This window comes from Natrix helvetica (assembly GCF_964273705.1).
Source record: "Natrix helvetica genome assembly, chromosome: Z".
Lineage (NCBI taxonomy): Eukaryota > Metazoa > Chordata > Lepidosauria > Squamata > Natricidae > Natrix > Natrix helvetica.
This window is the reverse complement of record NC_138554.1, coordinates 103992831-104137009: the sequence shown is the minus strand read 5'-3', so window position 1 is coordinate 104137009 and position 144179 is coordinate 103992831. Positions and strand designations below refer to the sequence as shown.

The 144179-nt window shown below is 37.7% G+C and overlaps 2 protein-coding genes across 3 annotated transcripts; both read right to left on the bottom strand.

The window, feature by feature from the left end:
* Positions 1-68348: 68348 nt before the first annotated feature.
* Positions 68349-122516, bottom strand: CRPPA (CDP-L-ribitol pyrophosphorylase A). 2 transcript variants are annotated; one of them, XM_081932282.1, is made up of 10 exons: positions 122108-122516; positions 107062-107341; positions 85453-85602; positions 82335-82439; positions 80379-80424; positions 76968-77065; positions 76464-76553; positions 75391-75483; positions 74776-74898; positions 68349-68897 (listed from the first exon to the last, which is right to left on the bottom strand). In XM_081932282.1, exons 1-10 carry the CDS (start codon positions 122314-122316, stop codon positions 68793-68795), a joined length of 1299 nt encoding a protein of 432 aa, XP_081788408.1. In that variant the 5' UTR covers positions 122317-122516; the 3' UTR covers positions 68349-68792. The 2 variants fall into 2 exon arrangements, with proteins under 2 accessions (XP_081788408.1, XP_081788409.1); XM_081932283.1 differs by lacking the exon at positions 122108-122516 and adding an exon at positions 121844-121956.
* Positions 122517-132617: 10101 nt separating this feature from the next.
* On the bottom strand, positions 132618-137399 carry SOSTDC1 (sclerostin domain containing 1). Its single transcript, XM_081933840.1, has 2 exons — positions 137155-137399; positions 132618-133797 (listed from the first exon to the last, which is right to left on the bottom strand). The coding sequence occupies exons 1-2, from the start codon at positions 137339-137341 to the stop codon at positions 133382-133384; spliced, it is 603 nt and encodes a 200-aa protein (XP_081789966.1). The 5' UTR covers positions 137342-137399; the 3' UTR covers positions 132618-133381.
* Positions 137400-144179: the final 6780 nt, after the last annotated feature.

Sequence of the window (144179 nt, the reverse complement as noted above, 5' to 3'; positions counted from 1 at the left end):
TTCAGTCAATATTTGTAGTTTTCACCAAAAAAAACCTGCTTTGGAAATAAAAAACAGCTACCTTACCGGATGAATGTATGAGTCATCTTTCTTGCAAAGTTTTATTTTAAAGACCAGCAAAATCTTCAAAGAGCATGACATCTTTTTAGAATTAGATGCCAAAAACTCTGTAGTAGCTCTTTTGTTTTTAAAGGAAGGAAAATCTATTATGTTTTGATGATGTATTCATAAAAAATAGTTAGGTGGGGGAGAGCCAGAGGTGGTGGGAGGGTGGGTATATGTGCAAATGATCTTGAATATCAGTCTGTGGTTCTGACTTACTGGTTGTTGTATTTTTCCAGGTTTTGTATTTTTTTTAGCTTCAGACAACTGCCTGCACAACTCCCTGTAGTTTTCTTGGCAAAATTTCAGAAGTGGTTTGCTGCCTGCTTCCTATAGCTGAGAAACAGTAATTGACTTGAGGTCACCCAGTGGATTCGTATCCATAATATGACTAAAACTCTCTCGGTATATAGCCTAACGCCCTAACCACTGCATCAGACTACCTTTGCAATGTTATGTCTTAACACTTCCTAAACTGTATGGAATTAAAACAAGACGGGAAATAAAATAAAAAGGCCACTATTAAAACAGAAAGAGAAAATAGCAGTAAAAGCAAAGAGGCATTTATATTGAATCATGGTTAGATTAACACCATAGAAAGATTTAATTGCCAGCATATATTTGCAAGGTTTCAGGATATATGGCCAGATCATTCTAGTAAGATCTGTGAAACAGATTATTTGCTGACCTTTTTATTTCTATGTCGCTGAATTACACCGGGCAACAGAATGCACGGTTGTCTTAATTAATAGAAAACAGAGTAATAACCCTAAAACATCTTCCCTTCCTTTCCAAAGTTTATGTATTACAAAAATCCCATCTCCCCCACTTTTAACTATTCTGAACAATGAAGAGAAAATGCATGGGAAGAAAAATAAAGTAAAAAATAAATAAAAGTTATATAGAAAAGACAGATTCACATTCTAAGCTGTCTATCAATGAGTGACACAGCAATAGAAAATGTACCTAATGTTAACATGTTAATGATTAGATTAATATAATACTCTAGGCCAATAATCACTGCCTTCAGAGAAAATACATTAATATGGATAAAGCATTTTTGTTTTAAAAGAATTTTATTGGTTTTTAAAATTTATGGGAAAAGGGTAGGTGGATATACAAAAAATGTTTTTGGCAGCTCCATCGTGCTAGAGGTAGGAATCCCTCCAATTCTCACAACTTTTACAGATAAAAAAACAAAAAATAAAAGATAAGCAGAAACAGCATCTTATTATACATTGTACCAACCATGTGTTCAATCATCTCTTTTGCCACTTTCTAATATATCAACAATTAGAATGATATTCCAGATATATTTATTTTTGTGACCTGAGTCTTTCCATTATTGTTCCCTCCCCCCTGTCCCCAGGTGGAGCCGCAGCTCCTCCCTCCTTCATGTCTTGTGTATTGTCGCCTTTTTCACTACTTCTTATATTTCTGTCCTCTAGGAGGGCACTATGTTTTTTAATGAAGGCCTCTGCCTCCACAACTGTGTTAATTCTAATTCTGTTTCTGTCCCAGAAGATCAGCATTCCTTCTGGCAATAACCATCTAAACCAAATTCCCTTATTATATAATTTCTTTGATAAGGAGGAATACTTCCTCCTCTTATCTCTTATTTTTTTCAGAATTTGCTTAAGAATGGCAATTTTTTTATCTTTATATTTTAGTGGTTCCTCCCCCCCCCACTCCGAGCCCCTAGAATCTCATCCCTCGTGGTCTTCCTAAGAAATTTAACATGTACTTCCCTTGGAACATTATGTGTTCTGGCATTTGCTGAATTAATCCTATAAACCAGACCCATATCCCACCACAACTGTTCTTTATCTTTTTAAATATATTCTGCTAAAATTGTTTTCATAATATCCTTAAGATGGTCATCTTCTGTCTCCGGTAGGTTCTGGAATCTGAAAGGAAGGACATTTTTTCAAGTTCTACCTTTGCCATAAAATTTTCCAATTCTATATTCCCCCTCTGGACTGCCTTAACCTCCTCCCCCAGCCCAACCGCGCCCTCCCCCAGCACACCAATTCTCTGTTTATTTTCTGTTATTTCTTGCTGCACACTTTTAAGCTCTTCTCTAAAATCTGCTACCTCCCTTTTCATTTTGTCCCTGCATAAGAGCCTGAAACATTTGAGTAACAGATAAATCTTTTGAACTCTCTCCAGTCCTTTCTTGTGAAAATGATGAAATTTTTGTCCATTGAATCATTGGACTGGATGTAGAAGAAGTTGGTGCCGAGGCTGCTTTGCCTGTAGGTGGTTTTCAGGGCCCCATTGTCTAAGTTCAGAAAGAGTAAAGATCTTTTGCAAAAGAAATGGCGCCTGTGAAGCGCGCAGCCGAGCGAGTCCGAGAAGACAGGCAAATCCAAAAGTGAAAATTAACCCTCTGTCACAGTTCCAAGCCAAGAAGTCACTCAAAAAAAATAAGAAATCAAATAATCCAAATCCAGAAAGACCACGTAACAGGAGATGCTCCAAGAGTCCTTCAGGGGGGTAATATAAAGCCAGACTTTCTTCAAAGGTAGTTTCAAAAGGCAGACTCCATTTATAAGTGCGAAGAAGAAGACGGAAGCAGGCCATCTTGGCTCCCCCTTGGAATCAGGAGCAGAACATTAAAAACTTCCATAAAGCTTTCAAAACAACTCAGCAATCATATCTTGCAGTTATGATATAAGTCTTTTCACATAGTTAGTTCAAGTGGCTAATTCAACTTTTTGCTCTCTCTCTCCATTCTGAGATTGAGAGACAGTCCAAATGCCGCTTTGCCTGAGAGGAGTAGAAGAAAAAAAGCAACCCCCTCCAATCTTCCTACTTCAAACAGATTGAATCCACAACTTACAAAAAAGCCGCTGCTCATCAGTTAAAAGCAGTTAAGGAGATTGGAGTGAACTTCTCACCTCCAGCACTTCAGCCGCTGCATGTAGTTAACTCTTTCCTTCCGGAATCCATTCAGCGAAGGTGCTGCTATGCACCCTCTACGCTCCCCGGCTCCTGAGGCGAAACTGGAGACCCCCACATGGCTGCCGCCTATCCGGGGGGTTCCAGCAAGAGGCCCTAGGGCAGGTGGTCCCTCCAAGACCACCTGTGCTCCTAAAAGGAGCCCACCGGAGAAGCGAATAGTGGACCAACATCCGTCGCCTTCGGAAACCAGAAGTGATCTTCAATATGGATAAAGCATTTTTATAGCTTTCTCAGTTCCAGTAACTATCCATGAAAATAAAAACTCATTTGAATAAGGAAGTTCATTTTACAAGACTTTTGGATCTTTTATTGAAGTGTTACCTGGAATTTAAATAATGGTAATTGAATTAAAATGTTTTTTTTACTGCTATTGTATGCTGCATTTTAAGTCTTAAATAGCTTTGCAACATGAATGCTACAAAACAGACTTAAAAATTAAAATACAGAATTCCCTACCCAAATGCTTGCTGCTAATGAGAAATTTTATCTAGTGGTTAGGGCATCAGGCTAGAAACAGAAAGACCGTCAGTTCTAGTTCCATCTTAGGCACAAAGTAAGCTGATCTGGCCAGTCACTCTTTTTCAGCCCTAGGAAGCAGGCAGTGGCAAACTACTTCTGAAAAATCTTGCAAAGAAAATCACAGGAATTCTCAAAACAATTTCCATATATAAGACACATCCACAGTAGAAGAAAAAATACCTGAGAATAAGGGCATTCAAAACAGAATAGTTAAACACTATACAATATCAGGAAAGTCCTTGAGGCAGATTTGGAAATGGACCAAGATGGATGCACTTTTTGTAGTTCCAGTCCACAAATTGAGCCCTGTTTTTAAATATTTTTCGACTGGGAAATAACAACTTGAAAACAATCCCAGATGTATTTGTTCATAGACCATTGTGCTATTTGTAATACCTAAGGTGTGGAAATATTGTTGAAAGTTCCAATTCTGATCTTGTACTATTCTTTTTTCCTAAAATGTCCAAGTTTTGAAAAAGAGCATCATTTTCCTTGAAGGCTATTCATTTATCTGGAATGTTGGCATTCAGATTTGGGTTTTCTTGAGACTGAAATATTGCCAAATGTGATTTGTGAAGGGAACAGGAAGCAGACAATTGTTATGCTTAGGCAGTGTTTCCCAACCTTAGCGATTTTAAGATATGTGAATTTCAACTCTCAGGATTCTGGGAGTTGTAGCCAAATCTTAACATTCCCAAGTTGAGAAATATTAGCTTAGGCTTATAGTCAGTAAGACAAGAATCTGCACAAACCTGAGATCATACGTCATTGATGTAGAAATCAGTCAGCCACTACTTCTCAAGAGTTTAATACAAAAAATACTTAAGATATCTAGCAGATTTATTAAAGGAGAAAAATATTAGAAGATACAGACCTGAAGAACTGGTTTTGTTGGTTGGTTTGGGGACCTACTAAGGGAAGTACATCATTAGGGGCTGCTATTGGACTAATTAGTTGACCCCCCCTCCCCACTCACTGCTCCCCTTGCCCATCTTCTTTAATTTCATATTATTGTACTTCATGGGTGGGTTCTGGACGCACTACTGCCAGTTCACTCATGTGCTTGCTGTGTGTGCATGCGCAGTACAATTAAAATTGTTCTGTACATGCACAGAACTGAAAAACAAGATGGCGGTGCTTACAGCGCTGCCCGGAGAACCAGTTCACTGGTGTGGCAGGCCTAAGTCGCTGCCAGTTCCAGCAACCCAGGCCGCCAAATCACTACTGGTTCGGTCAAAACTGTCCAAACCAGTAGGAACCCACCACTGTTTGTACTTTATTTATTTATTTTTGTATTCCTTTACTATTATTATGTTTACATTTATTAAATCTTTTTTTATTTTATGCTGTAAACCAGCCATAGTAGCCCCACAATGAGACAAGCAGCAAATAAATGTAACAAATATATTAATAAATAAATTTGTAATAAACTTCCCACGAGAATTTAGAAGAAACTAAAAACAAAGGGCACGGTTAGTTGGAAATGATAACCCCCATTAAGAAAGCAGCTATCCACTTTCCTTGAAGGCTGCCTAAATTGCAGGTCCTGTTATCCCTGTTAGGACAAAATATTCCTGAACCTGTCAAGGCAAGTGGTTTCTACTGAGCAACACAACAAGACCTCTTCTGTTTCATTCAAATTTTCTGTATCAAAAAATTTGCCACTTTTGGAAAGGTTTTGAGGAATATTAATTCAAACTCTGGGACTGCTCATATGATTGGCTCATCTTATTTGGAAATAGTGTAATCTGGTATATATGCATAAGTACACACTCCCAGGAAAGATTTGGAAATAAAAGGATATAAAGTAAAATGCTCTGAGAGAGTTCATTGTCTATTTGGCCTCCAAGCACCTCAAAGTCCCTTGTTAATATATGCTTATAATATTTTATTTCTTCTTATTTCTTTAGCATGCAGTATCTAATTCAAAATGGGCATCTTTCCTTTTTGGTTTAATATATTGTTTATGGCCAGAAATAGTCTTTTGAGAGTGTCATATTTTCTGTGGTGTTCCTGGAGAATATTTCTTCCACATTTTCCCCGTTTTAATTCTACAGTTTGATGGTAAAAAGGTTTTCCGTGGATGTTTTTTACCACATGCTGTTGGAAGAGGCAGCTGTAGAAGGTAGCATAGGTATGAAGTGACAAAGCACTGTGTGGAAGCATTTATAGTTCCCTTAAAGGTTTGAAGTTGTTAACTTTTTTCTGGCTGTCCATATTAAAATCCAAAGGAAAACATGAGAAGAGAGTTCCTCTCATGAGCCATTTTTCAGATTCAAAAATAATAGGCAGTTATGTATACAGAGTTAGCAAGGCCCTCAGGAACACAAGATGAGGGGCAGAGTGATGCAAATAGCATCTGACTAATGCCTTGCAAGCCCCGCCTTTTTTCTACGTCTAGTGCAATGTCACACAGTCCTTCATGGAGTGGAGCTTGCATCATTATTCAAAATGATGAAAGCAGAAACAGACTCAAAGTGCACCAGACACAGGGATGCTCCCAGAAGAATGCATAGAAAATCATATGGTAACAATGGAGGCTTTGAAATGATAAGCTCCCCTATAGCTCTTTTATTAGTACTAGTACTAATACCAACCATCGTTTCTTTTTTGTTAAAAAAATTTCTAGTTAAGAGATAACTCCTCTTCCCTTAAAAGCATTGTGTATATCAGGGGTGTCCAAACATGGCAACTTTAACTTCTGCTGGCTGGGGAATTCTGGGAATTGAAGTCCACAAGTCTTAAAGTTGCCAAGTTTGGACACCCCTGGTGTATATGGTTGCAGCTTAACAGCCATGAGGTGGATAGAATTAGGGTTTCAACAAATGGAGATGGCCTGTCCACAAGCTCCATTGATTCACAATATGTCAGGAAATGAAGTAGTCCCTTAAGAGCTTCAAGTACACTGCAGCTGAGCCAGAAGGAAATAGGTTGAGTTGCTGAATGAGAGCAACAGGAGACCAGAGCAAAGAATGAAGTAGAAAAACAGGAGCTAATTTTTTAAAACATAGGAAGACTAAGAGTTCAGCACAGTATTAATTGAAAATATCTTCTGCAGGACATACAATATTTACAATAGTATTTTTTTTTGTCGTACATATATGAAGGGCTCTTTATCACAAGACGGAAAGAAAATGATCCTGGCTCAACAGTAGTAACTGGGAGAAGGAACTTGGAGTTCTAGTGGATAATTACTTCAATCCTATTCCTATACTCACAACCCTATAAATAGAGCAATGAAAGTAGTTCATTGAAAGTAGGAAAATAAATGTTATCTCTTGACCTAGTACAATAAGTGTTCATCTTAGTTGAGGAAAACCATATTTTGTAATTAAAATAAAAGCCATGTCTGCCCAGTTTCTTTTCTTTATATTATCTTAGAGAGAGGATAGTGAAGGGTTAGTTATATGATACTCCGATTTCATTCAAGAATTAAAAAGTTGTATTTGAGAGTAATTCTCCTTAAAGGTATAGTCCTGTTCCAACTATTAAGCTTGTAAATTATCTTTTATGGGATAGGAATGGATATGTTAAATTTTGGGCTCTTATCTACTTCTGCAGTCAAGCATAATGCATAAAAAGAGCATAAGACATACATGTTAATAAAATTAACACTATGCTTACATGGGAAAGCTAAATAAATAACTACTGTACATAATTAAATATATTGATTCACTCAATATACATTTGGTACTTCTTGAAATTAACAGCTGTAAAATAAATATAATAATAAGTTAGGAAGCTGAGTATTTTTTTTAAAAAAATTCTTTTTTCTACAAACATGTAAGTATGAGACATAAATGTCTGATTTTATGAACCTGCCTTTACATTATCCATCTGATCATTCTCTCACACTTATATTTACACAGTTACACAAACCTTCTTCCCATGCTCAAGGAAACCAACAACTGGCAGATGACCTGAATGTGTTTTACTGTGGGTTTGAGAGAAAACTACTGCCACCCATTTCCACAACCCCAATCTCTGACACACCCAAAATAGCTAAGCCTCCTACAACCTATCCCATCCCATTGGGCCCACCACCCCTAGTGATTACAGAGTGTTACATACTGACAGACAGTACAGTAGTTTTCACCAAGGTCCTCTGATCCGGCGGGAAAATACTCAAAGGTGATTGGTTAAGACATCTGACAGCTCCCTATAAAAGGGCTGCTGCCATACAGAGGCTTTGCTGTATTGTACATAGTTTATACTAATAAAGAGCTGTTGTTACTGTTAGCCTGAGTCTGCCTCTTCCGTTCATCCAATCTAGCACTGGTGACAAAGGTGGGATTGGAAGGCAACTAGGCACAAAAAGAGCTGACTGGCAATCCAGCAAACAATCCAGCCCCAAGCTAAGCACGGCATCGAGCGACCATCTTTAAGTGGCAAATTTGAATTTGCATTGGCTGAGTGGAGATGACAATGCATATCCCACCTGCTCCGTACGACCCAGCTACCGAGCATTGGGACTCATATATGATGATGTTCAAATGCTGTCTGGAAGCCAATGACCTCTTGGGCCTGTCCGAAGGCAGGAAAAAAGCCATGTTCCTGACCTACTGTGGGCCAGAATTATTTGATACCGCCAAGGACCTATCCAAGCCAATGCCGGTACAGTCAGTCACTTGGTCAGTGCTTCAGCACTGACACACTACACTCCCAAACCATCTAAATATGTGCAGAGGTACGAATTCAACCTCCGTAACCAAAAGGAAGGTGAAACAATCAACCAATATGTTGCTGCTCTTCGTAAAGCCACAGCATATTGCAGATGAGCAACAGATGAACTGTTGCTGGACAGAATTATCTGTGGCGTTCGAGACAGCAAAAGTTGCTGGCAAAGATCAACCTTTTTAAATACACTCAAAACCATAGAAATGGTAGTAGATTTTAGGAGAAACCCTCCTATACTACCACCTCTTACTGGACAACACAGTATCAGTAGAGACCTTCAAGTTTCTACATTCTATCATATTTCAAGTCTTAAAATGGACACCTAACATCAAAAATGTCATCAAAAAAGCACAAAAAGAATGGGTTTTTTTGCGCCAACTCAGAAAGCTCAAACTGCCCAAAGAGCTGCTGATTCAGTTCTACAGAAGAATTATTGGCTCTGCAACCAAACAAGACAGACATAGACTTCAACGGATAATTAGAACTGCAGAAAAAACAATTGCTACCAACCTGCCTTCTATTGGGGATCTATATACTGCACGAGTCAAAAAGAGAACTGAGAAAATATCTACAGACCCCTCACATCCTGGACATAAATTGTTTCAACTTCTACCCTCAAAATGATGCTATAGGGCACTGCACACCAGAACAACTAGACACAAGGACAGTTTTTTCCTAAATGCCATCACTCTGCTAAACAACTAATTCCTACAACACTGTCAAATTATTTACTAAGACTGTGTTACTATTATTCTTCTCATCCTTTCCAATTCCTACCACACTGTCAAATTGTTTACTAAGACTGTATTACTATTATTATTCTCATCCTTCCTAGTACCTATCTCTTTACATTTATGACTATAACCATGTTGCTTGTATCTTTACATTTTATATTGTTTTATTTGTTTCCTAGTATGATTTGATTGTTTATTAGTAACCTATGACTATCACTAAGTATTGTATTTTATGATTCTTGAGGAATATGTTTTATTTTTCTTTATGTACACTGAGAGCATATTCACTAAAGACCTTGTGTGCCCAATCACACTTGGCCAATAAATAATTCTGTTCTGTTCAATTTTCTTAAAATTTTAAAAGAAAAAAAGAAACAAAAGTCTTTTAAACAAATGCATTTAATACATTCAATTGGTCCTTAAGCCTACAAAGAACCCTATGGAGTTTTAATTATTATCAAATCACTGGTAATAATTTGTTATCTTCTTCAACACTAGAACAGATCCATTCTTGCTGCTAGGCACAAATACATGTTTCTAAACAGCAATGCCCAGTTGCCTAATTGTTAATTGCCTGAAGGGAAGTTGTCGTGTGTGATACCTTGCTGTTTTATTCATATAACTCTGTTTTAAAACACCTCACAACTAGAATTGGTGGTTGTCTCATCCACAAAATGTGGGAAGGATTAATGTGGCATATAAAGCAAATTAGTCTTGAGCTCAGCTGAGAAAGTGGGTATTAAAAGCACTCCAGTCGAAGTTGTAGTGATATACAGGCAGCATATGTTGGGCTAGGAAAGCTATAGGGTGTTTGAAAAGGGTAATGGTCCATGGATGTGAATTCTTTCAAGACCTCTTAAAGGCACCTGTGTTTTTTGACCTGAACAAGACCTGTTATAGGTTACATTCTGTGACACTTTTATACTTTATCATTTGGTTGGTGATATTTCAAGGCTACTTGTTTCCAATGCTGATGCTAACTCCAAGGACAATAAGCTTCTAGAAGCTGAATTCTCAGGTAGTTGCCATTTCTATTACTTTATAAGGTGTTCCTCAAGTTAAGATCACAACTGAGCCAAAAAAAGTTCCATTGCTAAGCAAGTCAAGTTTGGTAAGTGAGTTGCAGCCCATTTTATGAGCCTTTCGCCACAGTTGCTAAACAATTTGTGCTGTTGTTAAGTGAATCATACGGTTGACTTTGTTTGTCCAAAGCTGGCTGGGAAGGCTCTGTGTGACGATCACATGATCCCAGTACACTGTAAGTCTCATAAATACATACCAATTGCCAATTTTGATAATCTGTCATGGGGATGGTTGTAAGTGTAATGGTTGTAAGTGTAAAAACAGTCATAAGACACTTTTTTCAATGCAACTTTGAATGTTCACCAAATGAATAGTTGTAAGTCAAGGGCTGCATTCATAATGTACTAAAGTACCATATTTTTCAGAGTGCAAGACGCACCTCAGTTTAAGACGTACCAAGGTTTTGAAGAGGCAAATTTAAAAAAAAGGTTTTACACTCTGCAAACCTCCCCAAAACAGCCCGTTTTTCTCAAAAACAAGCCCATTTTTTTTTCAAAAAAAGGGCATGAATAGCCTTTAGAAGACTTGTAGAGTGCTACTGGAAGGTGCCCCCCCCCCAAAAAAATGAGCAAAAAACGAGCCTGTTTTTTGTCAAGAAAAAGGGGGCATGGCTGGCCTTTAGGAAGCTTATAGAGTGCTCCTGGGGGCTGGGGGACAAAATTGAGCAAAAAACACCCTGTTTTTTGCTCATTTCTGCCCTTCTCAGCCCCCAGGAGCACTCTGAAAGCTTCCTAAAAGCCATGCACGGCCATTTTGGTGAAGTTTCAGGAGGCAAAAAATGCTGTATTCAGTGTATAAGACGCATCCAGGTTTTCAGCCTCTTTTTTGAGGGAAAAGGGTGTGTCTTATACTCGAAAAATACAGTAATGTCCTGAAAAGGATAGGTGTTGGTATCTTTAGAAAAGAGCATTGAATTTTCAGTTTTTTCTACATATTTTTTAAAATTTGCTTGTCAATAAATAGATTTTTCATATTTATGTCATGACACCAGATGCCATGGAATTTGCTTTGTAATGTCACAATTCAGATTTATCATGTTGACACTTCTTGTTCCCCAATGTGGACATATTCAAGACAATGACAAATTGGTCTCATTCGAGACAATGAATCTGTTCGTTCAAGAACTAGCAGTGGTGCAACCAGAATAATCTTGAACTAAACACACTCAAAACCATAAAAATGGTGGTAGATTTTAGGAGAAACCCTCCTATACTACTACCTCTTACAATACTAGACAAAACAGTATCAACAGTAGAGAACTTCAAGTTTCTAGGTTCTATCATATTTCAAGACTTAAAATGGACACTAATATCAAAAATGTCATCAAAAAAGCATAACAAAGAATGTTCTTTCTGCGCCAACTCAGAAAGCTCAAACTCCCCAAAGAGCTTCTAATTCAGTTCTACAGATGAATTATTGAGTCTGTCATCTGCACCCCTATAACTGTCTGGGTTGGTTCTGCAACCAAAAAGACAGATACAGACTTCAACAGATAATTAGAACTGCAGAAAAACAATTGCTACCAATCTGCCTTTCATTGAGGACCTGTATAGTGCACAAGTCAAAAAGCGGGCTGTGAAAATATCTACAGACCCCTCACATCCTGGACATAAATTGTTTCAACTTCTACCCTCAAAACGACACTGTAGGGCACTGCACACCAGAACAACTAGACATAAGGACAGTTTTTCCCTGAATGCAATCACACTCAACAACTAAAAACTAAATAGCTAATTCCCACAACACTGTCAAAGTATTTACTAAGACTGTGTTACTATTCTTCTTATCATCCTTCCTATTACTTTTCTACTTCTATAATCATGTTGCTTATATTTTTATGATTTATATTGTTCTGTTTGTTTTTCTAGTAGGATTTAATTGCTTATTAGTAACCTATGACTATCACTAAGTGTTGTATCTTATGTTTACCTACCTCCTCCCACTCATGACTATAACCATGTTGCTTGTATTTTTACAATTTATATTGTTTTGTTTGTTTCCTAGTATGATTTGATTGTTTATTAGTAATCTATGACTATCACTAAGTGTTATATCTTATTATTCTTGATAAATTTGTTTTTTTCCCTTTTATTTACACTGAGAGCATATGCACCAAAGACAAATTCCTTGTGTGACCAATCACACTTGGCCAATAAAGAATTCTATTCTATGCTATTCAATACTATGCCATTCAATGATATTCTATTCTATTCTATCTATCCAATCTCTACTTGAAAAGAAACCTAGCCAAATAATTCTTTAGATACTGTAATTGGTTTCACTGTCAATCTTATAGTAGGAAATAAAAGTGGTTGTCATTGCGGTGTATCTAATCACAAAATATCCATATTTCAAAACCACAAAACACTGGACTATAATTATCCCTTTTTAAAAAAAAATTAAAAATGCCTATGTGGGAATAATATAAAATGAATAATATATTTCACAGAAGTTTTATTTTATCTTATGTTACTGTGTTTTTTAAAATAAAATAAAACCGTTTTTTAAAAAAAATAAATTAAATAGTTTTGAAAAACACTAAATAGAACATAATGAAATTATGGATATAAAGAGATCTTTTGCTGGGCTGCTTTTGGTGCCATATTGGTGGAGTTTGAACTCAGATGTTATGTTGTTTATGTGCTATGCAGTTGACTGATTATTGGTATCAGGTGAGGTGCTTCATTGTTCTTTCAACATATATGCGTAGGAGTACAGCAACTTGGAAAATAAAATCCTGAATGAAGTATTAGATCTTCCCACTCTGTCTTAATACTAAGAATATTACTGGTTTGTTTGGAAATTTCATGAATGAAATAAGAATATTTGACTAATATGAAAAGCTTGTGTTTTGCTTGTCTATGTGTTTTATCTTATGATTCTTGAATGAATGTATTTTTTCACTTTTTTCTTTTTATGTACACAGGGAGCATATACACCAAAGACAAATTCCTTGTGTGTCCAATCACAATTGGCCAATAAAAATTCTGTTCTATTCATTCTATTCTATTTTATTGTAAAAGACCAATTTAGAGAAAAAGCTGTAAACATAGTAAACCTTGCTGTATATCAAAGTGAGAAATGGATGTAATAAAAAGAACAATACTGGAAATAGTTGTTAGAGTTTATTATTATCAATTTACTTACCCAGCTTACTTGCCAATAAATCTGTTTTATTTTCAAGACATCATCACTCTACCTAATTTTGTTTCAGAATTAGGATATCTATTAAACTTTGATGATGTTCAGGAAAGAAATGTTTGTACTAATATGTGATTTTCAGCTGTTTTAATTTCAATAGAATAATACAACATGTGTTTGTATAAAATATAAATCTACTGAACATTTATTATGGAGGCAAATTAAGGATTTTTTTTACCAGAATGTAACTGCATTTTTAAAGTTTTAATAAATAATATATTGTGGATAACAAGTTAAAACCCTGCTAAACAAATACATTTGAATAACTGATTTGACTTTTTCATGGATTGTTCTTGTTTTTGTTACCACCATAAATCACCAGAACCATTAAGCAGAGAAGTCATGGTTTTGTGATCAAAAATGTACTTAGCTAAGTTAAAACAATCATTCAAAATCCTGGGTGAATGTTGAATATTTTGGTTTCCTTTTTAGTTTCTGGTTCAATGCTACATACACTGCCTCTAACTGTAACCATGACTAAAAATATTATTTCACTTGTTTTAGCAATGACACAATTTGTTACTTTTGCTTTGCCAAAGGACTGGTAAGAGTTAAAATTAATCTACCCTTTTGACACTTCCACCAGAGAAAGACATTGTAGCCAACCCAACATGCAAAGCGACAAACAGTAAAATGAGATCATTTCATGATCTGGCAAGCAAAAATGTCAGAATGAAGCCTTTTAAGTTTTTCCATCCTTCCAAGATTTTGGAATTACAAATCCTAAAATTGCTAAATAAAACAATAAATTGTTAAATAAAAATTCTAAAATTGATAAATAATTCAAAAACATGTTTGTTAGTTTTATATTTAACAAATAATATGAAACAACGTAGAAGGAAATTCATGTATTTCCTTTATCTGAAATTGAATCAGGATCAGGAAAAAATGTGTGAGTCTTTCCCAACTTTCCACCTTCCACATGATTAGGACAATTATATTTCGCCCTTTCTCAACCCAACACCTGACCAATTCTGGAAGTTGGAATCCCAGCAATGATGAGGGTTTCTTGAACTTTGGAAAGACATAATTTGTCACTTTGATTAGTGATCTCACTACATGCCAGGAAAAACATGAAGTTGCTACGTCAACACTCTATAGAGTTGCCAACAATGGCTAGATGAGCTACTGGTCTCAAATCTGTTTCTAGTCAATTGCATACTGCTTGTGTAACTTGATATTGCTGAGCTACTCAGTTGCTCATCCTAATGTTATTGACCACTCAGTAGGTGCTGCTTGTACAATATTAATGTAGCATGAATTATGTTCCATAAATGGAAGATGAAGCAAGCAGGGCAAGGAAACAAATAGGTTTTATTTGTGGGAATTGCTTTTATAATTGGCTTTTATTTTTATAGCTTTTGTTTCAACATAATCTTCCTTTTGCTTTTCTTCTATTTTTACAGGTGCTGTCTAGGAACAGGAGAAAATCTAAATATGTGGTCACTAGGACTTGAAAACAACTTGGTGGCATGTAATCAATCTCCAGGAGCAAGTTAAAAAAATATTTGAAGTGAACAAAATAAGTCAAGAAAGGTCGTTAAAGAGCCTACTCGATATCTTTAGGATACCACTCTCAGAATACTACATTTTTATACTGGAACACTTAATGCAGCAATGTTCAAATTAAGTGGATCCAGAAACAGAGCTAATGGAATTGAAATAACTTAAGTAATCTAAACTAAAGTAATCCAAAGTAGCCTAAACTAAATCCTAATAAAACCATCAAAAGTAATAGAAAGTTAGAGACAACATTTCAAGGAACTTCTCAATCTCTTAGGAAAGTAGCACAAAAAAGTCATGTAAGGCATGTAAACAATAGCACTAGAACCAGAAATATTGATTGAAGAAGTAGCAAGAATTGTTAAAACGCAGGGACTAGATGGTCTACCAGTAGGAACAATCCAAGTAGCTAAGTACATAGAATCTTTAAAGCAGAATGGACACAACTAACTGCATCTATTGACAATAACAACAAAGTACTATTATTATTATTATTATTATTATTATTATTATTATTATTATTATTATTATTATTATTATTATTATTATTACTATTCAATTGTATCACAGCGGCCAGTTGTTTCGCCGGATTTGGCATTGATTACTAGTTGGGCCCCACCCAGGGGCCTAGGACGTAACATATTTTCATAATATACGTGCGGATCCAAGCAATGCAGCTTTTTGCATTTGACTGATGGTGATTTTGTCAAGTTTTAACTGTTTTAAATGTAATTCCAGTGCTTTTGGAATAGCACCCAATGTGCCGATTACCACTGGAATTACCACTGCTGGTTTGTGCCATAATTGTTGAATTTCAATTTTTAGGTCCTGGTATTTCGTGATTTTTTCATGCTCCTTCTCATCGACCCTGCTATCACCTGGTATTGCGATGTCTATGATTATAACCTTCTTTTTCTCAACCAGTGTGATGTCTGGCGCGTTATGCGCCAGTATTTTGTCCGTTTGTATACGAAAATCCCATAGGATCTTGACCATCTGATTTTCGGTGACTTTTTCAGGCCTATGTTCCCACCAGTTTGTTGTTGTTTTAATATTATAATTTTTGCACAAATTCCAGTGGATCCTTTGTGCTACTGAATTGTGCCGCAATTTATAATCAGTCTGCAGGATTTTTTTACAGCAGCTGAGTATGTGGTCAACAGTTTCATCAACTTCTTTGCAGAGTCTGCATTTGGCATCATCAGAGGATTTTTCGATTTTGGCCTTAATGGCATTTGTTCGGATAGCTTGCTCTTGCGCAGCCAGGATTAGTGACTCTGTTTCTTTGTTTAATGTACCTGTTGTTAACCATAACCAAGTTTTTTCACTGTCCACTTTATCTTTTATTTTTTCTAGAAATTGACCATGCAATGTTTTGTTCTGCCAATTCTCCATTCTTGATTTTATCACATCTTTTCTGTATTCTTGTTTCGTCTGTTGGGCCTTCGGTAGATTTTTGTTCTTTACTTCGATTAATAGATGTTCTTGATCTTCTTTTAGATAATCAGCCAGTGCATGGTTTCTTCTTCAACTATTTGCTAACTGCTAACTAACACAACTAACTGCACCTATTGACAACAAATTATTATTATTATTATTATTATTATTATTATTATTATTATTATTATTATTATTATTATTATTATTAAATCTTTGGTGAGATTCACAGCCTTTGGGGCTGGTTGGTAGCTCAACAATTCAAGTCCTAGCCAAGGATCTAGGAACTGTTAACATCAGAGGATATAAGCTGTTCCAAGTAGGGTGGTTTTTTGTAGAATCAGAATATTCAACTCAGTAAATTTAGAATTTCCAAATAGCGACGTAGCCCTTTAGATATTGCTCCAAGGGCTTCAGTTACAATTGGGACAACACACGATTTCTTTTTCCACAGTCGCTCAACTTCAATTTGCAAGTCTTGATACTTTGTAAAAAATTTTATTATTATTATTACAACAAGCAAATAATGGTTAACAGATGGTTAAACATACTTGATAATGAATGATCCAGAAAAGGGCACAGAACCAAGCAACTATCTCCCAATTACTTGTCTGCTAATAACGTTCAATATTTTTACAAGAATACAGGCAAATTTAGTATTCAGTCATCTCAGGGAAAACAGTTTATATCCAGTACAACAAAAATTATAAAAAAATCAAGAGGAACAAAATATCAGCTGCTCATTGACAAAATAATACTAAAAAATGCAAAACGAAGAAAATCGAATACAAGTATGGTGTGGATTGATTACAAGAAGGCATTTGACTTATTAACCCATAGCTGGAGTAATACTTGTCTGGAAAACTTTGAAATCAGCAAAAATATTTATACATTTTTGAAAGCAAATATGCAAAAATGGAAAACATTTCTCACAGTAAGTGGGTTTTCCTCACTTGTGAAGTCAAAATCAGATGAGAAATCCTCCAGGTGACTCACTTTCACCACTACTGTCCAACATCGCATTAATTCCACTGACAATATTCTTGTGAAACATAAAACTGGGATACCAAATCCCAAGCCAACATGGCAAGATAAACATCTGCTATACATGGATAACTTAAAATGTATGCAAAAAGCCCCACTGAACTTAAATCAGTACTCAGCACAGTTCAACTGTTCAGCAGTGACATCAAAATGAACTTTGGACTTGAAAAATGTGCTATATTAGCCATGCAGGAAGGAAAAATGGAAAAAATAGAAAGAATAGAACTGGAAAATGGAAGCATAGTGAAAGCATTAGCAAAGGATAGTTGGTAACAAAGGATTACAAATACCTAGACATACTGGAAGCAGATAACATCTTGAATGGAAAAGTCAAAGAGACAACGCAAAAGGGAGGTTCGCAAAATATTAAAATCAAAGCTAAATGCTGGAAACATAATGAAAGTCATTAATAAGTGGGCAGTTCCAGTGATAAACTACTCAGCTAGAACTATCAACTGGACTTTGGCTGAACAGGAAAACTTGGACCGGAAAACACACAGACTTTTGAATATGTACCACGCTTTACATCCATGAAGTGACATTGACAGGTTGTACCTGCCAAGAAAAATAGAAGGCAGAGGGCTACTGCAAATCTATCAAACTGTAGAAGAAGAAAAACAAAGTTTGAATGATTATGTGAACCAAAGTACAGAAAAATTGCTGCAGGGTGTGAAAATGGAGAGCATTATAAAAACAACATAAACAAAGGCAGAATATAAGAAAAAACAGTTGGATGACATTAAATAGATGGAAAACTAAAGCTTTGCATGGAGAGCACTTGAAAAACATTGAAGGAAAATGTAATAACAACTTGACATCAGCATGGCTTAAGAGACGAACTATCAAGAAAGAAATGGAAGGTTTGATACTTGCTGCTCAAGAACAAGCACTGCAAACTAATGCCATGAAAGTGAAGATACAAAAACCAATGACAATCTAAACATCTGACTTTGCAACAACAAAATTGAAACTGTTTCATGCTTAATATGTGATTGCAGCAAAATCCCACAAATTGATTACAAAGCTAGACATAATCGAATTGCTAAATTAGTCCACTGGTCATTATATAAAAAATACACCCTACCTGTATCCGAAAAGTCATGGTAACATACAGTGGAAATGGTTACTGAAAATGAGACAGTGAAGATCTTATGGGACTTTCAAATACAGACAGAACGTCATTTGGAACACAACACTCCAGATATCACCGTTGTCAAGGGCCAAAGAGTACAGTTTATTGATATCACTGTACCAGGAGACACCAGAGTTGAAGCAAAAGAACTGGAAAAAATCATGAAATATAACTACACGGTTATGGGTGAAACATGTAACAGTGATACCCATTGTCATCGGAGCACTTGGTACCATGTCCAAGAATCGAGAAATTGCAAGTTCCTACAATAACACCAGCGGAACTGCAAAATACTGTGCTGCTCGGAACATCATGCTGGCAGCAACCTGTATCAACCATTAGACCAATCAATGGTATTTAATGATTACTAGTCGGGCCCCACCCAGGGGCATTATTATTATTATTATTATTATTACTATTATTACTATTATTATTATTATTATTATTATTATTATTATTATTATTATTATTTTGGCAGCTCAAGAACAAGCTTAGCCACAAATTGCACGAAGGCAAAAATTCAGTGTGTTACCATCAACATCAAATGTCGCCTCTGTAATGAAAAAGATGAGACAGTCAACCATTTGATCAGTGGATGCAGCAAGATTTCACAAATTGACTACCAATAATGCAATGACTGAGTTGCTAAAATCATTCACTGGAAATTGTGCCAAAAGTTTGGATTTGGGTACAGCAAAAACCACTGGGAACATCAGGTTGAGAAGATTTTAGAGAATGAGAAAGGCAAGATCTTGTGGGATTTCAGAATTCAGACTGACAGGCATTTGGCCCACAACACACCTGATATAACAATAGTTGAAAAGAAAACAGTTTGGTTCATTGACATTGCAATATATGGTGATGCGCGAATTGAAGATAAGCAGCAAGAAAAAAATCACAAAGTATTTTGCGGAAAAAGAAATCGTGTCTTGTCCCAATTGTAATTGGACCCCTTGGAGCAATACCTAAAGGGCTACCTTGTTATTTGGAAATTCTAAATTGATCAGACTTGAACATTCTGATTCTACAAAAAACCACCCTACTTGGAAAAGCTTATATCCCTGACATTACCGTAACAGTTCCTAGGCCCTTGGTTAGAACTCGAGCTGTTGAGCTACCAATCAGCTACAAGGCTGTGAATCTCACCAAAATTAACCTCATCATCATCGTCATCATCATAGGAAGGAGGAGGAGGAGGAGGAAGAGGAGGAGAAGGAGGAGGAGGAGGAGGAGGAGGAGGAGGAGGAGGAGGAGAAGAAGAAGAAGAAGAAGAAGAAGAAGAAGAAGAAGAAGAAGAAGAAGAAGAAGAAGAAGAAGAAGAAGAAGAAGAAGAAGAAGAAGAGCAGCAGCAGCAGCAGTAAAAAAAAAAAAGAATGCATTCAATACCAAGACATTTCACTCTTAGCCACTCAGGGAAAATGTATGCTAAGATAACAGATTTACAGAATGACAATTAACAGAACAATACATGAACTTAGAAGAAACATGTGATACAGATGCAATATTTATGCTTAAACAATTAATAGAAAAGACTGTTGAATTCAATAAGAATCTCTTGGTTGCATTTGTATACCAAGATAAAGCATTTCATAGAGCTGAAAATTATGGCAAACAATGACCTAATATGGAGTAAGTGATCATCTTGTTAGATTATGCAAAAGTTCATATAGAAATTGCAGAAGTCAGAACAAACCAATATACATCAGAACTCTTTGTAAAACTTCTGGAGTAAAGCAGTATTATGTCTTATCATCACTATTATTTATCGCCTTTATTGACAGAATGCAAAAAAGCTATGCCCATTAACAAACTACTCTTTGTAGATGATCAGGCATTGATAGTAAGTACAACTAAAGAACTGCAACATCTTGTGTCCATGAATCAAGACTGTAAGACAAATAATATGAGAATTAGCAAAGAAAAACAGAAGCAATGGTGATTGGAAGAAAAAATAACACTTTAAACATTTAGAGATAACAAGTGTCAGAGTTCAAATATTTAGGAACCACGTTTACTGAACATGGAAAAATCGATGAAGAGATTAATATATAATGCAGTAAGACAAACCAAGAATTGGGACAACTAACATATTACTACAGCATAAGGGAGTACTGATTAGTACAGCAAAACATTTCATACAAAGCATATTCATCCCCATCTTATGTTACCAGTGCCAAACATGAACACTTACAATAAAGTATACATTAAAATTAGTTATTACTGAAATGAGTTGTTTTAAGGAAGTTGCTGGAGTGACTAGAAGGAATAAAAACAGGAGTGGTATAATCAAAGAAATAATTGAAATAGAACCAATATTAAACTACATACAAAGACAGCAAATAAAGTGGTTTGCCCATCTGGAGAGAATGTCTGGGGATTTCATACCATATAAGGCATACATAAAAAGAGTGGAAGGTCAAAGAGCATGAGGCAGGCCCAGAAGAAGATGGAAAGACAACATCAAAGACATGCTACAGCAGCATCAAATAACAATGGTTGAGGCTGCAAGAAGTGCAAGAACCAAAATTTTGTATCTCCCTTGACACCCAAAATGATAAAAGAGGAAGTAAAGAAGAAGAAACAAAGCTTTTTGTAACAGCTTTAACCTGTTTCATTTGACACTATACAAAACAGAGAAGTGTTGATGACAGAAAGTAGAATATGAATGGTATACACATATTGAAAATTTAATTTTAATTTAGTTTAGTTTAGTTTAGTTTATTGTTCTTGCACCTTGTACAACGAAATTAAATTCCACCTTCAGTGTACATTATACATATAAAAACACACATCCTTCACATTCAATACAATTGAATTGAAAACCCCTGATATTGCATTAATATTGTACTATATAGTAGAATTCAATATAGTTACTGCCTTGGGATAGAAGCTGTTTTGTCCTTGTTTTTATTGCCCTGTACTGTATCCCAGATGGTAATAGTTTTTTTTTTTAAGGGTGCCCAGAATGAGATGGATCTTTAATAATGTTCTTAAGGCAGTGGGAGCTATAAAGCTCTTCCAAAGAGGGGAGAGGGCAACTAATGATCTTCTGGGCAATGATGTTAACCCTCTGGAGTGCTGTCCTATTTGCTAATGTGCAATTGGCAAACCATGCACAGGTGCAGTAAAGTATTGATCCTAATGAAAAATATGTGGTATTTAGTTCTTACTTGGACTAACATTGATGTTATTCCACATTATCAATTTATCTTGGGTCAAACTGCATATTATTATATATTAATCATTATCAAGTCACTGAATTCGCACACACATATATATTGTTACTTTAGATAAATGCATGGGTTTTCATTCTGATCTTGGATTAACATGTTGTACTGTAATGTTGTACGCCGTCCTGAGTCCTTTGGGAGAAGGGCGGCATATAAATCCAATAAAAAAACAAGCAAAACAAACAAACATCTGTGGAAGAAAGGTGTAAATATTTTAATCCAGCCATGTCATTCCTGAAATTTTCCTTGCCATGTGTGGAGGTGTAGAATAGAAGATGAGATCATCTAGCATCAATGTAGGAATGTCCAGCAGGAGAAAAGTGAAACTTGGAGAGAAAATAACAACAGGAGAAAATCTGAATCTTGCCTACATGTACCAATTGGAGATTTAATAATGTTTTTTTCCCTCATTACTACCACTTCGGTTTTAAAGACCCGTTTTAAACCAGAACTAGCCATTATCATTTAGAGAAAACTAAAATAGTCAGCCTGATGACCTCTGGACATTAGTCTTAGGCACCATGGCCAACAATTTATTTTGAAGGTATTGCGATCCAAAATATAGAGAAGGCACCAAGCGTAAGCTTTAGGGAGTTAGATGGGCAGTGTTGATGAGAAAAAGGACTATGGACAAATATTTTTATTTAGATCAGTATTTTCCAAATTTGGCAAAATTTCAGAATTGTCAATTGAATTGATTGAAGAATAACAAACCCCAATTTTGGAGCTGGACTGGACCATTAATCTGGTCATTGTTATCATTTAGTAGATATTTTCATAAAATATGTATCGTTTAAAAGATAATAATAAAGCAAAATTATATTCATAATTGAAGTATGTCAAATATGTCATGACAAGAAAACAGTATACCAATAGATTGAAAACTCCCTTTTAATGACCCTGTAATCCCTTAATTCACAGTAGACTTGGGCTCCTAGATGGAGTTGAACACTTGCTGGCTGGATGATGTCACACAAAGTTCACATAGGATATTTTTTCTTTGTGCCTTAGGAGAGAAACTATCACCTTCCAAATGGGAGGTCACTAGACTTCCAGGCAGCTCAAATACCAACATATTAATTAATTATTTTTTTAAAAAAAACTTATTTGTATTCTTATAGTGAAAATAATTATAGTGAAAATAATTGTCCTATTTTATCTATCTATCCATCTATCTATCTATCTATGTCTATCTCTATCCATCTATCTATCTATAGACAGACAGACAGACAGACAGACAGACACACAAACACACACACACAAACACACACACACACGAGTTTGGACCGGTAGTTCCAACCGGCACTATTTCGTCCTATATTGCCGTGTTTCTGGATCCATACAAATATATGTGTGTGTCTGTATCTGTGTGTGTCTGTGTGAGTGTGTCTGTGTGCATGTGTGAGTGTTTCTCTGTGTGTGTCTGTGTGTCTATGTGTGTGTCTGTGTCTCTGTGTCTGGGTTTGTGTCCTAGTAAGTAGATTTATTATGATAATTCTAGTAAAAAGGAAAAGGGGAAAAGGATGATGTTAAGATCCAACACAATATTTTATGGTATGTCTTATATGTTACATAATGTAATAAAATATTTATGATACACTCAAACTAGAAGGAACCCTACCAATACTTTTATTGTTCAGCACTTTACAATTTAAGAAGCAACAACAGAGACACCAATTTGACTAACCCTTTTTAACAATAGATCATATTTTCGCAGTTTGGAAACATCACCTGTTTTTTATATTCAAATTACATGCCACTGCAATTTCTGTTTGGTTGGCATGGAATACGAAAAAGGAGGTTCAACCTGTTTTGGAAATTGAGACTGAAACAGCCTTACAGCCTAGGGGCAAGTTGCAAATCCCATAAAGCATTGTCAAAGGCTCCTGGTTAGTGTTCCATACACATGTTTAATGTCTCCCCTCCCCCGAATCACAAAAGTCAAATACCTTGACAATATAAGTGAGTTTGAATGACAACAGTTGTTGGAGTTTTTTCACTATGCAATTGGATCATAAATGATGAAGGAAAGGTCAAAAAGGAGGTATGGAAGCAAACAAATTTGAAAAGGAAAATTGCTAATAGCTGTAAACTTTGCACAAAGAGCTAACAAGTCGTTGTGGATTACCTGCCCCATGAATAACTTATCAAACTGCATCATGATATAGAATTTTCAGTTCTTTTCCTCTATCATGCCATACTTTTTAATAATTCCTAGGTTTAAATACATATTTTTGCCAGAAAAATTCTTTGCCAGAAGAAATTCCAAATGCAAGGCATTTATTTGTAAAATAACTTTACTTATTGATCTGATAATGGGCTTCACATCATATGCGGGCTCATTAGCTTCATTTCCCTTTGGAAGGGAGGTAACATTTTTCAGCCTGTTGGCCTATAATCCTTCCATTGGTTCCCTGGGAGGGATCAAGGGGTATAGATAACTGGGATATTTCCAGTGTAAGTGGACAGCACCTTTTCTTATTTATTTTGGGGGAAGGGCTTTGGGAAAAATTTAAGAAGAAAAATGAATGTCTTAAGTCTTATTTTAAGTTGCCTCCAAGAAAAACAGAGACAACAGGCATCAATCTATCAGTATTTTGTTAAGGGGTATTATGAGCATCTTAGGTTTTTGGAAGGCTGAAACTAAAAGATTTGCACTTTGGATTCACTTTCTTCAATACAAAACATGATCTGAAAACTATCGAGGCACAAAGCTAGTGCTAAATCTAGTTGTGGTCCATTTACTGCAAGCAAATAAATCTACGCTTAATGTAGATCAATTAACTTTGTTAATCACATGACCATGCAGATTATCACTGCAACCATAAAAAATAGGAATGATAAAGTATCCTTCTATACAAATTTGTGTCCTTATGTATCAGGCACAAACAATGAGACCCATATCTTCAGAGTTCAAGCTAACTACTTTATTATGTTCTGTGTATAATACAGGACTCTCCCCAGTCTGGCAGTCTACTCCTGGGAACAATTATATATTGCTCCAAGAGCTATGGGTAAGTGTTTGGTCCTAATCCTTCTTTGGTTGTGCAGTGAATACAGGCTAAATCTGAAGTTGATTTCTCTTCCTTGATTCTTTACTTATTCCATAACATTATTAATGAACAGACATTTTGATATTAAAGTAGTAGACATTTCAAAAATTAAGTTAGACAAAGTATGTATTACATATTAGTGATATTTGTTGACCGGACCATATCTACTAATGATACTCAGTGATACTGATTAACTAAAGTAACTAGAAATACATACATACATACATACATACATGCATGCATGCATGCATGCATGCATACATACATACATACATACATACATACATACATACAAGGGATTCTATAGAGTAAGGAAAACATATATACAGCTTACAGTTCAGCATTTAAATCTCGAACGGCTAGAGACATTCTAAAGCACTTCTAAAGTTTAATTGGAACAAGAGTTTCATTTTGGAACACCTATTTTTCTCCTGGTGTTATGAAAGTTATTTCCCCCCCAAAAAAGTCATTAAGTTCCATTACTGAAGTATTACAAATTCTTGAAACAGCCAGAAAAAAAATGCTTTTTCTGTGCAAAAATCATAGTCCTGTATTGCCTCCAGGAGTAGAATACTGCAGTAGATGTAAAAAGAGGCAGGTAGACAAGCTAATTTGTCCTTGTCAGCAATGTTTGGCTATAAAGCAGTGGAACAAGTTACAGTGGAAAATGAAATGAGAGAATTAATAAAGTTGGGTGATGAGATCATCCTCCAACAACAATTCCCAAATGCAGAAACATTTTAAAATTTGTTAAGTATGAATCCCTCAGCACATGACCCATAAAATGCATTTCAAGTGTCTGATATGAAATCTACGAACTATTTCCATTAACAGAAGTGTAACTTCCACACAAGATGGCAAAAAAAATGCAATTTTGTATTAGAGTCATTTGCCTCACTGAATGCTTTGAAGAAGAAAAATTCCTAAATCCATTCATTAAAAACTACATAATAAAATAGTGTGTGCTAAAATAATGTATAGTTTTACAAAAAGTCAAATTTGTTGTTACTTTTTTTATAGCAGGACTGCTATCTCTAAAGCATCGCCCAGGAGGACTCACAAAAAGGCACCTTTAAAATAATGCAAACAATAAAAACATATCATCTTGAAAACTTGCAAAGAGATTCCTAATGTCACAATTATTAAACAACTAGTTGGAACAGCACTATATGTGAAAAGTCAGTAGTGTAGTTTTGGATTAATTTAAGAGTTGGAAAAAATTGCAGTATCTAAACATCAGGACTGTTAGCTGCAAGACAGAGGAGTTTCACCTTCCAATAAGGTGGTGAACCCAACCCAACATATCCAGTAATCATAATAGATTTTTTTCAGTACTCACATATACTGAAGAAGCCTTTTTAGGAGCGAATTTGCTTCACAAAACTTTGCTTGAAATGTAACTGGAATAAAGTAGACTCATAGCTTTGCACATTACCATTCTCTAGGAGAAAACCAGTTTGGTCATTGCATTAGAAACTGGGAAATGGTGAGGACTCATTTGAGTAAGGTGACCAACTTTTTTACAATGAAAAGGAGGACAAATAAATTGGAAAAAATATATCGTAAAGAAAAGAAATATTTTATTAATTGCAACAATAATACACTAAAATATGATATATGCATAATAAAACATTTGCAACATTTTATATTGTAATTATGCTTACATGCCTGTTAATTATTATTTAAATGAGTACTTTTCAATTGAATTAATATTTTTTGTCAATGTATCATCTTCTAACAATATATTGGAAATATCTGAACAAGAAATATCCTTCATGTTGAATTTTACGGCAAGTGCTGCAGCTAGAGTATCAACATTCAATCTCGATTTCTCACTTGTCGAAAAATCATTGGCAATTGAAAAAACTCTTTCAACTGCTGCATTAGTTCCAGGGCAGCACAACGTAAATTGAACAAGTATAAATAAATGTTCACATGGAATATGTTCATTTTTGAAATGGCTGAAAATATCCACCCATCTTTTATCAATTTCAACATGTTGATTTTCCCATTGTATTAATTTTTCAGAATTTAAATATACATTCAGTCTTCTAATTTCTTCAAAGACACTATTGCCGTCTATTTTAATGTCTAGCATTTCTTTAGATAAAAATTCAACACAAGATTCAATATCTGTTCAATATACTTGCGATGAAGTAAAAAAAAAAACCATTAAAAACTGTTTAATAAAATACGTCACATAACGTGCAACAGATTAGCCTTCAAATATCAAAAAGGAGGACATGTAGGAGGACACTTTTCGAGGGAGGACAGAACTTACAAAAGAAGGACTGTCCTCCCTAAAGGAGGACGGTTGGTCACCTTAATTTGAGTGACCTTGGAGCAATCATTCTACCTCAGCCTTAGGAAGAAGATAATGACAAAATATTTTCATAAATCTTGTAAGAAAACTGAAGGACTTGTCCAGCTTTGCCAGGAATCAGAACAAATTTGAAGAATTGAGGGGGGAAATTGCATAGAGAAATCACAAAATATATTTTATGCCAATTACAAATATGGTGAAATCCTATTGTGCTCTTCTTTCTTGTAATAAAGTATCTAAAAGGTTGCACAATGAAAATAAATTTGATATTACAATAATGGTTGAATCCTAGCAAGGGAAGGAAGGAAAGAAGGAAGATTTGTAACACTCTATGCCAGATCCTCATATGGAAATTCATTGTGGAAGCTGGCAGGAAGTTGTTTGTCTGTTTAAATATAAAAATATCTCTGAAACAATGAACCAGAAGAGCACATATTGTGTAGGATAATACTAAATATTAAGAAATCACATTCGTAGTATTCACTCAAAGGCCATAGTGTGTCAATCTCTTAAGGTTTTGCAGATGCTTCTTATTTATTTATTTATTTATTTATTTATTTATTTATTATTTATTTATTTATTTATTTATTTATTTATTTATTTATTTATTAATTATTTAGATTTCTAGGCCGCCCCCTCTCCCCAAAGGGACTCGGGGTGGTGTACAGGTATAAATTAAAAAAAAACCATACAAACAGTAGTATACATAGCTAAAATTAGATTAAATAGCCCCTGTACGAATTTATAAAATTAAAAACTTAGACCATAAAACCAATCATAAAAATTTAGAAATAAAACTGAGGTGGGAAAGCTGGAATTAGGCCAGGCCGGCTAGCTGAAACAGGTGGGTTTTGAGTTTCTGACGGAAAGAGCGGAGGTCCGTAGTCATTCTAATGTCAGGGGGAAGGTCATTCCAGAAGGTCGGGCCCATCACAGAGAAGGCCCTTCCCCTAGGTGTCGCCTGCTGGCACAGCCTAGTGGACGGCACCCGGAGGAGTCCCTCTCTGTGTGAGCGAATCGGCCGAAGGGATGTATGGGGCAGGATACGATCCCGCAAGTAACTAGGTCCTGTGCTTTTCTCTAATGACAATGATATCATCTAAATAGTACTGAATGCCTGGACAGCATTGTAGGACATGCTTTATGGCTCTTTGCTAAAATGCTGGTATAAATAGTACTCCAAAACAAGTCTATTGTAATGATATAGTCCTTTATGTGTCTTTATAATCAGAAACACTTTATTTTTTCATATGTATATAACAATCTTCTAAACAATACCTAATTATTGATTGATTGATTGATTGATTGACTGACTGACTGACTGAATTTATATTGCAACCTATTCTCCCATGGCGACTCAAGTTGGCTTACAGAATATAAAACCACATTTAAAACAGTAAAAACTAACAAAAAGAATTAAATAAATTAATATAGTACAATATAACAAAATTATTTACCTATTTTTACAACATGTAGGTCACAGTAATCCTAGCTGATTGTTGTATTTTAGAGTTATCACTCAGAATTATCTTTTTTTCTTTTTGTATGAGTTTTTAATCGTATTTCTAAGTCAGGGGTGTCCAAACTTGGCAACTTTAAGACTTGTGGACTTCAACTCCCAGAATTTCCCAGCCAGAGCTGGCTGGGGAATTCTGGGAGTTGAAGTCCACAAGTCTTAAAGTTGCCAAGTTTGGACACCCCTGTTCTAAGTATTGCAGCATTTCTGTGTTGTTCTTCACACTCACACCATGCTATACAGGTAGTCCTCCACTTACAACCACAATTCATCCCAAAATTCCTTTTGCTAAGCAAGGCAGTTGTTAAGTGAATTTTTCCCCATCTTACGACATTTCTTGCCACAGTTATTAAGTGCATCACCAAAATTGTTAAATTAGTAATATGGTTGTTAAGTAAATGTGGCTTTCCCATTGACTTTGCTCATCAGAAAAATTTCAAAAAGTGATCATGTGACTCTGGGACACTGAAACTGTCATAAATATGAGCCAGTTGCCAAGCATCTGAATTTTGACCATATCACATGACCATGGGAATGATGTAATGATTGTAAGTGTGAAAAGCATTCATAAGTCTCTTTTTAGTTCTTTATCAAATGTATAACATTCCAATAGCTTTTTAAGAAATATATGCTGCAACAGACCCTTTCTCTTTTGGTCTTAGAAACATAAAACATTCTGCAATCAATAATGATTTTCTCACCAAATACTCCTTCATTATTTTTATAATTCTGCAAAATTGAAATGTGAAGGATTTCTGAACCAATCAACTTGAATATCCACTTCTCATAACACTCAAGAAAACGTATCTCTTTATTTACTGCAAAAAATGAGACATATGTATCTTCATATAATGTACAGATGTACATTAAACTATTAAAGATATTAAGCCTCACTGCTTTTTTTCTGTCTTTATTCAGTGCAATCATATTACCAGCCCAGCCCAGTATATCTATATACATATAAAAACAACCCTATGATGCTTTTTAAATATTTATCCAAGTTAACATGACCATTTTGTCTTTTTTATTGATCAAGCAATGATATTTGAATTAGAAATAGGTTGGCAGTTCAGTGGTTCAAAACCCTAGTGCTGCATAACTGGGTGAGCTCCCATTACTTGTCCAAGCTTCTGCTAACCTAGCAGTTCGAAAGCATGTAAAAAATGCAAGTAGAAAAATAGGGATCACTTTGGTGGGATGGTAACAGCGCTCTGTGTGGCTTCGGCATTGAGTCATGCTGAACACATGACCACGGAGACATCTTTGGACAGCGCTGGCTCTTTGGGTTAGAAACAGAGATGAGCATTGCCCCTAGAGCTGGAAACAACTAGCACGCATTACCTTTATCTTTACCTAACAATAATATTATTATTTTTTCATTTGTACTTGGCCTTTTTTCTGAGACCTAAAGAAGGATGCATGGGCTGATAGAGACTGAGTGGCATAAGTCACAAATTAACTTTTGGCCAGACTAAATTCATGCAGAATGCTAAGCCAAGATTTTTAAATTATAGTTTATTCAATGAACCACAAGGATAAACATAATTTGAAGACATGTTGAACCACTCACTATTTTGTGTACCCCTTAATTAATAAGATACATAATAGTTTTATACCCAAAAAAGGTTTTTTTTAAAATAATTTGGTCAGCCATTACAATTTGGCCAATCAATAATTTTGTTAGTCATTACAATTTTTTTAAAAATAGAATGAAAGGAATCGCCATTTTCTAAACTTCAGTATAGAAATATTTTAAATATAAATCACTATTTTCTTCATGCCTGGTGAACTATGACAATATTTTGGAACTGAAATTGGAAACCTAATACAAAACCTAATACAAAATTTGATGGATGTTATCAAATCACACTCTAGACAAGAAAGGCATCAATTTCTGCATTTCCGAAAATTTCTGGATCTGCTTTTCTTCTTATATAAGCTAGACAAAAACAACTCCCTTCATCTCCTAGGCTGAATTGTCTCAGGTATTTGAGACATTCCCTTCCTCCTCCTCTGACAATAAAAGAAAGTAAAAGATATTGTATCCCAAAGTAAACAATTCAACAGACAGGTGGAGGATTGTATTGACAATAAGAATTCAAAATACTTGTAAAGGGTGGGAAAGAAAACCTGACCTTGAGCCACTAAATCAACCTCTTGGACTGTGATTCCATACAGCAGTCCAATAAAAGGGGAAAAGAATGGAAACACAAAAGAGAATTGTGCACTGTTACGGATCATCCATTAAACTGTCTGTTGAATCTGGTATAATGTTAAACAGACCAAAAGTACTCTGGTATTGTGCAGCCGGTATTCATAATACATTCAGCTGATCCACTTCTATAAACATATTTGCTGAAGTCCATGTTTCTCTTTTTATTTTATTTTAAGACTGTGGACAGAGTCTGTCTACTCATCAGTACCCATGCCCTAGCATCTACAAAGAGCAGACTTGTGGTTTGTTTTAAACATGTCACTAAAAAATCTTTTAAAACTTTTATCTCAGTCTATTTGCTCATATATGTGTAGGCATGGATAGAATTACTTTGATTGTTTAAAGTCAAGAATTTATTTTAATGTATTTTGACCAAAGACTGACAAAAGGGTTTTTTTAACCTCTTCAATATTTTGGTGTCATCTCTATCAGGTTAGAAATTCATGTTTTTGATGCATAATACACAGTTTCTGAATATTTTCAAAAGGACTATTAGAAGACGACAAACAGGAAAAGGCTATCCCATTTTCAGACCTTGTGAAATCACAACTTTTATGCCTAATTTCATTTTTCAATCTTTTTGTTGTCAGAGACACACAAACAACTATTTAACTTGTTCTCTGTCCACCCTACCCTGAAAGTTTAAGAAAGGCAGATGTGGTTAACTAGATAATAATTAATATAGTTGACTAAAATGCAGTGGTCCTAAAATGATGAAACAGTGTTGAATGTTGACAGGGAAGAGCCCAAGTTTGATGTTCTAATATTCTGATAAGAACTTGGTATGTTCAGTTTAATGGAAAGAAGACTGGGGGAAGACATGATAGCAATTGTCCAATGTTTGAAAGATGCCACAGAGAAGAGGGGTGTCAAATTATTCTCCATAGCTCCTGAGGATAGGATCAGAAGCAATGGGTCAAAGTTATTCAGAGGAAGATCCAATGGAAATAAGGAGAAATTCCTGACAGTGAGAACTAATAAGAAGTGGAACAGCTTTCCTTCCAGAGTTGTGGGTGTTCCATTGCTAGATGTTTTTTTTAGAAAAGATTAGACAACCATTTGTATGAGATGGTATCAGGACCCTGCCTTGGTCAAGGAATTGGAATAGAGGACTTCCAAATTCCTTTCCCACTCAGTGATTCTATGACAACCACTAGTTCAGATGTTGGCAACTTGCAGCTCAGGAACCATAAGCAGCTCTTTGGGCCTTTTGCTGTGGCTCCCTGCTGAACTGGATCCCATCAGTGGCTGGCCCCACCCCTCATCTCCCAGTTACTCTTCACCTGGCCTGAGAAGGTAAAGTGCTCCATATTCCAGAGCACCCCTGTACTTGCCTCACATCTTGCTGGGTCTTGCGGGTGCTTCTTCTGGCACTTGTTGGTACTGCACATCTCTCCTAGCTCCATCCCACCTGCCGTGGCATCCGCCTCTACCCAGATGGCTGAGTTGGACAGTGACTGCCTTCCCTCCTGGTGTATGTGGAGGTGGTGCCCACCTACCGGACTCTGCCCACTTCTCGCCAATGCTGTCTGGCCTCCCTCTGCCCAGGAGACACTGCACTACTGCCTCGCCAGCTGGCAGGGGTGCCGGCAGCTGGAGCCTTCCCAGGGCTGAGCAAGGAGATCCCACCAGAGATCCCTGTCAGAGGCAATGGCCACAGGAGCCCCTCAGCTGTATCTCTGCCCCTACCTGTATATAGAGGTTGGTCAGCATCATCGCCGTGGTGGCGGGGAAGGTGCACACCCTTCCTGCTCCACTCTCACTGACCAGAGGTGGGGCTCCATGCTGCCATCTCCCAGTCACATTTGTTTGCTTGCTGGCCCCTCTGAGGAGGGAGCTGCCCTCAGGCCACCCAGGCCCCTGCTGCAGGGGAAGAAAAGGTGAGGGAAGAGGAGTGTCTCCCCAATAGGATTTGGGTTGGAGTTGCCTTATTTTAGGTGGATCTCCAAAGCTTGGCTTTGCCTGCCAACCTCCAACGTCCCTCCCTCCACATCCCAAGTGGTTGGATTCGCATGACACATGAAGCTGGGTAGGAGAACATGGATAGATGGATGGATGGATAAATAGATGGATGGAGAAATACATTCGATAGATAGATGGATGGATGGATAGATGGATGGGACAGAGAGAAAGAAAAGAAGAAAGAGAGAAAAAGGAAGAAAGATGAGAAAGAAATGAGGGAGGGAGAGATACAGAGAGAAAGAGAAAGAGAAAGAGAAAGAGAGAGAGAGAGAGAGAGAGAGATACAGAGAGGGAGGGAGACAGGGAGGGAGAGGGGGAGGGAGAAAGAAAGAAAGAAAAAGATGAGAGAGAGAGAGAGAAAGAGATAAAGAAAAAGAGATGAGAGAAAGAGAGAGATGAGGGAAAGGGAGGGAGGGGAGAAAGAGAGAGAAATGGGGAGAGAGATGAGAGAAAGAGAGAGGTTAGAGAGAGAAAGAGAAAGAGAAACAGAGAGAGATGAGAGAGGGGAAGAAAGAGAGAGAAAGATAGGGGGAGAGAGATGAGAGAAAGAGAGAGATTAGAGAGAGAGACACAGAGAGACAGAACATACAAAAACAAAGCAACTGGGTAGGCATGGCTGGGGGAAGTCATGTAACTGGGAGGGAGTAATCTGGCCACTATAAATCAACAATGACTTGGTGACACTAACCAGTTAACCAATAAATAATTTACAAAATTCATATTATGAATTTCATTCATTACCTTCATAATTTCATATTATGAAGGTATTTTTAAGCAAGCATATGAGTAATCAAACTCAGTAAATAGCAAATGCCAGAAAAGGGTTTTTTTTCTACTTTCTTCTTTGACAATATATAGATTGATTTTGTAAGGCTGTTTTAGTTCCTTCCTTCTGAATTTACAAGGAAACTGGAGCTCCATAACTGAAGAAATATATCCTTTAGCACTTGATTGTTTTCCTGCAAGTGAAAGGTAACAAACTAAATTTCTTCCTGCCTTAAATCTGGAATTGTTTTCAGGCAAGACTGATATTAATATTGTTGGAGGGAAATGGTATATATTACTGCACTGTTGAGTAACTAAACAAAACAATTACAACTTAATAAATTAAATTGCTACCTGTAATTATATGCTTATAAAAAGTGATTCTTATGAGGAACACCAGGATTTTAAATCCATTCATTTAAAAGTTTAGCTGAGCTAGACACATGCATTTTTAAAGTGATGAGTTAAAATAAATGAAATGAAGCTCCTTCATAAGATACACACACACACACACACACACACACACACACACACACACACATGTTTTCGTAGATTTTCACAGGTGTAGGTATGCTGGTCTTGTTGTATTCGGGTCAATCTTACACGGGAAAAGACCCAAATACAACAAGACCAGTATACACACACACACACACACACACACACACACACACACATATTAGTAAGAGGCTAATAAAAATATTACGTCAATGTAGAAGCTTTTAAATGAAACACTATTAGTGAGAATAAGCCTTATTCCTTTGCAAAAGCACTTGGAAATTAGTCCTCACTGCTGGCACAAATAGCAGCTTTAAAATCCTTTCTTATCACCCTCTCGGTCTCTAATATGTTCTGAAGTTTCCTTTATGAAAAGTGTGGTAGTAAAGAGATCATAACATGCTTTATAGAGAGAATGCTGCCCTGGTGCAGGGTTATAATGCTTATTAAGGGGGGGAGCCAAATGGAAATGCGTGTTACTCAAGAGCAAGTAAAATCGTAATTTAAAATAATAACATTTTTAGATTTTGAACATTTTCAAATAGTGTTCATTCTTAATGTTTTAACTACTACACTATTGCAACATGTTTTTAATAGTAACTGTGGAAGACACTAGAGGTTATGGGAGCCATTGAGTTGGGGACATGCATTTATTCTTCTGTGGGATAGCTAGTCAAAGTGTAGGAAGAAAGTAACATGCAAAATAGACAGGAATATTTGAAGCAGAAAAGTGGAAAACAGCTCTTTTAAAACCATATCAGAAAAATGCAGTTGTAGGTTGCTTTCATGGGAATGATGGATGAGTGAATAATTCACTGTTTTGAACAGTATACACTTACTCTAGCAACATTTATTTTATAAATCTTACCCAAATTTGCTTTTTCTGGAAGATCCAAATTTTGACAGAATAAGAGGCAGTGCAAATATGTTGTTTGTGGAAGATATATTAGCTACTCTTGTTCCTCCTAACTCTGAACTTGTTGTAACTTCTCACATAATTTGTACATTTTTATCACTCCGCCCCCGGAAGATGAGAAACTTCAGGGAGCACGCTCTGTAACCTGTCAACCTCATATGATCTGATAGACAAATTACCTTTGCTTTTGATCTTTTCAGGGGAAACAGTGTTGCAGAAATAAGGAAGAAGTGGTGTCATAGAATTAGACTTTCTTGATCTTCTAAAACCCAAGTTTTAGAAGACGTAAGAATATTGATACTGCCAGTCAAAATAATAAAAAATTTAATTACAGAAGTCAAAGACCATAGAAAAGTTTATTTTGTCAGGTAAGAAAATGGTCTATATAATTCAAGACCAGTTATAGCATCTTTATCAATAGAAAGAAATGGACAGCATATTCTTTTGTAAATAAAAAATAAAGGATATCATGTTAGGGCATATTATCATGGAGAAATCCATGTGGCCACTAGAAGTCGACAAAGACTCGTGGCATGTAATCATGGGGGTGGTGGTGGTGTTACATCTCATCATCTCAAAATACAACTGAATTTACAGGTCTATAAAATTTTGCTGCCTGAAGAATATACTGTCTTACAGTCTTTCACAACAGAGGCATCATCTGGTGCAAACTATGCTGAGGAAAAAATGATGAAATGTATATCATGATTTCATGCAACACATATTCCATTGTGTGCTCTACTCCCCCATGCCTTACATATCATAGTTTCATACCCAGATTTTTTTTAAAAGGATAGTATATCAGGTTTGGTTAAAGGATTAACTTGCTTAATTGAGAAAAAAAGAATTGGGTGGGAAAAAAATTCTTTAGGTCCTATTTTATTTATTTATTTTAAATGGTTGTATGTGGAAAATAGGCATGGTTTAATGAAATCTGCAGATAATACCAAGCTAGGTATTGTTAACATAAGAAAAGAAGCAGGAAATTATGCAGAATGAATTGGGATGACCTCATGAATTGGAACAATATAAATGGTATGCAATTTAATAGTATGGAAAATAAGATCATGAATGTGAGATCAAGCAGTATGTATTTTGTTACCCGCTAGGACTTATTAATTGAAAATAACTGAAGAGATACAGGTTTATTGCTTGATTATATGCTGACAAAGACCCACTGACAAGACACAGTTGCCAAAAGGGCAAATTAAATTCTTGGGTATATTTGTGTGAGGTCTATAAGGTGCCAACACAAACAGTTCCAATTGAGTCATCCTTGGCCCAACTAGAAGTAAACATTCAACCAAGCCAGAAAGAGAGAATATACTATATGTGTACATTTGCTGCTTTTTCTCAGTCAGCAAAATGTCTTAAGATGTTCTTCTGAGCACTTCACCTTTCTAATGACATTTAATAAGACAAATAGAAATAATATCCACTAGACAAAATGGCTGGATTCAAACAATGCATTAAGTCATCACTGCAACAATCACAATCTGTTGAATAAACAAAAATTAGTACTTTTATATATTACACTAAGCTAAATAAAAAACATAGTTTAACATTATGTGTGAACTGTATCAACAGATTAAGTCAAAACCAACCATATTACAGTCCATTAAGCTATGTAAACCAAGAAACATGGTTTATAAAACATATGTCATGATTCAGCATTATGTATGAATTCAGACATGTGAGGTTTATTAAAAATCATAATTAAGCAAACGTAACTTCTGAATATTACGGATACATATGAACTCAGTACCATATATAATGTTGAACTCATTTCTTTTTGTGCCACAAAATTTTGTGCCATAATTTCCGTTACTCAATACGGAACTCAAATAGGAAAGCAATAAACCTGCTGCTCTTTGCTGATTATCACTATTAGTATTATTAAACTTCACAATAATTTATAACAATTAACATCTTCAGTTCATCCCTTTATCAGTAACCACAGGGATTAAATTTATGCTTTAAAATATCAAAAGCTGTTTCTTCTTTTCCTTCCCCCTCCTATTTCAAATAGCACCTGTGATTTCACTCTGAAGCACTCAGCTATTTAATTATATTTTTGAGTTGTATTTCCTATTCATTTTGTAGTTGACGACTTTGATTAAAGTTTCATAAGAAGAGAATTTTGTGCATATGTTCTTAGAGAGAGCATCTCAAATTTAAGATAGAAATAAAAAGGTAATGAAGGTTTTTCAAGATGACATCATGCTCAATATGGACAAGACATGACCACAAATAACCTACAATAACCTTTTAAAATTAGTTTTTTCCTGACTTTATAAAGCAATATTTTATTTGGCAGCTTTTCATTGGCATGCATGTCCAACAGTTTTGTTTGTTGTCTGTAACCAGGAAGATACAACCAGGATTTTCACGTAAGCTTCCTTCAGTTAATATAGTTTAGCAATTTTTGGCTCATTGTTACAAATTGCTGCTGATGATTTCTTTTCCTTTGTAATGTGTACTAAGAACAAGAATATGAATACAAGAAAAATTGCTTTAACTATAACATCATTTTATACAAAAAGAGTTATAATAGCTTTTCAAATACTAGCTATAGCATTTTATATTTGGAAGTTATGTAATACTATGCGATTGTGAACCAGGGTTAGGTTTCTGCCGGTTCTAACCTCTTCTGTAGAAGAGGTTCCACAAATCTACCAAACCAGTTAGAAGAGGTTCCTCACAGCCTTCCCCGCCCCTCTCACTCGTTTTCCCCGCCCATTCCGTCGCCGCTCATGGGTGGTAGCTTGTGTGGCACGGCCGGCCTCATAGAACTTCCCTGAATTTGCCTAGGAGGCGTGACTGCCAGCAAAGCACAGAGGCGTTCAAGGGTATCCCCCCCAATGATTCCCCACCTCCCTTCCCGGCCAAGTTTTCCAAGGTGTGGTTTCAAAAGTAGTCTACCATACCTTGTGCCCGGCTCCCGCTGAGCTCCAGGAAGGAGGAGAAGAGGCTTTGGGGAGGGAGGAGGAGGAGGGAGGAGGAGGAGGTGCGCACGCGGGCCATGCCAGCTGAGCAACCGGCACTAAGAAAGCGCCTCACAGCTTTTGAACGGAGGAGGGGCGAAGGAAAGGGAGAATGCAGAGTTGCCTTTCAGGGTAGGAAACCAGCACCGCTGCCAGAGTCCAAAGCTTTCAGCAGCTCCAGACAGGTGAGGCGGAGAGCGGAGACCCAGGAGGTTTCCTTCACTCCCCTTGCAAGGGAGTAGTAGGCGTCGTTTTTGCATTCCTGCCTCCGCTGGACTTCGCACTCTTCTCCGCGCACTCATGACTGCAATAGATGTCCAGAAGCAGTGGTGGCTGTCAGGCTAGAAGCCCAGGCCCCACTAGCCCCAAAAGCCACTTCTGGACATCTATTGTAGTCGCGAGGAGCACGCGGAGAAGAGTGCGAAGTCTAGTGGAGGCAGGAAGGTTCTTGGTGCTCCCCAGTTGCTTTTGTGGCTTCCCAGAGTGCCAAGAACCTTCCTGCCTCCACTGGACTTCGCGGTCTTCTCCGCGCCTTCCAACAACCGAGCGAGCAAGCGAGGATCAGGCTGCATGATCCTCCATCGCTTGCTCACTCTTTCACCCGCCCAGACCACTTCACCACCGCTCTGGCTACCTCTGTCTGTCCACGCCCAGAAGCTGCAGCAACATCATCAAGATAAAGAGCGAGAGGGACAAGCCCGGCCGGGAGAGGACCCTGCCACTGCTTAAGCAGGGCTCCGAGGCCCCTTCACTTCCAAACCATTTCGTCTTGACGATGTCGCCGCAGCTGCTGAGCAAGGACGGACATAGGTAGCCAGAGTGGTACCGAGGGGATCCGGGTGGGCAAAACAGCAAGTGAGCGATGGAGGATCAGGCAGCATTTGAATTGTTGTTCTCTCTCTAAATATTCAATTTAACTGTACCTTTCACTGCCACTTTTGACTTAGAAGAATCACTTCCAGCTGCATTTGAGGTTTTGCATACATATTCCGCAGAATCAGTGTTAGTAACTGCTTGGATCTCTAAGAGAGCTGTTCCATTTGCCAACCTGAAGCTGCATTTATCAGAGGGTCTAAGCCAGTGTTTCTCAACCGTGGCAACTTGAAGATGTCCGGACTTCAACTCCCAGAATTTCCCAGCCATCATTCGCTAGCTGGGTAATTCTGGGAGTCGAAGTCCAGACATCTTCAAGTTGCCAAGGTTGAGAAACACTGATCTAAGCAGTCTCCCAGCTTTGAGCCACTGGATCTTAATGGGCGGTGATCCAACTACACGGCAAGCAAGTTGCAGGATCTTGCCTTCATCTATTGTCACTAGTTTAAGAAGTCAATCAAATACCGGAGGCTTTTTAGGTTCTGAAATGTGATAACATTAAGAAAGCAATAGGAGGAAACTAGTTAGATTATCATTCATCTTATCAAAAATCTTAATTTTTTTAAAGTGCATATCAAGGTAAGAACAATATGATGCAATGAATTAATTCCATTTTCTCAGTACAATTTTTTATAGGAAAAAGAATTTTCTGCTTGGTATCATATGGAATTCCGATATTTAGTGAGCATGTTTTAAGATGATATACAAAATGTTTGATATCCAATATCCACTACCTATCTTTTATGCTAAATGTAACATGAATATTGTCAAGATGAAGGTCATTTTAAATATGGAAAAAATTGTAGATGGATGAATACTTCTAGCTGTATCATAGATGGGAGACAGTGAAATGAATGTACATTTTATTGGTATACTTTTATATATGCGGATCCTGGTGAGTCATAAAAATTGCATATATACATGTATGTATGTATGTATGTATGTATGTATGTATGTATGTATGTATGTAGGAATTCTGGGAGTTGAAGTCCACAAGTCTTAAAGCTGTCACATTTGCACACCCCTGAGTTTTTTTTTCTAAAGCGTTAGAGGTGCAAGGGTCTTGTAACTTGACAGCTTTAAGACTTGTGTGCTTCAAATGCCAGAGTTTCAGAGCCAACATTTTAGTTGCTAAGCAATAGCGTTGTTAAGTGAGTTTCACCACATTTTGCATGTTGGCCACGTCCACCCAGTCACATGACTGCCAAGCCACTCCCACCCAGTCACATGACTGCCAAGCCACTCCCATCGGTCACATGACTATCAAGCCACTCCCACCCGGTCAAATGACCACCAAGCCACTTCCACAAAAAAGGCCATACCTACAGAAGAGGTTCTAAAAAAATTTGAAACCCACCACTGCTGTGAACACAAAAATGGGTGGGAATCTGACTCTATCCACTGAAGCATTGGAAGACAGGAAGAGGCAAATTATTATTTGTAGATAGATTATGTAAAAAAAAATTTTTTTCCTAAACTGTACTTATATCTAAGACTACTGTATGCTGAAATTTTTTTCCATAATTCTATACTGGATTAATTCAGAAACTGCTAGGAGTCTGTGTAGCCTTAAAAAATCCATTTATCCACATTTCATAAGTTATTTAAATGCAGCTTCTTTTTCCAATGTCTTAATTATATTTCTCTCTGACAACATATGTCTTGAATGGAAAGAAAAGTTTCACTAATGAAATATGCTCTATTGACCTAGCCAAAATTAACTGGCATTGCAAGAATATAGACAGCCATGTAAAAACAGGAAGTTGCATTTCCCCAAGTAATTCTGATTCACCATGAGAAAAACAACTGATTTTCTCTCTCTTGATGTGCAAAAACGTGTGGGCAGGAATAAAGGATATTTGTGTGGCTAATAGCCTATATTTAAGAGGTGTGTGTGTGTGTGTGTGTGTGTGTGTGTGTGTGTGTGTAAGCACGCTTCCAGGAGATATTTTCCAGCACTAATTTCTGGAGAAGCCTGAACTCAAAGATACTATCAAAGATAGTATGATTTAGACAAAATTTCTATTTTGCAAACTTACGGTTATTCAGTGAGCTGGGCAGAAAAATCCCATTATTTTTCAACAAGCACATTTTTTCTAAAATAGATTACTATTATCTTAACCCCTCAAAAAACACTAGAAGGTAAATCTTCCTTAATATTCACTATTTTATGATAGTTTCTCAGCAGTAACACTATATTTCCCCCCATAGATGGCATTAAAAAATACTTTACATGCTCACACATCTGCTTAACATGTGTGATTGGTGGCTAGATTTTCAAGTAGAATGGCCTGTTTAAATGGACAGAGTGGTCAGATGATTCCCCTGAGAGGGAAGAATGTGCCTCAGGTGGGTTGTTGCAAAATGCAGCATAAAGAAAAACAAATTGACCTGCCAGAAGTGAGTCCCTATCAGGGGTGGGTTCCTGCCAGTTCTAACCTCTTCTATAGAAGAAGTTCCACAAATCTATCGTGCCATTTAGAATTGGTTCCAGCTCTCACCCCCCACCTGTCCGCACCACGCTTTCTCCGCCCACCGCTCACTGATTGGCTAGCTCACCAATAGCCCCGCCCTCCTCTAAGAGTCCTATCTAATAATTTAATAATAATAATAATTTAATTTGTTAGCTGCTCCCTCTCCGCAAGGGACTCGGGGCGGCGTACAATAAAAACATACATACATACATATAAACATACAGATACACACATATACATACATATACATGCACGGAGGAGGTAATAATTAAATATACATCACATTAAGAATAGTAAAAAATTAGCCATTAAAATACCCCTTAGTAATAATACAATTTAAAAAGGACTGTCAGGAGGAATAGGATAAACTACGGTTGAGCCAGGCCAGATAATTGAAAAAGGTGGGTCTTGAGCTTTACACGGAAGGAGCAGAGATCGGAAGTAATCCTGATGTCACGGGGGAGGTCATTCCACAGGGCTGGGCCCATCACAGAGAAGGCCCTGCTCCTGGGTGTCGCCCCCCGACACTGTTTAGTGGACGGCACCCGGAGAAGTCCCTCTCTGTGTGAGCGGATTGGTCGTAGGGATGTATGGGGCGGGATGCGATCCCGCAAGTAACTAGGTCCTGTGCCATGGAGCACTTTAAAGATCGTAATCAAAACCTTGAAACGCACCCGATAGACCACAGGAAGCCAGTGCAGCTCGCGCAGGAGAGGTGTTACATGGGAGTACCTAGTCCTCCCCATAATCACCCGCGCGGCCGCATTCTGGACCAACTGTAGTCTCCAAGTGCATCTCAAGGGAAGCCCCATGTAGAGAGCATTGCAGTAGTCCAGGCGAGACGTCACCAGCGCATGGGTGACTGTGCGTAAGGCATCCTTGTCCAATAAGGGGCGCAATTGGCGCACCAGGCGAACCTGGTGGAACGCCCCCCTTGCCACGGCTGTTACATGGTCATCCATGGACAGCCGGGCATCCAGGAGGACGCCCAAATTGCACGCTGGTTCCATGGGGGCCAGATGCTCGCCCCCGATGGCCAGAGATGGAAGCAACTGGTTGAACCGGGGGGCCGGAAGCCACAGCCACTCCGTCTTGGAGGGGTTGAGTTTGAGTCGGTTGCCATCCATCCAGACCCGTACGGCTTCCAAGCACCGGGACATCATTTCGACGGCCTCGTTGGGGTGGTTCGGGGTGGAGATGTACAGCTGAGTGTCATCAGCATACAGATGATATCCCACCCCAAAACCACGGATGATCTTGCCCAGCGGTTTCATGTATGTGTTGAACAGGACTGGCGAGAGAACCGACCCCTGTGGCACCCCACAAGTGAGGGGGCTCAGGGTCGATCTCTGCTCCCCTGCCAACACACGTTGCATCCGGCTGGAGAGGTAGGAGCCGAACCACCGTAAGACGGTGCCCCTGACTCCCAACCCCTCTAGCCGTTGCAACAGGATACCATGGTCGATGGTATCGAAAGCCGCCGAGAGATCTAATAGGACCAGGATAGAGGAACAATCCCTATCTCTGGCCCTCCAGAGATCATCAACCAACGCGACCAAGGCCGTCTCCGTGCTGTGCCCGGGTCGGAAGCCGGACTGGCGCGGGTCTAGATAGTCATTCTCCTCCAGGTGACGTGGAAACTGTTGGGCCACCACACTCTCTACAACCTTTGCTAAGAAGGGAAGGTTGGAGACTGGACGATAATTAGCTAGCTCCGTTGGGTCCAAGGAAGGCTTCTTGAGTAGGGGTCTCACAACCGCCTCTTTCAAGGCGGCCGGCAGAGACCCCTCGCCCAACGAAGCGTTCACTAGGCCCAGGAGCCAGTCGCGTGTAACCTCCCAGGATGCCAGTACAAGCCAGGAGGGACACGGGTCCAATAAACATGTGGTCGGTCACAGACGTCCACGCAACCTGTCCAAATCCTCGATGGCAACCGAGTCAAACTCCTCCCAGAATGGTCTCTCAAGACTCGCCTCAGGCGCCTCCACTGGACCACTGAAAGGGACCCATCCCCTCCGGATTTGAGCGACTTTGTCCTGCAGATATTTCCCAAATTCCTCTGCTCTGCCCTGTAGAGGGGCTTCCCGCGGCCTCTGAAACAGGAGGGAGCGGGTCACCCGGAACAGGGCAGCAGGGCGGTTATCTGCGGACGCAACAAGAGCGGCACAATGTTGACGTTTGGCCGCTCTTAATGCCACAAGGTACGTCCTTAAGTAGGTTCGTGCCTGTGCTCGGTCAAATTCGGAGTGGGAGGATCTCCAACGACTCTCTAGGCGTCTCTTGTGGCGTTTCATCACCCTTAGCTCCTCGGTAAACCAAGGGGCCAGGGTGGTTCGTTGCCGCAGGAGAGGCCGCAAAGGCGCCACTCGGTCTAGGGCCCCGGCAGTCGCACTATTCCATGCGGCTACCAGGTCCTCCACCCGGGGGCGGGTCAGGTCTACAGGAGGTGGCCCAAGCTCCGTCTGGAACTTATCTGGTTCCATCAGGCGCTTGGGGCAGAACCATCTAATACCTTCCGGTTCCACCTCCCCGCAGCGGGGGGTAGCACCAGGGAAGTCAAGTCGGAGAAGTGAGTGATCTGACCATGACAGGGGAGTGATAGTTAAATCCCCTATTCCCAGATCACTCGTCCACTGGCCAGAGACAAAGACAAGGTCCAACATGTGGCCCCCTTCGTGGGTAGGGCCCTGAATTAATTGGGTCAGGTCCATGGCTGTCATGGAAGCCATGAACTCCCGAACCCCCTCAGACGCTTCTCCCATCGACGGCAGGTTGAAATCCCCCATCACTAAAAGTTTGGGGGTCTCAACCGCCACCGATGCGATCAGCTCGGGGAGTTCAGGCAGGGCCGCTGATGTATAGCGAGGAGCCAGGTATACCATCAGCAGGCCCAACTGCCTCCCTGGGCCCCATCTCATGACAAGGGACTCACACCCGGATGTCTGCGGCACAGTGAACTCTCTCGGCTCTAGGTCTTCCCGGATAATCACTGCTACCCCACCGCCCCTTCCCTGGGCCCGAGGCTGGTGAAATGCTCGATAACCTGGTGGGCACATTTCCACAAGGGGTAGACCTCCCTCGTGGCCCAACCAGGTCTCAGTTATTCCTGCGAGGTCCGGCTCCCCCTCCAGAATTAGATCATTGATGAGGGGGGCCTTGTTGACAACGGACCTCGCATTGCATAACAACAGTCTCAGGCCTTGGGTCTGTAGATCCTGACCACCTAGTATGCGGGGGTTGGTACAAGCGACCGGGTATGACCAATAACCCCGGTCTCCCAACCGACTACGCGTTCTTAATCTGTCCTCGCACCTGCCCCTCCCCACGACCGTTGGTATCAAAGAGCCCTGTAATGGAATGCTGTCTTCCCTCTCCTCCCCCACTCCGCTCCCTCCTCTTTCGACCACACCTAATCGCCTGGCTCTACCATCACTCCTGACCTGGTCCATCCCCCCCCCCATCCCTGGAACCCCTTACAATTTTTAAAAAACGGTTAATTAAAAAGCCCCTCAGTGTACGCTTCCTCCACCTCTCTGGGTTAATAAACCCGTCCTCAAGGTGGGCCCTTGAAAGGGCTGGAGGCCATAACTGCGAGAGGGGGGACTCTCGTAGCAGCAGCAGGTCTAACCTCGAATATAACATGTTAAACAGGGCCAAAGCTCGTCAAGTGGGTGCTGTCGATGTTAATGTGGGTTAGCAAACCACAGTTTCCACTAAGGGGATAGATACACATCCTAGATGGAACGGATGGAGTAGTCCTGGCAAGATGGAAATAGTCCACATCTTAGACGGAAATGATGGGCTGATGGAATAATGAGATAGCCAGCTGGTGAATAAAAAGACTGAAACTGAGAGGTAGTTCGTAGTGGGCAGTAGGGGCAGGTAGCCCAAGATAAATGAGTGGTAAATGAGTGGTAAATGAGTAGGGGGGGCAGGTTGTGATAAGCACGGCAGGGGTACAGAGTCAAACCTTCTGCATAGGCCTCTGGTGTTCCAACGCCTCCGTTCCATGGCCCATGCTCCAGCGCCTCCGTCCCCATGGCCTGCCTTCGTTGTAGATAATCCTCCGTCTGTTCGACAACCCACAGCCGTTGTTTTTGGGCCCAGAGGACCGCTCCGGCCTCCCTGCGGCCTCCCTGCGGCCTTCCTGCTGATCTTTCCACTCCCTCCGGCACCTCGGGCCTCGCTCTCCTTCCCTTCTTCCCTCCGGCGCCTCGGGCCTCGCTCGGGCCTATCTAAACCTTAAAGTCTTAAAGCTGTCAAGTTTGAACATCCCTGGGTTTTTTTTCAAAAGGGGTGCAAGGGTCTTGTAACTTGACAGCTTTAAGACTTGCACAATTCAATGCCAGAGTTCCTGAGCCAACATGACTGGAGGAGGAATTCTGGGAGTTGAAGTCCACAAATCTTAAAGCTGTCTTGTAACTTGACAGCTTTAAGACTTGCACAATTCAATGCCAGAGTTCCTGAGCCAACATGACTGAAGGAGGAATTCTGGGAGTTGAAGTCCACAAGTCTTAAAGCTGTAAAGTTTGATCACCCCTGGAGTTTTTTTTCTAAAGGGTTACGGGTGCAAGGGTCTTGTAACTTGACAGCTTTAAGACTTGAGTGCTTCAAATGCCAGAGTTTCTGAGCCAACATTTTGGTTGCTAAGCAAGAGCGTTATTAAGTGAGTTTCACCACATTTTACAAGTTAGCCATGCCCACCTAGTCACATGACTGCCAAGCTACTCCCACTCAGTCACATGGCTGACAAGCCACTCCCACAAAGCAGGCCACACCTACAGAAGAGGTTCTAAAAAAATTTGAAACCCACCACTGGTCCCCAAAAATACCATCTGATTTGTCATCATAACATCTACTTTGGGCCAAGTCCATTTGGTGTCTTTATCTTTATGGAGTTTGAATTTTTTGATCATTAACCATTATAGGACACGGGGAACTCTTTTTTTCACTCTTCTTGCTTTGAAGAAGCACAAATTAAATCACACTAATTAGCGAATAACATACAATTAAAAACTAAAGTTTAAATATTGTGGCATAAATACATCTTCCACATATGTTTTCACAAGCTGCGTCCAATTCCCTAAACCAAAGCAGGGTCTTGACTCAGTAGATCCACAAAAAATATTTGACCTGTCTTTGAAGGATCTGAGGCAAATGGCAAACTATGTCTTAACATACTGCAAACCTCTTTTATTTAATCAATGCTCAGGCTCTTTTCAATACTACTAAGGTGGGAGTGACTGAAATGTAAATTGAACCTGTACTGGGGGAAAAAACAGGAATATGCTCTCATTTACTCCACTTTTATTTTCATTTTAATCTTAGATAAAATAGTTTATGAACTAATCTCCAGCCCAATTAAACTACATAAACCCAGGAAATATACAGAGTAGCCTTCCTAAACTGGTGTCTCTCAGAAGTAATATTAAAACTGTGACTGCTCAGAACCAGTCATGACACCAATGAGTTGACTGATTTAATCAACTGGCAGGGCAGAAAACAAGTATAATTATTAAAAATAACTACATAAACTAATATTAAATACAGCAGGGGGGCGTTAAGAGGTACACGCCGCTCAGGCTTTTTTCCTCCCCCTTCTCCTTCTCCAGACCGAGCGCCACAGCTCAGAACGTGCATGCTTCCTTAGCCCGCCACAGACATGGGCCACTCCCCTCCTCCCCCCTCCTCATCCCATCGAATGGTTGCTTCTGGCCTCTTGCATACCGCACATTTCTCGGGGTAGCCAGTCAGTCGGCGCATGCTCCACCGATCTGCGTACTGGAGATACACCAAGTATGGCAGTATCGCATTCCGCAGGCAGGGAGCCCTCTTTTCTGCGGGCGTGTGAAGGGTGATCCCAGGACCGGGGGTCCCCATATGTACATGTGGCAACTAAAATCCTTCGGCAACACAAAAAAGGGGGTAGTGGGTTATGTTCCTTGGGTGGGAAGGGGACAGCAGGGCAATGGCCAAAGGGAATTTCGACGTGGGCGACGACGAAGCAAGTTTTGCATGAACTCCAGGAGCAAACTGGTAGAAAACAGGCTGCTCTTTTTAAGTGTCTTTTAAGACAAACCATCACCCAAAACTACTGGAAACTAGAGCCAGGAGTTAATGCCACCGAAAAGGCTCCTCTGATACCGTAATAGGAGAGGAGAGGAAAGCAGTCCTGGCTGGGGAATTCTGGGAGTTGAAGTCCAGACATCTTCAAATTGCCAAGGTTGGGAAACATTGCACTCTGCTAAGTGACTTAAAACCAAACATTGGGAAACTGGTATCACTTCATCAAGCCCATCCATCACATTAAGAATTTACTGAACAGTGAAGTAGTTACTAAATTTTACTGAGTTTACTAAGTTACTAGTTACTAAGGTTCTTGATAAATGACTATCAGACTTTGAAAACCTGGTATCTTTGGATCATGTTCAACAATTTTGTTGAATTAACATTAACTACGAAGGTTTTTAAATTGGATTTTGAATAAATGTGCAATTAATTGTTATAGTTTTGAATTTTCCTGTTACAAACTGCCTAGTCACATGACCCCCCAGCCACACCCACCAAGCCATGCCCACAGAACCGGTAGTAAAAAAAATTGAATTCCACCACTGGGTGGGGGGCACTGAGGATCAGTTTGTAGCACCAAGGGACTGAAAAGGTTTGGGAACCACTGATCTAGGCTGAAGATATAATGAAGAGAGATCCTATCAGCTTCCCTTTTGATAAATTTAAAATAAAATTGACAGCTACTTTAACTGAATAAATCAAATAAATAAAATGGTTCTTGCGATTATCTATGTAGATTGGCTACATATAAATAGTGATAACTAGATTATGCTATAAATCAGTAGCATAAATTGCCTTACACTTATTAAAAATAATTTTATAAGAAGATCTGTCACACAATAGCACACTCTTCCAGGTGCTGAAATTAACCAATAATATCTAGAGTAGTCCATTGGACTTTATAGGTCCAATGTTTGTTTCTCTGTATCATATATGTGGGTATATGCATAATTTTGTGTGTATGTGTTTGTTTGTTTGTTTGTTTGTCATGGTTATGTAGTGCATATTGGAAGTGCTGACCCTTTGAGAGCTGTATGCAATGAAATTTCATTTTAATGTATTAGTATACATCCAAAGTGACAATAATATTATTCTACGTCTAAGGAACAAGTATAAGTAATTGATCTCCTACATGTTTCCAACTTCCAATCAATTATTTATTCAGACTTATTTTTCTATGTATTCTCATTTCTTCTTCTGCTTCTTCTCAGCAATTACCTGTATTTCAATAGAAGAAGTCTGAAGGATAGCCCCTCTTTAACATAATTGTTGGAAAGTGTTGAACTGCTATTTCAGTAAAGACCTGGAATGGAAAGCTATCTCTTTCTGTCATTTATTATGCTATAGTCCCTCTGCTGGACCTAGTAAAAATAACAGACACTTGACATTTTGCAATTCCTAAGTACAAACCAGTGTAAGATTCAATCCACGTTGATGAAAAGTTTTCTTCTCACATTGGTTCTTCTTTGCAATGCCAATTGAAATGTATAATTAAATCAGAAATGGAAACATGTGATCCTCATGATGTCTTTAGATTCCAATTGCCATTAAACCAAGCAAGCAAATCTATAGTGGGGCATGATAGGAATTATGGGCCAAAAATATTTAAACATTGTAATTTTTCAACGTTTTTAGTAGTAAGAAAAATCAGGGTCTGAATGCAAATAATTTGGTCAAGAATATGCAAACATGTCTAGCAGTTCCTTCTCTAAGTCATATTGCAAATGATTCGACATGCCTGTGATTATATGATCTGGTCTTATGACATTGAAATGTCACCTATAAAGTTTACAGTTAAACATATTTGCTATGTAATAACGCAACAACTAAGAATAAAAAATTGCCTAAAATAAGGTTAATTTTACTGTTGCTGTTCACACATACTAGTTGCATGATCTCCATCCCACAATATATTTTGACTGATTTATTGTATTTTATATTGTTAGTAAATCCCAGGACTTCATACAATCAAAACATCAATATATATCTATTTAGGTATAAGAAAATCACAATATAATATAAAATACATGCAATTAAAAGCAGTAGTGATAACCTCATTTGCCAGTTGACCACTGGAACTGTTCAAACCTAAATAGTTTCTTGCAGATAAACAGTTATGCAACCTAACCTAGAGAGAGTAAGAATCCATTGCAAAGTGTGGAAGTGCAGCTTAAAAATAGTGCCCGCTTTATCTCTTGGCCTGGGAATTACTGGCAGGCAATGAGGGGATGTATAGCTTAGTGTCAGGCCAGACAATAGACACCAAGCCATTTAGGACTTTATAGATTTTAAAAAACCACATTATATGTGTTTCTGAATAAAAACACATAGAATTTCAGGCCAAGCAATGCAACCTCAAAACAGGTGGATTATGGTTATGCTTCATTAACATGAGAAATGAATACTAACAAATAAACAAACCAGCACAAGACATAAGCAAATAAAGGTAAACAAACAATTAATTGCCACTAGATGAAATGGTTGGCATTAAATGACTTTAGAAATGAGATAAAATAATACAATTGCTATACATGCATAAAGCAAAGATTCTATACTACAACAACTAAAAATAAGTTTTTTAGTCAGTAATATCGAAATAGCAGCTGCCTTTGGAGCTTTTGATCAGCTGTCCTTCAATCTCAACCCCCTTTAACCACTTAATTTGCTAAAATTGCTACATGCCTGGAAAGGTGACAATATCTATGTGTTACTTACCTTGATGAGTGACTGCCATATGGACATTTAAATTTACTCCTAAAAAAATTCAATGGCGGTGTGTGTGTGAAATGACTATTGCTGAATAATTAAATGTGTTTTATTTATGGAAATATTTTCCAGATCTCTAACTTTCCAATTTTTTATCAATATAAATGGCATCTCTGTATCTTAATTCTGATTTTCCAAGAGCGTCAATTAATAATTCTGATTGTCCCTGGAATAGAGATAGGTCAACCATTCTGCCATTCTGGTTGAGTTTAAGAATGTTCTTTTTTATCAGGACTTTTACTCAAAATTAAGATATTGAGCAACCAACTTTTTTGCTTGTGTATTTGTTTTGCTTTGCATTAGTTTGAAATTGGAGTCACAAAGTAAGTAAACAAATAAGCAAAATATAGCATTAAAAACTGCATCCACAAGTAATTTGGATGTCAGGATTCTTGTGTATGAAATCCTCTCTGTTCTTGCTACTGAAACTAAATTTGAATGAGAAAGGAGATAACGGCTGCACCAAGGGTACAAAGAGTTTGCTTGAAAAATAAAATTAAAATAGATTTAATCTGTGACTTACTATTTTACTATTATCAGTGTATGCTGCAATTTGTTGTCAGATAGCAAATATCATGCACCTATATAAATATAGCAGAAAGGCAAAAAAAAATTCTAAGCATAGGATCTGAAAGCTAAATAACTTCAGGGCAAGTATAGTAATATATTTGCTACAATCCTATGAAGAATTCAAATGTACATAATAAAATCAAAAGTGAAACATTGTGTTATAAGGTGAGGTGAGATGAGATATGAGACGACCTTTATTGTCACTTTTTCTGTAAACAGACCAGCACACATTAAAAAAAAAATCTTATGCTTGCTCTCAAAAGAAAATAAGCCGAAATGTTGAAAATGCACCCAAGCTAACAGCATAATATGGAACCAAATGCTTTATTCAAGTTTGTATTGCAATGATGACACAGCAGTTTCTCACCTCCTTGTTATTAAATCTATCTACATCAGTGGTGGGTTTCAAAAATTTTTAGAACCTCTTCTGTAGGTGTGGCCTGCTTTGTGGGAGTGGCTTGCTGGCCATGTGACTGGGTGGGAGTAGCTTGCCTGCCATGTGATCGAGTGGGAGTAGCTTGGCAGTCATGTGACTGAGTGGGCATGGCCAACTTGTAAAGTGTGGTGAAACTCACTTAACAACGCTCTTTCTTAGCAACCAAAATGTTGGTTCAGAAACTCTGGCATTTGAAGTATGCAAGTCTTAAAGCTGTCAAGTTACAAGACCCTTGCACCCCTAACCCTTTAGAAAAAAAACTCCAGGGGTGATCAAACTTTACAGCTTTAAGACTTGTGGACTGTATATAAAAATAGGTAAATATGTTAAATATCATAAAAATGTATAGATAAAATGACATAAGGATTGTAATATATGGTAAAGAGAGGAAAACATACATAGATACGACGATGTAACATTGTACAAACTGTTGATATAAAGAGTGTAATATGTAATAAAAAGACAAAAACAATAAAAAAAAAAGACTTGTGGACTTCAACTCCCAGAATTCCTCCTCTAGTCATGTTGGCTCAGGAACTCTGGCATTGAAGCACATAAGCCTTAAAGCTGCCAAGTTACAAGACCCTTGCACCCCTAACCCTTTAGAAAAAAAAACCCATGGGTGTTCAAACTTGACAGCTTTAAGACTTGTGGACTTCAACTCCCAGAATTCCTCCTCTCGCTCTTCATCTTGATGATTTGCGGACGGACAGGGGGAGGGAGCTGGAACCGGTTCTAAACGGCACTGTAGATTTGTGGAACCTCTTCTATAGAAGAGGTTAGAACTGGCAGTAACCCACCCCTGATATACATGTAATACATTTTAGACTCTAAAGAACAAACATTAGCAAACAAAATAGATAATAGTGACACTCTATATATGGATTAGCCTTTAGTGGTTGTTAGCCCTCCAAGTTTGCCTCATTTTCTCTTTTGATCACACTGCATCTTCCTCCTCAGAAGATGCTCAGCGCTGGAAGAAGACTTCCTTGCCTCAAAGGTTGCTGCTCCCCCCAATGATTTCACTGCCAAAAACGCCAATCACTTTCAGAGATTGCATTCAATCTCACACCCTCTATGCAATGCCACACTTCTGCTGCTGGCACCTTCAACGGAAACAGTCTGAAGCAACGCAGACTCTCCAGAACAACTTTATCAATATCCTCTGTTGTTAAGTATCTCCAAATACAATATAGATTGATAGTCATATAATAGTTTGGTAATACAATACACCTTCTTGACACAATTTCCATAGATTCACTCAAAACAGATGGCATTTTCATTTCTAAAACCTGAACACTCTTGTGAGTCGAAGCAGCTGTGATGAAGCAAGGCACCGCCATTTTAGAATCAACGCAGAACACTTTAATCGACAGTGAAATTATTCAAGCATTATTTATTCATATGCCCTACCTTTGCTATTAAAACTATGGAGCATACTATCATACTTTAATAAAAATACAAAGGTTTTGTATCTTACAGGATACACATAAGGAATAGTTGGTAGGATTATAAATATTCTAATTATTGACAGAAGAACATAATAGGACAAAAATATCTTTCTGCGGACAGTACAATATGGCACAACTAGAAGAGATTTGTTTAAATTTTGGCAATGAGATAATTATTTTCTATCCCTTCCCCAATTGGTGACAACTCTTGTAGTGATGTATAACCAAAATGGATTGGGTAATATAGCTAGTGTAACACAATATTGTGTTGCCAATGTGATCATGGTTAGTTCCAATTACATCACAATCAGATTACTGAATTGAAATATGTCTTGCAGGAATAGTGAGTTTAGATGAACAGATACAAAATCCTTAAAAAACTGAGAAGGGATTTGCATCCAATTTGGATGCAAATGGTGCCTGTTAGGTAGCTGAGCAGGTTGCTAGATTAAATACTTACTCAAGATGAAGAATAATTTTATAAGAAATAGAAAGAAGCTCCTATGTGTTACAACTTGTATCTTTATAACTAAAAGTATCTACAACAGGACTGTTAAATTCTCAGACTGCGGGCCAGATGTGTCAGGCAGTGGCCACGCCCAGGCCCAGTTTAGCGAAGGGGGGAAAAGTCCCAATACCTCATGTGACACCACCATGACGACATGAGTTTGACATCCCTGATGTACAAGGATCTTGCTTTTTATTAGAAACACAGAGAAGACTATCATAGAAGGCAAATCAAGGGAATAAGATGCTCTGTATTACTGTGCTGGTATTTTATGGTAAAATGAATTTATCCCACTAATAGGAAGTTTGTTTACATTTTATTTTAAAGTAAGTTAATTTTTCAATTAGTCTCACCAAAGTGAGAGTTTAACTACACTTTCTCAAGAATTAAGACTTCTTAGTTCTAGATATTGGTATAATAGTGATTTGACACTATGTGTGTATAAAATACTGAGGGAATTTGATTATTTCAACTTCTTCTGAATATCCTACTGAGATAGCAATTGTGATTCATAACAAAATTGCCAATTGTTGAATTTTACTCAATGTTCCAGATTTTTTTTTACTCATGAGAGATAAGAGAACTATCTAACTAATAAGAAAACTCTCCAAGTCTAACTAATTTCAGTAATGTCACAAGTTGTTACTATTTTTTATTGAATTAAGACAGGGGTGTCCAGACTTGGGAACTTTTAAGACTTGTGGACTTCAACTCCCAGAATTCCCCAGCCAGCATGGCTGGCTGGGGAATTCTGGGAGTTGAAGTCCACAAGTCTTAAAGTTCCCAAGTTTGGACACCCCTGAATTAAGATATACTAAAACAAAAAAAGAGGAAGTGCTGCCACCTGTCTACACCAGGTGGCAGCACTTCACTGATTATAAAAATTAATTTGGTGAGATGAAGCTACTATTTCATGGGGATTAGAAAATGCCAGGGAAGCAGTTTAAAGTGGCCATTAGAATATCCAGGAAGACAATGTTGTTTGATTTCCATCCTTGGACTCATAGGAATGACTTGTATCAAGGATTTTTTATCTTGGTTTTATCTGGCTTATATCTGACTCTGTCTGATCCATAAAGCTAAGAAGAGAGTCTGGTCAGCACTTGGGTGGAATATCACCAGGAAATCCAAGGGCTATAGACTATATCCGTGATGGCAAACCTATGGCATGAGTGCCAGAGGTGGCATGCAGAGCCCGCTCTGTGGGCACGCGCACCATCACCAGCTGGTCTTTGCGGGCATTGGAGCGCCGGAAAATGGCCTGAAAATGCCCCCCCCCCCAAAACAGACCATTATCTGGGCCATTTTTAGGCCACGGGGGGGGGGCATTTTTTAGGCCAAAAACAGCACAGAAAACGCCCCCCAAAAGGGCCAAAAAACAGGCATGAACACTGGCGAGCTGGTCTTTGGTTTTCTGGCGCACGCACGCACATGCATGCACATACACACACGTTTCTGTTTGGGCACTTGGTGCCGAAAAGATTTGCCATCACTGGACTATTTGGTAAAGCAAGAAGAATGTTCTAGGAAAAATCAATAGCAAACCTATTATGTTGTCTTTTAGGCCCCTAGAGGGGACATTTTTCTAAACTCACTATGCATTAGGCATAACTGAAGGGAAAAGTTATTATAATGAATGGTTAAGCAGAATCTAGACTAGCTTGGAGAGCAAATTTGGTTTTAATATAAATTAATCAATACCTAATTAATTGACTGGTTCTAGGCCACTAAGAATTTCAAACCATTAATTTGGAAGTTTGTTAACTCAGAAAACCCAATTGTTACATAATCAGGCCTGGTTTTTTTCAATATCCCTGAAGAATTTGGCTCAAGTTAACTATGGAAGAAACTGATTCCTCACAAAATGAAATCATTCACAATATTTTAGAAAAATTGCTCTTGTTTTAATTCTATTTTAATTGTAATTGTTTTCCTTTAAGAAATTCTTCTAAGAAATTCATATGCCTGATAATTACTGACTGTCAATTGGTTTTACTTATTAAGAGCAGTAAATGCAATTATTCTTGTCTTTGTTTTTAAATCTTTCTGGACAGAAATGTTGCTGAAGTCTCTGGGTGGCAGCTTGCATGAAGCTATACAAAACACACACTGGATTAATGAGGGATTGTTATGATTTCAAACAACAGGGAAAAGGTAGCTTTTGCATTGTTGACTCAAGGCATTAGGAAAAGTTTGTTTTTTCAAGCTTAGTATGATTTCCTTGAGCGGGTGTTAAGCAGCCACTCCCAGCTCCTTTGCAGACAGTTAGGTTTCCTTCCTCTCTTTTCTTTTACTTATATGAAAAAACAAAAGAAAACATAAAGCCCACATTTAAACCTTTAAATCTTTTTAAATATTATTTTCATGACAAATTTAGAAAAAAGTTAGTGGAAGTCTGGAGTGCATTGAAATTGGTCTGTTCATTAATTTTCATGGAAATGGGTTTTGAACAATCCAAGGAAGGAATGGAATGACTTAGTTAAGAGTTGGTTTGTGTGTGGAACAACAAGCAAACTGCTGTAGTGGTAGGTTATCCTTTCCACCAGCTGCTCTTCATCTGTAGTTTGTTGGCTGCAGAAGTACCATCTGCTCTCTGAGCCCCACCAAGCAAAGCTGAAAGATGCCAGAGACTAACAGCCTTAGTTCCTGATCCAAAGAGGCAAGGGAAGAACTCTTCTGCCAGACCATGGAAGAAGACCATTTAGAATCAAGCAGGGTGGGCTTACAACAAGGAAAGTTGGCCAAGGGAAGCACAAAAACCATGAATGTTGGATTGGTCAAAGACCATTTGAGGACAAAATGCTCTGAAAGCTTAGGACATTCTGGAAAAGATGATCAATAATGAGTGATGTTGTATATACTCCCCCTTTTCCAGTACAGCCTGAACAGTCAGAAGGAATAGACTGAGTGAAATGATCACGAGTATACTCATGCTAGAAAAGTATCTACAGCAGTGATGAAGGTCCACAAGCAAGAACCTGAGGACATGTATATAAAGATGCAACTCTTGGTCTTAACAAATGGCAGTTAAACCACTGTCATCAGTGAAAATAGAAACAAGCAGAAACAAGCAAGTAATTACTACATTTAGACTGGCCTATTTGAACTAACTCTTCTAATTTGGGGTGGGGGGATTAAGGCACAGTTTCAGATCAAAGGGAACTCTCACTATTTTCTTATTGTTAAAGGAAAGAAAGCTGCATCTTTTTTCTCCTAAAGCCCCAATGTAGCCTCCATTATTAATATCACTCTTCTTGTGTCATATACTATTTGCAACAGAAAAAAATGCAGTATCAGGGTTTAACTTATGTGAAAATCGGCATAAACTTCTCCAATAGAAAAATATTACAGTTTTTTTCTGTTTTTAAGTCACAAAGAAAAAATATCTAACAGTTGGTGGGCTGTCCAGATTTCTTAAGACATCAATAGAGCTAAATAACCATGTTAAATCTTTAGATAAATAATAATCCTGAGTGCAATCATAGCAAGTACAGAATTTAGTGCCTAAAATGTGATTCAAAAACAAGCAATATTTTGAGTTGGTAAAAATTATCACAAAATGTGATGTCTATTAATAAAATAGAAAGAGTAAGGTTCTACATTTAGGCAACAAAAATGGAATGCACAGGTACAGTATAGGTGGTACCGTGCTCAATAGTAGTAACTGTGAGAGGGATCTTGGAGTTCTAGTGGACAACCATTTAAATATGATCCAGCAGTGTGCAGCAGCTGCCAAAAAAGCCAACACAGTTCTAGGCTGCATCAACAGAGGGATAGAATCAAGATCACATGAAGTGTTAATACCACTTTATAATGCCTTGGTAAAGCCACACTTGGAATACTGCATTCAGTTCTGGTCACCACGATGTAAAAAAGATGTGGAGACTCTAGAAAGAGTGCAGAGAAGAGCAACAAAGATGATTAGGGGACTGGAGACTAAAACATATGAAGAACGGTTGCAGGAACTAGGTATGTCTAGCTTAAGAGAAAGAAGGACTAGGGGAGACATGATAGCAGTGTTCCAATATCTCAGGGGTTGCCACAAAGAAGAGGGAGTCAAGCTATTCTCCAAGGCACCTGAGGACAGAACAAGAAGCAATGGGTGGAAACTAATCAAGGAGAGAAGCAACTTAGAACTGAGGAGAAACTTCCTGAGTTAGAACAATTAATCAGTGGAACAGCTTGCCTCCAGAAGTTGTGAATGCCCCAACACTGGAAGTCTTTAAGAAGATGTTGGATAGCCATTTGTCTGGAACGGTATAGGGTTTCCTGCCTAGGCAGGGGGTTGGACTAGAAGACCTCCAAGGTCCCTTCCAACTCTACTATTGTATTGTATTGTATTGTATTGTATTGTATTGTATTGTATTGTATAATAGCTACCATAGTGGGTATGGAACAAAAAAAAACCCTTCTATTTAATTAGAGGATAAATGGACAACATTCCTATCTTCTAATTCAGTTTTCTTCTTTCAGGGCAGTTGAACTAGTTTCCAAATAACATTTCAATGTTTAAAAAATGCCTATTCTTATAAATAAAGATACTTTCTATATACTTGATTGGCACTTTGCTTTGTAATTACATTCATTTTTAATTGCAGATATCTTTAAAATAAAATCATAAGAAGTCAACAAGATTAATCAAAGGAAACTTCCACAGGTATTTTGGAATGACAAACCCTACTCTCCTTATTATCTGATGGAAAGTTCACAAACCAAGGACTACCTGCCATACTTATTTTCCTTTTTGATTATAATAAACGTGTGTCATGTGGAATTAATATTCTTTTCCAGTTATGCAGATTAAACAATGCTTGGATTCACTTCACATCCTGTAGCAACAATGGAAATGAACACACCCAACTCTGACTCATTGTCTTACAAATCCATGATTGTTCTGTGTTAACTTGCTCTCTTGACTCCAATTGGATAGGATTAGAACACTTCTAATTTATTTAATTGCTTTCATTTTCTTTTCCTCAGTCACATTGCAAGAAAGCTAACTTTTGCAAGCAGACTGATATATATTCACAACTTTTTAATTCCTTCAAATGTTGAACTTTGGGGTTTTTTCCAGAACATTTTTTTATCTTTCCCCAAGAAAAGATGGCTTTAGGCAATTTTCAACACTCCCTTGGCTAAACTTTAAAAAATTGCCCTTAAAAAAGTAAATAACAAAAAAATTGAAATAGTCCCCAACTGCTGAGACAACTGGGTTTATTATTTTTCTTTCTGAACCATTTGTAGTTGACAAATATGATCAAAATATAGATCCATATCAGCATGCAAGTCCTGTGGGAAAGAATTTAATGTGAGTGGAGGAAACTATGTTTAGAGCTGCCTCCCGTTTTACATTCAAGCATCTAAGTCAGGGGTGTCCAAACTTGGCAACTTTAAGACTTGTGGACTTCAACTCTGCTGGCTGGGGAATTCTGGGAGTTGAAGTCCACAAGTCTTAAAGTTGCCAAGTTTGGACACCCCTGATCTAAGTGAAATAGAGCCATTTGGGCTAAGACTATCTAACGGCTTTGGCAATCTGGGTTAAGTAATACAGTGCATTTTAGATTATTCTGAACAATAATTTCCAGCAACTTAAGCAACACAGCAGATGGCAAAAATTTGTGGGAGTTAAAAAAAAATCTGGAGGACACCAGGGTGTTTATTTCTGCCTGTGGCAACAAAAGTGTCAACAGAGTATTAAGACAGGAAGCGCGAAGCCTAAAGGAATAGATTTTCTTTCTATTTCAAAGGAACAGATGGGGAAACAAATTACAATGAACAGGAATTAAAAGTAGTTGATTAATGTAAAAAGCACAGTGCCTGCTTTTTTGTGGCAAAAAAATTCAAATCCCTTAAGTAGAAAGCTTTCTAATGTAAATCAAGCCTTACAAAAACTAAATTCAATATTATTTTAGAATATAAATAGATTCTGCTTAGTATTAATCCACAAGCCATAGTGTTGGACTTCCTTGACGCCATGTAAATTAATATTTACAGAAAGCTGCATCAAACAACTTATTTAACATTGTATCTCCATAGGTCAACAATGTATGAATCAGTTTTTAAACTGCAAAAAAAAAATCCCTCAAAAAGCAACAATGTCTTTCATACCTGATACATTTCTAATACACTTCTCTATTGTTTTGCAAATATTCCAGTGTTCAAATTCTCCATAAAATTCCCACAAACATTATTTATTTTATAGGGCAATCAGTACTGTTTTAATTGTATAACTATTTTCAACCAAGGCCACTGCATTTGATTAATTTATTTGAGAAAAATGATTTAAAAATAACCATAATAATAATCATGTATGGAATAATTCCTTGTTCAAAATTGGCAGATAGCACCTATAAGATACATGTGCTATGTGGTCTATTTGAAAATTAAAAATTAAAATGGTAGTTCTTAAAAGGTTGAGTTTTGGTGATACACCCTGGACAAATATAAGTCACTAACAAAACAAAGAATTTCCAACTATAACTTTTACCAATAGATTCTAAAATTAATTGCTTTTGCTGCATTTTTGCAGTAAAATATTTATTGCAAAATATTTTTTCAGTGAATGTAAATATGGAAACATGAAAAACAGGATCAGATACATCAATTTTTATTCTTATGTTTGCAAATTCAGTATCAATCAAGTTCAAGAAGATGGCCATGAAATAGATCTTTCAGCTAGATTTACTATATTACACAAATACAAAAGGCAGCAATTCATGAAAAATGCTATCAACCAAAGCACCACAAGGGATATTTATTTTGCATGTCTTGGTATCTATCCAAGTTTATCTAAAAACAAAAACAATGTGATTCAAGAAAGCAATCTTTGAAACAAGCAAAAAAGAAACACTTTTGAACAGCATTTTTAATCACATAATGAAACCATATATTTCAACGAACCATATATTTCAAGATAGGATAAATATCAAATCATAAATTTTCAACAAATGAGATTAGAATTAAGTAATTTCACTACTTAATTAAAAGACTATATATTTCAACGAACCATATATTTCAAGATAGGATAAATATCAAATCATAAATTTTCAACAAATGAGATTAGAATTAAGTAATTTCACTATATAATTAAAAGACTATTTATGAGTCTATAAGGATAGCCCACAGAATAGTTCCGAGGGACATACCAAGGTTTCTCTGCTTTTATCTATTGCATTGTCAAATTGCTTGCTTAGAGATTTGTTTGTTTACTGCTCCTTATATTGCTGCAGTATGAAAGTACAACCTCTATCTGAATTTGAACCAAAGTGTATTAGAGCAGAATTTCCCCCCAAGAATTTGATATGAAGAAGTTTCCAACCAATATCTCTAGTCATTGACAGTTTGGTTTAGTGGTTAAGGCATCAGGCCAGAAACCAAGACATTGAGTTATCTAGTCCTATCTTGGGCATCAAAGCCAATTAAGTGATTTTGGGCCTGTCATTTTCTCTCAGCCCAATTCATCTCACAGGGTTGCTGTTGTGGGAAAAACAGGAAGAGGAAGGGATATTAAAGATGTTATTTGCCTTGGGTTATTATAAAAATAATAAAGGGGGAATATAAATACATATTCTATTATTATTTTTCAATCAGCAAGCTTGGATTAAATGGTTTTGTACTGTTCTCCAGGATCTCAAACTCTGGAACAAAGCATATAATAATCATAAACATTTTTACCACAATTATCATGATTTTAAAGTCATCAGGCAAACTGCTGCTTTGTTGAGTCTATCTAAACACTTGGCTAGATCTTGATTTACATGAAGGACTAGAAAGGGAACTTAACAAATTTGGGATCATACTAAGCTGGCAAGAATAGTCAACACCTTAAATGATAGGCTCAAGAGCCAGATGGATCTTGACAGACTTCAACCCTGGGCCCTATCTAACAAAATAAAATTCAATGTATCTAAAAGTGAAGTCTTACATTTAGGCAAGAAAAACCAAAAGTACACATATAGACTGGGTGAAACTAGGCTTAATAGCAGTAACTGAGAGGAATGGAGATGGAGATCGACATGGGGTCATCATTGACCATCATGCCATGGTCTACACTCAAGCGGGCTATCCCTAGCCTGAAGAAGCAGCATCTACATACCCCAGACATCCGCCTTCGTGATTACCAGGGGAACCGAGTCCCTATCATGAGCCAGGGCACCTTCTGGGTGCAATTCAAGAAGTACAGCAGCCAGCTCCCAGTGGCAGTGGTCAGCGGTGACCTGCAGAGCCTCCTGGGGCTTGACTGGTTCAAAGCCCTGGGCCTAGAAGTGACGGTATCAACGACGTGAAAGACGAGAGCGATGAAGCGATTTTTAAGGAGTTCGAGGATGTCTTCAGCACCGGTCTGGGCAAGTATGTGGGGACTCCAATCTTTTTTAATATAGCCCCAATAAGGCTAAAACCCAGGAGAGTAGCTTTCGCTCTCCGCCCCAAAATTGATCTGGAAATTGACAAACTTGTAGGCCAAGGAATCCTAGAGCCGGTTGATCACGCATGCTGGGAGACCCCTATAGTGACCCCTGTCAAATCTGACGGGTCTGTCCACATCTGCACAGACTACAAATGCAGAATCAATAAGGCGCTACAACAAAGCGCTTACCCTGTACCCATTGTACAGCAATCTAGGCCCCGGCAAAGTATTCGCTAAATTGGACATGGTGCAGACATACCAACAATTGCCTGTAGATGGCACTACGGTGGAGGACTAAACCAATGTGACGCACAGGGGTGTATTCAAATTCCACCACCTGCAATTTGGAGTTAGTATTGCCCCTGGATTGTTCCAAATTGTCATGTAATGGCTTTTGCAGGAGATTCCTGGAGTCATCCCCTATTTTGATGACATCTTGGTATCGGCTGCAAATGAGGCGCAACTTTTCAAACGTTTGCGAACAGTTTTGACTAGAATTAGAGACAAAGGCCTCCGTCTCAAAAAAGAAAAATGCCAAATTAGTGTGCCAACTACCCTGACATCAACTGGGAAACAAACTCTGCACCAAGTGGAAGATCCAACAGGTTCCTAACAAACCTAGCAGACAACTTTGTTTTCCAAAAAGTAGAGAAGGAAACAAGGGGAGCCATATTGGACTTAATTCTCACTAATAGAGAGGAAATGATAGAAGGTGTTGAAGCCATAGGAACCCTGGGGGCAAGTGACCATGCAATATTGGAATTCAACATTATGCAAACACAAGTAGTAGAACAAAGTCAAACTAGAGTCTTGGACTTTAAGAAAGCTAATTTCAATAAACTTAGAGAGTGCTTGGGAAAAATTCCATGGATGAGAATCCTCAAGGGGAAAATAACTCAAGAAGCTTGGGAAATTTTGAAAAATGAGATTACAAAAGCCCAGTCTAGCACAATACCAATGAAGAAGAAAAATAACAGCTCCCAAAAGAAACCAGCATGGCTGCATAAAGAACTATCTGACAAACTGAAAGACAAAAAAGATAAGTATAAAAAGTGGAAGGAGGGAGACATAACTAAGGCAGAATATCAGCAAACAGCCCGAGCCCGTAAAGATGAAGTGAGGAAAGCTAAGGCTCACAATGAAGAAAGGCTTGCCACAAAAGTAAAAATTAACAAAAAAAGCTTCTTCCAACATGTTAAAAACAAGAAAAAAGTTAAGGAAACAATTGGTCCATTGCTAGGAAAAAGTGGCAAGAAGGTGACAAGCAACAGGGAGAAAGCAGAACTATTTAACTCATGTTTTGCATCTGTCTTTACACAAAGAGATAAAACAGTCCAACCTATCAAAAGCAGCACCAAAAAATCAGATTAGGAACACAAATTGAAATAGGGAAGAAAATGGTAAGTGAGCACCTGTCTACCCTAGATGAGTTCAAATCACGAGGACCGGATGGATTACACCCCAGGATTCTGAAGGAACTAGCAGACGACATCTCAGAACCACTGAATTATATCTTTCAGAGATCCTGGAACACCGGGGAACTACCAGAGGACTGGAAAAGAGCTGATGTGGTTCCCATCTTCAAAAAAGGGGAAAAAATAGATCCAGGAAATTACAGACCTATCAGCCTGACCTCAATACCAGGAAAGATTCTGGAAAAAATAATCAAGCAACGAATTTGCGAACACCTAGAAGCAAGCAAAGTAATAGCCAAAAGCCAACATGGATTTGTCAAAAACAGATCATGCCAGACTAATCTTATTGCATTCTTTGATAAGGTGACAAAATTAGTGGACCAGAGGAATGCCATCGATATAGTTTACTTGGACTTCAGTAAAGCTTTTGATAAGGTAGACCATAACCTACTACTAGATAAAGAAGAAGAATGTGGGTTAGACAGCATCACCACCAGATGGATTCGTAACTGGCTGACCAACCGCACTCAACGTGTAGTCCTCAATGGAACTGCATCTACATGGAGGGAAGTATGCAGTGGAGTACCCCAAGGCTCTGTTTTAGGCCCAGTACTCTTCATCAATGATTTGGATGAGGGAATAAATGGGGAACTCGTCAAATTTGCAGATGACTCCAAGCTGGCAGGAATAGCCAACACTCCAGAAGATAGGCTTAAGATACAGAAGGATCTTGACAAACTTGAACATTGGGCACTATCTAATAAAATGAAATTCAATGGTGAAAAGAGTAAGGTTCTATATTTAGGCAACAAAAACGAAATGCACAGGTACAGTATAGGTGGTACCTTGCTCAGTAGTAGTAACTGTGAAAGGGATCTTGGAGTCCTAGTGGACAACCATTTAAATATGAGCCAACAGTGTGCAGCAGCTGCCAAAAAAGCCAACACAGTTCTAGGCTGCATAAATAGAGGGATAGAATCAAGATCACGTGAAGTGTTAATACCACTTTATAATGCCTTGGTAAGGTCACACTTGGAATACTGCATTCAGTTCTGGTCGCAACGATGTAAAAAAAATGTGGAGACTCTAGAAAGAGTGCAGAGAAGAGCAACAAAGATGATTACGGGACTGGAGACTAAAACATATGAAGAACGGTTGCAGGAACTGGGTATGTTTAGCTTAAGAGAAAAAAGGACTAGGGGAGACATGATAGCAGTGTTCCAATATCTCAGGGGTTGCCACAAAGAAGAGGGAGTCAAACTATTTTCCAAGGCACCTGAGGGTAGAACAAGAAGCAATGGGTGGAAACTAATCAAGGAGAGAAGCAACTTAGAACTGAGGAGAAATTTCCTGACAGTTAGAACAATTAATCAGTGGAACAGCTTGCCTCCAGAAGTTGTGAATGCCCCAACACTGGAAGTCTTTAAGAAGATGTTGGATAGCTATTTGTCTGAAACGGTATAGGGTTTCCTGCCTAGGCAGGGGGTTGGACTAGAAGACCTCCAAGGTCCCTTCCAACTCTACTATTGTATTGTATTATTGTATTGAATCTTTGAATCTTAGTGGACAACCAATTATGAGTCAGCAGCAGCTAAAAAAGCCAATGCAATCCTAAATTGTATTAACAGAGATATTCAATCAAGATCAAGTGAGGTACTAATACCGCTCTAAAAAGCCTTAGTAAGACCACACCTAGAATACTGCATCGAGTTTTTGTCATCACGGGGAAAAAAAGATGTTGAGACTCTAGAAAGGGTGCAAAGAACAACAACAAAGATGATTAGGGGATTGGACTGTAAAACATATAAAGAATGGTTACAGGAACTGGGCATGGCTAGTCTGGTGACAAGAAGGACCATGGTAGACATGATAGCAGTCTTCCATTATTTGAGGGGTGATCACAGATAGCAGGAGATCAACCTGTTTTCCAACGCACCTAAAGGCAGATAAGGAATAATAGATGGAAACTGATCAAGTAGAGATTCAATCTTTTTTAAAAAAATTCTGACAATGAGGACAATCAATCAATGGAACTGCTTGCTTTCAGAAGTTGTGAGAGCTTCATCACTGGAAGTTTTCAAGAAGAGACTGGGCTGCCACCTGTCAAAAATGTTGCATCTCCTGGTTGGGGCTGGACTAAATGATCTATATTGTCCCTTCCAACTCTGTTAATCTAAACGGAGTTGCTTAAAGCTTTTGCCTCTACAAATCATCAAGTCTTCATTTGCACCACTGCAGAAAATCAAGACAGTTGACGTGCAGAACATATTTTACCTGTTAAAATGCATCACTATTGCTTTGGGTATGAATTTAAGACAAATCTGATTGAAGTACTTTAAATTTAGAATAATTCTTGACCCTTTAACTAAGATTGTTAGCAATGAAGTAAAGTTGGCAGAAACATATTTTTGATGTTACATGCACCATATCAGTAATTCTGATTCAATGTTGTAAAATTTATACTCCAGTCAAATTAAGAAATAAATATATGCTTCAGAATAAATTATTATTCTGTTAATAATATTGCTTTTATTTTGAATTAGTAGTCAAAGCAGTTCATACATCATTTCAGAAATCAAGCAACAGCCCTATAAAATATGCTAACAAGATTATTTCTATTCTGCAAATAAGAAAATTATACATTTTTGCTTCTAAGATCGTTTGTACAAAATTATTAACTTTAATTTATCATTTATTTTGTTAACCACTATATATCATTTTTTATATTCTAATGTTGATATTTAGAAAAATAGCGTTATTTTTATTTTTATTTTTCCTTGAAAGGTTTAACAACAGTATTGTCCTTTCCAATTGGCATCCAGTGCTTGGAGCATATGATAGTACACAATTGTAGACATTGTTATGAAGAACTCATAGAATTATTGAACACACAGAGAAAAACAAGGCCAAACGATACTCTGCCTATGCACCATATTAGTTTGCTTTTAATAATTTGCATGATCTTCTCAGTATTGATTATATCTTACTGCACTCTTCAGAAGGAAGCTCTAACATCTTCAGAAGAATTATTTGAAAATAAAATTTCTGCATCAAACCGCTCTAACTAATCTATTAGCTCTACCATAAATGATAAACTTCAAATCCATGAAGCAAACAGCACCTCAGGGGATATTCAAGGTGTCAGTTTATAAGCATTTTTTATTTACCTCAGGTATGTATGAAATGATGTAAGAGATGATTAATTCTCTACTGAACCTCAAAGACTTTGTGCATGAATATACACAGAAAAATATATAATTGCTCAATGTTCATCTAACATCAGTCAAACTTATTTAGTGTATGTGTGTGTATATATATATATATATATATACATATATATATATATATATATATATATATATATATATATATATATATATATTAATTATATGGAAACATGCAAATGAGGCTCATCAATGCAACAGGAGTGTGTTCATGCATACACCATGGTATGAGGATAGAAATTATTCCATATGAATACTAAGAGACAACTAACTACCAAAGTGGGCATTACATGATTTCTTAAGATAGCACCATAACTTAAATTAGTATTAAAATAATGTTTTCCGTTTAAGCTCTTTCAGTCCCTACTACCAAGACCATAGAATTATGAATATGCAATCTAAATGTTTAACATTAATTGCTGAACACAAGTGGTACAGTAGACAAGATGTTGGCATAAAAACCATCTAGTTTTCCTTCAGACATAAAAGACAGGCTGGTAGCTTTGGGCCAATCATCCTCTCAGTCATACTCACTTTACAGAATTGTTGTTTATAGTAGGCAGGACTATTAGATATATTCTATCAACATGTTCCAAAATAAAGGTTGGATAAAAATAGCATTAAATGCAGCATCTGCATTAAAAAAGAGAATACCTAAGATACTGTCAGCTTTCCCAAGTAAACCAGACAGGAAAAATATAGATATGAGCCAATTCAACTTTACTGTAAGGCTACATTAACAGAGTGTTGCAACTTTGAAAGTGCAAATATCCCACTTCTCCTTAACAGCCTGTTAAGGAGAGAAAGAGACACTACACCCATTACTTGGCTGTACAGCTTATTTTACCATTTCCTAGGGAGCATTTTTTTCATCCTATTTCTCTTTCTCACATACCAGTAGAGATGTAAGTTATCTGTTCACAATATTTGACAATGCAAAGTGCTGGTGGCATTACTCACAAATGATGCATTCATGTGCAACATCAAGCCAACAACCATGAACAACAAACCCTACAAGCTGGGCTGATACAACTTACTAGGCCAAAATCAAACAAAAAACTTAGTGTAGTGTAAAGTGTAAAGCTAGTTTACAGTTACTTGAGTCAGTCTTTTATTAGTCTTTTATTTTCAGCTCGGGAAATTTATAGTCAGTTTATGAAATGAGGAAACCTGTAGTAGTGGCAATACTTTTATTTTCCCCAAAAGAGGCAGAATTTCATTTGGAGTTAATGGAATTGTGTTTAATCCTATTCTGTAGTTATTGGGATATAATGACTTGTTTCTTAAGTGTAATGTGAAATACTTTGTTTTAATTTGCCCATAGAATTCATTTTACAATTATGTTTTACCAAATTCAATTCAGTTTTCTCCAATTTCTAAAACTTTCAACAGTGTTTAGATATTATGGAAACTGAAATCCAGGACATCTAAGGGAAAACATTTTGGGAAATCTGATCTATCTTCATTATATGTTAAGATGAAATCTACTATAGGGGCTACATAAAGCATATACCGTGTTTCCCCGAAAATACAACATGTCCTGAAACTAAACCCTTGCGACATTTTTCGCGTGCGCAAAAATATAAGCCCACCCTCGAAAATAAACCCTCTGGACAATCCCTCCCCTCCGACCAGGAAGCACCGCTCGCCGACCTAGCGGTATCCCGAAGGCACCAAGCCACGGGAATAAGGTGGGGGCAAAGGCGCTTGCGTTGCTTGGTACTTTCGGGGTACCGCTAGGTCAATCAGCGGCGCTGTGTCCAGCTGAAGAGGGGGGGTTGCTGGGCAGCTGCTCTCTTGCAAGCGGGCTTCCGAAGAGCCGGGTACAGCCTCAGGGTCGAATGGCTGTGTTGCGCTGTCGCAGCAGCAACGCAGCAGCCATGAGGTGACCAAGCTTATGAGCAGCCGCCCGGCAACCTCCCTTTCCAGCCGTGCATAGTGCCACTGACCGACCTAGCAGTACCCGGAAGGCACCAAGCAACGCGAGCGCCTGTTCGCCGCCCTCCGCCTCCCGCGGCTCGGTGCCTTCGGAATGCCCCTAGGTGAGTGAATGGGGCTCTGCATGGCTGGAGGGGAGTTTCGCAGCGGCTTTTCCGCTCCCCGCTCGCGTGAAGGGCATCTGCGCTGCTGGCGCCGTCCGCCGCTTGGGTTTTTTTTTTCAAAGCACGGAGGATGGATGCCGCTCTGGAAGTACGCTCTATGGTTGTGGGCTGCAGATTGTACAACCATAGAGCGTACTTCCAGAGCGGCATCTATCTATCTATCTATCTATCTATCTATCTATCTATCTATCGACAACACTTGTATTTTCACATGGACTTTTCCTGTCCATTTTTCCTACTTACATAAAAGAGCAAAACTATGAGCATACAACTATACAGTATTTCTCTAAAATAATAGCCATACACATTTTAATAAATAACTTCTGATAGGTTCCTTAATTTATAGTTCAACAGAACCAGACTTAAAACATTTTTCAGTTTACCAGCTCATTGTCATATATATTTGAAACATTTACTTTTTACTTATCTCTTCCTAGAAATATTTTATTTAGTCTATTTCATACCTTCCTCTCTGCTCAAGGCACTTGAGGCAATGTGCAACTGAATCTTCTGTATTCATTATAATATATATTTCATTTAAAATATTTGTATTTCATGCTAAATATATTAGTGACAAACCCTAGTTTTTAATTGTTAAAACATATGTACTTTCATACACAAATAACTAAAAATATTATTTTTTCATGCTACTAGAAGCTGACCAACAAATGCAGGATTTCGTTCTCTTATTAATACAGTAATAAGTGCAGCTGCTGAATCCATGGTCTCTTGAAGCTTTAGACTTTCCTGAAAGAAAAGGAAAAGTTTTAAAGAATGAGATACATATCTAGAATTTTAATATTATATAGACCGCCCCCTCTCCCAAAAGGGACTCGGGGCGGTGTACAGTCCATACAGAATATAACAAAATACAATAAAAATTAAATATGTACAGTTGGCATGGAGGAGGTTAAAATGCAATTAAAAGAACTGTACAAAGCTATATAAATATAAGTTTTTAAACCCCTAAAATAGACACAATAAATTAAAAAAACCCTAAAATAACCAGTAGATAATACATTTGCCAGGAGGGACAGTTGTAATTATGCCAGGCCTGCTAATCGGAACAGGTGAGTCTTCAATTTTTGCCGGAAGGAGCGGAGGTCAGTAGTAGTTCTAATGTCGGGGGGGAGGTCCTTCACAACAGCAATGTTTGAAAGCAAGTCCCTAGTTCAGTATTTCAGTTCTGCATTTTGAATGTTCTTAGATTGATGTGGACATAATTGCTTCTGAAATCCAAATTCAATTCACAACCTATGACTACATTTTTCTAATTATTGTGGATTTTTTTTCATTTGTAGTGAATAAATTTATATACAATAAATTATCAGATATATCAGAATAGGAAGCATGCCATAAATAATTTGTTCTTAACATGCTAAATATTTCACAGGATCATCCAACAGCTGATTCTTTCTGCAGTTATTGCTGACATTTTATATTCCAGCTTATAGATGATATGAAATATTGTTACTCATTAACAAAACCTGAACAAGGAAGGAAGGTTTTAGTAATTACAAACTCTCTTTCTATGTTCAGTAATTGGATGCTATTGAACTATTTATCAATTATTGATATTTATTAGTATTAATCATACTATTAATACAGTTCAGGAATTAATTAAACATTCCTGAATTGTATTACCAGTAATATTATTTAAATTAATGTTTTCTGACATGTATATATCAAATACCATAACTTCTATTATAAACTGCAAATGAAATATGAAAAAAAGAATTGGAATCCTGCCAGTATAATTAGTATAAATTCATATTACAAAGCTTGAATCTGCAAAAATAACTATCCTTCCTGACTTTCTCCCTGGCTTCCCATAAGTAAAAAATTAAAAATTGGGAAGCCAGAAGGAGGGAGGGAGGGAGGATGGATTTTTTCTGATGCTCTCTGGCAGCTTCCCACAAGGAATCACAATGGGGAAGCGTCATTCTATGTCTCTGTTTAGATAAGCAAACATCTCTGAAATAATGACCCAATGGGACATGGGTTATTTAGTGATAGATAGGAACTATCTAGCATTAAAAATCATATCATTTTCACCATCCATTGTTATGTTTAGATTTCATTCGGAACTACACTGGTGGTTTTTTATTAAAATGTAGCAAAATATATTTAAATATATCTAATATTTCTGATGCACATGCCCACAGTGATTGCCCCCAAGCTGAATATATTTAAATTTCATAGTTTAAATATAAACTTCTGTTATCAAAGAACATTCATTAATCTGTCTTTAGGAACAATATCAATTCTAAGTAGAAACATACACTGATTAAATGAAGTCATCTTACTAGAACTAACCCATAATCTATGCATCATGGCTTCGTAACTAAATTGTAAATCTTCCTGTTAGTTCAAATTAAATTTCAAAAGAACAGCAAGATTTGTTTTGTTAAGTCATAAAATAATAACTATAATTATAGGATCTACAAGTTTTTATTATATGTATAATAAACCAAATCCCAAAGAAATATCAATTAAATTTACAACTTTGAACCAAAGTGATTTAAGTGATTGAATATGGTGTCTGGGGTTAAGATTAATGCATTTTTGAATTCAGTAGGAAGACAAAATTTACTTGGATTAAATTTAACAATACTTAAAATAGAGCCACAGGAGTCTCTGGAACTTAAATTATACTACTAACTTGAGTTCTATTTATTTCAAAAGGTTCACTCCAATTACAATTAAACTAATTTAATTTCTTAGTAAAAATCCAAATAAAAATATTTATGGTCTTAAAGTTATAAGCAATTCAAGTAATAAATTAAATTACTAAAGTTGAAAAAGTATGCTCATATCCGTGAAAGTAAAACTTATTAAATCAGAGAAAACATGTAAGACTGCACTAAAATGCAATTTATTTCCATCCATGTAAATACTGCATCAGGTACTGAAATATATGGAACAATGTAAACTCTACATTTATATGCCATAGGCTATTATCCTCTGCTTGCTCGGTAAAAAATGTGCATGAAAGCATTATTTCAAGAAGAATCTTTTACACTTTAAAGATTGAAGTACACATATTATCAGACCCTAACCTTCTTTTTTACAAACCCTGGAATATCTGGTGGAATGCAAGAATCTCAAATTTCAAAAGCACTATTTTTCATAGATTTGTTCAAAATTAACTATTTAAGCCTTTCATTGGAACCATGAGGATGAACTATTACCCTTAAAATATTCTAGAAATGTGATTTCACATGTTATAATCCTTATAAGCATACATATTATTTTTTTCCTGAATACCTAAAGAGAACAAATATTTATTTTCTGAACAGTATTAATAATTCTAAAAAAACCAGCAAGCGTACAAATAAAATCACTTTTTTAAAAACCTTACTAGTGCTATCCAGAAAGGGGAAACCACCACATGTATAGAGTATATGTATAAAGTGTAGACAGCAATGTTGTATATAGAGTGACAGAAGTAGGACAACACAATTCTTTGCTTTTTGACAGCAACTATATTTTGCATCTTCATTAGGTGACAGCTTGAACTTCAAGCCTAAACAGACGTATCAAAAGCAACCTGATTTAAGAAAAACTAGGAAGGCAAAAGCATGAAGTATATGTGGATATTTGTGGGAAGAACCATTAATAAAAAAGCTGGAAATAGAAAATAATTTTTGCTTTTCATATTATGTACTGACAAATCTTGTTTATATTTATACTACTATTCAGCATTGCAAAAATCTTAAAGAGTATTGGTTTTGATGAAAAGGAAATTACACTAAACAAACTAAAAAAAAAAACCACTCTTTAAAACAAAGTCAAGAAAGGCTTTAATGACAAGATACATTTTATTGAACAGTGGTATTTCAGCCAAATAAACATACACTCTTTCTAAATTAAATAATGGCATGCTTATGGAGCTTTTCTTCAAAATTGCTAATTATTCAATTCTTTAGCAGAGATTTTATTCCTAAACAAAATAGCTATTCAACTATAACGTCCTGCTTTTCTACACTGTTCCTCCAACTGCCAAAAGCATTTTCCAAATTTCTCTTTTAATTTATTTCTTTGCTCTGTTTAGTAATTACTTATTTTAATTGCAATGAAAAAATTAATAAAGAATTGTCAAAATTGCTTTGTGAAGGAGTGTTGGTTTATGTCAAGATTTCATCATTAAAATTAACTAAGCATGATTTAGCTAAAAAGAATAACTTGCCTTACAAATTAAAACAGAAAACTGATATACGGCTCCATAATTTTTCTTCCACCAAATACAAGTTTGGAGACCAGGAGAATTTCATGAAAGAAGATATACATTTTGTAAATACTGTATATCACAGAATTATAAATGGCTTTTCCCACTATTTCTACTTCTATTACCAGAGATGACTTTTACAGATTTTATCTAGGAATTCTGAATAATAGAATAAAAGTTAGAAGGGACCTTGGAGGTCTTCTATACCCTGCTGAAGCAGGATACCTATCACTGTCCAGTCTCTTCTATCGGTAATTGTTCTTGATATATATTGGGAAGGAACCAAATATATCATATCTTTGGGGAAGGCTTTCTAAACACACATAATATATATACATAATATATATTTTTTCACAGAATACTTCATTGGCTTTATTTTGCATTGCGTATTACATCATTGCATCTGCCTCTATCTGTTTGTAGATATGTATATATTAATATTATATTCTACTTTAGAATAACATATTCTATTTGGGGAAAAGGAAATAAATATCATTCTTGAACACAGGTATGAGCAGTCATAAAAACAGATACAATGGGTACAGCCAAGTCTTGTCCTCTGAGAAAATTAGTGGAATTCAATGGGATTTATTTCTTGGGAGGGTTGCTTAGAATTTATATGAACTTCAAACTTCTATTGGGAATTTGTCCTTTCTGGAAAAGAGATGACTACTATTTATATATCAAGTATATATTTTTAAATATATTTTACTTTATTCTTGTTCGCTGAAAAATGCTTTGAACATCAGCATTGTCAGGATGCATGCATGAGCAGGTAAATGAATGTCTTATGTCAATATAAAGTGTTAGAACTTGGGCAATAAATTTATAATTATAAATTAGGACAAAGTGAAGATCTATTACCTGTTACTGTAATTATATTAATAAAATCACTGTTGACTGATGAAGATATGTGATATTTATGCTTGAGGGTTTGTAAAGGAAAACTTACTGACGGTCAAAATATTTGAGCAATTGCATTTTGGTTTAGATTTTTACTAGAAAGTATAATTTTCCCCTCCCCCAAATTCCACTTATATAACGTTTAGCATTCTTGTACATAATTCAGCAATGCACTGTCATCTGATTTACTTGCTCACAATTATATTTTATCGAAGGTAGCGATGATGTAGTATGCATTATATACAATTCAATGCAGGTAAACCATTTTTCAATTAAGTTAATACAGTAAGGTGATACCTTATTTCTCAATAACCACAAATCATAGCCAAACCTATAAACTATATAGGTTTATTTTTCAAAAGACTGATGGTCCCGGACGTATCACACCAATCACATTTATTCTACCCTGCTTACCTGAAAATAAGCCCTCCCATATAATTAGCCCAATCGGGCTTTTGAGTGCATGCGCTAAAATAAGCCCTCCCCTGAAAATAAGCCCTCGCTGAAAATATTGCAACACAGCAGCAGCATGAGGTGACCATACTTGGCGCCTCCTGCATCTGAAAAATTATAAAACCTCCCCGAAAATAAGCCCAAGCGCTTATTTCGGGAGGTCAACAGAAAATAAGATCCTGTCTTATTTTCAAGGATACACGGTACATGTAAGCTATATTTGTAACCTTTTTATTAACACAAGGATTCTTGTTTTCGAATGATTCCAAGCTATTTTATGCTTAGAACAATCCCCCTTCTAACTGCAATATGGAATGATAAATTTGTATATCACAGGTTTGGTTGTGAGATGGTACCAGCCTGGTTGAAAATATTGTGCTGGCTAATATGACTGCTACTAAAGTCAAGCTTCTGGGCTACCTGAGACCTCTACTACCAGGCCTTCCACGGTTTCTACTTGTTAAATTTTTTTCACCATCACACATCAGACTTTCATTCCTATTTCTTCTAATTCTCCATTGCCTGCTTCTCTCCTATAATATATCTAGGACTTTAGTATTTCTTATTCTTTTCTTCCTTTTTTATTTATATGAATGACTACTTGCCACCTCAATCACAGGCAGAAAAGCTTAAGCTTCAACTGGTAGGAAGTATGGGTGAAGTTCTGGGCACCTTCTCAAAATATGCCTATGGCACCTTTATCACCCACCTCCACACACACACACACACACACACACACACACTCCCTAGCATCAGCTCACAGCTCTCCTCTGTAAAATTGTAAGCCAGGAACTTCAAACTCTTTACACACTGCCTTTATATGATGTCCACTTAATGACCCACATGGACTTGGGTTTATGATAGTAACCACTGCCAGGACTGCTGTTGCTAAATGACGTGGTCATGCGATGTCTTGCTTTACAATTGCATTGTTTAGCAATGGAAAGTCCAGTCCCAATTGCTATCATAACCCAAGAACTACTTTTGTATGTTACGAAAAACTGATACAGATTTTTTTTTCTCACTCATTGTAACACATACCTTTTTATACTGTATAAAGAGACCATAAAGTAAAATATTTTTCTTTTTAACTTCCTTTGCAAGTATAGTTAAACTTTCAATTCCACTGTTAAAAGGTGTATTTTCTAAAGTACCCATATTTACCTGCAAAGGAAAGACACATACAAATTATTAATTATCAGAATTATCATTATCATTTTCTATAGATACAAGGGGAAAGATGATTGCTATTTAACAGTTGACCAAATATTTTTTTGTCTGAAATATTATGTACATGTTACTTGCAATTGTTAGCATGCTAACCAGGAAATAAATGCAAAGATTAGACTCTTCTAAACAAACATGCAAGACTGAATCCTATAACTTATCAGTTCTTTTATATATTGTCCATCTGAATTTTAAACCATTGCTTTTCATATGGAATAAGACGTTAAATAAAATATCCAACAAAATGAAAAACCCTTTTCTCGAAGAGCAATAAATTAAAAAACCAAGTAACTAGTTGAATAATTTTGGTTTCCTTTTTACAAGATCTCTTACTTGTTACCAAAGTCACAATAATTCTGAAAAACAAAATATTAATGTATTGCACCAGACTGATAAAATATTTTATAAAGCTGAAGAAATTTTACCTACCAAAATGAGAACAACAGGGTACAAAACTGAAGCACCTGTGTTTTCAAGTTTGTCTACCAGCAGTGAGACTTCATCAAAGCCAGGCAGTTTATTCTAACAAAAAAAGAAATAAGATTCATTTTAGAAACCTGAAATATATTATGTTCCTTTTCTTTTAGAAATATGGGAATTTGCCATGCTAAATCAGTTCAAGTATATTCAGTACATACCTACAATGAATTTAAGGTAGTATTAAGATTTAAATCTCTCTTTTTCCAAGTAAATATGGGAGTTTTTTCTAGACTTTCATATATCCCTATAATATAGATTATTAACCTGTTTATAAATTAGTTTTCCCATTTTGTGACCATTCTGAGCCATAGAATCAGAACAGCTGGAAAGAAACATAAAATGCAATCTTCTTAAGGTCACTTGTATAATCAAAAAAATAAAAATAAAACATTCATATTAGAATCATGGATCTAGATGAGATGTCTTCAGCATCATGAACACACCACCTACACAGTCTTTTTAAGAGCAATTTGTTCAGAAAGTTATTTTAAAAGCTTCAAATAATTTGGATCACAATAAATTTGCCCAGGTAAGCCAAATGCAAACATGTTTTTTTAAAAAAAGTTAAAATTGCTAATAGATTTGATGTCTTCCCATTTGTGATGAATTAGTTACACCCTCTGATACTGAAAGCACATATTTTGAAACTTTATATCTCCCTGCTACTGTTGTGCAAAACATTCTGAATTCAGAATACATATTTCCAGTGCACAGACTGTTGCTATTGCAAAAACAGTTTTTTCCAATCACTTTGAAAGTGTTTCAAGCTCATATTAGCCTTGTTTCAAGTTTGGAAAAAATTGAGCTCAAAATATTTTCAAAATGATCAACACAACTTATTTTATTCTAAAATGCATCATATCAAATTTAAGCTATATTGCCACACTTCTCTGAATGTAACAATTTGGTTAACATATATGGTAAAAAACTTTTAAGTAATATTATGTGGCTAAAATATTGTTTTTAAAATTATGTAAGTGGTCTTCCCCCATAAACTATTATTTACTTTCTGTCATACTTACTTTTATGCAAATAAAGTTGTAGTACTGTCCTAACAAAATATTTTGTAGATTGTCATTTTTATGAAGAATGATTGCTACATTTTTAACATGCTGAAAAGAGAAATAAAAATTGTTTAATAAATTCATTACTAAAACTTTTTAGTAATGAATTGCTAAAACTGCATTTCTCAACTGACATACGAATTGTTTACTGAAGAATATAGGGTATTATTTGCATGATTTAAAAGTAATAATTAATAATTATTCAAAGGAAAAAAGAATAATAAAGTATCACACTGCAGAAGAGAAAAAGCATTTTGCAGACTGCTTTCTGATCAATTATTTCTTTATTAAACAATATATGTATATAGCCACCCAAAAAGCATGTAAGAAATATTGCAGAAAACCTGTGATATTATAACTGTGATAAAACCTAACAGAGGTGATAAACTTGTTCAACACAAAGAGTTATTGGCCAACAGCAACTTTTATATATTGTCTTTACATGTTGCTGAGAATACTCACTTTCACGTGATTCTTCATTTTTTCATTAAGCAGAAATCCCACTTGCACAGCATCTTCCTCTATGTCAGTAATAATGCAAACTTCCTGTGATATAGTGTCTGACAAAGACAATTTCAAAAAAAGAAGAAGAACAAAAAGAAGGGGAAGATTCATTTTCTTTACTATTACCTCATTTACAGGATCCTTTCGTTTCCCTACATAAAATCACTGTGTATATAGAAAACAGAATGTTGTTTATGACAACCATTAATATTAATGACATTTCCAGGCTTAAAATCTTGGCTAATCTTCTGAATTTTTATAAGGGATATTATGGATTGTTCAAAATAAATTGTAAAAAACAGTACTAGGAATCAAAATAATATCTGTTCTCGGCATGGCTGTTTTGTCTTTCATTCATAAAACTGGTTGCTACTCTTGGATATTCAAAAGACAGCTTTATATTTCACTGTTCAATTGGTTATTCACTTCTACATTAGACAGATTCTAGAAGCTACTTTGTAGTGGACTTTGTTTTTAAACTGTTTTTTATATAATAAGATATAAATGAGTTTACAGGGTACAATAAAGTTGTTGGTTTTTCTTTTGTGTGCTTCCAACTGTAGATAAAAACAAGGGATTCAGTTGCTTTATTTAACACACAATATTATACTTATTCAATCATTCAACTACAATTTGTTTTTAAGTTTTTGTACACAGAAATTTTACTGGCTGTCCAATGATTATCCTGAATTATGCTATGATTGAAGAATAACTACTAATAAAAAGTATTCCTACCAACCAAGAGTTTTAGCATCAAAATAAATGTATAAATGTTCCTGTGATAGGTACTTTATTAATGAAGGTTCTGTCTGCAACTCTGGATAATCTTCTTCTAGATTATTGAGTTAAAAACAGTAACTGTGACTAGGGAGGGATAGAACAACTACAGATAACATTAATGTAAAAGGAGAATTTATATTTTCAGCAGCAGCATTTTACTACATAGAAAAATGCTGACGAAGTGACAAGTCCAAGCAGGACATACAAAGTTATGTAGTGCCTGCTGGCAATTCCCCTGTGAACATAAGACTTAGTGATTTAAAAAAAGGTAAGCTGAAACTGGAATTCAGGAGGTCATATCATCATAAGAATTTGATCAGAGTTCCAAAAATATTAATTCTTCACCTAATTTTAAATATACATTTTAGGGACTATCTTAAAGGCAGACTGAAATCTTCAAGCTTACATGTTTCAACTAGAGGTTCAAAGATATAGTTAGCCTGAGGCAAGAAATCCTTACAGATTCTTTCAGGATGTTTTTATGCTATCCAGGTTCTAACTACTTTTATAAATTAGTCATCTTAACTGCAGGATGAGGTTTCCCTATTTGCAGACTAATAATATAAGAAAAAGGAGAGACATGCGCCACATTGTCTGCACATCCAGCAAGTTGCTACCTGCTTTATTTCAAGTGCATGAAGACTTATTTTTATTAAATAAAAATATTTATTATTTTCCAATCTACATTTTAAAAGAAATACAAAAACTAAAAAAAAACCATGGTTATTAGTTTGTATGTGTGTTTGTATGGAGTCCTTGGTGTTCTCTGAACTTGGTTGTTTGCTTGCAGATGTTTCATTACCCAACTCCCCAAATCATCATATATAAAACTGTTTGTTTTTCTTACCTACATCAGTGTTCAGTTTAATAGAATGGAATGTATTCTTTATCAACAATTTATTCTGCATACAGGAAAGACACTTGATTTTTTCCTGAAGCATTTGAAACGTATTATACATTTGCACAGATAGGATTACATTTGTAATTCAAAGTATCAAACAGAGCTCAAATAATTAAAAATATATGATATATTAATTTGTTCTAAATTATTTTGGGCCTTGTATCTCCAGTTGACTTGATCAATTACTTTAAAGATCAACAGGAAAATGAATAGCTATTATTTGAAATGCCTGTAAAAACATCCATGCAAGAGTTCTGTTTAGTACTTAGTTGTAATATTTATTTAAAAAATATATATGGCCATCCATATTTTAGTAGAAATCATAGGCAACCATATACACACAAAAACTCATTTGAAATAAGCAAACAACCCTTCCCAGAAACCACTTGTATCCAACCATCCATCCATCCCTCACATTATGCCATTTATAGCTCATTTATAATTAAGACAAATGAATGCTAAAGCAAATATCTACATATTCTTCACTTTTCCTTGTTACGTTCCAGCTGAAGTTTCATAATAAATTCTCTTTTTAATTTGTCTATGATATAAAGCATTATCAATAATGTGTGATCCATCTGTTATCAATGAGTATTCAGTTTGGATCCAGATTTAAGATGATTCAATAAATAAACTTCTTGGTCACTAAAAATTTCATGAAGTTGAATGTTGACCCTAATGCACTATGTAATTCTCTAGAAAATTCAAATCTGGATAATTTGATCCCAGAAATACATAGCATTTACCTCACTGACTACTCTTAAAGGAAACTAGTTACCATATGTATCTTTCAACCATCTTCATACAAATAATTAATATATGTTTTTCAAAACATAATTAATATATAGTTCTATATACATAATAGAATGTAGAATTAACTTGAAACTGTAGAATATCTGATGAAAATGTCTGGTTGATTCAATTTTAAAATTATTTAAAATATTTATTTTTTAAATATTTAATTATTATTTTAGAGATATCTTAGATGGTACATGGGTCAGAAATCTGAAGTCTGCATAATTGTTTCATTTATTTTTTTGAAGTTATACATAACAATTTCTCATAAATAACTCAGTGCTTTTTTCATAATTTCTAGTTGCTCTTATATGGGAAGAACTTAATCTACCAGCAATGAAATTTTTATTTGTTTTTGCAAATGTCTGAAATTAACATCAAACTTAGTATTAACTGGTGATTGCCAATCTATTAAATAATTACATTCACAGAGAAATATGACTAATAATAGAGAAATAATGAAAAGAAAAATCTACAATTCTGTTTTGTTCAAAAACTCAAAAGGGAACCACTCCATAAGACAGCAATATATTTGCTATTTGGGATATAAATAATTATAATAGTCTTTCTGCTCTTCACAAACACAGCATATATACCTATACATCAGCTATTCACACCCACTGACCATTTCCCACTAATGTTACATGTTAAACAAAATTTATATTCTACAACAACAACCCTCAGTGATTAGTATATTTTTAGACTTACCAAATATAATTATAGAAATGTTTTATTCTAACTACTGTTCTTTTTATGTGCAGGAATTCCCCCCCCCCCCATTTGTAAAGCACTCTCGGGTAGAAGGAACTGCAAGGTTACCAAAAAGAATTGGTGACTGTGTCCAATGCCTAGAAGGAAATATGTAAATTGCAGAAACAAGGAAAAACACATACCTTTGATTAAACAATCAGCTGCAAAAAGATCCCACTTGTAAGTTACCTAAAGGATAAATAATATTTTCTAGAGCAATCAACATATTAATCTATAATTGAAAGCAGAACAGTGTCCAAAAGCAACTGTTTACAATATATGTAAACACCTCCAAGAATTTCTTAATCTTATTTTTCTAAAAGATTAAGATTTTGTAGCATTTAAAATCTATTGAACATTAATTTTGACACCTTGCAAAGAACTTGTATTTCATTTAACAATACTATTTATTATAATTTACAATTAATAGAGTAATTATAATCCATTCAGTAACAGATATATATCTGAAAATTATAATCTTAATGCACAATATCATCAAATCAAATATCTTTATTACATTCTTTAATCAGTTTATGCAGTAAAAAAAGGAATGTAATTTAACAAAACAATTCATATCAGCAGGTAAAAACAATAAAGACAATAAAACAAGGTATCTAATTGTTCAACTGAATCACTAAGTGAAAAAGTATCTGGCACCTAGTATGTGACTTAACAACTCTTAAAAAGTAACCAATTTATATTTAATTAGTATGATTTATAATTTAGTGGTATTGGGGATATCATAACATGTCTTAGGACATCACAGAAAGGACATCATAAAAGACACATAATTAAAAGCAAAATTAAAAAAGAGCGAAAAGTCAAAGGGCATAATAAAAACAAAGTTAAAAAGGCAAGCTTAAAGGTGGAAGGAATGCCCTATTATAGATGCGATGCCAATGAGATTTGGTTGCTATCTGATCTCAGCAGAGGCAGCAGGCCAGTACTGTTAACGATTACTCTTGAGTCCTCAGATTAGAACTGAGGAGCAGACCTAAGTCTTAATACTTGACACGTTAAATTTAACCCCCAAGACTGCATATTGGGTGCATTCTGAGCTACTGAACAAAATCCTAGGAATTCAACTAAAGCATCATAAGACCATAAGTTTATATATAACCCCAGTTCAATTGCTTTTGGAATGTAATTTATTTGTGGAATTTAGTTATTGCTTGTGTGTTCTGTTGGGGAGTTGAAGTGGCATAATTTGCCTGTGCTGGTAATATCATCTACAAGTATTTAGGTTTTTTAACAGTTCAACTTTTTTTTCTTTAATAGAAAAGCAAATAAAATAATTTCAATATAAATTTACAAAATAGGACAATTAATATACAGTAGTACTCTCCATGGACTGGTGGCTTCAAAAGTTTGTGTAATTCTTTCAACATAATTTTCAACCTAAATACCTTGACAAGAATGAAAAAGTACACCTGCCAGTCTGTAATTAATTGTCTTATTTGCATTTACAGTAGCAATATTCAGTATACAGTAGCAAAGACTAGGAGACTAGTGTCCTTCTCTAATGGAACTCCTAAAGACTGTAGTTCGTTTCCATTTTCTTGTCCCAATCAGATAGATAATTAAAAGAAACATGGAAGTTAACATGGCAGGCCATGCAATTTATAATCTATGAAAGATCTTCTGATAATTGCTACAGAAAATTACAATTTCTTGTAATGTGTAATTTTATATAAGCTTCAAATTTGATATTGCATAGATTAAATTATAAAGAAAACTTCTTTGCTGTTACCTCTTAAAACAGAAGGAAAAAGCCATCCCATCCATTATGTGATATTTTGTATTATTCTCTTGCACAGTGTTGTTCTAGTAGCTTTTCTACCTGCCATGTTTGATATTACCAGAGTATTTTCCACTCTCCTCTATGCTTTCTTTTTTAAGATGATGGTTTTCTACTGAAATATTTTATTAAACGTAAGCATTATTTAGTAAACAACATAATTAATGTATTAAATTTAATATGATGGTCACATATTTTTATTATAATTAGTGTTATTAGCACCTAGACATTAACACCCTGTAAAAAATCCCATATTATCAGAAAATGTTTCAATGATAAGCAGCAATCGCAATGCTCTTACCTTCCATAGGTCAGGAGGTCCTTCAATAAGTTTAGCATTTATATTGCTATATTTTAGAGCTAGATGCAAACACTCTGTTCCATAATCCAGATCATAGTCACTACACTGTAGAAAACAAAAAGAACAAATTATAGAATATTTAAAAAATAAAATATGTCATTTAAAATATGTCATGGGAACTTCAATAGATATACAGAAGTTCAACAAAATAGATAATATTTCTCTATGTTTGGTTAATCTTTTCAAAATGTTGCTACAAACACAATACATCCCCTCTCCTGGAAAAAGGTAAATTCTGTAGTATTTCAAATATTTTTAGAATCACACAGCAGTTTTTATCTCTCTGTATGTACACTTAAATGCTTCCTATTATAATGATTACAATTTTAATGCTGAGCTATCACTTTGGAATTTAACTTCTTTTTGCTCCACAACTGTAACTGTGCTTCAATCAAATATTTATTAATATAATGATGTCTCATGGTATCAGAATACAAATGCAACTTAATGACTGGTTGCTTAATGACCATTCAAAGTTACAACACATATAATGTACTTCTGGACATTGCAAAATTCTATACAACTTCCCCTGCATAGTCAGATGAGTGCAATCTTGCTTCTTGGCAGCCTGATTGCACTTATCACCATTTGTCAAGTGGTAGCTCAGTATTATAATTGTTATCATTATAATAGAGAACATTTAAGTGTTCACACATACAGAGATGACACCCGCTGTATGAATCTAAACATATTTGAAATGCTAAAAATGATGGGCACATAATTGCATTTGAAATCTTCTCTGCTCTCAATCGTGAGAGATCAATGAGGAAGTCTGCAGGGAAGATTGCAAGCTGTTGCCACCTGCTGAGAGGATTCCCTCTTTTCTCTGGGAGCTGGCTGAAAGAACTCCTTTCTGACTTGTGCATGCTTGGATTTTGAAGGTCAAATTTTGAGTTGGCAAGAGCTAAAAATCCTTATTTCTCACCTCAATACCTGCTTGAATCTTGGCAGCCAAAATCCAAATGTACACAGAGCCCAAAATCGCTTTCTGTCTCCTAGTCTTTCTTTGGCCTAGCTCACTGGCCTTTCACTGTCAGGACCTGTCTGTTAAGAGAGAATCTCTCTTGTTGAAGTGTTTTGTGTGCGCATGTGCACACGCATGCGTGGAGGCATGCCCTAACACTAATACAGCCCTAACTTCAATTTGACTAATATTGAAATGAGTTTTAGCCTTCCATAAATACTTTTTCATTAACTTATCCATTTAATATAGCTAATAGGAAGTAACCCTGGAATCTCTCTTAAAATATACATATAAATGTAATGTTCACTTAAAAATAACAAATAATACTTGACTTTTAGTTTTTGCAATTGTATGCACTAAATGAAAGTCTTTCCATAACTGAAGCACTTATAAAGAAAGATATGGATAAATTATAATTTATCCATTGTGTTTCAGTTAAGTAGCTTGTCTTGAAAGCTGTAAAAGATGAGCTCTTGTACTAGACTTTAAAAATTAAAATTATAGGAAAGAGTCTCTGTGAAGAATTCCCTCTTGTTCTGTGAGCATCCATTATCTTATTTTAAAATCAATTGGCAATGAGAAGTGTTCCTGAAGGCATCCTTCTGTGCAATTTAATAAAGATTTCCGCTACTCATCATCCAATGATAGGTTAATTATTTTTTAATTATTTCTGCTGAGCTGCCCCCATGCTTTAAGTAGTTTTGATTGTAATTTTGTAATTTTTTTTTTATCATGGAATTCATCATTTTGTCTCAGGTCTTAATTCTAGAGAAATTAGCAATAATGATCTTTAACCCTTCCATGATTTTAAGATCTCTATGGATCGAGGGTATGCCAGTTATCAAACTTGTAAATTTAATATCAATTTGGGTAGAAATAGGTTGGAATTTCATTAATAATTCAAAGTCTGTTATCTTTTCTAATTGAGATAACAATAGATCTTGAATTAATACAGTTCAGTTCAGTCCATTAGAGAAGGAGCCATCATTTTTTTCTTCTCTCTATGGCATATCAATACATTGTATATACATTTATCCAATTTTTCTCTAGTTTTTGGAATTGAGCTCTTGTTTTGAAATGAGTGAGGAAGACCTATTTAATTTATGAGACATATTGTTAAAATAATATTAAGACAAATTTAAAAAGTTCAGGCACAAATCATTCACCATGAACTATTTATCTGACCAATTTACACTGTCAGGGTAATGATGATTTAATAGCTGACCAGCTGCTGTAAGCTATAAACTGAAATGAGAATGCAATGAGAATGGATCAGCAGGGTTATCACTTTAAGAGGCTGTCTATATAAGAGAGATCCTGTGAGGGCATGTCTATGGGTGTGTGTGTGTGTGTGTGTGTGCTTCTGTGCTATAATTGGTGATTGATTGCCTGACTGTATCTAGTATATATATATTATTTGTAGATAAACCACTGTTTGAAAGACAAACCACTGTTTACTGTATATTGCTCCTGGGTTGTCTCAAAATAGCTACATTGTGTGCACTCTGACATAAAACCATAGGTTTGAACAGGATAGAAAGCAATCATGAAAAATCAGGTCTGCAGAAAGGAGGAATCTTGCCTCCCTCTCAGCCAAAAGAGAATTGAGGGAGTGGGGAAACAGGTCAGAAAGTGGATAGAAGGGGACCTTCCATAAGAATCAAGCAGAATCAATTGGAGCCACAACTTTGCCAATGTCATTTCTAGTTCCATTCCCACTGGTTTCATTCATTCTAAATTTCCTATGTGTAGTATTTGGAAGTAGGGTAAGCGATAAAAATGACACTTTTAGAGAGAACCTTCATCTTCCAGCTACCTCAGTTACAGATGGATAATGACATACAGGTGGTAACAGGTAGACATATCCTTGGGAAATAGTAGTCTGATCCTGTAGCAGGATAAGGAGGCTATCCTGAGCTCTACCTATATTCAAGCACATGCCAAATCCCTAGCCAAGGAAAAGAAACACTACAACTTCTTTTTTAAAAGAATAACTCATTTGGAGCTTTCAGGTGAGCAATGGCATTTAATACTACACAACTAATCCAGATGTTCTTACTATTACACTGAGGGCAAAAAAACCAAAATACTTACCTGAAGATATGCTTGATGGATTTTATCAAATAAGAAAGCTTGAGGCATTTCACTTGCTCTGTACTTGGCACGATCTAGTGAATGGTCTAAACATCCCTCTGTAGTCGAAGCAATAACTGTGGAGACAAGAGGACGGATTGCTCCTGCTGCCTAGGGTACAAAAAATGTCAGCTTTAAAACAAGTCAAATCAAATTAAAGAGTTTAATCTTCACATACATTATTAACCGAATATAGATACAGATGAATTCAATGTGAATAAATGGCACACCAGAATGAATTGCACAAAATATTTATGTATCAAGTTCATGCACGATCAACTAATTGCACTACGTAGATAACAAAATTATTCAATGATACACAGATAATTAATCTAAACTCTTATTTATATTTTCTGTTGTTTCTAAATGGAATATTCATTATCACTACTTGATAATTAAGCTGATCATCAAATTGACATACTTTATTAAGCTAGCTCTTAATATTGATTGGATGCTGTTATGAATGTATGGCAAAGTTTCTTTGAATTTGGGTGTCAAATATTTTCTGAACAATACTGAAAAATATTGATGACTATGCCTTCAAATGGAACATTACATGATCAAATGTGAATCAGTCATTATCAATAACAATGATCATTGTGAAGTAGTTTACTTATATTAAAACCTTTCATTGTCTAAACATTTCATTTCTGGTTCATTGATAAATAACTATAAACATTTGTTTGCCTATTAAATTTGATTTAATATCTTTGTAAAGGATTACCAGAACATTAGATTAACTTAATTTAGTCAAATGATATGCTTATAGATATCCTATGCTAAGCATTCATGAAAATGGTGAATTAATTTCTAATATATATTAGATTGATATAAATAATAAATTCCAATTACAGGAAGTGGTTACCAATAGAACTTTAGTGGTTAGAACTTTGAGAACAAGTTTTTCCCCTATCTAAAATTCAGGTCTATTTTTACAAGCATAAATAAAATGCAAAAGTACATTAAAACTATGTAACAATTTTCAAATTCATGTATCAATTGTCCATTTCATCAAATTAAACATTAACACGTCTAAATATTCATATTAATATGATTTTCAACCATAGGACAAAGATCAAAAACAAAGAGGAGGGGTGAAATCACATTGATCTTATCACTGACTTTGTTGGGAAGGTTTTAGTTTACCAATATTTATTCCGATTTATCTAATTGTGCCCACTATTTGTCCCTCTTATTGTTAGAACACTGCCAACTGGAACTAGAACTTACATAATTGAAGCAACTTTTATTTGACAACATTCATAACCACGCTACAAATTCTACATTCAAGCAGAATCGACTGTGCACTTATTTTTGCAACAAGTAGAAACATGTACTTCTGTTCAGACATCCATGCTCTCACCAATTATATATCTAATAATCAACATGCTTTACCCATAACTGTAATTACCATTTCTGCTAGCAGAACTGTCTTAAAGAATTACCTCTTTTACATTTTTAGAAATGCCACCTTCAAAGAAAAAGCAACCATGATTATGTGACTTAAATATTTCAGTTATTTTTCAGAAAGTACATGTTTTGTATAACGAACATTAAATTGACATTGGATTTATACCACTTCTTTGGAATTGATTCTGTAATTATTTTAATTACCAACAAACTTGAAAATTAATTTGTAGCAATTAGAGAACCAACATTTATATGTTGCCATATTGCTTATCAGTAAACCCATGGTTATTTCTTTGATATCACACTCATATTTATTTTGGACACTTTTTGAATAGTCACTTGCTTAAGTTCTAGTATTACTGTACATATATTTTCAGTAAGTATAGTCTCAGACTCTCAGTGCAATAAAAGAAAAATACTGTGAACAATTACTAGTATGTGAACATTGTATTGTTAATAATTAGACATACAGTGGTAATTTGAGTGAAGGGAAAAATCTCTCTATGTTTACATACAATACAATACAATAGCAGAGTTGGAAGGGACCTTAGAAGTCTTCTAATCCAACCCCCTGCCTAGGCAGGAAACCCTATACCATTTCAGACAAATAACTATCCAACATCTGCTTGAAGACTTCCAGTGTTGGGGCATTCACAACTTCTGGAGGCAACTTCTGTTCCACTGATTAATTGTTCTAACTGTCAGGAAATTTCTCCTCAGTTTTAAGTTGCTTCTCTCCTTGATTAGTTTCCACCCATCGCTTCTTTTTTTAATATTTTTTTATTTTCAAACACAAACACACAACACATATAACATAAAAGCCTCTTCAACTACATACAGTGTCTCAATTGGTTACAAGGTCTTTCTGTGTCCTTTCCATAGTCATCACTTGAATTTTATCAAAATTCACATATTGCTAATCAAGATATCTTTGTATACATTGTTATTATGCTTCCTTTGTTTGATTATCACCATTGTCTCTCCATTTTAGACAAGGTATTCTAAATATATAACCATTAATATTATAATGATTCATTGTATCATCTTCAATATATCAAATAATAAAGGGTTATTTTTTTATCCTATTCTAAGTCATTCTATTATTTTAGTATTGATAACATTTTCTAATAATTTTCAATTCCATGTTTTCCCCCATTATTAGTATCATTAATCTAATATACATGTATACAAATTGTTATAATTATTAAATATCCATTAAGCCTAGCTATTATTACATCCTTTCAATATAAGGCATATTAAATTTGAAGTAAATTTATATTATGACATTTTATTACATCACCCTGAAATCATCCAATGATATTACATCTTTATATTCTATTCTATATAGAATTGTTTATCTTTTATAAAAAGCCTTTTCAACATCATCTCCATGATCCTCATTTACAGTATTGTATAAATTTCATATCATCAATTTAGTATATATAAATGCTTTATCATTATTAATCATTTATTTAACTATAGCTATTATTACGTTGTATATAGCACTCAAAATTTAACATTTAACTAAAATTTATTGTGATATTTCATTTCATCATCCTGTATCCTTCCAGAGATAGTGTAGTCCAATATCTCTTGCCATTTGTAAAGTCTGTATTCTAAGTGTTTTCTTGATAAGTCTTATGTGGACTTCTCTTAAGAACTTATTATTCATTGCATGACTTATAAGAATTTGAAACTCTCTATCTATCTGCTCTTTTTATCAGCTTAACTTTTGTTATCATTAGTGCTTCTGCCGAGATTACTCTCATTATTTCTGCCAAATTTTCTCTCCTTTCTTCATCTATGTTCTGACATCTAAAATAAAGTTCCAGTTCATCAATTTCTCCTTTCTGTATATCGCACTTGTCATTTTCCTCCACTCTCAGTTTGCTGTCAGTGTCAACAATTTTCTTCTCACTTTCATATGTCTCTGTTATTTTTTCAGCTGTCCTCAAACTTCATCACTGTCCCGTACTTTCTGTATTTTGATCTATAATTTCAAGTCTTTCTTCAATTCTCTCTGTAATAATTAAAACTTTTTGAATTTCTAAGAAAATTCTTTGCAAAGTTAGTGCCTTTTCTTCTACACGTTGTGCCATTTTCCAAGTTATAAACACTGCCAAAACATCAGAGACTTTTTAAGTTTCAAACAAATTCAGGAGAGTTTTTCAAATCAAAGCTTTCTCTTTACTTCAAAGGAACACCTGTATAAACAAAACGTTTTCCACTGATCCTTTCAGTAAAAAAAGCTTTATCAGATATTGCCAAGCCTCTAGCCACTAGATGACAGTGTTACTTCTTTTCCATCTGTTTTTGCCTCTCTCTGTAAACTCCAAGTTCCGAAATGTCAGGGGAAAAATCACCCTGAAGAAAAATGAGGTCTATGGATCGGGCTGATTTCCAACAGCATATGCATTAAGATGTGAAGAAAAGAATAAAAGTTCTGGGAAGCATATTCTAATTAATAAACAAACTTTAATACGAAAATAATAAAAGTAAATAAAACAGAAACTAACTAATTGTTACATTTTGATAATAAAAGTTCCGTCTGCCAGCTTTTGGCAGCCGGACAAAAGTTCAGCAGTAGCTTTTTTTCTCTCTCCGTCTGGAATGTGTGAAGACATGCGGAAATAAATCACTTTCAGATAACTTTTATGACCTGCGCAATAACTCTTTCTCAGTTTAACTCTTCAGTGTCAGTTCATTCAGTTCATGTCTAGCAAACTTTTTAACGTCGTGACACGAAAGAGGTAAAGAAAATGTTTACAAATTACGCTCCGTCCAAGCCTTACGAGAGAAGAAGCTTTTAATCCACAAATACAAAAGAAAAATGGAAAAAGTATAAGGAAGAATGAAAAAGAGACCAGTCCAGTTTAAAAGTAAGAGGCATTTGTAAAAAGTACATCCATAAAAAACAAACCAAGTTAAGGTAGAAAAGATAACACGATAGTTTTAAACCAGGGTTAATTCACCGCTTATTTTCTCTATCTTCTATTTTATTTTAAATTCCAAGTCTTTTGGGTTTTCCCTTCTCTAATAATAAAAAAATTTTCTCACCATTTTGACATTCCTATACTGCTTCTGTTTCAGAGGCTTATCCCAACCTTCTGCAGCCATTTTGGTTGCTTCTCTTGTAGCTGGCAAAAAGAGCATTCCACTGGATCAATCAGAGGCTTTGCGATGCCCCTGAGATCAGCAGGCCATGCTCTTCTCTATCACTGTTCCTTCAGAACAGTTTAGGTCCAAAGGGACTGTCCAGGAACAGAGATATCAACAGCAATCCTGGAGCCCCAAGATTGCATGTTGTGTTGTTACGACATCAAGCCCTGCTTTCCCCCCACCCATTGCTTCTTGTTCTACTCTCAGGTGCTTTGGAGAATAGTTTGACTCCCTCTTCTTTGTGGCAAGAAGAGATATTGAGATTGAAGTCCAAGTAAACTATATCGACAGCATTCCTCTGGTCCATTAATTTTGTCACTTTATCAAAAAATGCAATAAGATTAGTCTGGCATGATCTGTTTTTGACAAACGAATGTTGGCTTTTGGTTATTACTTTGTTTACTTCTAGGTGTTCGCTAATTCGTTGCTTGATTATCTTTTCCAGAATCTGTCCTGGTATTGAAGTCCCTTTTTTGAAATGGGAACACATCAGCTCTTTTCCAGTCCTCTTGCAGTTCCCCCGTGCTCCAGGATCTCTGAAAGATATAGTTCAGTGGTTCTGAGATCCATCCGGTCCTGGCGATTTGAACTCGTCTAGGGTAGACAGGTGCTCACTTACCATTCTCTTCCCTATTTCAATTTGTGTTCCTAATCTGATTTTTGTGGTGCTGTTTTTGATAGATGGGCTGTTTTATCCCTTTGTGTAAAGACAGATGCAAAAGAATGAGTTAAATAGTTCCACTTTTTCCCTGTTGCTCGTCACCTTCTTGCCACTTTCTCCCAGCAATGGACCAATTGTTTCCTTAACTTTTTTCTTGTTTTGTTTTTAACATGTTAGAAGAAGCTTTTTTGTTATTTTTGTGAGCCTTAGCTTTCCTTACTTTATCTTTACAGGCTCGGGCTATTTGCTGATATTCTGCCTTAGTTATGTTCCCCCATTCCCACTTTTTGTACTTATCTTTTTTGTCTTTCAATTTGTCAGAGAGTTCTTTATGCAGCCATGCTGGTATCTTTTGGCAGCTGTTATTTTTCTTCTTCACTGTTATTGTGCTAGACTGGGTTTTTGTAATCTCATTTTTCAAAATTTCCCAAGCTTCTTGAGTTGTTTTCCCCTTGAGGATTCTCATCCATGGAATTCTTCCAAAGCTCTGAGTTTACTGAAATTAGCTCTCTTAAAGTCCAAGACTTTAGTTTGACTTTGTTCTACTACTTGTGTTTGCATAATGTTGAATTCCAATACCATGTTTCCCCGAAAATACGACTTGTCGTGAAACTAAAGCCTTGCCACATTTTTCGCGTGGGCAAATATATAAGCCCACCCCCAAAAATAAGCCCCCTGGACAATCCCCCCCTCCAGCCAGGCAGACCACCGCTCACCGACCTAGTGGTATCCCGAAGGCACCAAGTCGCGGGAACGAGGTGGGGGCAAAGGCACTTGCGTTGCTTGGTGCTTTCGGGGTACCGCTTGGTCGGTCAGCGGGGCTGTGCCCAGCTGAAGTGGAGGGTTGACGGGCAGCTGCTCTCTTGCGAGCGGGCTCCTGAAGAGCCGGACACAGCCTCAGGGTCGAATGGCTGTGTTGCGCTGTCACAGCAGCAACGTAGCAGCCATGAGGTTACCAAGCTCATGAGCAGCTGCCGGCAACCTCCCTTTACAGCCAGGTACAGTGCCACTGACCAACCTAGCAGTACCCGGAAGGCACCAAGCAATGTGAGCACCTGTTCGCCGCCCTCCGCCTCCTGTGGCTTGGTGCCTTCGGAATGCCCCTAGGTGAGTGAATGGGGGTCTGCATGGCTGGAGACGGGGGTTGCGCGCAGTTTTTCCACTCCCCGTTCGCGCAACTCACAGGCTCACGATGCCCTTGGCTAACTCTATAGCACCTGCAGAGACGGCATCTCCGCTGCTGGGGCTGCCCGCCGCTTGGTTTTTTTTTTAAAGCACAGAGGACGGATGCCGCTCTGGAAGTATGCTCTATGGTAGCGTACAACCATAGAGCATACTCCCAGAGAAGTATCCTATCTCTGTGCTTTGGAATCCGCAACGGAGGACGGATGCCACTCTGGGAGTACGCTCTATGGTGGTACGATCTGCAGCCCACAACTATAGAGGCTACTTCCAGAGCGGCATCCGTCCTCCGTGTTTTGAAAAAAAAAACCCAAGCGGCAGGCAGCGCCAGCAGCAGAAATGCCGTCTCTGCAGGTATTGTAGAGTTAGCCAAGGGCATCGTGAGCCTGTGAGTCGTGCGAGCGGGGAATGGAAAAGCCACTGCACAATCCCCCTCTCCGCCATGCAGAGCCCCATTCACTCACCTAGGGGCATTCCGAAGGCACCGAGCTACGGGAGCCACGGGAGAGCGGCAAAAAGGTGCTTGCATTGCTTGGTGCCTTCCAGGTACTGCTAGGTCGGTCAGCGGTGCTGTGCCCAGCTGGAAAGGGGGGTTGCCGGGCGGCTGCTCGCGAGCTTGGTCACCTCATGGCTGCTGTGTTGCTGCTGCGACAGTGCAACACAGCCATTCGACCCTGAGGCTCTGACAGGAGCCTGGTCGCAAGGGAGCAGCCGCCCGGCAACCCCAAAATAATAAGCCCTCCCCTTTAATAAGCCCAAGGTCATATTTCGTGGGTCAAAAAAATATAAGACCCTGTCGTATTTTCGGGGAAACACGGTATTGCATGGTCACTTGCCCCCAGGGTTCCTATGGCTTCAACACCTTCTATCATTTCCTCTTTGTTAGTGAGAATTGGAGGAAGCGCATGTTAAGGAAGCGCATGTTAAGGGGTCCTCTTTGTTAGTGAGAATTGGAGGAAGCGCATGTTAAGGGGTTTTTTAATTAAATGTTTTTTAAAAGTTGTAAGGGGTTATAAGGATGGGGGGGGGAGGGGCTGTAGGGATGGGGGGGGAACCGGTTAGGAGGGATGGAAGAGCCAGGCACCTAGGTGTGGTCGAAAGAGGAGGGAGCGGAGTGGGGGAGGAGAGGGAAGATAGCATTCCTGTGAAGGGCACCTTAATACCAACGGTCGTGGGGAGGGGCAGGTGCGAGGACAGTTTAAGAGCACGTAGTCGGTTGGGAGACCGGGGTTTTTGGTCATTCCCGGTCGTTTGTACCAACCCCTGCATACTAGGTGGTCAGGATCTACAGACCCAAGGCCTGAGACTGCTGTTATGCAACGCGAGGTCCGTTGTCAATAAGGCCCCCCTCATCCACGATCTAATTTTGGAGGGGGAGCCGGACCTCGCCGGAATAACCGAGACCTGGTTGGGCCACGAGGGAGGTCTACCCCTTGTGGAAATGTGCCCTCCAGGTTATCGAGCATTTCACCAGCCTCGGGCCCAGGGAAGGGGCGGTGGGGTAGCAGTGATTATCCGGGAAGACTTAGAGCCGAGAGAGTTCACCGTGCCGCAGACATCCGGGTGTGAGTCCCTCGTCGTGAGATGGGGCCCAGGGAGGCAGTTGGGCCTGCTGATAGTATACCTGGCTCCTCGCTATACTTCAGCGGCCCTGCCCTAACTCCTTGAGCTGATCTCATCGGTGGCGGTTGAGACCCCCAAACTTTTAGTGATGGGGGATTTTAATCTGCCATCGATGGGAGAAGCGTCTGAGGGGGTTCGGGAGTTCATGGCTTCCATGACAGCCATGGACCTGACCCAGTTAATTCAGGGCCCTACTCACGAGGGAGGCCACACCCTGGACCTTGTTTTTGTCTCTGGCCAGTGGACGAGTGATCTGGGAATAGGGGATCTAGACACTATTCCCCTGTCATGGTCGGATCACTCACTTCTCTGGCTGGACTTCCCTGGTGCTACCCCCCGCCGCGAGGAGGCGGAACTGGAAAGTATTAGATGGTTCCGCCCCAAGCGCCTGATGGAACCGGATAGGTTCCAGACGGAACTTGGGCCACCCCCTGTGGACCTGACCCGCCCCCGAGTGGAGGACCTGGTAGACGCATGGAATAGTGCGACTACCGGGGCCCTAGACCGGGTGGCGCCTTTGCGGCCTCTCCTGCGGCGACGAACCACCCTGGCACCTTGGTTTACCGAGGAGCTAAGGGTGATGAAACGCCACAAGAGACGCCTAGAGAGTCGTTGGAGATCCTCCCGTTCCGAACTTGACCGAGCACAGGCACGAGCCTATTTGAAGACGTACCTCGTGGCATTAAGAGCGGCCAAACGTCAACATTGCGCCGCTCTTATTGCGTCTGCAGATAACCGCCCTGCCGCCCTGTTTCGGGTGACCCGTTCCCTCTTGTTTGAGAGACCACGGGAAGCCCCACTACAGGGCAGAGCAGAGGAGTTTGGGAATTATCTACAGGACAAAGTCGCTCAAATTCGGATGGGATGGACCCCTTTCAGTGGTTCAGTAGAGACGCCCGTTGCGAGTCTTGAGGGACCGCTTTGGGAGGAGTTTGACTCGGTTGCCATCGAGGATTTGGACAGGTTGCGTGGACGTCTGCGACCCACCACATGTTTATTGGACCCGTGTCCCTCCTGGCTTGTACTGGCATCCTGGGAGGTTACGCGCGACTGGCTCCTGGGCCTGGTGAACGCCTCGTTGAGTGAGGGGTCTCTACCGGCCACCTTGAAAGAGGCGGTGGTGAGGCCCCTGCTCAAGAAGCCTTCCCTGGACCCAACGGACCTAGTCAATTATCGTCCAGTCTCCAACCTTCCTTTTTTAGCGAAGGTTGTAGAGAGTGTGGTAGCACAGCAGTTCCCACATCACCTGGAGGAAAATGATTATCTAGACCCGCGCCAGTCCGGCTTCCGACCCGGGCACAGCACGGAGACGGCCTTGGTCGCATTGGTTGATGATCTCTGGAGGGCCAGAGATAGGGGTTGTTCCTCTATCCTGGTCCTATTAGATCTCTCGGCGGCGTTCGATACCATCGACCATGGTATCCTGTTGCACTGGCTAGAGGGGCTGGGAGTCAGGGGCACCGTTTTACGGTGGTTTGGCTCCTACCACTCTGATCGGACGCAACGTGTGTTGACAGGGGAGCAGAGTTCGACCCGGAGGCCACTCACATGTGGAGTGCCACAGGGATCGGTGCTCTCGCCTCTCCTGTTCAACACATATATGAAACCGCTGGGCGAGATCATCCGTGGTTTTGGGGTGGGATATCATCTGTATGCTGATGATACTCAGCTATACATTTCCACTCCGAACCACCCCAATGAGGCCGTCGAAATGATGTCCCGGTGTCTGGAGGCCGTACGGGTCTGGATGGATGGCAACCGACTAAAACTCAACCCTTCCAAGACGGAGTGGCTGTGGCTTCCGGCCTCCCGGTTCAACCAGGTACTTCCATCTCTGGCCATCGGGGGCGTCCAACTAGCCCCCATGGAACAGGTGCGCAATTTGGGCGTCCTCCTGGATGCCCGGCTGTCCATGGATAACCATGTAACAGCCGTGGCAAGGGGGGCGTTCCATCAGGTCCACCTGATGCGCCAATTGCGCCCCTTATTGGACCGGGATGCCCTACGCACAGTCACCCATGCGCTAGTGACGTCTCGCCTGGATTACTGCAATGCTCTCTACATGGGGCTTCCCTTGAGATGCACTCGGAGACTACAGTTGGTCCAGAACGCGGCCGCGCGGGTGATTATGGGGAGGACTAGATTCTCCCCTGTAACACCTCTCCTGCGCGAGCTGCACTGGCTTCCTGTGGTCTACCGAGTGCGTTTCAAGGTTTTGATTATGATCTTTAAAGCGCTTCATGGCAAAGGGCCTAGTTATATGCAGGATCGCATCCTGCCCCACACATCCCTACGACCAATTCGCTCACACAGAGAGGGACTTCTCCGGGTGCCGTCCGCCAAACAGTGCCGGGGGGCGACACCCAGGAGCAGAGCCTTCTCTGTGATGGGCCCAGCCCTGTGGAATGACCTCCCCCGTGACATCAGGATTACTTCCGATCTCCGCTCCTTCCGTGTACAGCTGAAGACCCACCTCTTTCAATTATCTGGCCTGGCTCAATCGCAATCGTAATTTTCTCATTCCTCCTAACTGTTTTTTAAATTGTTCTTAAATATTAATTCTTAACTGCATATTGGGTTTTTACAATTGGGGTATTTTAAAGCTGATTTTTAACTGTCTAATGATGTAATTTGTTTCCTCCTCCGTGTATGTATGTATGTGTGTTGTGTATGTATGTACGTTTTTGTGCTGTTATTTATCTTTTATGTTTTATGCTCCATTGTACGCCGCCCCGAGTCCTACTCGGAAAGGGAGCGGCTAATAAATCCAAATTTATTATTATTATTATTATTAGAATTAAGTCCAATATGGCTGATCCCCTTGTTCCCTTCTCTACTTTTTGGGAAACAAAGTTGTCTGCTAGTTTCATTAGGAACTTGTTGCATCTTCCACTTGGTGCAGAGTTTGCTTCCCAGTTGATGTCAGGGTAGTTAAAATCTCCCGTTACTATTGTGATGTGCTTCCTACGTACCTTAGTTAGCTGAATAGCAAAAAGTTCATCTACTTCCTCGGCTTGGTTGAGTGGCCTGAAGTATGAACCTATGGCAATGTCATTTCCCCCCAACCTTTAATATTGACCCAAATGCATTCAAGATAGTTCTTATCATTGTTGTGCTCTATTTCTGTAGAGATGTAGTTATTTCTTATATATAGTGCAACTCCACCTGCTCTTTTATTTGGTCTATTTCTTTTAAATAATTTAAATTCTTCTAGCTGTATGCTCCATTTGTGGGTTTCATCCCACCAAGTTTCTGTAATGGCAACAATATCGTATCTGCCCTCATTTACTTGAATTTCTAATTCAACCTGTTTCTTCAATACAATACAATACAATAGTAGAGTTGGAAGGGACCTTGGAGGTCTTCTAGTCCAACCCCCTGCCTAGGCAGGAAACCCTATACCGTTTCAGACAAATAGCTATCCAACATTCCTCATACTCTGTGCATTGGTGTATAGACACTTGAGTCCATTTTGATTGACCCTGTGTTTACTGTCTATATAACCCATGCTATGCCTGACTTCCCCTATTTTCTTGCCACTTGTATGATTCTTGCATATGGTATGGCACTCACTATTAAATGCTTGGTTTTGCTTGACAGCAGGAGTGATAATCTTACCCGCACAAACATCTATATTACATGCACTGATAACCCTATGAGTTTTAGATTGCTGGGGACAGAAATGTTCTGTATCAATTAATTCTTTGTCCCCACTATTCTGTTTAAATGTTTATCCAGAAAATCTGTGAATTTAATGCCAAGTAGCTCAGTCCCTTTCTTGGATGTGTGCAAACCATATCTTTTGTACAGTTTTTCATTGGACCAGCTGCAGGCATCATGACTAATAAAACCAAAGCCTTCCCTTTTACACCACTCCTTTAGCCACACATTAAACTCTGCTACACGCTTTTTGTTCCTTAAATACTGGCAAAACCTCTGAAAAGATAAGCCTACAACCTACACTACTAAGTTCATACCCCAAGCTCTGGAAATTATTCTTCACATAAAGTACATCTTTTTGGGACAGATTATTTGTGCCAAGATGTATAATAGCATCAACATCAGTCCTTCCTTGCATGCTTGACTATTCAGTCCTTACTTGCATTCTTGACTATGATTTTATATATACATCTCCCAAACTCCCTTTTCCCTAAAAAGCCCCATATTTCTATATTTTTCTTCTCATAAGGAAATGCCTATATTTTTTTTAAGAACTAAAGGTTAGGGTGGGACAGAAATAAATTAGCAGTAAACATTAAACTGTAATTTGGCTTACATCTAGATCTTGTTGTACTTTAGCTAGACCTATGCAAATCTATTTAATATGTTTACATTTTTCTAGGTTGTCTGTTGGATTTATTTTAGACATAATTAGATCTGCATCTAAATCATTTTCTTGAAAGATGCAGTTTCATACTGCAGTTACTGAAAATTGCAGCACAGATAATAGCAACCACACATAATATCCAGATCATCTTTCTCAGAGTATAGTTCGTAAAAACAGGAAATTGTGAAGAGATATTCAATGAAATACATTGTGCTGTAAACTGTTAGTTACAGTTCCTAACTTCTTTTTAAAGTTTCCATTGCAAAAATAATGATGCTCTTCAGAGAAAAAAACATCTACATAGTGTGGCTGAATTATCCAAGCAGTTATAACACCAGCTAAATGTATTATTTACTAAAAAAGTAGATGACTATGAAAAAATTATGATTTTCATGACAGCAAAAGAGTCAAAACATAAATAAGAGCAAATACAACCCAGAATACTGTTATCTGAGAATGATGGAAATGGCATTCCTGGTGGCTTGCAGTTGCATCCAACTTGTTGTATTGGCCTCTTTGACACATGAGGTATTAGTCTTCATTCAAGAGACCATTCCTGGATTCAAACATTTTGAACAATTATTACCCCCATCTCTATTTTTTTAATATTACAATTACAGAGCACCTGAAACAAGGGATCTTTGGATCTCTATTTTTTTAATATTACAATTACAGAGCACCTGAAACAAGGGATCTTTGGATCAATTTCAATTAAATTTCAGGCTAGGATTTAGTACATAGACAGAATTAGGCTTCCACCCTAATGGCATTCCAGAACTCCTCGAAAACCTGGCTATCCTCCAGGCATCAAGGTAGGATGAATTTAGTTCTTCTGTTAAGATGCGCTTTTTCTATATATAGTGTGTTGCTGAACAGATAAAGATAATATGTAAAGATATATATATAGATAGATAGATAGATAGATAGATAGATAGATAGATAGATAGATAGATGATAGATAGATAGATAGATAGATAGATAGATAGATAGATAGATAGAAACAGACAGACAGACAGACAGACAGACAGACAGACAGACAGACAGACAGACAGGAGATTGACAGAGTATTGATATATACCAGGAGTGGATTCCGGCAGTCACTACTGCTGGTTTGCTCGTGGGTACATGTTCTGCATATGTGCAGAAGTCAAAAACAAGATGGCACCGCCAGGAGAACCGGTTCAGGGGAGTGGCAGGCCTGGTCGCTGCCGGTTCTAGAGACCCCGGCCGCCAAACCACTATCAGTTTGCTAAACCAGTCCAAACCGTTAGGAACCCACCACTGATATACACTGTATCTATACTGATATATACTGTATTTTATATATTTTTATTTGTATATATCAATTTAGAACAGCAACTAACAGATTATAAAATATATGTGGCCTGAAACAAAAGATCCAGTTTTTGTCCAAATAGGAATGAACAAAATAATTAACTTTTTTGCCTGGAACAAACATTTACCTTAGCTTGGCTTTTAAGTAGGCACAGAACTTTGAGTCAGGTCTGCACAACATACACCCCACAATAGTTTTAAAATAAATTTTAAAATAAAAATTTAGTAATAAATTTACAGTTGCTGCAGTGTCAGCAGTTCCAGTAATTCTGCAGCTCTACTAGTTAACAGTTGATTAGCATTTTCAATATATGTGACCAATGAGGATTTTTAATTTATCAATGTGGACCTTTTCCTTTTACAAATTAGCAGGCATACTTTGGTTAATGGGAAAGTATAGATAGTAGGAGAGTTGAATGGGATACAATGGAGTCCAGATAATCTATCCATATTGTTCAGGAGGTAGTAGAGGTAAACAGGCACAATGCACAATAGTTAAAATGACATGAAGGATAATTCAAAATCTGATGGCAAATCTCATTATCTGCCATATCAAAGTTTAGTGATCCAAGGATGAATTACCTTGAATAAGTTTTTCTCTGTTTGGGGTCCTTATATTTAAAATGTCATTATATTTAATATGCCATTGATGTGTACAATAATCCTTATCAGATCCAAGACAGTTTTCCTTCTTTGAATTTTAACAATTACACATCACTCAATAAACAAGAGCAGATATTTGTCCAATGAACAAACCTCTAGAGATAAATTCAAGACAGAATGCAACTAGAGTGCAGTACAAGCAGATTTACAGATTTTCTTTCAGAATCTAATTTAAGTATAAAATTAATGGAGTCTTCCAGGTTTACCTAGCTCAGTGGTGGCTAACCTTTTTGGCGCCGATTGCCAAAAGCACACATCCATAATGCAATGTGTGTGCGTGTCCCCCATGCCCCCTACCCCATGCATTCGTGCGCAACCATGCGCAACCTGTGTGAGCCCCGCACCCCACATATGCGTGTGATCCCTGTGTGTGCCCCACCACTGCACATGTGCATGTGAGCCCATGCATGCACACACGACCAACCCCTGCACATGTGTGTGCATCTTAAGCAGGCACCCCACTCCCACGTATGCATGGCAGAGACCCAAAAATCAGCTGGCTGGTAGGAGGCAGCATGCATACATGGTGGAACTGAGCTGAGGCGATGGCTCACGTGCCCACAAAGAGGGCTCTGTGTGCCATCTTTGGCACACTTGCCATAGGTTCATCATCACGGATCTAGCAAGTCCCACTGTCAGGAAAACCAAGCAGGAGTAATGAAGCAGCTTCAACTATAATTTCAGTACGATCATAATCAGCCCAAATTAGAACTCTGGTTATTATTACATGTGAAAAAGATTTATTTTCCTATAGCTAATACAAAATTTGCTATTATAGAGCCACTTAAGAAAAGCTGCTGAGTTATTGTTAGGTACAAGTTGCTGCAAGTTTCTGTATCAACAGTAGCTTGCTTTCCAATTACACCTGATTTCCTGGAAATCAGGAAAAAGATACATAGCTTAAGGCTGTGGATCACTTATGGTCTTGCACTTCTCAGTGAAATGACATGCACTAATTGTATTGGAAATGCTTCATCCCTGGAGCCTGGTACAGATGAAAGTAAGTTAGGATATCCATGAAAAGCAGGCTTGAGTATATACATTTTATGTATTTGTATCCTAATTTTCATTCCAAAATGAAGCCCTAACAATTTTGAGCAAAAAACAACCCCCCAATATTTTAAAAGATAAATGTTGATAAAATGAACATATTTCAATAAATCTGTAAATTTAATTCAAGTAGCAACTAATTCAGTTCATGAACCACTATAAACTCATAAATACAGAGCTCTAGAAACAGTTGTATAGTTGTGTGAGTATATATAGTTTTATAGTTAAGGCATTTTAGTTTTTTCTCAAAGCTTGAATATTCTTCTTGTAATAATGTAAAATGTTAACTATTAGACTTCAAGCATTTTCGGATGGAAATGTGGCTATATTAAACTTACTACCGTGTTTCCCCGAAAATACGACATCGTCTTATTTTCTTTTTACTTACAAAATATGGCCTTGGGCTTATTATAGGGGAGGGCTTATTGTTTTGGGGTTGCCGGATGGCTGCTCCCTTGCGAACTGGCTCCCGAAGAACCGGGCACAGCCTCAGGGGCGAAGCAGCCATGAGGTGACCATGCTCACGAGCAATCGCCCGGCAACCCCCCTCTCCAGCCAGGCAGAGCACCATTCACTAAGGTATCACTAAGGCACCAACCCACGTGGCGCTCTGCCCGGTCTCTAGCTCCCAGGGCTTGGCACATTAGGGATACCCGATAGGTCAGTGTATGGAGCTCTGCCTGGCTGGAGAAGGGGGTTGCGTGAGCATCTGTTCCACCTCCAGCAGGCATGCCTCCTAGTCTCAGCATGTCCGGGCCCAGCTCTCCCTGCAGCAGCAGCCACCACCGCTGCGCTTCGAGCATAACGTCTTCTCCGGTTCCAAACTCCAAAACTTAGCTGCTGAGTCTTCCAGCAGCGGCCGCTCTAGGAGTGCACTCTATGGTTGTGGGCTAGCTGCTGGAACTCTCTGTAAGAGATTCTTCCAGACAGAGAGTCTTCCAGCAGCCAGCCCACAGCCATAGAGCACCACTTACTGACAGAGTGGTATCCTGAGTGCCTTTCTCACCCCCGGCTCACGTGGCTTGGCGCCTTCAGGATACCACTATGCCGGTGAGCGGTGCTCTGCCTGGCCAAAGGAGGGGGGGTTGTCCAGGGGGGTTATTTTCAGGGGTAGGCTTATATTTTTGCCCACGCGAAAAATGTGGCAAGGCTTTAGTTTCAGGATATGTCATATTTCCGGGGAAACACGGTACCATATGAATTGTATTTAGCATATGAGAAACAAACAAATAGACATCAATTAAAGCAAGTAAAGGTATTCCTTGTCTGGCTTTCAGGTGCTTTGGAAAATGGATGGAACCTGACCAAGGAGAGATTCAACCTAGAAATAAGAAGGAACTTTCTGACAGTGAGAAAAATCAACCAATGAAACAGCTTGCCTTCCAAAGTTGTGGGAGCTTCATCACTTGAGACTTTTAAGAAGAGATTGGACTGCCATTTATCAGAAATGGTGTATGATTTTCTGCTTGAGCAGGGGATTGGACTAAATGACCTATAACATCCCTGCAAACTTGTTAATCTGTTATCTGTTAAAAGACTGGCAATGGACCAAGTATTATCGCTGCATAAACATTATGGTTAAAATTAGAATATTTGTGTAGCATATTTTTTTGAATCTCCCAACAGATATTTTTATAATCAATATTCATATCAAAATCTATCTTTATGTATTTGGTTTAATCATATACTAGCGCTATATCTGAATGTCAAAACACTCCCATTTCATCTTTTTTAATGAAATAATAATCCAAGTTTTAAGGAAAAGGCACTAGAATGATATTAACTTATTCCTGAAGTTATAACAGAATAAACTGAAGTTTTGGTTATAAGATTTCATGAGAAAATTGGAGTTAAGAAGTTTCCTAATCCTATCTTTCAGGATTGACAAGTTTCTTTTTTTAAAAAAAAAGTGCCGAAAACATTTTCCCTTGTGGTACTGTTAAAACTGTTGGCAATATAAAATTGCTAGGGGCTTTGGAATGCTGCCTTCTTCTGTATTCACTACCTTTCACAACTTGTATTGGCAACAAAAAATGGGTTTCTAGAAATGTATGTTTAATTATGAATTGCTTCAAAACATAAATGGAATTTAATTGGTTACAAAGCTATATTCTAACAAACAGGAGATTGTTTCATAAAATTAATTTACTAGGGCATAATTTAGTAATTCTCATAAGCTCCATATTTGAATCCTGCAGGCACATAACAAACTGATTAGTAAATGTAATAATGTAATTTATTCTACTGACAAGTGGAATTAAAAAGTGCAATATCCTACTTGATCAATTGCCATTTCAAGAACATTAGGACTTCATACAATTATGCTATTCATATGGTATGCAGAATCTGAATTTACAGTATCATTGTTGCATGAGTGATTTAATGTTAAGTTTCAGCCAAGTTTTTTTATAAAAAAACTAGGAAGTCTAAGTACATAATTTAAAAAGGAAATAATTACTCTTCATAAAAATGTTTAACAAAGAAATATTTATGTAGATTTCTCATTCATCCCACTTCATGTTTCAGAGTAGGCTTTGTATATTTTTTTCTGTGGCCATCAATAAGGAAGGATTTAGGATGACACTCCAGTTTACTATGCCAAAAAAGAGAATATTTATATTGTTTTTCTATGGATGCAGGCACTAGCTATGCATAGGCTCTGCACAGAAACCCCCATAGAACAAAAAACGGACCTACGAGCAGACCAGAAGTTCGGGAACTGACTTTTGGGTTGCCGCTTTTCGCCCTCCAGAGACTTCAGGTGGTTTCCCTGAAGCCTCCAGAGGAAGAAAAACAGCCCAACGCACAAACTTGAAGTGCGTTCCTGAACTTCCGGTTTGCATGTTGAATTGTTTTTTGCCCTCCGGAAGCCTCAGCAAAAAATGGCCAAAAATGAAGGCCGAAGTCATCTGGTGCTGGACCTGATAGGCAACGCCTCACGTGCCCTAACAAATGGCTCCATGTGCCACCTGGGGCATGGTGCCATAGGTTCACCATCATAGATATATACACACATATACATACAAACACACATACATGTATGCATACAAACATTTGTGTGTGTACATATATGTACATATATCTTAATCACTGTTCATTTTAATTTTAATACATGGTAGAAAGATGAAACACAAGACGTTTCCAATCTTTTTTATAGCAATCTTATATAAATGCATTTATATTTTATCATCTCAAGTTAACTTGAAGTTTACTTCATGGTTTCCTCCTTTTCAGTTCTTTCCTTTCTAATTATCAAACCTATAAATCACAAGTTTATTTTTTTTGTTTTCAGAAAAATGTTTAACGTGCAAAAGTTTACTTAATAAAAATTGTGTATTTTCTTCTGAATTCTTTCTGGAGATAAATATACTTTAAAATCCCATTACCATAATCCTAAAATATTTAACTTAAAACAGGAACTTTAAATTTATATTTGGTCTCAATGATTTTTTCCTAGAATCTTAGATAACATGAGGGTATATTCTATCATTTACTCATGATAGAATTATTTAATGGCTAATTAAATAATTATTTTTACCAATAATACTGTAAATCTTCATCTATTCTTATTTATAAAATGGCTCTTTAACTTGTCAAAAGGATTATTAGTATTTCTCGTTTAATTTACACTGATCAAGGTGGATAAAAATCGATGATTTTTTTAAAAAAAATTAAAAATCATATTTTTACATTTAAACCGGATTTTCTTATTTAAATCAGATTTTTCTTTATTTTTATCAAATTTATTTTAAGAAAATGTTTTTGGAGTAAAATGTATCTAAAGATAGTTTTCTATTTAAGATACATTAATAATTTAAATCAAATCCACCCTGACACTGATCATGTTCTTTTATTCTTTTTACTCTATCAAATGCCTCTCTCATTCCCTTCTTCTTGCTTAGCTACACCCCACCCCCAAAAGTCCAGCTTTTGGTGTCTTTCTTACAACAATGTAACTGAGTAATGATTCCTCATACAAAAGAGAAAGGATTTTACTGAATAATTTGGGATAAATATTTAGAATGTTCTGATATACTATGTGAAAATGTAACAGATTAAGTAAAAATCAATATGGCTAATATTGATTGTAATAACTATTTCAATTACCTCTGTTTATGTTAACTATTTCTGACATCCATAACATATTTTTGATTCTTTGTTTTAATAAAATAAAGAAATTCACAGAAGTAAGGCATTTCTTACTTACTTATCCTATTAAATATATTCAAGTTCAATATTCAGTATTTCATTGATTTAAGCATTTAAAGTATAGAAAATTAAACAATCTTTACTTATTAAACTTTTAGATGGAATATGATAAGGCAATAAAACATTTTGCTACATACAGGTGAAACTCAAAAAATTAGAATACCGTGCAAAAGTTCATTTATTTCAGTAATGCAACTTAAAAGGTGAAACTAATATATGAGATAAGACTCATTACATGCAAAGCAAGATAGTTCAAGCTGCGATTTGTCATAATTGTGATGATTATGGCGTACAGCTCATGAAAACTGCAAATCTACCATCTCAGAAAATTAGAATATTACATGCAATCAATAAAACAAGCATTGTACATAGAACAATATCAGACCTCTGAAAAGTATAAGCATGCATATATACTCAGTACTTGGTTTGGGACCCTTTTGCAGCAATTACTGCCTCAATGCGATGTGGCATGAAAGCTATCAGCCTGTGGCATTGTTGAGGTGTTATGGAAGACCAGGAGGCTTCAATAGCGGCTCTCAGCTCTTCCGCATTGTTTGGTCTCATGTCTCTCATCTTTCTCTTGGCAATGCCCCATAGATTCTGTATGGGGTTCAGGTCAGACGAGTTTGCTGGCCAATCAAGCACAGTAATCCCACAGTCATTGAACCAGGTTTTGGTGCTTTTGGCAGTGTGGGCAGTTGGAAAATGAAGTCAGCATCCCCATAAAGCTCGTCTGCGGAAGGAAGCATAAAGTACTCCAAAATCTCCTGGTAGACGGCTGCGCTGACCCTGGTCTTAATGAAGCACAGTGGTCCAAAGTCCTGTTGCTCAGTGGTCCAAAGTCCTCTTTTCTGATGAGAGCAACTTTTGTCAAAAGCACTAAAAACTGGTTCAATGACCGTGGGATTACTGTGCTTGATTGGCCTCTCCATTCTTCCTCCATACTCTGGGTCCTTGGTTTCCAAATGAGTTACAAAAGTTGCTCTCATCAGACTGCCCACACTGCCAAAAGCACCAAAACCTGGTTCCATGACTGTTGGATTACTGTGCTTGATTGGCCAGCAAACTTGCCTGACTTGAACCCCATAGGAATCTATGGGGCATTGCCAAGAGAAAGATTAGAGACATGAGACTGAACAATGCAGAAGAGCTGAAGGCCACTATTGAAGCATCCTGGTCTTCCATAACACCTCAACAATGACACAGGCTGATAGCTTCCATGCCATGCCGCCTTGAGGCAGTAATTGCTGCAAAAGGGGCCCAAACCAAGTACTGAGTACTTATGCATGCTTATACTTTTCTGAGGTCCGATATTATTCTATGTACAATGCTTGTTTTATTGATTGCATGTAATATTCTAATTTTCTGAGATGGTGGATTTGGGGTTTTCATGAGCTGTATGCCATAATCATCTCAATTATGACAAATCGCAGCTTGAACTATCTTGCTTTGCATGTAATGAGTCTTATCTCATATATTAGTTTCACCTTTTAAGTTGCATTACTGAAATGAACTTTTGCACGATATTCTAATTTTTCAAGTTTCACTTGTATTTAAGTGTGACTTAAACCCTTAAAATAATTTTAATATATTTTACTGAAGTTAATTATATTTTCAGACGGCTAACATTCAAAGGTTACAAGGCAAGCACAAGAGTTTTAACTTCTAATGGTATTTTTCTCTGTTTCCCATTCCACATCATTTACTACACACTGGAATTAAGATCCATTCATTTTTAAAAGCAATGTGCACAATTTGTACTGGGGACTCTTATTCATTCAAGAAAAACAAATTAAAAGTTGCCATGGGTCCATAACACTTGTATCTTGAGTATTTTAAAAAAATCTTGGTCAATAATTTTAGTTATGGATATTAATGGAGAATATAAGGTTGATAGACTAAACTGAATATTACTATTAGCACAACATTACAGATCTTTTATAATACTTACCCCATGCTCTTTGGCAGCCATAACCACTTTAAAAAGAATATCTTCCTCAATAAATGGTCTGACAGCATCATGGATTACTATTATTTCTGGTTTCTGGAGTGGAGCACAGAATGTATTGCCTTTTACAAATACTTTCAATCCATTGAAAATAGATCTGTGACGGGTTAATCCTCCTTCCACTACCGCTGTCCGTTCATGGCCGTATTTTCTAATAATAGATTTCATTATTTCAATATTCTCTGGAGAGACCACAACAACAACATCAGTAATCCAGTTGATTCTGTAAGACATTAAAGAAAAAATACAATGTCTAAAACTTCCTGGAACGTAATGTTTAAATTTTATTCTATTTGGAAATAAATATATAGTATCAATATATATATAGTATAGATTCCAAATTTTGTCTATACATTTAGTCTATTTTTCACCATAATACTTTATAAAGACATAGAACAAATATTTACTGTATAATTTATAATATATATTCAATGAGTTTACAATTAATAATAAGATTATGACTAGAAAAGAAAAACATCTTGTAGTCATGACTAACTATGTTTTACTAACTTTGATGGAAATATAATCTGTTTCCAAATCGCAGTTTACATTTATGACTTCAGATCCACCTTGAGAGTTTTCCATGGGGTTGTTAGTTGAGGAAGTTGCAAGGCAAAGATAACATTTAAATTTAAAGTCTATTTTGATTAAGGTGTTTGATTAGGAAGACTCAGGTTCCATTCCAACCTGAGCCTAACGAGTTAACTAGGTGACTTTAGACAATCTAATATCCAATCTACCTCATACCTAGTTGACTTGAACTGAGTTTCTAAATAAGAATCTGAATATAAATCTAATAAGGAAATATAGAAAGAAATATATATGTTGTTGGATTTTATTAGTGATTATAAAAATGTTCCTGCTGAATTTTAATAGTTAATATAATTATAATTTATGTTTATGTAATACAATTATTTATATTTTATAGGAAACTTGAGTTGACAATTCCACAGCAAATTTTCCTAATGCAGTATTTTTAATATGTTTATCTCCTGTTTTATATCTTAGATCTAGGGCACATATTATCATATTAAAAGAGTGCTCTGGATTTATATATTCAAACTCTAATAAAAAAGGATTTTTTAAAATGTGAAGATAAATACTCTACTAGCATAAAATACATATTAAAACTAACATTTTATCATGCAACTATACATATTTTCAGAACACAACTGACGCAAACGAAGAACTGTGTTTTTTTTAATTATTAAAATTCTGTGTCTGTAATGTGGTATTTATATTTTCCTACCAATGCAAGTACTGCACTGCGTAAACTGTGTTGTTCTTCTCAATTCTATTGACATGGTCAGCAGAAAAACATCATCCTGTTTTTGTGTGTGGAACTAAGAATGTTGAAACCGATCTGAAGCTAAAGCTGACAAACATTATATCCAACTTCACGAACTAATGCTATCTTAACAGAATACTTTATTTGGCCAAATGTGATTAGACACACAAGGAATTTGACTCCAGAGGTTCTCAATGTACATGCAAAGTAACATATTCAAATAATCATACTATTGTACCAATAAGATGGTAGTAGAGAAGATGAGAAAAGAATAATACTATACTCATATAACATGAGTAAATATACTGAGACAGAATACAATACAGTAAATATTAGGTGTTCATCAGAGTGATGGCACAAGGGGGGAAAAACTCCCTGTGTCTAGATGTTTTGGCATGCAACGCTCTATAGTGGCATCCTGAGGAGAAGCATTGAAACAAATGATCAAATCCAGGATGTGAGGAAGCTGTAGACATTTTCTCAGTCTTTGAACTGTCTCATTCCATGAATGATTCAAGTTCATGCATATTCAGTACATTAGAAAAGTACATTTATTAAAATTATGTACTTTGATTAAGTGGCTCCCCAAAATATTAAAAAGATTTCAAGCAGTTCATGTGCTGGCTGGAAGAGGGGGAAGGAGAGAGAAAAAGAGGAGCAGGTAGTGGCCTTTTAACTCCATTTCATGTGAACTTTCCTGTGGTTGGTGATTGGAGCTACTGACTGGAAGGTGGGGGATGGAGAGAAAAAAAGAGGGGCAGGTAGTGGCCCGCGCGCCTAATGGCGCGTGAATCATATGCCCATAAACCAAAATAGTAATAATACATTCTGGATTAGTGTGCTTGAAATTGTGATTTTATTTATTTCAAAATGACCGGTTTAGTTCAATGTAATAGCTGTCTTGCACCTGTCTTTCGTAGTACTCTTTTCAAATTTGGATATTGTCCCCTTTGTAAACAAATTACTAGTCTACATAGACAGATTACCTATCTAGAATCTCTAATCTGTGCTCTCCAAGCAGAAATTAGGTGTCTAATTTGGCCATTCCACTCTACGGAGATGCCACACTATCAGCCCCCTCTACCGCAAAGATCCTGCAGGAGCAGTCTGGACAACTGTGAGATCTGGCAAGGTGAGAGCTGTGAACCATAAACAGAAAGCTTTTGCTGTGACCCAGCATAACAGATATAGCGCCCTTGTTGACCCTAATGGGGACACTAAAGAGACAGGTCAAGGTAATTGTGATAATGATGACTCAAATAAGCAGGGGATCATGGTCCACAATGAAGAACTTACTTCGGAAAGGCGAAATGGGGAACCAGGTATCACACATCAGTCGCATAAGAAGAGCAGGTATGCAAAAAGAGAAGTCTCGTTCTGGTTGATGATTCAATCATAAGGGATGTAAATTTAGGAAAGGATATGGAGGTTTTAAAAAAGGTCAGGTGTCTGCCAGGTGCTACTGCCAGCAGTGACAAGATGCGTATTCTTAAGATAGTCAAGAATGCAAGTAAGGCCTATGATGTTGATGCTATTATACATCTTGGCACAAATGATCTGTCCCCAAAAGATTCACTTTCTGTGAAGAATGATTTCCAGAGCTTGGCATATGAACTTAGCAGTATAGGTTGTAGGCTTATCTTTTCAGAGGTTTTACCAGTATATAACAAAAAGGAAAGAGCAAGTGTGTAGAAGAGTTTAATGTGTGGCTAAAGGAGTGGTGTAAAAGGGAAGGCTTTGGTTTTATTAGTCATAATGTCTGCAGCTGGTCCAATGAAAAACTGTACAAAAGAGATGGTTTGCACCCATCCAAGAAAGGTATTGAGTTACTTGGCATTAAATTCACAGATTTTCTGGATAAACATTTAAACTGAACAGCGGAGACCGAGAATTAATTGATACAGAACATTTCTGCCCCCAGCAATCTAAAATTCATAGGGTTATCAGTGCATGTAACACAGATGTTTGTGCGGGTAAGATTATCACTCCCGCTGTCAAGCAAAACCAAGCATTTAATAGTGAGTGCCATACCATGTGCATGAATCATACAAGTGGCAAGAAAATAGGGGCAGTCAGGCATAACACAGGTTATGTAGACAATAAACACAGGGTCAATCAAAATGGACTCAAATGTCTATACACAAATGCACAGAGTATGAGGAATAAACAGGGCAAATTAGAAATTCAAGTAAATGAGGGCAGATACGATATCGTTGCCATTACAGAAACTTCGTGGGATGAAACCGACAAATGGAACATAAAACTAGAAGGATTTAAATTATTTAAAAGAAATAGACCAAATAAAAGAGGAAGTGGAGTTGCACTATACATAAGAAATAATTATCTCTCTACAGAAATAGAGCACAATAATGATGAGAACTATCTTGAATGCATTTGGGTCAATATTAAAGGTTGGGGGGGAATGACATTGCCCTAGGTCAGTGGTCGGCAAGCCGCGGCTCACAAGCCACATGCGGCTCTTTACACACTTTAATGCGGCTCTTCTGTGTGCCGGGCGCCCGCTCCCCTCCCTCCTCTCGGGCGGCCACCCCAAAAGTCAGGACTCTGCAGCTAGCCTCTGTAATTGCGCCGCTGCTCCATGCCGTGGAAAACATAGCCGCAATTACAGCCTGGAGCAGAAGCAAAGCCCCTTTCCCAACTGGCCCTTCCTCCCTCGGAACGCTTCGGAGGGAAGCTTCTGCAAAAGCCCGTGCGAGTGACAACAAGTTCCCGCCGTTACGAAGTCTCCGAGGCTGTAATTTTCTGAGCTGTGCGCGCGCGCCTGTTTTCCACGGCGTGGAGCAGCGGCGAGCGATGATTCCGGAGGCCATCAGTGGGGGGGCAGGGTCCCCCGTGTTCATCTTCCCGGATGGCCCCTGGAATCATCGCTCGCCACGCAGAATCTCGCCGCTGCTCTACGCCGTGGAAAACAGGTGCGCGCGCACAGCTCAGAAAATTACAGCCTCGGAGACTTTGTAACGGCGGGAACTTGTTGTCACTTGCCTGGGCTTTTGCAGAAGCTTCCCTCCGAAGCGTTCCGAGGGAGGAAGGGCCAGTTGGGAAAGGGGCTTTGCTCCTGCTCCGGGCTGTAAGCTTCCCTCCGAAGTCTTGGGATGTTCTGAGGAGCCCCCCAAGGCAAAACGCCGCTGCCAGGTAGTTAAAAGTACCTCTCTGATTCTGTCAGACTCTGTCAGTCTCTCTCTGATTCCCTCTCTCACTCCCTCTCTCTGTTCCTCTCTCTGTCTGTCTGTCTGTCTCACTCACACACACACACACACACACACACACTGTGGTCACCTTGTTGAGTGTTCCAATCACATTTGAAACACTCAACAACTGGCCTGCATTTATGATATTTTGCAGCATTCTGCAGTCATAGGACAGAGGGAGAGACAGAGACAGACACACACACACACAGAGTGAGTGAGAGACAGACAGACAGACACACACACAGAGTAACAGAGATGGGGGAAGGAGGAGAGAGAGACAGAGATACAGAGAGAGAGAGAGACAGATAGACACCCAGAGAAAATGACAGAGGGAGATAGAGAGGGAGGGAGGGAGAGAGAGACAAAGAGCCAGAGAGAGAGAGAGAAAGAAAAAGAAAAAAAGAAAGAAAGTGGGAGAGAGAGATGAAATTAAAAACAACAACATACAAACCTGACTTACTCAAACTATCCAAGGAAATGCAAGGCCAATGTTCACATTAGTGGTTGTGACTTTGTCAGTCATTGTCAGGATGTAATTTTCTCTACATTGTAAGGCAAATTTTACGGAATTTAACGTTATCGATAAATAATATCATTCTAAAGTTTTTGTTTTATTAGTTGTGTTATTTGTATCCTCCCGACCTATGTGGATACTTGCATGCAGAATATTCTCAATAAAAACTTATTGAAACTAAAAACAGTGTACCATCCTATGTATTTTCGGTTTTAAAAATGTGGCTCTCAAAATAAATTTCAATCGTGGTTTTGGCGAGATTTGGCTCAGTTGAAAAAAAAGGTTGCCCACCACTGCCCTAGGTCTATACTACAGGCCACATAACCAAGCAGAGGAAGTAGATGAACTTTTTGCTAGTCAGCTAACTAAGGTATGTAGGAAGCACATCACAATAGTAGTGGGGGATTTTAACTACCCTGACATCAACTGGGAAACAAACTCTGCACCAAGTGGAAGATGCAACAGGTTCCTAACAAACCTAGCAGACAACTTTGTTTCCCCCGAAGTAGAGAAGGGATCAGCCATATCGGACTTAATTCTCACTAACAGAGAGGAAATGATAGAAGGTGTTGAAGCCACATGAACCCTGGGGGCAAGTGACAATGCAATATTGGAATTCAACATTATGCAAACACAAGTAGTAGAACAAAGTGAAACTAGAATCTTGGACTTTAAGAGAGCTAATTTCAATAAACTTAGAGAGAGCTTGGGAAGAATTCCATGGATGAGAGTCCTCAAGGAGAAAAGAACTCAAGACGCTTGGGAAATTTTGAAACCCGAGATTACAAAAGCCCAGTCTAGCACAATACCAACGAAGAAGAAAAATAACAGCTCCCAAAAGAAACCAGCATGGCTGCATAAAGAACTCTGTGACAAATTGAAAGACAAAAAAGTACAAAAAGTGGAAAGGGGGAACATAACTAAGGCATAATATCAGCAAATAGCCGAAGCATGTAAAGATGAAGTGAGGAAAGCTAAGGCTCACAATGAAGAAAGGCTTGCCACAAAAGTAAAAAATAACAAAAAAAGCTTCTTCCAACATGTTAAAAACAAGAAAAGAGTTAAGGAAACAATTGGTCCATTGCTGGGAGAAAGTGGCAAGAAGGTGACAAGCAACAGGGAGAAAGCAGAACTATTTAACTCATGTTTTGCATCTGTCTTTACACAAAGGGATAAAACAGTCCAACCTATCAAAAACAGCACCACAAAAATCAGATTAGGAACACAAGTTGAAATAGGGAAGAAAATGTTAAGTGAGCACCTGTCTACCCTAGACGAGTTCAAATCACCAGGACCGGATGGATTACACCCTAGGGTTCTGAAGGAACTAGCAGGCGAGATCTCAGAACCACTGAATTATATCTTTTAGAGATTCTGGAGCACCGGGGAACTACCAGAAGACTGGAAAAGAGCTGATGTGGTTCTCTATTTAGGCAAGAAAAACGAAATGCACAGGTACAGTATAGGTGGCACCTTGCTCAACAGTAGTAACTGTGAAAGGGATCTTGGAGTCCTAGTGGACAACCATTTAAATATGAGCCAGCAGTGTGCAGTAGCTGCCAAAAAAGCCAACACAGTTCTAGGCTGCATCAACAGAGGGATAGAATCAAGATCACGTGAAGTGTTAGTACCACTTTATAATGCCTTGGTAAGGCCATACTTGGAATACTGCATTCAGTTTTGGTCACCACGATGTAGAAAAGATGTGGAGACTCTAGAAAGAGTGCAGAGAAGAGCAACAAAGATGATTAGGGGACTGGAGACTAAAACATATGAAGAACGGTTGCAGGAACTGGGTATGTCTAGTTTAATAGAAAGAAGGACTAGGGAAGACATGATAGCAATGTTCCAGTATTTCAGGGGTTGCCACAAAGAAGAGGGAGTCAAACTATTTTCCAAGGCACCTGAGGGCAGAACAAGAAGCAATGGGTGGAAACTAATCAAGGAGAGAAGCAACTTAGAACTGAGGAGAAACTTCCTGACAGTTAGAACAATTAATCAGTTGAACAGCTTGCCTTCAGACATTGTGAACGCCCCAACACTGTAAGTTTTTAAGAAGATGTTGGAAAGCCATTTGTCTGAAACGATATAGGGTTTCCTGCCTAGGCAGGGGGTTGGACTAGAAGACCTCCAAGGTCCCTTCCAACTCTGCTATTGTATTGTATTGTATGTGGAAAAACAAAAACATTACACAAACCCTTTGATCTTCACTATTGCAGAATGTAATGGAAATAATTGATTTGTTTATCAAAACAATTGGAAATAAAGAAAAGCTATAATATAATAAATACTTACATTATTCTAAGCATATTTTAATCACTAATACTTAAAAAATATCACAACTTGTTTATTCTCTGAGAAAAAAATATTTTTAAACTTCCTACTTTGTACTACATTTGCAGAAAATGTGTAATTCATGTTTTCCAGATGTCACTTTTGTTTTAAAAAAGTTGAGCATGCTGTATCCTACAAAAATGTGAATATTTATTCTGCTAAGAAAAATGCAGACTGTCAAACAGAGCCAACAAAATTGACTGAAAAGAAATTGGTCTGCAATTAAAAGATTAATTATTTTAATTATTTTAAAACATAATTAGATTTAAGCGTTTTGCATTGAACTTATATCCTGACAGAGATGCAGGGTTAGAAAGCTTCTTCACATGATCTTAGCCAAAAGACCGAAAAGCAATCATGCCAATTTATTAAAAAGATAATAAAAACAACCCAGGCAATTATAGACCCATTAGTCTTCTAAGCATTATTAGTAAACTGTATGCACCTAAACTATAAACTTCAGGATTGGCTAATTTCAGGGGGGATAATCAAAGATGAACAAGCTTGTTTTAGAGAAGGAAGATTTACAGTGGATCACATCTTGGTACTCCACCATCTACTACAAAAATACACGTATAAAAAAATTCCTCTCTTTTCATGGTCTTCCTTAATTTTAAGCAGGCCTTTGAGTCAATATCCTCAAGGAACACACTCTGAGAGAAATTAAAATGCACTACTATCGATAAACACCTCCTTTTCATCAAACAAAAATTGTATGACAATTCCACCTTGAAAGTGAGGTGCAATCCTCAAGGAACTTTTACTGGCCTAGTAAGGGTACAAAAAGGAGTATGATAGGGTTGCATCCTGTCCCTCTCCCTTTTTAACTTCACTATCAACCCCCTTATAGATCTCTTACAGAACCCTGCTGCATCCTCCTAACCTAGCGCAACGCAAAATTCTGATTCTCCTATATGCCGACGATGTCGCTATTATTTCACAAACTCCTATAGGACTGAAGAGAGCAATTAGGGCAACACTTGGCTATTGCGGGCAAAACAAGCTGGTCCTTAATTTTAGTTTTTGCTAAAAGACCTAGCCAATACTCATGGAAAATAGAAGGCATAGTTTGGAACAGGTTAGAACACTTAGATACCTTGGGGTGGTTTTCAACTCACAAGGGACATGGAAAGCATACCTGTATCATACATTGCAAGCAGCCAATAGGTCCTCAAATGCAACTAAGCACTCCCTTTACACAGGTGTAGAGCAGTTAGTACCTGCTGCCTTAAAACTTTTCGAGGCCAAAACATTGGAGCAAATTCTATATGGGGCACAAACAGGAATCTTTGCAAAGAAAGACTTGCTATAAACCATACAAACCAAATTCCTGAAAGCCATCATAGCTGCACCCAAAGGAACTCCAAATGCCCAGTTAAGAATTGAGACAGGCATGTTCAAATTCAGGTAAGAGCCTGGAAGATGATGATCATTCATTGGCTTAAAATGCATTTCTTTCCAGAGGGACTGTCCCCAGTAGTGTTGCTTGACAACTTCCCCTCCCCCTGGAAATAGGCAATAGATCACAAGCTGGGCTCCTATGGGTTCCCACCAGTATTCTTAATGTCCCTAGGCCAGCAATGGCGAACCTTTTTTGGCTCGTGTGCCAAAAGGGGAGGAGCGCAGAGGGGTCAAGTGTGGGCATGCTACATCCATAATGCTATGCGCATGACCCCAGCATGCATGGCCGCACGACCAATGCTTTCCCCCATTTTTGGTGTGCTTTTTTCACTGTCCCCAGGTTCCAGAGGCTTTATAAGAGTCTGGGGAGGATGAAAACAGCCTCCATCACCCTCCCAGAGGCCCTCCGGAGGCTTCAGGGTTCAGGAGTTTCAGGACTTCCAGTTTGCTCGTAGGACCAGTTTTAGCCCTCCTGAGCCTTCAGGACGCTTCCCTGAAGGCTCCGGGGGACAAAAAAATGACCCTCGGAGTGACTTCCGGTTTGCTCATAGGGTCATTTTTTGCCCTCCAGAGCCTTCAGGGAAGCCTCCTGGAGGGCTAAAACCAGCCCTACGAGCAAACCGGAAGTCTGTTCCTGAACTTCTGGTTTGCCCGTAAGGCCGGTTTTTCGCGCTCCAGAGGCTTCCTGAAGTCTCCGGAGGGCAAATAATGGCCTCAAAAGAAGATCGAAGTCAACTGGTGAGTGCGCGTGTGCACCCTGGCCAGCTGACAGGGCAACATTCACCCATAAGGCATCTTATGCCGCACTTAACAACTCACACATTTGTTTACCAAGAGCTTCAGAGAGAGCAGGGAGGGTAGATGTCATTAAGGAAGACTTACTCACTTAACGGCTAGCCCCATTTGCGACTGCAGTAGGCAGACAACCATTATTACTGTTGTAGATTGAGGACCAGCTGTTTCATCTATCAGATGTAACTCAGGTAATTTTTACAGCTACAAAGCTAATAACATTATTTGCCAGCAGCATTTTCAGAGACACAAGAGATATTAAAACGATTAGTTAAATCTTTTAAACTTAGAAGACTTACTGTTTATTTTTATAGTTTTACCAATTGATTAATTAGAAATTTGGAAGTTAAGAAATGGAATAAAGAATGAGACGTTCTTATATTGCCTACACAATAGGAAAATATTTTCACTTCTATAGCAATAGTGTCAATAGGTCAAACTGCGAATGAAAACTGCTTAGAATGTATTGAACTTTATTGCGCCTGTATAGAAAAAGACTATCTAAGACAGCATTTTCTTGGAAATGTAATAGTTATAATACTTCTTCAAATCATATGTTTCCCAATGCCCTATACTTACTATGTTTGAAATAAAATAGTGGATTATATAAATGTGACTGTGCAACAAAAGCTAAAACTTTTGAGATGATAATCTTTACTTGAACTATATTGGTAGTATATGAAATCTGACAACAGGATAACATAAATGGATTGCCCATGCTCTTACTAAAGCTAAAAGACTGATATTGCTATCATATGAATGGAGACATGATTACACTTCCTCATTATAAGTGGATTGCTAACAGATGTAGACTTATTTAAGTTAATAAGCCAAAGACCAACTATATTAATATTATTTTCCAAGTTATTGAGCAAAATTATTTTGTTGCTATCTATTCTCCTAACAAGCTATTTTAGCCCGTAATAAATAAGTGAATGAACCATTTTCCCGAGAAGCCATTTTACGTAACAGTATAAAGTATCCTAAAGTTGCCTGATTGAATGCAAAATTTCCATTTCCATGCCTATTTTTCCTCATATAACAGTTCTATTGACAAAGAACAATAAAACAAAACTGAATAGCATCAAAAACTTTCATAAAACAGTTATGCAAACTACAAGACTTTAAAACCTGAATTGATAACATGGTGCTTGAGAGCGAAAGTCGCCGTCCATGCCTTAGTGGATGTGAAGTTTTATTTTACCCAACTTCATTGTTTTTTTAAAAAAGTCTGTTAGTTAAAAAAATAATTGCAAAGTTAACATCCTACAAAGCAAAGAATTGACCTTAATAGCAATAGCACTTAGACTTATATACCACTTCTTAGTGCTTTGTAGCCCCCTCTAAGGTGTTTACAGAGTCAGCATATTGCCCTCATCAATCTGGATTCTGAGTTTACTGACTCAGAGCATAATCTATATTTCTAACACGAACTCTGTGCTTCATATAGATCTCAGATAATAATCTTAGCAAATAAGAAAGTGGGTAACTCGCTTTGCTTTCTGGTTGGTTCAGTAGGCCACTGAAATCATTTTGAGTATGCCGGAAAACATATTCTTATAGTTCCTGAAGAGTTTGTTAACTATCTCGATCTAAATTAAATGAAATTGAGCAAGTTTTAGTTCAATGAGTGCAGTGCTGGATGCAAAACTAACATAATGACTCACACTGATGCACTGAAGAAAAATAAATTATTTGTCCCAAGCCAAAATTATTTCATGCTTGTGCTTTCAATTATATGCTTGGAACAAATACAAACCCATTTTGTTTCCCACAATTCCATCACACAAAATATATAAAAGATTTTAAGGGGTGGGTGGGTCCAGAACCAGACTATTCTGTTCAACATGCACAACAAGAAACTTCATTTAGAAGTTTTTCCATTTTTCTCAACCAGGTATGGTCCATTAAATGTGAAGTTGTAAGTTTATCCTGTTTGTTTGTTTGATTTCAAATCATCTATTAGTTTGGATTATCTTTAACTCAGATGGTTTTACAGAAAACTTAAAAATACAACTATGACAAATTCTCAAAGTCAAAATACATAACAAACCTGAAACCTAGTTATTTGCGGGATCGTATCCTGCCCCATACATCCCTCCGGCCGATTCGCTCACACAGAGAGGGACTCCTCCAGGTGCCGTCCACTAGGCTGTGCCAGCGGGCGACGCCTAGGGGAAGGGCCTTCTTTGTGATGGGCCCGACCCTCTGGAATGACCTTCCCCCCGACATTAGAATGGCTACGGATCTCCGCTCCTTCCGTCAGAAACTTAAAACCCACCTATTCCAACTAGCCGGCTTGGCCTAATTCCACCTATCCCACCTCAGTTCTATTTCTAAATTTTTAAGATTGGTTTTAAGGTCTGTTTTTAATTTTTATAAATTGTACAGGGGTTGTTTAATTTGGTTTTTACCTATGTGTATGATTGTTTGTATGTTTTAAATTTATTCCTGTACACCGCCCCGAGTCCCTCCGGGGAGAGGGGGCAGTCTAGAAATTTAATAAATTAAATTAAATTAAACCTCAATTAAAGAACTGCATGGAACAACAGATGATAAAATACTACAACATTTTTACTGTAGTTGAATGGATGATGTACATATCAAAAAGATACAACAAAAAGACTTAGGGAATGTCGGATTCTATGTTTTAATGTCTTTTTTCATCCCCTGCAGGCATAAAAAGGGATTGAAAACAAAATTATAGCCAGGAATTTGGAACTCCTACCAGTGTGTAATAAAATGAAAATTTAATACTATAACTCTATTATTCAGAAACCAAAAGGGGGAAAATACAAAGATTACTAGTAACTTTAAAGCTAAGTACAACATAATAAATCAACATTAAATGCAATATAAATATATTATTGTTAATCAATTTAATAATTTGAGACATTTCATAATGTAATAATCAATATAAACAAATCATCAAACTTTGTATAATTCTGAAGTGAATTACAGTGAAAATACTTCCAGCTTCATAAAAATCCTGCCAAAAATGAATTGGCTTTCCTTTTGAAGAGTTCAGGCTCCAAATATAACTTTCACAAAGTAAGAGCTAAATGGAAAAAGGCTCTTATGGAGACAGATTGATTAAAAGGAAAAATATAAACAAGTAAAATATACAAACAACAGGATGATTAAAAAAATAAATAATATCCTAATAAGTTATGATGATCACCTTAATTTCTAGCTAATTAAAACCCATTCTTATCTTCTCCACATGAAATTATTATTCAGTATATTGGAGCCTTCTCAAAGAACAGATGTACAGATGTTTACGATATATCTTTGGCTAATCATTATTTATTAATTTTATGAAAAATTAGTTAGATGTATATTGCTCAGCATATATATTGTTCTTAATTCTACACAAATGCCTTCTTCTTTTATAGAAAAATGCATAATGTTCTTTTTGTTGTTGTTTAATGGAATTAAGGAACTTTTTTCAATTTGTTTCACAAATACATTTTAATATGAATAAAACCAATGGCCCTAAGTGCACTATAAAGCTGAGTGTAAATTGATTAAATTTTAAATAGGATGTTCTTGTAAAAATAATCCAGAAAATCAACACTGGTATTTAAATAATGTTCCCAAAGATCCAATTAAAGCAGGGCCAGCAAAAAAGAGAAAGAAAAATCAGTTCATCAATCAATCTTCATTGTTATATCATAACTAAGACTATACTAACCTAAAAACTCATCCAAAAGTAATATAATACCAGACTAAACCTTAGACCTCAAAGAAGTCAAATCGTAAACCTACCTTTCCCTGAATGGTTGAACAATTGATTCAAAAATTCCCGAACATACTTCTATCATAAAAGATAAATTAAAACTAAAGATTATGCCAAACTAAATCACTACTAATAAGAGATTGTTTAATGTAAATTAATCCTCAAAAAAACCTACCTAAACTTAATTTTTATATTAATTTCAAATGTTTTACAGTAAAGACTATCTTAGTGTTCTTACTTTAAAGTTTACCATGACAAGGAATAATGAAGACTAATAAAACTCAAGTAATTACTACTGACCTAACACAAAACGTAGGTACACTGCTACTGAAAACTTACTCAAAAGCCTATCATTGCATTAAATGTAAGCCCAGACTTTATGGCAGGCCATAATAAGTGAAACTGGATTCTAATGCCAATTCAATTTTTGTATCTTAAAAGCTATATAAACATATCACCCTCACATAAAATAAAGATTAACACTATATGGATATATAAAAACTCATTCTAAAGCTAATTATTGAAACAAATGTAACCAGAACTGAAGGAAACTTAGTTCTAATTATACCAATAAAAATAATTATCCTGGCAGTTACCCAACACAATAAATTAAACAATGTATTCTAAAATTACTCCAAACGTCACAAGATTTGTTTTTCTCACTATGTACATGTATACATCCGAACTAGACTCTGTTGTTTCTCCATGTCATATATGTGGGTATGTGCATAATTTTGTAATTATTATTTATTTTGTCATGTTTGTGTAGTGTATATTGGAGTTGGTGACCCTTTGATAGCTGTATGCAACTAAATTTTATTTTAATGTATGCCAATTAGTGTACTTTCAAAATAACAATAAAGTTAGTCTAAGTCTAACATCAAACTACACAGCTCAAGTAACCTTACCACTAAGCATATGTCAAGAGATGTATACCCCTAGATTTTAAAATACTACATATTATCATTTTGTAGGTGTGTGTATGTGAATTGCCATCTCTGCTTTATTGATACAAATTTGAATGTAGGTGATCTTTAAAAGACCATTCAGGATCCAGAATACAACAGTGCATATGATGAAGATCATACATCAATTCATGGGGATTGCTGCGCTGTTCTGGGAGTTGTAGTCCAGACATCGTTACCAAGTTTGAGAAACACTGATGTGGTTAATGCACCAAGTCAGAAACCAAAGACTTTGTGAGTTCTTAGGCACAAAGGGAACTGAATGATCTTAGGCTACTCACTGTCTTTCAGCCCTAGGAAGGAAGCAACATTGACTAGAAAGCATACAAAGAGACAGAGACAGACAGACAGACAGAGACAGAGACAATGAATATGAATACATCCAAATCGTTCCATGAACCTTATTACTCAGAAAGCACACATCCTCGCTTTAAATACATCATGATAAGTTCAGAGCTGCACATGAGAAGTTCCATCCTTAACCTTTTCCTTAGCCATGCTTCCCACTGTGCTAAGCAGCAGCCTCCCAAACCCTCCATGTCTGGGCCAAGCTGCTCTTAGTGCTATCATGAGCTTTGCAAAACTCGCTATGCACCGCTCCCCTTTGCGCGCATGCGTAGAACGGAACAGCCCTTGGAATCACCTGGCCCGTTACGCATCTTTTCCCCTCTTAAGCACATGGGAGTGGGATGCTGAGTGACACAAGTGTGTTTGGGACGGAAGGATGCAGCAACAATATAGCTTTACCTTTCTATCGCCCGCACGGTATAGCTAATGAGCGGCCTTCCCAGCATGGGACAAAACTGCTTCGGGGTGCTGCCACCCAGCCTTTCCCCGCTTCCTCCGGCAGGTAGAACTGCTGCTACCGATACTGGCGGCGATCGCCGGCAGGGTCCGGTCTCACCTGCCTCTTCTAAGCCACCGGCTTTCCCGACTCCAGCCCCCGGCGGCTCCATTACGTGCTTACCCCTCAAAAACGACTCACAGCAGCTCAATAGTTTTGCCTTGGATTTGAAAACTGTGAGTCGCAAGAGTGCCCCGTTTTAATTACTCCACATTCTCATGGGACAATTGATTTCAGTCTCCATTTTTAAATCATTTCTTTAAAGCTTCGCTGGCCCTTTAAAGGATCTTTCGGAAGTGGAAGGGAAGCCGAAGAACGGGCGGAAGAGAAGGGGGGGCTGTTTTACCTACTGCGCACGCGTTGCGCTTCTTAGTCAGATGGAAAGCCATTGATTGGAGAAGCAAAAGCTTCCAGTCTCGCTGCTGGGTTCAGACTGAGCCCGCTGTTTGGATTGCGATGTACCTTTCAAATGTTTTTATTCATGCATAGATGGTGTGTTGACTAAAAAAAGGCTTTTAGAAATCCAACAGGTTCAGAGAGATTCCCATTCTCGCCTTTTGTCACAGAATCTTATCTTAAATATTAACTGTTGTATTCTCTGCCACAAAGTATACATAAAACTATGTTTTCTATGAATGTAGACTATCATAAATGCAAGTAATCTATACTATGGGTCATATGTTTAGTATTTATTCTTCTGCGAATACTTGATAACATCTAGAAAGGTTAAGAATGCTGACACCAACTTTAGAATATAGTGGTTTTTATGCTTTCTATTTTTCTTAATTAAAAAGTTTTGAAAGATTAAAAATGGACAATGCAGATTCTGATGGGCACTGTGAAAAGTATCTGCTGGTAGATTGATGCCTGTGATATCATGTTGCCTGTAACAACTTTTTATTTCCTCAGAACTCAGCTAAGATGCTGAGCTTGTCAATCAGAAAGGTCGGCAGTTCATTGGTTCAAATTCCTAGCACTGCGTAATGGAGTGAGCTCCCGTTATTTGTCCCAGCTTCTACCAATACGAAAGCACGTAAAGATGCAAGTAGAATATGATTCCAGGCGCCTTTGAGGTTTAGTCATGCCAACCACATGACCACGAGATGTCTTCAGACAGTGCTGGCTCTTCAGCTTTGAAACAGAGATGAGCACCGCCCTCTAGAGTCAGGAACAACTAGCACATATGTGCGAGGGGAATCTTTACCTTTATCTTTAATACTTCTAAAGCACTCCACATGCCTACTTCCAAAATTTGTAGTTTTTTTTCTCTGGAAAGACAATATTTATAAGCTGGCATCCTTACATATAGATCTTTATACTGTTTATGAGCAGCTATTTAGATTTTAGAAATGGTGGTAGAATTTTTATTTTTTATTCACTCTTTCCATTTGTTATATTAATACAGTTTTGCTACTGTGGACAGAATAATTTCTTATAGATGTTGTGGCTCCTATACAATCGACTACTTTCTTCTATATTGAAAAACAAGAAAGTTTTACAGAATTAGTGTAAATAATTTTAATTTAATGTTAATTTAATTTAATGCTTCTAGACCGCCCCCTCTCCCGAAAGGGACTCGGGGCGGTGTACAGTTCATACAAAATCTATCAGATACAATAAAATTAAGTATGTACAGTTGACAGTTGACATGGAGGAGGTAAGAATGACATTAAAAGAACTGTACAAAGCAGATTAAAATAAGTTCAAACCCCTAAAAACAAATACAGTGAATTAAAAAACCCCTAAAATAACCAGATATAGTGCGTTTGCCAGGAGGGACAGTTGAATTATGCCAGGCCTGCTAATCGGAACAGGTGGGTCTTCAGTTTTTGCCGGAAGGAGCGGAGGTCAGAAGTGGTTCTAATGTCGGGGGGGAGGTCATTCCAGAGGGTTGGGCCCATCACAGAGAAGGCCCTACTCCTCGGTGTCGCCCGCCGGCATTGTCCAGTGGATGGCACCAGGAGAAGTCCCTCCCTGTGTGAGCGTATTGGCCGCAGGGATGTATGTGGGAGGATGCGATCCCGCAAGTAACTAGGTCCCGTGCCATGGAGCGCTTTAAAGATGGTAATCAGCACCTTGAAACGCACCCGGAAAACCACAGGTAGCCAATGCAGCTCGCGCAGGAGAGGTGTTACGTGGGAGTACCTCGTACTCCCCATCACAGCCCGCGCGGCTGCATTCTGAACTAACTGCAGTCTCCGGGCGCGTCCCAAGGGCAGCCCCATGTAGAGAGCGTTGCAGTAATCCAGGCGGGACGTCAGCAGCGCATGAGTGACCGTGCGTAGGGCATCCCGGTCCAGTAGGGGGCGCAATTGGCGCACCAGGCGAACCTGGTGGAACGCCCCCCTTGCCACGGCCGCCACATGGTCATCCATTGACAGCCGGGCATCAAGGAGGACGCCCAAATTGCGCGCCCGTTCCACAGGGGGCAACTGCTCGCCCCCTATGGCCAGCGATGGAATCAGCTGGCTGAATCGAGGTGCCGGTAGCCACAGCCACTCAGTCTTGGAGGGGTTGAGTTTAAGTCTGTTGTCCTCCATCCAGACCCCGACGGCCTCCAAACACCGGGACATTACTTCGACAGCCTCGTTGGGGTGGTTTGGAGTTGAAATATACAGCTGAGTATCATCAGCGTAGAGGTGATACTCAACCCCAAAACCACGGATGATCTCACCCAGCGGCTTTACATATGTGTTGAACAGGAGAGGCGAGAGGACCGACCCCTGTGGCACCCCACAAGTGAGTGGCCTCGGGGTCGACCTCTGTCCCCCTGTCAACACACATTGCCTCCGGTCGGAGAGGTAGGAGCCGAACCACCGCAAAACGGTACCTCCGACTCCCATCCCCTCCAACCGGCGCAATAGGATACCATGGTCGATGGTATCAAAAGCCGCCGAGAGGTCTAATAGGACCAGGATAGAGGAGCAACCTCTATCTCTGGCCCTCCAGAGATCATCAACCAACGCGACCAAGGCTGTCTCTGTGCTGTGCCCAGGTCGGAAGCCGGACTGGCGTGAGTCTAGATACTCGGATTCGTCAAGGTGTCGTGGAAACTGCTGGGCCACCACATTCTCAACAACCTTCGCTAGAAACGGAAGGTTGGAGACTGGACGATAGTTAGCTAGCTCCATTGGGTCGAGTGAGGGCCTCTTAAGTAAGGGCCTCACCACCGCCTCTTTCAAGGCGGTTGGTAAGGATCCCTCACCCAATGAGGCATTCACCAGGCCCAGAAGCCAGCCTCGTGTCACCTCCCAAGATGCCAGTACCAACCAGGAGGGACACGGGTCCATTAAACATGTGGTGGGTCGCAGCCGTCCACGCAACCTATCTAAATCCTCGGGGGCAACAGAATCAAACTCCTCCCAGGATGGTCTCACAAGACTCGCTGTTGGCGGCTCGTCTGGTCCACTGAGTGGGGCCCATCCGCTCCGGATCTGAGCGACTTTGTCCTGCAGATATTCCCCAAATTCCTCTGCTCTGCCCTGTAAAGATGCCCCCTGCGTCCCCTGTGACAAGAGGGAGCGGGTCACCCTAAACAGGGCAGCAGGGCGGTTATCCGCGGACGCAATAAGGGTGGCACAATATCTACGTTTGGCCGCCCTTAATGCCACCAGGTAGGTCCGCAAGTAGGATCTTACCTGTGTTCGATCAGATTCGGAGCGTGAGGACCTCCACCTGCTCTCTAGACGTCTCCTGTGACGCTTCATCACCCTCAGCTCCTCGGTATACCAAGGAGCCCGGGTGGGTCGCTGCCGCAGGAGAGGTCGCAAAGGCGCAATCCGGTCCAAGGCCCCAGCCGCCGCCCTATTCCAGGCGGCCGCTAGGTCCTCCGACCGAGCGCGGGTCAGGGCTACAGGTAATGGCCCAAGCTCCGTCTGGAACCTATCCGGCTCCATCAGGCGCTTGGGGCGGTACCAGCGTGGACCGTCTGGTCCCGCCTCCTCGCGGTGGGGGGTAGCGCCAGGGAAGTTAAGCCGGAGACATGAGTGATCTGACCATGACAGGGGTGTAACAGTAAAATCCCCTCTACCCAGATCACTCGTCCACTGCTCAGATACAAAGACAAGGTCCAATGTGTGGCCTCCTTCGTGTGTGGGGCCCTGAATTAACTGGGTCAGGCCCATGGCTGTCATGGAAGCCATGAACTCCCGAGCTACCTCAGATGCTGCTCCCGTCGACGGCAGGTTGAAATCTCCCATGACCATGAGCCTGGGGATCTCAACCGCCGTCTCCGAGATCAGCTCGAGGAGCTCGGGCAGGGCTGCTGATGTATAGCGAGGAGCCAAGTATACAATCAGCAAACCCAACTGCCTCCGTGGGCCCCATTTCACACCAAGGGACTCACACCCGGATATCTGAGGAACAGTGAACTCCCTCGGCTCTAGACCTTCCCGTATAACTACCGCCACCCCACCACCCTTACCCAGGGCCCGAGGCTGATGGAATGCACGGAAACCTGGTGGGCACATTTCCACGAGGGGTAAACCACCCTCGTGGCCCAACCAGGTTTCCGTTATCCCTGCAAGGTCTAGCTCCCCCTCAGAGATCAACTCATTAATGAGGGGGGCCTTGTTGGTTACGGACCTTGCATTGCAAAGCATCAGCCGTAGGTCCGGGCTCTGTAGTTCCTGGCCACCTAGGTTGCGGGGGTTGGTGCAGACGACCGGGTATAGCCAACAACCACGGTCTCCCAACCGACCTTGTGATCTTCTCTTGTCCTCGCATCCCCCCCTCCCCGCGACCGTTGTAATCAAACAACCCTCTATTGGAATCTCTTGTTCCCTCTCCCCCCCCGCTCCGCTCACTTCCTTCCCGGACTCACCTGTCCGTCCAGCACTGGCACTGGCGCCTCTCCCGGCCTGGTTATCACACCCCCCCTCCCTGGAACCCCTTAATAACAATAAAAAACTTTTGGATAAAAAGCCCCTCAGCCTCCGTTTCTTCCACCTCTCGGGGTTCACAAACCCGTCATCAAGGCAGGCCCTTGAGAGAGCCAAGGGCCATACCTGCGAGAGCGGGGCCTCCCGCAGGCGGAGCAGGTCTAGCCTTGAGTAAATTGATGAAGTATTAAAACCCAATTGGGTAAGGGTGCAGATGGTAAAAATTAATAGTTAATAGCCGGAGGCTGAGATGTTACTGGGGAGCTGGAGGGGAAAATGTTCCAAATATTTCCGGGACGTGAAGGTGAAGCAGGTGGAGATATCATAAAATGAGGTGACAGTCCAAGGTGGATTGAAAATAAATGTAGTACAGATGTGGGTTCCTTAGTAAATGAGGGGTGGCCTTCTAAGCCCAGCTGTTTTTGGTCTTAGTCTGGGCAATAAATGGAGTGAATCCTAAAATACCCATAACTTGTGGTGTATTCCGCAACAGATTTAATTTTTTTTTTAAAAAAAAGAGGTGGTGAGAGAGAAAACAACTTTGGGGTTAAGGCACCAGACTAGAAACCAGGAGACAGATATTTCTAGTCCCACCTTAGGCATGAAAGCTGGTTGGATGATTTTGAGCCAGTCACTTTCTGTCAACCCATAACAGTCGGTTGGTAAATTCTTGTCACAACTAATGGATCAGAATTTGAACCTTGTATGGGCAGGAAAAAAAGTTAAAAAATAAAGTAACCATCTTGATTTTTGCTCATCCCTATCCCATGTATGCATTTACATGTGGAAGTGTCAGAACATGAATAGCTACTGCACGAATATAAACTATGATCTACAATAATATAGTAATACAAGCAAGGACAGGGGGGGGGGGAAACAAGAGCTGTTTTACATGTTGTTCTTACACTGAATAATAATGGAGCTTTCTGATAACATTTTGATACAATGACTTTCTGAAAATGCTACACATGATTGTAGGTATACACGAAGTCTACATTTTAAGCCTTAAAACATTCTTTTTAAGGGTAAATCCTTAAAGCTTGTTTCTGTTCTAAAATCTGAACTTTACATAAGTCCTAATTGCACCAAGTATGGTACTAATGATGTAGAAACATTGCTTTTTGAAGTAAAAATTTGCACTAGCACATTTGCAAGTGTTTCGGGATGCACCACACATAAGACAGGGTTTAGCTTATGATCTTTGGCAGATATGTGAATAATTTGTGAAGCAATTTATTTGTACTTCTTATGTCTAGCATCAGTAAGAATTAAGTGCTATAAATCCATATTTATAGTGCAAAATGTGCATGCATTCAATATGCATTGGTATCACAATGTTATCTTCCAAATTCTGGATATCCTTTGCTTTTCAATTTAGAAACAGCATTTTAATAACAATGCAAGCCATACTGCCTTGTGTTTTATCTATTTTATTTTGAAAACATGTTAATAGCAAATTGAAGGCAGGATTGAAGTGGGGATTTATAAATGCTATTTGTACATGGCATTATGTATTCAAGGTAATTCTTTAGTTATAGAAAATATAACTTTGCATTTATATACCGTATGTTAAATAGGAAATACATTTGAATTTAGGAAGGAAAAGAGATGGGCAATGCATTCCTATTGTACTTTTTTTCTCAAAGTTAAGACCCACTGTGTTTCATGGAGTTTACTATATACAGAGTTGCATGGCAATTAAATTTGAATGCATGAATAAATGAATGATTCCCTGGTAACTCTGCATAGAACTGGAGCTCCTTTCTGATGTAATGAGATTGATTGGGCTACAAGGCAAAGTAGAAATATGAAATTATTTGAAAAGTTGGCTGTCTTTCAGGAAAACTCTGGCAGGTTCAGTTAAACGGATAATGCCAAAGCAAAAGGAAGAAGCCCTGTGACAGAATGTCTGCCTGGCTCATAAATCTGCAGACAAATTTAAGTTTTAACCTGAAGCTACATTTATAACTATGTCAGTAAAATTAAATCAAAGCTTTCTTGCCTGGCCTGCAGGAAAGGAAATGCATCATGAAAAGAGAATGTTTTTCAGCACTCACCATTTTTTCTGAGTTGTCTAAACCCTCCAAGTTAGCACATTAGCCACAAAAATTCCAGTGTGGAATGTGTTGAACTCACACATGATTAATATGGCACTCTTTAAGGAAGGATTCAAAGATCAAGTTTAGAGAAATGATTGTTATTTATGAAGCAGAAACGTTTTAGGTATTTCCAAGGGTATTATTTAAAAAGTCAGCATTATTCTACTACCTGTACTGAACTTGGTTTGACATTTCAAGATTGCTAGATCATTGAAAAAGAAGGAATTTTAGATGTTGTGATTTTTGCCAGTAAGATTATTATTATTTTAAGGAGACAAATCAGAATAGAAAAAAACAAAACTATTTTTTGTTGCAACAGAATACTACGTAGATCGTGCTTTAAATGAAAAATAATTCATGCTTTCCTAATGTATCTATTCAAATCACTGTATATTTGTATTTCATGGTGCTATCAAATTAACTTCTGTACCACAGGAGAATACATTCCTTTTCTTTATTTTTTTTTCCAATATTTAACAGAGGACATTTTTATCAACAAATAACAGTTTACTAATAATTACTAATAACATTGTTCTTTCAGCTTTAGTTCCTAATTTCATTTCAGTACTGGATTTTTAACAAGAGTAATCATTCCTGTCCTTAAATGTAATTAATACTTTTCAATGTACACTTTTTATTCTAAAACCACACAGAAGCTTAATCATGACTCTTTATCTATTACTGCAAACAGATCTGTTAACATTATAAACCACCCACCCATTCAAATATTTCATATATTGTATTCAGCAAATGAAAAGCGTATCAGATAAAAGCTATTATTTTACAGTAGGTAATATAGTTAATATGTCAAGATATCTTTTTAAATGCTCGTTATACTTTAATCAGAACATAGCTAAGGTTCAGAAGATAAAGTCACTTGACATAAATAATTCTGGTACTGTGCCAAGCTCAGAGATCAAGAGCAAGATTAAATCAAGAACAGAAATGCTATGTTGAATCCAGACAATGCAAGTGAACAAGTAATGCCCTTTTAGATACTTATTCACCTTTTTTGCTATTGGCTCATTTCCTATTCCTAATACAATATGGGGCTGTTTCATGTGACGTAGTGTCTATGTTCAAACAGTGTGATTGACCCAGTGTAATTATCCAAATAGAAATACTCTTTATATCAGTAGGTATACATGGTAGCACATGAAATTTTATTTATTTATTTATTCTTCGTATTTCTAAACCGCCCCCTCTCCCAAAAAGGGACTCAGGGGATCAGTCATATGATTACCTCCCACCTATTGCAAAGGTTGCTTGAAGGTTGTCATTTTTTGCTGCCTTTTTTCCTACTATTATGTAGAAGGAAATTACAACACCACTACTAATAATACAGTTGTAAGGGGCTGTGAAAATAAGTTTGGGAACTAGGATAAGGAGCCCCCTCAGGCTAGACTTTAATTAGACAAAAGATATCTGAGCTCACAGAAAAAATGTGTATAGAAATCTACCTAGTTCTCTGAAAATAAAGGCAATAGACAGAAATATTTTCAGATTTCCAGGATTCCATTATTGCAACCTTTCAATGAAGGTAGGCTTAATATTCATGAATTTGATTTGTTGTCTGAATTACCACAAAGATCTGATTATAATAAGCCTCTGATAACAGAGATTATCAACCATATTCGCTCTCTACAAGAAATTGTAGTTATTTCTACAAGTATTTCTAGACATTCTCTGTATACATTTTAAGAATGGTCCAGTTAAATGGGTGAAAATATCCTATTTGTAATCTATTAAAAATGACATTACAGATAGTCCACAGCCCATGGCCAGTTGTGCCCAAAATTTCAATTTGTTAAGTGCCCCCATTTTATAACCTTTCTTGTCACAGTTCTTAAGTGAATCACTGCAGTTCTTAATTTAGTAATAGTGAATCTAGCTTGCCCACTGATTTTGCTCGTCAGGTCACATAAGGTGATCACATGACCTTGGAACACTGCAAATATCAAAGTATATGCCCATTGCCAAGCATCTGAATTTTGATTACGTGACCATGGGGATGCTTCAGCAATCATATGTGTGAAAAACAGTAATAATTATTTGTTTGCCATTGTAACTGTTCACTAAATGGTTGTAAGGTGAGGACTATCTGTATAGAGAATAATTGTTCAAGATACAAGTCATTTTGGTAATCATAACTAAGATGACCAACTGTTTTGCAGCTGTGGAAATGGCAGTGTTCCTTTTTAAAAATTTACTGCATGCATGAATGGTGCAAAAATATATTGGAATAAACAGGACTACATTACTGGTTTTTTGTAGTGAGGCTAAGGGAAATAAAAATAACTATGTTGGCCATATCCAAGAACTTGAACAAAGAATACAAGAAAATGGCATGTTTTGTATTGTCAACAGGTTGAAGATTCCAAATGGTATAGCAATCCTTAGTTAACCAGTGGTTAGTGATTACTGAATTACTATTCAAAATCAGTCTTTCTCTTTAAACTTGATACCATGATTTAAAAAGTTTTATTTTTAAACAAGTGTGCTTGAGTTCAGTTCTAATGAGGTACAATTAGAAAACATCAGATTTAATGGTATGCAGACATTCAATAAATCATTTCAATTCATTTGCTGTTATGCCAATGCCAGCACAATTGTCTTCCATATATATATACGGGCATATGAACTGGAAGGCCACTGAAGTAGCTCCCTTAATGTATTTTTCCTACCACCGAGGACATCATCTGAAAAAGAAGGCTGTGAAGTGAAGTTTCAAGATAGTGTTCTCTGTTGGGCAATGCTCATTTTTCATACTAGCTAAGTCTCCCGATGTAGGATGAATGAAAGAACATTTATTGCCAGATTATTGTATGAATCAAGTAATTGGTTATGTAGTTCAGTACATTGGCTTTGCATTAGCCGAGAATAAATTTTACATATATTCTGTGGCTATAGTACAGTAATGGCTAACCTTTTCTGGACCAAGTGCCCAAAGTGTGTGCATGCCCCCGAACCTCCAAAATGCAATGCGCCTGCAGCCCCCCATATGCACCCCATCCCATGCATGCATAGATGGCTCCCCACACACACCACCCCTGCCTGTGTGCACTCACAGACCCCCGTACATATGCACCCCCTCCACATATCACACCCCAGCACGTGTGCAGCACAAAGACAGCTGGCTGGTGGGAGGTACATGCACATGTGCAGCGGAGCTGAACTGGGGCGATGGCTCGCATGCCCACAGAGAGGGCACTGCGTGCCACCTCGGAAATGCGTGCCATAGGTTCGCCAACATGCTATAGTACATACCATACTATCATACCACTTATTTTATTACATCAGACAAAATGAAAGGCCTTGTTATTGGAATTTTTTAATTAAAAAGGTTGAAATTGACAAGTCAATCTTTGGACTGCAAAAAATGTATTTTACAGAGTATTTACAAAACATTTTAAAATGTCTTACTTGTACTGTGTTTCTTTTTAAAGAAAAAGTATAAAGGTTAAAATATCTACATTATCTACAAATATATATTCTAATTTGGTAACAAATCATAAGAAAATATTTTGATCCTTGAAAGAATGGAAAAGATATCAGACAGCCATCTTAAAAAATAGAAAGCACATTAAAATTCATTAAATAATTACAATGTCAAATAAATAGGTTTCATTCAAATTTCATTTTTTCCTGCTTTATATTTTTCCTTTTTGTTGAGCAGTTTGTTCATATCATTATACCATATTATGGGGGGGAAATAATTCCAGCCAATTGACATCTTGTTTAAAATAAATGTTTTAATTTCACTCTAATGAATCTAATTAAAACATTTATTTTAAATAAGATTTCTTTGCTGCCAATAAAATATGTGATCTGGAAAGTGCCTTTGAAAAATTCAGAGTAGTTGCTGTCTGCAGTATAAAACGTTTGACTTCCCATGGCAAAATATTCATTTTCTTTATTTAGATATGCATATATAAACTAATAAACTGTAGGCTTATAGGCCACTTTTAAAATAAGAAGGGTCACCTCTAAAAATTGTTCAGAAAAGAATGCCCTTCTGAGTTTGATCAAAGCCATAAATGTATATATACCCATTGAAGAAGCAACCACAACATAAGATGGGTTTTGTTAGGTAGTGACATCTGTAAAATAGAGAGTCATTAATAAGGTGTGTATGTGTGTTTGTGTACATGTTTGCACACACATACACATACATGCACACTCCACATACATTAAGTTCTTAACTTGGAGACTGCTTCGTGGTTTTACTGTTCTTTTTTCTTTCTTTATGTTGTTGATTTGGCTTGGCTTGCGTTGCTCCTTCAAAGTTATGACTTGATTCATTGTGTTGTCTTGTGTAACGTTTACACTTACAAGCTGTAACCACAGTTACTTTGTAGGTTCTTGTGCTTCCATCTTGACACTGCAGCTGAATCCTCTGGGTGCGAGTTTTGTCATTGACACATCTCCATTCCTGTGAACTTCTTCTGCTCCAGTACTTGGATCCATAACCTCCCCCAATCCAGTTAGGTAGCACTGGCAAAGGAAGGCATTCCCCAGCACATACTAACTCTTTCAAAGGGTTTATGCTAGTACATTGACCATCTGAAATGTATTTTGTTGATCTCAGTTCCCGACATCCAACTTGAACTCGACCTGTCAAATACAAAACAAACCCTTATTTAAAGTTTTATATAAGAGATAGCATCAGACATAGCCTCAATGTTTCTTGAAGGTCATTCATATGATATCATAGTTAGCTCCACCCTAAATTACTATGTAGATGTCAGAAGCTTCATATCAATTCCACTTTCAATGTCTTTATGCTGTTTTCTTCTTAATCATTCTTATTGCAAGATACTTCAGTTACAAAAGAAGCTAGAGCATAATCTATGATTTCTCACATCACATATCACATTGCACACATATTGGACAGCTATGTTGTATCTTCATCATTTTTCTAGAGAAGGGAATTCAAACTGGGTGCAGAACATAAATCATCCATCTCATATTACACTATGTATATTTTGGAAGAATGGCAGTGTATATATGTGTGTATGTATGTGTACACACACACACACACACATACATACATACATTTTATATATATATATATATATATATATATATGTATGTATGTATGTATGTATGTATGTATGTATGTATGTATGTATGTATGTATGTATGCTGGTTTTGTTGTATTCGGGTCTTTTCCCGTGTAAGGTTGAGATTGTCTTTGCAACGTTTCAGCAGGATCTCACCTGCCATCTTCAAGCATGGGCTCAAAAGATGGCAGGTGAGATCCTGCCGAAACGTTGCAAAGACAATCTCAACCTTACACGGGAAAAGACCCGAATACAACAAAACCAGCATACCTACACCCGTGAAAATCTACGAAAACATTTATATATATATATATATATATATATATATATATATATATATATATATATATATATATATATATATATATATATATATATATATATATATATATATATATATATATATATATATATATATATATGTACATATATGTGTGTGAGATTATGTGTATGTGTGTGTGTGTGTGTATGTATGTATGTATGTATGTATGTATAACATTTTGGTGTCTTCTGGGTAGGCATTTATCAAACACTTGAAATTTGTACCCCATCTTATCAATGTGGAGCATATTAGAGTAGGGTATATTTTAATAAAACTCAGGTTTGAAAAACTCAGAGTTGCACTCCAGTTCTAATCTGAATTTCAGCTTGCACTCCAGTTCTAACCTGAATTTCTGAGACTGCAGGAAACCATCCCAAGGAAACAATATATAAATATATGTAGTTTTCTCTCAAGCTAAGGAGGTTGATGTTAGTACCGCCTTAGCTACTGATGCTATCAGAAATAACTTCATGTTGTAAGATTCCCTTTCATCTGCCTGCTTTTCATAGAAAATAATCCTGGATCTCAGTTCAAGCTGGATTTTCTCCAAGATATTAGTTTTACATTTTCTGTGTGCTTATCCTGAATGCCAGTTTAGCTTAATACATTATATTGAAATGACCCTAATCATAATAATTAAAAGCTTGCATGTTATCTATAAACTTGATTCTATTTTTGAGGACAATTCTTATAATTCAATATTCTTTGTACATGTTCTTAGTTAATATATAGCACTTTCTTTAGAGTGCTGGGTTATAGATTTACGCCACTGCTTGCAAGTGTTTGTCTTAAGAATTGAGTACCCCTGCACAACCTGAGGCAATGTTATTTCGTTTTTTAAAGGCAAGTGACATTGTACTAAGGTGCTGAAATAGCAGCAAATGCAGACATGTTTCTGCCTGCTTCGCCCTGTATATATCCTCATAGAAACAAGCCCGATCCTTATTTTCATAATTATCCCTTTGAAAGGAACGCACACCATGAATTTCATCACACATCTTTCAGTCTTACATATTCTTAAAGTAAATGTTATCATGGAAACAATGTTTTGTAATTTTCTTATGACATGAACCTTCCCAATGTATTAAACTACAACTCTAAATTCCTGGATCTGCTAACATTCTGGGATGTTATGCTAATAAGTATCACACTTAAGAGGTTACCAGCATTCAGAAGGCCTATGTTGATATGTAAGGGAAAAAATAAGCAAATCAAAAATTCATTTTTTTTTTTAGAACTTGTTGAAATTGAGTCTTTATGTAATTAGATTCTTCTATCAATGTCATTCCTTTAGAATCGGCATGTGTATTTTGAAGTACATTCAGTGTGGAAGTTATATGTAAAATCTACTGAAATAAAACTTAGGTATGCACTGGATATACATAAAGGGCCAACATGATTTGATTGGATTTAACATTTTTTTCTTGAGCCAAAGGCGCATGGACCACTACTGGACAAAATGAGGCATCAGATATAGTAAGTAGTTTTCAAAAAGATACCAACTTTACATTTTCAGAGAACTTCAGACTCCTTCCTGAAGAATTCTTCTCCATCATTATGTTCTTTTGAATATCTGCCTGCATGATAAGCTTTCATGGTGTTTTTTTTTATTCCTGAGACAGTTTACTGACAGTGAATAACTACTGAGCTATTTCAGTAATCTTGCATTGACATGATAGTTCCTGTATCTTCCAGTCACCTTTCCTAGAAAAAGTAGTTAAGCCTTTCTGTCACTGAAAAATGAAACTATTTCTTTTAAAGATCAGTGTGTTCATAGCATTTTCCTTTTATATATTTTTAGAACTAGGTTGAGGCTAAAGAAAGACAAAAGAATTTCTGGTTGCTTATACTTCTCTCTGAGCAAGAACTAAGCAAGATGCTGGGCCTTGGGAGTGGAGAGAAATACTTTTAGCTGCCCAAAGTTGGTTGACGATGGATTTCTATATAATAGCTTTAAATGCATGTATGCATGCATACATGCATACATTTTAAGGCAGGTTGAAGCCAAGATATTTGCACACCTGCTTGTTTACACATCTTGATCAGTGTTTCTCAACATTGGCAAATTTAAGTGGGCTGAGGATTCTGGGACTTGAAGGTCAAGCATCTTAAACTCGCTTAGGTTGACAACGACTCCTACAGAGGTCTCATTGATGCAAATGCTAAATCAATATTTTAAATATATAATAAAGGGGGGCAATGGAACAAAGCTCTGTGCCTGAAGATAAATGTTAGCTTTATGAAATAGCTAGAGACAAATACTTGCCTCAAAAAGCATGCTTGTATTTCTAAACTAAAGACATGGATGTACACTAGCCTCAATGCTTAGGTTTTGAAAGACGCAGAGTTAACCTTGAATAAAGCTATTTTTTTCTCAGGGTGGCACTTGGGTCTCACTGGAGGAGTGAATCAAAGGTGAACACTTGTACCTATCGCTGAGCAGATCCTTGGTCTGCCTTACGGGGAAAATCAGAAAAGGTTATTATTCTTCATTGCAGGATCTCAGTGAGCATATCGGTCTGGAACACCCGTGTTTTAAACAGGAAATATACTACATCTGAATACGCACACACATATAATACTTACTGCTCCGATCGAATCCTGCATGCCTGCCTCCGTGCCTCGCTTGATTCATGGTGTTGTTGTGGCTGCCGGGCGGGATAGTTTTGACAACGTGGGTATAAAGGATCTCGGTTGCATCGTTTTTGAATGCCACGCAGGTCTTCAGGAGCGCGCAGGCAAGCAGAAAACTCGGGAGGTGTAGAGCAAGCATGGCCAGAGCAATCGCGAAAACCTCTTGGAATGTAGTGCTTCTCTGCTTCTGCGGCCACTTCTTCTCCAAGTGCCGCACCGTGCCTGCGGAGCACCTTTATATAGTCCCAGAGGTTTGGCGCTCATTCAGATCTGAAGTTCCAGATGACAGCACCGTTCAGGCGAGGGTGGGATCCCCTGGAACCGCAGTGGGTCGGCTTTACCAATAGAAGCCTGAGGGGGGGGGAGGAGGAGGAGGAGGAGGAGCGAGCAAGCCAGCCGCGACCTCCCGCGGGGACTTTGGCTGGAAGTAAAACGGCATGACTTCTCTTTGCCCTGGGCAGCAGCAATGCCCGCCCGGCTTTGCATTGAAGTGGGGAGGCATCATCTTGTCTGATTGGAAGTCCTTTAACGCCGAGCTGCTCCGTTCCGCCTCTTATTAATACATCTGCAGGCAAAGAGGATGGAGAGTTACCTGGGAATAGTTAGGCAGCGCTGTACTATAGAATTATACAAAAAAGAAAAAAGAAAAAGAAAGCGTACTAAGGAAATATCTTCCTCCCTGCCTTCTTTTTATCCCCATTTCTTCCTGCTACCTCTCTTTCTTTATTTCTTCTGGGATTTTTCCTCTGCACATAAGGGGGGACTGGAGAAATTTACAGCTTGCTCCTCTGACCAATTTAAGGAATGCCTTGAGATAGATGTTAACAATGCAGCTTTGATCAACACATCATTCTGTCAGCAATATTTATGTTGGGAATAGTCTTCAGTTAAGATGCATCTTAACAGGAGACGAATCTCTGTGTGCACCTCCATTCTGCAACTTTGGTACTCTAAGAAACTTTCTCTGAAATAATGTATAATAATTAGTATAGCTGTTGATTGACTTCCAACCCTAAAATGTGAACAACTTTTGCAGATATGAAGAATATTACAATATAGTTCAATAATGAATTTAGTAGTCATAAGCTGTTTAACAAAGAAAGAAAAATTATTTTAGCTAGTGGAGTTGTATTAAAATCAGAATCATTTCCTTTGCTACCAGTGAGTTTCACTACAATAGCAATGTAATTTCATATTTGTGCAATTCCACAAATAAAGTTTCTGGCCATGTTAAACATCTATATACAGTATGACACATAATATGTCTATATAATGACCACTGTAAGTCTACACCAATCCCCCCCCCATTTTTTTCCCATACAAGATCCAGTACACGTTGGAATGGCATTTACTATAGTGAAAGATTCTTGACTAACTTTATCACAGTACTTTCCAGGTAATTCCTTATTACAGTTGTCATTTCAGGTGTCAAAATGGAGTATCATCTTTAAAGCAAATGTCCAGACTTGCAGATACTCTAATCTGGGGCTCCAACTTGCAAGTATAACTGTTTGCAGGAAGGCAGCCCAAGCTAGTATTTGAACCAGAACATTTTAATGTATATTTCAAATACACAATGAGAATTAAGGTCAGAAAGCCCATCTTGTGGGCACACTTTCCTCTTTGAAACGTTAACAAGAGTGATGAACAAAACTTTGGAAACACACACACACACACAACCAACTCTTTCTAACTAAGTGCTTGCCTGACATCAACTCCCAGGACATAACTTCTCAACATCTTTGGCAGAGGCTAGCTTACATAATATTCAGAGCAAATGTCATATATGCACTGTTTCTTCAGTGTAGGAATCTGCCAAAGAAGGAAGCTGGCTTTTGACATAATTCTCTATGCTGATTAGTCCTCAATATCATCCTTTAGGTCTTCCAATAGTGGAGTCATCACCATCATATTCAAGGGACAGTGTTTTGTTGTTGTTTTTATTTTTTCTCTTGTTTTCTCAGTTTGAACAGCAAAAGTGCCAATGCCCTTGCTATCAAATTGTTCGCCACTCTAGAATGGTCTGCCTGCTTCATTGTATTTGCATCACAATTATAAGTTCTCTTTTAAAGGCTGTAAGTCATTATCACAATTCACAGCTACTAAGTCAGGTGGATTCTGATACTAAAGTTAAATAGCCATAACACTTAGACTTATATACATTCAATTGTTCTTTACAGCATTTTCTGAGCAGTTTATAACATCAGCTTACTGCCCCAACAGTCTGGGTCCTCATTTCACCAACCTCAGAAGTATGGAAAGTTGAATCAACCTCAAATCCAGCAGGACTAAATTCCAAACTGCAATACTGCAGTCTATCCACCATGCCAACTGTTTATAACATATAACCATTAAGAGATAGGCAAATTGATCTTCACCAGATTCTTTTCTTTTGCCTTCTCCTTCTTTTGTACTGAACTTTACTATTTGACCTTGATGACTTGATTTTATAGAAATCACAATTCAAAAGATCTGAAGGGCATTAAGTTCTTTATTCTATAGCTAAGTATAGAGCACAAAAGAATCCCTGTTCCAATCATTGACATGCCTAATCAAACAATCTTCTCTAGAGGACTAGAAATCATTCCTTAGCTTAGCTTGGAAAAACAGTGCTATAACCCCTTTAAGGTTCCAAAAACGTGGCATTTGTGTTCCCAGTTTGTATGCAAAAATCTCCAGTTATATATGAAATTCTCAGTATGACAGCAAAACAATGCAGAGGGAATAAATGTTTAAAGTACAGGAAGTTCCTAATTCTATTCTAAAATATGAAACTGCAACTATTTTTATGGGGAAAGCAATGCAGGTAATAAATCCCACATGAAAAGATGTAATTTAAAATGTAAATCGTATTTGAAGGACCAGTTTAATTCAAGACAACAACATTAATCTTAGAAGATTATTTCAGGAGTTATTTCAGTATTTGGAAATTTTCACACACATACTTGTTCACTAGGCTATTGATTTCAATTTTCAACATAATTGTACTGCATGAAGAAGAAAGAGGAGGAAGTTCAAAAAAAAATATTGCCAGTCTTCTCAGAATGTTCTAAAAAGTTCCTACAAGAACTCAATTCCTGATTTATACATACCTAGATGGGTTGATGGGATTTAAGACAATGGTAGCAATTGTATAAAAATCTTATAAAATATATTAATAAATCAATTTTTATTATGGTCACAGACCATAATATCTCTTATAAAAGAGATACAGTTGATCAATTGTGGATCAGTTATGCCAGATTGGTTATACACAATCAGGGAGAAATTCATTTTTCTGTGTACAAATAACAAGTGAATTTCAAGGAAACAAATATTGTCAATTGATGTACTTATGACATTATATACTAATTTCAATATAGAATATTACTACTAGCTACTGAGGATCTTGAGGTGATATAGCCAAATTGTGGTTATCTTAGATGATGAAATTGGCCACTGCATAAATAGAACATTAGACATAATAGATCTTTGATTTAATCCTTCAAAGCTATTATGTTCCAATACATTGATAGCTCAGTCTGGATTAAGACCATAGAATAGGGGAAATAACTACAGCATCTTACCTTCAAGTAGGGTCAAGGTTGGAATCATCCACAAACATTGCAACATTCATTTTGGGAGTTTATGAGAATTGAATCCCTACATATCTGGAGGGCACATTTAAGAAAGTCTGGCCTCATACCTGCAGGGCACCAGCTGCATTTCATTGGCCTACTTTTGCCTTAAGTGCTTGATATTATAATTACCTTCAATACACCATTAGTATTTTAGTGATCCTACAGTGTTTATGTTGCTGACAATCACATTACTCACAACAAGTAGGAGCAAAATATTGCTTGGATGAAGAGAATTTGAGAGAGAGGGATAACAGGAGCATTGAAAAAGCAGAAGCTAGAAATCTTGTCAGTCAATAAATAGGGGAAGCTGTACCTTATAACTGGCCACACCCTTTGCTGGAATAGCAAGAATGTTACAGGGTGGAACAGAGATGCATTAGCAGTGCTTTTGTGTGGAAAGGCTTGATCAGTATTTGGCTGTCTTGCATCTAGCCACAGCCAGACTATCAGTTCTCTGCTTTAAAACATTTCCAGTTTTACACACGCGCACACACGCACACACACACACGCACCAGATGTGATGAAATATGTTTTAATTCTAAATGGCACATCACAAAATAAAGCTTTCTTACACTGTTCTCCATTTCATGTATTCATAATCATGTTTATACATATATCTGTTATCTAATTCATACTTGATGAAATAAATAAATAAAAATAAACATCAATGGTCCATGGAAGTGAATGTGATCTGTGTAATAAATAGTACAACTCTAGCTTGTAGATTTCTTTGGTCTTGTCTTCAGAGTTCAATTGAAAATTGTCTATTGTTTGTTTTTTCTTTCGGAAATAAAGCTGTGAAATTTAGTGAATCATTCCAGTTCCTTCCCTTTCTTTCATCACCAGTATGTTTAGTTACCTGTTTGGGATCTAAGTATCTAAATATCAGTGTTGGAATGCAGCACAGTGCAGCTTCAGCATTGTTCCTTTCTCACACATCCAAGGACAAAACTAATCTTCAAATCTACTGAAGGATCATAGTAATTTATATGGATGCTCCTTGTTCTGGCAAGTGGATGAGATGATACTGATATATTCAGGTTCTATTGTTTTGGCAGGTCTGCATAGGAAGAAGTGAGAGAGGAAAATAATATTCCTTGGCAGGACTCCTATGTCTTACAATTGCTTCAGCTTTTCAGCAAGTAAACTGGATTGGTTTTAAGCCTCTGTTCTTGCTGTTTTCATTGACTTTTAATGTGTTTTTAATAGTAGAATGCTTTTATTTATTTGTTACAATAGCCAAGCACAAATTTGGTTTTACTGTTATTTCACAGTTCATTAGCTATCCTGACAGCTGTTGATGCATTGCAATATATAAATTTTATATTCCACACAATGGAATGCTAATACATTCCTTCCCCATTTACCGACTATACGCAAGTTTTCTTATAATCCTTTGTGCTGAAATAATCAGAATATTGCACGGGACCTAGTTACTTGCGGGATCGCATCCTCCCACATACATCCCTGCGGCCAATTCGCTCACACAGGGAGGGACTTCTCCTGGTGCCGTCCACTAGGCAATGCCAACGGGCAACACCAAGGAGTAGGGCCTTCTCTGTGATGGGCCCAACCCTCTGGAATGACCTCCCCCCCGACATTAGAACCACTTCTGACCTCCGCTCCTTCCGGCAAAAATTGAAGACTCACCTGTTCCGATTAGCAGGCCTGGCATAATTACAACTGTCCCTCCTGGCAAATGTATTATTATCTGGTTATTTTAGGGTTTTTAATCTGTTGTGTCTGTTTTAGGGATTTTAAAAAAATTATATTTATTTAGCTTTGTACAGTTCTTTTAATTGCATTTTAACCTCCTCCAAACTGTACATATTTAATTTTTTATTGTATTTTTGTGATATTCTCTATGGACTGTACACCGCCCCGAGTCCCTTCTGGGAGAGGGGGCGGTCTAATATAATAATAATAATAATAATAATAATAATAATAATAATAATAATATTAAAGAATTAAACTTTAGTGCAAAATCTTGTTGATAGATTATTGAGGTTATGAATGCAAGTGTTCTATTAAGCTAACAATGAAACCTTATATATGTTTACTTAGAAATAAATCCCATTGAATCTAATTGACTTCCATGGCGCTTACTTCTGTATGGGAATAGAATGGCTATTTAACTAATTTTGCTATAGTGTTCCAGAGAGATGAGAGCATAACAACCTGTACTGAAGTGAACTTCTCAATGAAAGAAACGGGAATCATTTTTAGGTTTATGAAACATACACTTGGGTTATACTTATTTTCCAAAACCAAAGTAGATTTTTATCTAAAAGTTCAACTAAAATTATACCTTACAAATATATAATTTGAAGTATTTTTATTCTGATTAAATAATAATTTAGAACTTACTAAAATTAGAATGGCGTTCTTAATTAAAAGTTGCCCTATAGACTATATGTGTGCATCAGGCTGACTCAACAAGCAGCAGCACTTAGTCTTAGATGATCTTGATTGATTTTGGAAGTTAAGCAAAGTTAGGAATGGTAAGCACTTGCATAGATCATCTGAGAATCCCAGGACTCTAGACTAGATTGGGAAGTAGAAAAATAAAACTAAAACCAGGAAAAAGGCATTGGCAAATAACTTCCTTAATGCTAACAAGCAAACCATATGGACATGTCCATAGTGTCACATGAATTATGCTCAAGTTGATGGAAACTGCTTTTTACCTGGGTATATCAACTCAGAAGCAAAAGGTTTCAAGGGCAATTATTTCCAGCTAAGTGTTTACAGTACTACAAAGAAGTAGCTACCTTAAAATAAAGATTTATAAACTAAATGGGTCATTTTATATTATTCACCTAAAGTTAGGGTACTACTCTCTTTTTAAAGCAATCTTCCAATGAAAGAAACTTTAGTTGCAATTCTGTGCACTCTAATTGTATATAGTAGGAAATATTTATAAATAAAGATGCATAGGATTAATTTCTTAGTGTAAAAATTACATGGCTTGGTTTCATTCATTGCGAATACAAAAAATAAAAGTAATTGTTCCAGAGCAAAGTTATATTCATAGAGTAGGTTTTCTATAATATATAATTTTATAGTTCTGATATCATTTTAGGAAATAGCTCTTCTAAAATGAGGTTTTTCATTTGCAGTAATAAGCACCATATTTTTCAGATGGTAAAAAGACTTCTGTTAAAATATAATTGTAATATGCTTCATACTGAGAAAATTTTATGAAATCAAGCCTGGAACAACTTAAGAGAAATATGACAATTTCCAATCAGATTGATGAACAGTTTGAACTGTGAAAGGATTTGTCTCTTTTCACTAAAAGAATCTGAGAAATGAAAAGATAATATTTGACAGCAAGAAGTTATCCAACATCCTACT

Bases quoted from the DNA above. Each gene is read 5' to 3' on its own strand.
- CRPPA (XM_081932282.1), bottom strand. From the start codon at position 122,316: ATGGAGCCGCCGGGGGCTGGAGTCGGGAAAGCCGGTGGCTTAGAAGAG. The intron at 107,342-122,107 runs GTAAAGCTATAT...AATGTCTTACAG, and splicing joins ACCGTGCGGGCGATAGAAAG to AATCAACTGGATTACTGATG. The intron at 82,440-85,452 runs GTAAGTATTTTG...TGTTTTCTACAG, and splicing joins TCCATCAAGCATATCTTCAG to TGTAGTGACTATGATCTGGA.
- SOSTDC1 (XM_081933840.1), bottom strand. From the start codon at position 137,341: ATGCTTGCTCTACACCTCCCGAGTTTTCTGCTTGCCTGCGCGCTCCTG. The intron at 133,798-137,154 runs GTAAGTATTATA...TGTATTTGACAG, and splicing joins TGCAGGATTCGATCGGAGCA to GTCGAGTTCAAGTTGGATGT.